General features: G+C 42.7%; 1 protein-coding gene across 1 annotated transcript; it reads left to right on the top strand.

Annotated features, from left to right (window-relative positions):
• Nucleotides 1-225: 225 nt before the first annotated feature.
• On the top strand, nucleotides 226-71,234 carry CACUL1 (CDK2 associated cullin domain 1). Its single transcript, XM_032312021.1, has 9 exons — nucleotides 226-847; nucleotides 24,814-24,940; nucleotides 26,132-26,234; nucleotides 47,748-47,843; nucleotides 50,098-50,200; nucleotides 56,145-56,234; nucleotides 59,199-59,337; nucleotides 65,856-65,899; nucleotides 66,297-71,234. The coding sequence occupies exons 1-9, from the start codon at nucleotides 478-480 to the stop codon at nucleotides 66,335-66,337; spliced, it is 1,113 nt and encodes a 370-aa protein (XP_032167912.1). The 5' UTR covers nucleotides 226-477; the 3' UTR covers nucleotides 66,338-71,234.
• The last annotated feature ends 50,662 nt before the right edge of the window (nucleotides 71,235-121,896 follow it).

Here is a 121,896-nt window from a genome sequence, read left to right as displayed (position 1 = left end):
GGCCCGGGGGCGGGACCGACGCCTGCTCCACCCGACCCGGGGCCCCGCCCCTCTCAGTGCGGGTCCAGCCGGGGCGGGCCAAACCTCTGCCCTTTTGCGTGGGGGTGACTTACAGCTCCTGCCCCTTTTTGCTTTGCTTTCTCCTGGCTCATTCCTCGCACCACGTGCCCTCTTGGCCGCTCCCCCAGCTGCCCTTTCCAACAGCCTGTTGGAAGTTGCTGTAAAATGTCGTGAGGGGCGCGGCCGCTTTACGGCTGCCTCTCCCAGGCTAGAGCCCGGGAGCGCCCACCGCCGTCAGCCCTGTCTGTAAGAGTCGGCCCGGCGGAGACGGAGAGACCCGGCGCCCAGCTCCCCTCTCCGCCGCGCCCGTGCCGGCCCCCGGCGATGTGAACTCGAGGAGGCTGCGGTGCCCCCTGGCCCGGGGTTGAGACGGGCGGCAGGTGCCTGTGAGGCGGGCGGGTGCTGGGGGCCTGCAGGATGGAGGAAAGCATGGAAGAGGAGGAGTGGGGCAGCTACGTGGCGATGATGGACGACCAGAACCACAACAACTGGGAGGCCGCGGTGGACGGCTTCCGGCAGCCCCCGCCGCCGCCGCCGCCGCCCCCCTCGTCGATTCCAGCCCCTGCGCGAGAGCCGCCGGGGGGTCAGCTGCTGGCGGTGCCCGCGGCCTCGGTGGACAGGAAAGGCCCTAAGGAGGGGCTCTCGATGGGGCCGCCGCCACCGCCGGAGGCCAATGGGGTGATCATGATGTTGAAGAGCTGCGACACGGCCGCCGCTGTGGCCAAGGCGGCCCCCGCCCCCACCCCCAGCTCCACCATCAACATCAACACCTCCACCTCCAAGTTCTGTGAGTCCAGCCTCTCCCCAGCGGCCTTGGCTTTTCTCCTCCCCACCCGGACGTCGAATCCACCCTTCTCGGCCAGCCCCGCTTCCTTTGTTTCAGGCCTGGGTCTCTCCTCTCCTCCCCGCCTCCCTACCCCCCCTTCCTTCGCTGTCTGCGGCCAGCGCCGGAGCGGCCTTGGCTTCTTGGGTTACCTGGCCTAGAGGAGCAGCCGGGTGCGCACACAGCCCCAAGTTCTCCTCCAAATGCGATCGTTATCACAGCCGGCTGTCTCGCCACGTTCAGAAGCTCTTTTCTTCTCCGTTCCCCCTTTAAAGTTTCGGCCTCAAACGTGAGGAGAAACTAGGGCCGTCTGAGTTTCGTTCGGGAGAGTCTTTTTTTTTTTTTTTTTTTTTTTTTTTTTGGTGACCAGATTGAAATCTGGCAGTTGTGTTCTTGTGCTTTTACCTTGTCTGCGTTAAACAACTCAGAAATTAGAAAGTTGACCAATATCTGCACCTCGTTCTTTCCCTTCTAAAGTGTACACGTTCTGCGTTCTGATAGAGAAATGTATGAGTGGTTTCTTGGATAACACCAGTGCGGTGGGAGGGACGTCCCGTTTTGAAGCCAATAACGTATAAAATAACTTTTCAAAGCGTACATTCATAATAAGCCATTTACTGTGTCCAAGTCCAAGATTATGTTGAATATTGAACTTTATGTTAGTGATCTGCCTTGCCTTAATGCTCAGTTTCGAGCAGAAAGATTGAAGACTAAAATCTTTTGTAGTTTTGTCCCCTAACCAGGAGGTATGGTTCTATAGCTAGGGAAAATAAATGCTTTTGCTTTGAGTGGGTTTTTTTTTGGAAGTGGTGGCAGTGGTGAAAAGTGACCATGGCAGCCAGATTTTAGTCTCCTATTAATAACTGCAGGTTTTGAATAGCATCTGGTAAAGCAACTGGAGATTTCATTTCTAGTTACTAATTTTATCAAGCGGTACCAGTAATTGTCCAATTAGCTGTGCGGAGGAAATATCTGCCTTGGTTCAGATATACAATTACAGCCTTACACTTTTGTTTTTTTTGGTGGGGACAAGCACATAATCTAATTTATTTGCCTTCAATATAAAGCTTTCCTCAAGGATATTCATGTGTAGGTATGATTGGTAATCGGGTCTAATTTTTTTTTTTTGTATCATGCATATGTGAGAATAATATAGTTTGTGTACTGAAGTCTGTATAGTGAAACCAGGCTTTGAACACAGTGGCTGGCTGACTTTTCTAAATTCTGACCAAATCTTGTTTTAGTGCTTACACGGTTCATTTGAAGAGTTCAGAAAATACCATCAAGTTAAGAGCAGAAACCAGTGAAATTAGGAACAACAGATTTGCTGAACCAAAAGATTGTTCTTTGAGGATTAATAAGATACGCTTCTGATAAGATCAAGAAAAAAGATGCAAATATAATTAAGGGGAAAATGGGAAATAACTACAAGTATGAGAATTTTAAAAAGGATTTTATGAAAAAAAATTTTATGAACTATAGGCTAATATGAGAGCCTAGATGAAAAGTATAAATTCTTAGAAAAATACGAACAAAGTTGGTATCAGAAGAAACGGATAACTTGAGCTTAATATTTAACAAACTGAAATGGTAAAGACCTCCCCTTTCAGAAATTGTAACGAGATCGGTGAGTTGCATTGAATTTTAAATAATAATTTGTTTTTACAAGTCGTTCTGGGACATAGGGAAACAAAAAGATGGCTAGCTCAATTTATAAGGTTAGTGTTCGTGAAATCTTGATTTTAAACCTAGATAAGGACAGTATGAGAAAGTTACAGATCTGTTTCGGTTATTAGCATAGGTATGAAAATCCTACTTCATGTCTGTGTTAAATTGTGATCCGTGGAGTTTAAGAATGTGGATATGATTCAACATCTGTTTACTATTAATGTAATTTATCACATTAAGAGACTCAAGGAGAAAAATCTTGAATCTCTTGATACCATAAAAATATTTGATAAAATCCAACAACGATATATGATAAAAACTCTTAGCAAGTTTGGAATATGAGATAACTGATTAAGGTCATTACCAAAAACCTACAGCAAATAATAATACTTAATGTAGAAATTTTAGATACATTCATTTTAAGATTACTAACAGTGATGCCCTCTATCACTGTTTTTTAACATGGTTAAAAAAAAGTCCTGGCTGACATTACAAAGGGAAAAAATAAGAAATACAAGGATATGAAGGGAAGCGTAAGAACTAATTATTTGCAGATATTGTCACTTACCTAGAAGAACCATTAGAATCCAGAGAAACTATTACAACTAGTAAGAGTTTCGCATGGTTACTGGATTGAAGATCAAACTATAAGAATTAGTAGCATTTACTACATAAGCTATAACCAACTAGGAAAGGTAATCAAAAGTAAATATTGTAAAAAATAAGAACATCAAAACTGTAAAGTCTCTAGGAATTAACACAAGCATACTTAAAAATTTTAAGAAGAAAACTTTAAAACTTTAATAAAGAATAGAAGAGGATCTAAGGAGAAACTTTCCATGTTCTTGGGATATATTTATTATTATGAGTGTCAGTTTTCTCCATTTTAATCTATAAATTCGATTAAACTACCATCAAAATTCCAGTTGGTCTTACAAACTTAGTAACCTAAATCTAAAATTCGTATGGCAAATGGGATAAAGTTTGTGAATAGCTAAAGCAGTATTAAATATTTGTGTTGGTGGAGCTTGGTTTATCAGAAATTAAGATACTGTTTCAAGGCTATAGTAATAAAAACTATAGTGTAAGTACGTGAGCAGAAAAGTAGACTTGCGGAACAAATAAGAGAGGAGAGGCTTACCCATATGTGTTCAGGAACTTAAGGGTGGCATCATAAATCACGAGAAAGGAGTCATGTTGGGAAGAGTGGCTCACTACGTGGAGGAAAAAAACAAACCTTATGCTATAGATAGGATGGGTTATGGATAAGTTAAAAAGACCTAAATGTGAGAAAAAATATTGACATAAGAATTCTTGAAGAAGCTCTTTCTTTAAGAGATAAGGAAGGACTTCCAAAGCTTCAACAATTTATAAAAGTAAAAACTAATGACTTTGATTATATAAAAAGTAAAGCTTTTTATTCAGTGAAAGACAAGAATGAGAGAAGGTATTTGCAGTGCTCAAAATTGATAAGGGATTAATATGTAGATCAGACAAGGAACTACACATCAGAAGAGGGCAGCAACCTCTAGAAAAATAGTCAAAGGTTATTCATAAGTAGGTTGCAGAATAGTAAATCTTAACATGCATAGAAAGAGGTATTTGCAATTATTAAGTAATCAGAGACAGGCAAGTTAAGAGAGTTGTAATGTCTTTTCCCACCTGCTAGGTTGGCAAAAAGTAGAAAGCTGGATGGCACCAAGTGTGGGTGGGGATACAGGATTTGCTGGTTGAACCAACAATATATGGACCTGTGAGGTGTCCAGATGCCCACAGTCTCTGTGGACCAAATAATGAGAGATAGCTGGAGTGTTGACGAAGCCCTGAGCTGTGACAGTCACAAAGTGTGTTTCTGGACTGTAAGATGAGAACAGCTTCTAGTGGTATGTTTTTGGAATAGGTTAAAAAAAAAAAAAAAGCATTTCTTAGCTTGATGGATGCATATGAGGTACCAGGGATTGTGTTGATTTGTCCCAATAGAGAGTATATCTGGAACAACTACGGTTGGATTCACTACTTAATTTGGTTTACTATAATCCACAGTCATTCACCAAGATGCAAGTCTTCTGCACTGGCTGCAGTAGGCTAGTGAAACAGCATGTCTTTCTGACAGTCCCCATCCTGCCATCTTTTAAGTCTTTGGAGTTGGTATTATCCTCTCCAGTTTCCACAGAGATGTACAGTTGCTTTGGATTTATTATTTTGTTAGGAAAGAGCACATCTAGGAGATTTTACTTGCCCCCCCCCTTTCTCCCCCCCACTTAGCCCTTCTTATGCTGTAAACCCTTACTCCATAGTTTAGGGAGACTAACTTGTATTCAGGAACCCAGGGTGGGTCCATGGAGTCACTGGGTCCACTGTAAGATGGAGCAAAGCCAAAACACTTCTTTCTCCATGTGCCTTCACAGCTGTTGATCTGACTGGTTTACCACAGTGATGTTCTGGTCCCTAAGGGTTAGCATGGGCTTAGAGCCAGTGTTGAGTAACCCCTAAAAAGCCCGAGTGATTCTGTTTCCCACATGCACTGTCTCCTTATGAAAAGCTGCATGTTCTCTCGGAAAGGCTAGGAGGAATACTCCCAAGTATTCTCTTGATGAAATTTTGTAGGGTTCTTACTCAGTGGAACCCACTGTTTCCTTTTTTTTCCAGGGGCTCTTAGTCTTTGAACAAGCTCAGTCTGTGTATTATGTGACATGCCATAATTCTTACATTGTGGCCACTTAAGGCACGCCTCAGTTTGATATACCTAGAGGTTTTTTTTTGTTTTTGTTTTTCTTTTTTCTTCTCATCACGTGTATTGCCCACTGTTTTTCCGTAGGACACCATGGTTAGCCACCACCAGGGATCCAAACCATTCTGTTGACAGATCTGGTCCTCTTGCCTTTTATAACCATGCCTACTTTATATCTGAGGATTAACGGCTTCTACTTATCCTTTGTCACTCTGGGAACCCACTGTCCCATTGAAATCAGGGAGCCCCTTTTAATGGCAGTATTGACCATCTTTAACCAGAACTACAAAGGACAGCCACCATAGCAGTTTTCAAGGAAATCAGTACATTCTTCACCAATACATTTAATTCCTTGAGAAAGGGTTTTCTTGGAGAACAATTTAAGTGTGTTGTGTGTAAAGCACTCAAACATTCTGCATAAGGCTGGATTGATTCATTCTGCGTACTAAGGAATATCTGTTGTTTCAACCTCTGCTTCTCTCCCTCGTCCTGTTCATTCTCCTCCTTCCTCTTTTTCCTTTTTGTCCATTTCCTTCTTTCTCGTATACCTTTTCTCCTTTCTCCTCCATTTATATTCAATGAATTGTACCCATTTGAGGCATAAAATTTTATGTAGGATTTGAGCAAGCTAAAAGCTAGCCTGTTACTGTTACTACTGGATGCTGGCAGAAATGGAGACTCCTGGATCAGAGAAAGAAATGTGTTATTCATGGCACAGCAAATAGTTTGAAAATAAGTGTATTTGTATAGGTTTCCCTTTCCCCAGGTCTCCAGAGGCAATAAAGTATGGCCAAGATGGATGCTCCCTTATTGGGTTTGTGTTGCAGCTGAAGAATATTGAACGTGGGGAATCCACTGCTTTTATAGAAAGTAGTAAGCGAGCTTGCTCTTTGTTTAGGGGAAGACATTACCTCATCTTTCAAGGTTACCAGCTATAGGATGGCTCAAGTTCAAGAGCAATTGGTCTGGGCCTTGCAGTCTTAGCACACTCAGCAAGACATGTAGAAGTGCAAGAAGCCCAAGGAAGACTCTCTCCAACAGTAACCACTAAATCAATCAATAGAACATGTTCATCACTGAGATATGTTTTATGTTGCTTTGCTTTTAGTACTCTTGCCCCTAGCCCCTCTGCTTTCTGTTAACTAGGTTTTACTGATAAATGGTATCATCTATATTATTTTATGCTTGGCTTCTTCACCTTGTTTTTGAGATTCCTACATGTTCTTGCATATTACTACATTTTAGGGCAGAGTTCTCTTTTGAAGGGGATACCACAAATTGTTTATCTGTTCATATGTTGGTGATCATTTGGGTTGTCTCCAATCTCGGTTATGAATAAAGCCATTTTGAACCATCATGTAGGTTTTGTGTAGACATAGGTTTTCATACAAATACCTGTAAGTGGAATTGCTTGGTCCTATATTGGTTGTATATTTTACTTTATGAGAAACTGCCAGTCTGTTTTTCAGAATAGTTGTATCATTGTACATTCCCATTCAGAATGTATAAAAGTTCCAGTGCTCCACATACTTACTGATATTTATTTATTTTTTAAGATTTTTTTTATTTGACAGAGAGAGAGAAATCACAAGCAGGCAGAGAGACAGGCTGAGAGAAAGGGGGAAGCAGGCTCTCTGCTGAGCAGAGAACCCGATGTGGGGCTCCATCCCAGGACCCTGAGATCATGACCTGAGCTGAAGGCAGAGGCTTAAGCTGCTGAGCCACCCAGGCGCCCCCTCACTGATATTTATACCGGGTACATTTCCCATTCTTGGTATTGTAAGGTTTGTTTTAATTTTAGCCACTTTAGAGGAAGAATAGTAATTGTGGTTTTATTTTGCATTTCCCTTTTACACATGCTATTGGCTTTTTCATGTGCTTATTGCCCTTTAACGTAATTTTGTTTGTGAGAATCTAAGTTTTTCTTGGGTTGTCTTATTGCAAGCCTTCATCATTAGTTTTAGATTTATATTCTGTGGGATAATATGTATAGTGAGTGTTGTATCTGTGACAATGTCCTGTGAAGAACAGAAGTTTTAAGTTTTGGTGAAATCTGACATCAGTTTTTCTTCTATGGTTTGTACTTTTTTTATCCTAAGAAATACTTTCTTTCTTCACAGTTAGGAAGATTTTTTTGCCTATATTTTATTTTAGAAATCTTACGGTTTTAGCTTTTATGTTTAGGTCTATGATCTTAAGTTATGAGTTGAACCTGTGTGTAGTATTATAATATGTATAATAAGGATTGAAGTTTTTTTTTTAAACTTTTATATGGATATCCAGTTGTTTCAGCACCATTTATTGAAAAGATTATCCTTTCCTCACTGAGTCACTTTTTTTTTTTTTTTAAAAGATCTTATTTATTTATTTGACAGAGATCACAAGTAGGCAGAGAGGCAGGCAGAGAGAGGTTGGAAGCAGGCTCCCTGTTGAGCAGAGTGTCTGATGTGGGGCTGGATCCCAGGACCCTGAGATGATGACCTGAGCCGAAGGCAGAGGCTTAACCCACAGAGCACCCAGGTGCTCCTACTTTGGCAACTTTGTTGAAAAATAACTGACCATATATGTGGGGGGTCTAAAGTCCATTAATCTGTTGGTGTATCGTATTTAGGACTGTTCTGTCTTCTTAATGAATTGGTTGCTTGATCATTGTAGAATATCTTTATTCATCTTTGGTAATAGTCCTTACTCTGAAGGCTGCTTTTTTTTTTTTTTAAAGAAAACATCGTTGTTTTATTATTTGCATAATACATCTTTTCCTATTTTATTTTAATGTATCTGTGTATTTAAATGTATTTCTTGTATACAGTATATGATTTTGTTTTGCTTTTCTAAGTCTAGTCTGACAACCTCTGCCATTTAGTTATTTATTTTTAAGGATTTTATTTATTTATTTGACAGAGAGAGACACAGCGAGAGAGTCGACATAAGCAGGGGGAGTGAGAGAGGGAGAAGCAGGCTTTTTGCTGAGCAGGGAGCCCAATGCAGGGCTCAATCCCAGGACTCCGGGATCATGACCCAAGCTGAAGGCAGATGTTTAATGACTGAGACACCCAGGCACCCCACCTTTGCTTTTTCTTTCTTTCTTTCTTCTTCTTTTTTTTTTAAGATTATATTCATTTTGAGAGAGCATGCAAGCATGCACGCGAGTTGGGGGAGGGGCAGAGGCAGAGGGAGAGAGGAAATATCCAACAGGCTCCATACATAGTATGGAGCCTGACCTGGAGTTTAATGCCATGACCCTGAGATCATGACCTGAGCCGAAATCAAGAGTTGAATGCTTAACCAGCTCAGCCATTCAGGTGTCCCAATCTCTGCCTTTTAACTGGAGCATTTGGACCATTTACATTTAATGTAATTAACAACGTGGTAGGGTTTAAATCTACTGTCTTCTGATTTGTTTTGTCTTTGTCCTTTCTGCTCTTTTCTTTTTCTTAAATTTCCTCTTTTCCCATCTTCTTTTTGATTATTTTTTATGATTCATGTTTGTCTTCAGTTTGGCTTATTAGCATGCCCCCGTTTTTTTTCTTTTTAGTGCTTATTTTAGTATTTACGATATGAAAATTAAGCGCATCACAATGTACTTTCAAGTATTGACCACTTCACATATAATGTAACAATCTTATATCCATATACTTCATTCCTCCCTCCTGTCCTTTATGCTGCATTGCCATTGTCATAATGGTACTTCTAAGTATAACAAGCATCAAATATACAGTTATTAGCTTTGTTTGAAATATCCATTTATCTTTAAAAAAATTGAGGTGAAATTCATGTAACATAAAATTCATCATTTTAAAGTGAACCATTTGGTGGCATTTAGTACATTCAGTGTTGTGCAACAATCCCTTTATCTGGTTCTAAAGCATTTTCATCACCTTAAAATAACATCTGGTAGCTGTTAAGCAGTTACTCTCTATTCCTGCCTCCCCCTGCCTCTGGCGTCCAGCAACTTGCTTTCTGTCCCTATGGATACACCTATTCTGGATATTCATATGGATCGAATCATGTGTGAAATTTGTCTTACGTAATCAAAAACTGGAAAATAATTCTTTTTTTGTTTACTCAGAGTTACTGTTTCTGTAACTTTTTATTCCTTTGTTTAGACCGGAGTTTTCACCTCTTATTTTTCTTCTATCTTGAGAACGTACATTGATATTTCTTACAGTACAGTCCTTTTGGCCTTGAATTTATTCAACTTTCATTTGCCTGCAAGAATATTTTACCTTCATTTTCTAAGGCTATTTTTGCTGGATATAGAATTCTAGATGGGCAGTCTTTGTTTTGTTTTTTCAACACTTTAAAGATGCTTTTCCTTTGACTTCTGGCCTGCCTTTTTTCTTATAATACATGTCCATATAGTCTTATCTTTGTTCCTCTCTCTGACTTGTCCTATTTTTCTGGCCGCTCTGAGGATTTTCATTTATGGATTAAGTTTTCAGCAGTTTGATTGTTATGTTTCTTGGGGTAGGGTTTTCTTTAGGTTTATTTTTATTGTCCATTGAGCTTCTTGGATTTGTAAGTTTTTAGAATTTGTCAAATGTAGAGCATTATTGTTCATCATATATATACTTAATTATAGTTAATGTTGTATAATTACATCAATACATAATCATAATTATGTAATTGTAACAATACCACAATTATATATAATTAAAAAAAAACTTTACCACTCACCTCTTGGTTACTAATGTGTTAGACCACTTATTATTGTACCCTAAATCACTAAGGTTCTGTTCATTATCTTTTTCAGTTTTTTTCCCCTCTCCCTGAGCCTCAGTTGAGTTACTTTCCATTGCTGTGTCTTCCTTGATACATTTTCTTCTCTGTTACTCTTGCTTTTATTCAGCAGGAGTTCTAGCTGTTGTTGTTGTTGTTTTTAAAAGATTTTATTTATTTATTTGACAGACAAAGATCACAAGTAGGCAGAGAGGCATGCAGAGAGAGGAGGAAGCAGTATCCCCTGAGGAGCAGAGAGCCCGATGTGGGGCTCGATCCCAGGACCCTGGGATCATGACCTGAGCCGAAGGCAGAGGCTTTAACCCACTGAGCTACCCAGGCGCCCCAAGTTCCAGCTGTTTTTAATGTTGGCTCTCATTGAGTCCAGGTTTCAGTCAGTTAACTGAGCAAACTGTTACAACCATATCTAGTTCCTTGAGGTAGTACAGTAAATAATCTTTAGTAAGTGTATTCCTTTTGATAAGTCTTATCTAAAGTTGTTTCGTTCTTACTCAGTAACCCTAGAATCTGATCCTACCTGCATTCTCTAGGTTTTTGTCAACAAGGTGTTAAAGTCTTTGAAGTCTTAAAGTCTTCTGAAGTCTCTAGTTTTTTTGGAATGTAAGCTGACTCCTGTTGGTTTAAATTTGGTACTTGTTATCCTAGGAAATCTGATTTGCTTGGAAGTTTAGGGTCAGTGAGGGCTGCTTGCAGGTAAGGCATGAGGAGATATTATCACAGAATCTTTACTTAGGTAAAGACTAGCGTCATGTTGTGGAGGAAGGGTACTTCTTAGGCAGGGAAAGCTCAGTGACTTTTGTGAGGTCAGGGTTCCCAGATGATCAGACTCCACCAAGCTGGTCCCATTTCAGGTCTCAAGGTCCTACTGTTCTACAGTCAGTATCCTTTCAGTTAAAAGATTTATCTAAGCTTTGAATTATTTTAGTATGGTAATTGTTTAACTTGCACAATCATTCTCTTTCTCATTTTTGGGCTATGTCAACCCTGTGCCTATAAGAACTAAGAGATTATTTTTATTTTTATTTTTTAAAAAAGATTCATTTATTTATTTGACACAGAGAGAGAGATCACAAATAGGCAGAGAGAGAGAGGAGGGGAAGCAGGCTTCCCACCGAGCAGAGAGCTTGACGCAGGGCTCGATCCCAGAACCTTGGGATCGTGACCTGAGCCGAAGGCAGAGGCTTTAACCCACTGAGCCACCCCAGTGCTCCTAAGAGATTCTTTTAATGACAGTCATGGATGCTCTTTAGTCTTTGTTCATTGAGCTAATCATTTTCTCAAAGTTTTCACCTGTTAACAGAATCAGACAGCCCTTCATAGTCTTTGTTTCTCATTTCCATCCTAACTGCCATGTTGTTTCAGAACAGTCTGCCATGTTGTTTCCTCAAGAAGAACTTTATTCTGGGTCAGTGCAGGTGATAATTTGGGTACCTCTTCGCTGCTTCCTGCTGTGTACTGTTGCATTGTGTTATCTGATGTTGGCACTGCCATCATTGCCTCTAAATCCAACTAGATTGGTAAACCAAAGCCAGCTTCCTGGCTTTAGAGAATGTGCCCTGTCACTACTTCAGTATTTTATTGATTATAGTTCAGTGCAAGAAATCACTCTAGATACCCAAAGCAAGAAGATATATATATTTTTTTAATATTTTATTTATTTATTTGACAGACAGAGATCACAAGTAGGCAGAGAGGCAGGCAGAGAGAGAGAGAGAGAGAGGGGGAAGCAGGCTTCCTGCGGAGCAGGGAGCCCGATGCGGGGCTCGATCCCAGGACCCTGAGATCATGACCCGAGCCGAAGGCAGCAGCCCAAACCACTGAGCCACCCAGGCGCCCCGCAAGAAGATATTTAATACTGGAAATTAGGTCCTCTAAACATTGTTGAAAGGTTGGAGGTGTAGAAGTCGGTGAGGTGGCTCCATTCAAGCTGAGGGCAGGCTGCGCCACCACCATCCTGTGTCAGGATGCGTCGCTCACCTCTGAAGTGGATCACTAGACACTGGTGCTTGAAGTTTTTTAACTTTACTTGGCAGAATCATAAGCCATAATAATATGCTTTGTCTCACTTTGACCTTCCAAATTCCACTCAAATGTGTCTCATTGGTGGAATCTAATTTGGGAAGTGTAATTAGCTCAGCTTTCCATTCTGCATTGGTTAGCTTTCTATGATGGTAACCCCCAAATAACCCCCAAATCTCAGGAGCTTATGGAACAACATAGGTTTACTCTTGTTCATGTTATATTCGTGGCTGACAGTTGCTTGTGGCTTTTCACGTGTCATCTCATTCTCAAGAGCAGCTCTTTTCAGGGTCCTGTCACTCTTGGCAGAGGCAAACAGAAGAGAGTGGACAGAAGCACTAAATGGCTTTTAAAGCTTTTGCTCAGATGTAGCACATGTTACAGCTGCTCATATTGCAAATATATTAAACAGAATAGAATGGTTTCCTGTCACGGTGTATTGAGGATGGAGGCAGGTGGGACTAGGGTATGAGGATAAAGGGCAATGAGTGGATAGAGACAGGGAGGGTGTGTGTGTTTTGGGGGGGGCGGATCTTGCATGATCTCCAGAAAATTATTGACCCAGTGCACCAAAAGTTTCTCTTCTTCAGATGAAGAAAAGTTTCATGGGATTTTGAATGGGATTTGAATTCCATGAAATTACTCTGTTTTTTAAAATTAATGATTAAAAAAGGTGTTAAAGTTGACTTTTGAATTAAATGAAAGTGTTAACTGATTTTGGTAAATCCTGCCCTTTACATCTGCCAGTTTCCAGATTGGCTGATCCTTTTACAAGTGTATCAGTTAATGTATTCAGGTCTTAAACTATGCACTGTTTGTAGCATCTGTGGTTGTTTGGTATCTTCTTGCCTTCCAGCTTAGTGGAGTTGTGCTGCAGTAAGTGACACTATGATATTGATTAATGGGCTGAATTTCAGGGTCTCATTGGGAGTCTTGTCTTGCTGTTTTTTGACACGTTATTGTACAAAGTGACGTCAGTGAAGCGTTAAGAGAAAGCCATAGTAATGTTTATATAAGGCCCAGTCCCAAATCCCTAAAGGAATGAATGCTGCTTATTTCTTCTTTTTTTTTTTTTTTTAAAGATTTTATTTATTTATTTGACAGAGAACACAAGTAGGCAGAGAGGCAGGCAGAGAGAGAGGAGGAAGCAGGCTCCCTGCTGAGCAGAGAGCCCGATGCGGGACTCGATGCCAGGACCCTGAGATCATGACCTGAGCCGAAGGCAGCGGCTTAACCCACTGAGCCACCCAGGCGCCCTGCTTATTTCTTCTTTAAACTGTAACTCTGAGCTGTAGACCATATGTAATCACATGGTAAACTGTTAAATACTATATAAAAATTATTGTGGATAGCCTTTTGTAACACTTCTTAGCAGGACAAACTGGCCTTCTGTTTTTCTTCCTACTTTTATAGTCATTTGGCTATTAATCTCTATAGATAGAGTTATAGATCCCATAATTTGTAGATGCAGTTGTGCTGACCAGACATCTGAATGGTATTTTATCCCATAGATATTTATTTAGGGTCTTCTGTATGCCAGGGTAGTATTTTAGACTCTGGTGATGAGACAGAGTTTAGTGTAGGAGATGATGAGAGATAATTATGATATGATTAAGTGCTGTAGTAAAGCTGTGTAAGTACGTGGTAGAGGAAAAAGAGAATCTTTTTATGAAAATGAATGAAAGCTTTTCAGAAGAGGGGCCCTTGGGTGGCGCAGTGGGTCGGGCCTCGGGCTCTTAGTTTCAGTTCTGGTCACGACTGTGGGGTTGTGGGATTGGGCCCTACGTCCAGCTCTGTGAAGAGTCTCCTGGGGTTTCTGTCTCCCTCTGACCCACTCTGCACTGTCACACTCTCTCTCTTTCAAATAAATAAATATTAAGAAAAAATAAGTTTATCAGGAGGATTGAGGAGGTGGGACTGGGTTCAAAGAAACTTCCTTTGCAGAGGGGGTATTCTGTGCCTAATACCCAGAGCTGACATTGTTGGAACACAGGGTGTGCAGATCGAGTGGTGCAAATTAAACACAGATAGAAAGGTGTGTAGTGAGGGACATGCCATGTTAGGCGCAGGACTTTCTTCTGTAGGAATAGGAATCACTGAAGGGTATTAGGGGAGCTACCTTGGCAAATATGTCTTATTTTGTTAATTTAGCTTGGAAAGGATCATGAATGGAAGCCTGGAGATGAGTTAGGGGGTTGTAATTGTTGTAGTCCAGACAAGAGATGATGACCTGAATAAATAAAGCATTGGAAGAGGTCATGTCTCAGATTTTGGAAATATTTGGGACTAGGATCTACAAACTTTGGGGGTGAAGGAGGGAGGATACAGATCTGGGAGGAGCATAGGGGTGTGTGTGTGTGTGTGTGTGTGTCTTTTTTAAGGTCTACGGAATAGTAATGTAGAGAGGTCTAGCGGCCAGTTGGTGAACTCTGAGCTTTCTCATTCCCGGTGACTTATTGGAAATACTAAAACAAAAATGTCTTCTCACTAGATTTTTTTCCTCTTTCTGAGGGTTTGAAATTTACCAAACTCTTTGGCTTTAAAACAACACAATTTTTTTTTTAAATACAGGTTTATAATTTATAAACTCAAATTGTATGAAAAAATACATAATGAAAATCAGTGGTTCCCTCCCCTGCCCTTTCCTATTCCTGGACCTGTAACCCAGAGTCAGTCACTTAGCATTCATTTAGCTGAGTTCGTTTAGCTGTTTCTTCTAGTATTTATCCACACTCTTCAGTGTATTAATGTTGTTATTGCTTGATTTATCACTTGTATATGATCAGTTGACTTCCAGTTACTAATATGAGGTTTTAGTTCCTTTATACCTCTACCTACCTTACCTCTTCAGTTCTTTTAATATCACAACTTTTTGTTCATTTAATAAACCATCTTTACATTATGACTCTCTAAATATTCACCAGAAGGCCAGAAGTGCACTCAGATTCCATTTTCTTTCATATAGATCTTTGTTATTAGTTGCTTTGTTTGTACTTACATCATTTTTGTTAAACTTATTTTTAAAACCTCAATGGCTTCATCAGATCCACCATATTTCTGTCACTGGTGTTTAAAAAATGTCCAGTTAGGGGTGCCTGGATGACTCAGTGGGTTAAGCCTCTGCCTTCGCTCAGGTTAGGATCTCTTTCTGCTCAGCCTGTTCTCTGTCCCCACCCCTTGCCTCTCTGCCTGCCTTTCTGCCTGCTTGTGAAACTCTTTCTCTGTCAAATAAATAAATAAAATCTTTAAAAAAAAATGCCCAGTTAATCAGCATTTTCTTTTTGTCTTGAAGTTGTTAATCTTTTTCTCTCTATTCCTTACGGCCACTACACAGTTGCCTTGCAGGGGCTTCCTAAATAGTTGGAATGATTGCTACTTGATGTCTTCCTTTTTATTGTTTTCCTGTGTGTGTGTGTGTCTGTGTGTGCACGTGCACACGTGTGTGTGTATAGAACATACCTTCTAGTAGCTTCCTGAGAAAATTTTAGTATATTATAAAGTTTCAGGTTTCTCTTTCTAAAATTTTTGCCTTCACCAATTGACAGTTTGGGTATAGAATTATTATTTTTTTTTAAAGATTCTATTTATTTATTGGGTATAGAATTATTAAGTAAAAACTTTTCCTTGGAATTTTTTGTGTTGCTTCATTGACTTTAAGCTTGCAGTATTCCACTGGAGCATTCAGGTGTCATTTTAATTTTTGTTCTTTGTATGTGGCCTTTTCTCTCTTTGAAAAAATTTCTGAGATATTTTCTTGTATCAATGTGTCAATACTTTTTTCCCTTTACATTTTTTTTCTATTCCTTTTTCCTGAAATGATTAGTATTCAGATGTTGAGTTTCCTGTTTTTGTCTACTATCAACCACTTTTTGCTATATCCTCTTAATGTTTGGGGAGAATTTCTTAATATTTTCTATGTTTTTTTTTTAACAGCTGCTATATTTTTATTTTAAGAGCATTTGGATTGCTGCTTTTTCATGGCAGTGGCTTTGATTTTTGTCTTAACCTCTTTAAGGATAATAATTATAGGGTTTTTTTTCCCAAGCTTTTAAAGTTCTCTTAATTATCTTTTTTTTAAACAGATTTTTTTTTTTTTTTAAGATTTTATTTGATTCAGAGAGATCACATGTAGGCAGAGAGGCAGGCAGAGACAGAGAGGGAAGCAGGCTTCCTGCTCAGCAGAGAGCCCAATGCAGGGCTCGATCTCAGGACCCTGAGATCATGACCTGAGCCAAAGGCAGAGACTTAACCCACCAAGGCACCCAGGCGCCCCCTCTTCCTTTTTCTAAAGGAGGATCTTCCATCTTGGGGGAATGGTGGGGGTAGTAGTTAAGTGGAACAGGAAGTAAAGTACATTTCTCCTGATCCATGGTATTCTAGAATTTATGAGAAGGAGCAGGATTAGATGTTTGAGAGTATCTTATGTTGATTTTTGGCTTTTACTTAATCCATCGGCCCTGAACTTCATACAGACATGCTTGTGCATGTGCCCCTACCCTCTTTATGTATCTTTGTCTCAGAGTCCCAGCCTTGTATCTTTCAGTTTCTATACAGATTCCTTTTTCTTTTTACTGTTTTGTCTACAGATTTTCAGCCAGTCTTCACCTCTCCCCTCCCTACCCCTATTCTCTGCCTCTAATCCACACTCATTGTATCCTGTCTTCAAGCCCTGAACTTCTCTGGATCCTGCAGGGCTAGATTAGCTCACTTACTGGTGTTTCCAACTCAGCACACACTGCCTTGTACTACTATTTCAGTTAAACTTTCCTGGTTTTAAATGTCATGGAGAGATTAACTTGTAGGAAATCAACAACAGACTTTTAAAACTACAGCAGACCTACACTTAGAATGATTTACACCTATGTATTCAGTTGAGCAGATGCTTTCTATATGAATATTAGATTTTGGATTAGTTGGAGTTAGAACTATAATAGATGATAACCCCTTGACTTTTTCATATGTACTGTCAGAGCATGTTCACTTTGTCTCAAGTGTGATGTTGTAATTGTAGAATAATAGCTCTCCTGAAGGTATATAGACTTCAGTCTTGCTGTAGGCCCCAGCAGCTGGTTTTCTGAGACAGTAGTGATGGATGTTTGTACCATTACATTTTGTGAAATTGAGAAATGTGTGGATTTTTAAGCAGTAAAACAAAAATGAAATGCATTTCCTATATAATTTTTATAGTGTTTTGAGGAAAGAAACATGATATTTGAAGTAAGACAAAGCAGGTTATATAGTTTGACATAGTATGTTACAAGCCTTTTGTGGACTAAAATGTTTTCCTTTGGGGAGAATAGAATAGGATGGGGTAGGAAGCACAGAATCCTTAAACAATGAGTTAATGAGGACTTACATGAAATAAAAATAAGATATCAGTGTTACCTGTTTATGTGGATGTAACTTCATTTTTACTTGGAATGATTTTATTTTAAGGTTTTATTTCTTTGTTAGGGAGCACAAGTGGGGTGAGGGGTGGAGGGAGAAGCAGACTTCTTGTTGCCACTGTGTGTCCGTCCATCAGTAAAAATCTAGGAAACTTGTGTTGTCCAAAATATCACTACCTGGTAGAATGCTCCATTCTCTACACCATGTGGGGCTTGATTCCAGGACCCTGGGATCGTGACCTGAGCTGAAGGCAGACTCCCAACTGACTGAGCCATCCAGGTGCCACCATGGAATGATTTCTTAATAATCAATCACAAATAGACATTTTATACTGTCCATAGCATTTAATTGAATTTAATTGAATTAAACCACAAATTCTAAACTTTCTAAACAAACCAATACCTGAAGCATGCAGCTTTGAAAAGGTTTTTGCCTACTTTAGGACTTAACATTAAGTTAATGTTGGTTAACATTAATGAACTTCGTTAGGACTTAACATTAGCCGCTGTCCTCTATTGGCAAATGGAAATACATCTGAAGAGTAGGGTTTTTTGTTTTGGTTTTTTTTTCCTCCTAGTAAGGAAAAGGATATTTAAGGTATTTGGTAATTTCTTTTTACTTTCTTTTAAGATTTGATTCAGTTTTTAAAATCACTTGTTCTCTTAGGAACAACTAAGTATTACTATCTCTTGTCAGTCTTAAGTTATTTTCCTTTTGAGAGAAATAACTCAATTTTTTTTTTTTTTAGTTAATACCCCATTTATTTACTGGAATATACTAACTCGTTCTAATTCAGATTCTCCTGTTTCTTTTGAAGAAAAGAAACAGAACACCACCTTCACCAGAGGCTTCCCCCATCCCCTAGACTTTGTTCCTGGCCTTCAGCTTCTCTCTGTCCATTATTTGTTTTTTTTTTTTTTTTTAAAGATTTTATTTATTTATTTGACAGAGAGAGATGACAAGCAGGCAGAGAGGCAGGCAGAGAGAGAGGAGGAAACAGGCTCCCTGCTGAGCAGAGAGCCCGATGTAGGGCTTGATCCCAGGACTCTGAGATCATGACCTGAGCCGAAGGCAGCGGCTTAACCCACTGAGCCACCCAGGCGCCCCTCTGTCCATTATTTGAAAGCATTGTCATCCCCTTGTGCTGCAGAGAATAGAGCATTCTACCAGGTGGTGATATTTTGGACAGCACAAGGTTCCTAGGTTTTTACTGATGGATGGACACACAGTGGCAATAAGAAGTCATAATTTTTTTTTTTTTTTTTCCGAGATCACATAGACCAGCCAGAGTTAAATAGAAAACCTAAAGCTTTTTTTCCTAGTACATTCTTTCACCTTATCTGGTTGTAATTAATTATAGTTAATCTAAAAAGTCATTGCTTTTGAAACAACTTGACCTCTTAAATTTGGCTTGATCATTTAATTCATAATTGCCTTTGCTGCATTCTTAAGGAGTCAATTCTGATTGAAGGTGGTGTTCTTGGTGGGAGAAAAGGGATGTGGAAGAGTAGAATGTTAAGGAGTCTTTGATATGAAAACAGTTCCTAGTTGTTCCTTTAAAAATTTTCTTTGATGCATTTGCACCTGTATTTGACTCTCCCAAGTTGTTCGGGACAAAGCATGTGCTAGAAGTCAAGAACAGAACTCACCTGTGATTCGGGCTGTCCTGTGGCTGTCAGACTTCAGCAGGTGTAAGAATCCCCTGGAGGGGCTTGGTAAACAGATTCCTGTATTGTGAATCACTGCCTGCTCCTCCCCAAGTTTCTGATTCAGTAGTTTTGGGTTAGGGCCTGGCATTTGGCATTTACAACAAGTTTCCAGGTGATGCTGATGCTGTTCTGGGTATCCTGATGCTTTGAGAACCACTGATCTAAGGTAATGAGAGGTCTTTGCAGTAGACTAAGTATAGATTAATAATACCTGATATGATTTCTGAATATATCTTCCTCTTATAAACAAAGAAATAACAAAGACATTCAAAGGAAATAGTAGAGCTTCAAAGCCTGGCTTACTTCAGGCTTTGTGAAAAAAAATACACTTTAAGCTTTAATTCCAGAATGACTAATAAGTGGTATGCCGTCAGCTGTTTTTATAGTAAGGATTTATTTTGACTTTCATTAACTTAATTTATTTCACATATGTTATTGAGTACTTTACCATGTGCTAGGCACTGTTCGGAGTTGGGGCTCTAGTAGTAAATTTCTCCTCTGGGGGCTTATGTGTTATTTGAGGGAGATCAATAATAAATGTCAAGTTTTGATAAATTACTTGAATTACTTGAATAAAAAAGTATGAGAGTTGAACATATTAACTCCTATATTATTAACTCCTGGTGTAAGTTATATATTTCTAATATTTTCTTATTTATTAGTAACCTGCTAATATTTCTTGAACCTTAGATTTCAACTATTCCATGTGTTTTAGACTTTTATTTCAGTTTATTTTAGTGAAAGGTCAATTAAACAACTCTCTCAGTAAGGGTTAGACTGCGTGAACTTGTTATCTTATGTGTTCCTAGTTTTAAGTCTTGTGGCCAGCACTAGGGTTTTTACATATTTTGAACTTCACTGTCTCCAGAGGGCACTGCATGCTTCAGTTCTTTGAAGTGTTCATTGCTTTACTCATTTGGGTTCCTGGCCTAGGCTTGTTGGCTTTTGAGTTTTATAGCACCTTCTTTAAACTTTCTGAAAAGAAGTGCATTATTTTCAGCTGGAAAATCTAACCTAGATAGAATTTAGTATTATTTTTTAAGCTTTTATTTATTTGAGAGAGAGAGAGAGAACGAGGGGTGGGGAAGGCAGGCAGAGGGAGAGAGAAGCAGACTCCCTACTGAGCAGGGAAGCCCTATGTGGGGCTTGGTCCCACGACCCTGGGATTAATACCTGAGCGGAAGGCAGATGCATAATGGACTGCGCCACCCAGGTGCTCCCCAGAGTTAGTAATTTAATGGTAATTTCTTTTTTGTTTAGTTCCCATACTTTGTATTTTTTTTGGCAGTCTGTACTTTCTTGTGGACAAAGTTAAAAGTGATTGACTGCATTTCTCCAACAAGAAGATCTAGTTTTAAAATTGAGGACTACACACCACACAATTCACAGACATGCTTTGTATATATGTGTATATATTTTTCAATCAGGGGTGGATTGAGATTAGCAGGGAGATAACAGATACCTTAAAGTTTATGGGATTGTTATTTTAGTGTTGCCTGCAGATTATGACTGCAGGTGTGAAGAACCTTCCTGATCTTTGGCTGAGAGTATATACCAATGTTTGTTCATTCTTCGGACTACCTCCAGTTCCTCTGATACTTGTCTGTATTCTGTTCTTTTACTACAATGGTGAAGATTGGCTGGTTTCCTAGAAGAAAGTTATATTAGCTAATATCTTAGTCCATTCAAGCTGTTACAACATGTCAGAGGCTGAGTGGCTTATAAACAGCAGAAACTTATTTTACATAGCTCTGGAGGCTGGGAAGTCAAGGCGAAGGTGCTGGCAAATTCAGTCTGGCGAGGGCCTACTTCGTGGTTCATAGTAGACTGTCTTCTTACTGTGTCTTTACATGGTATAAGGGACAAGGAAGTTCTCTGGGGGCACTATCTTCATGAGGATCTACTCTCATGACCTAATCACATCCCAAAGGCCAAACCTAGCACCATCACACTGGAGGTTGAGATTTCACCATACGAATTTTGGAAGAAGGGACACAAATACTCAGTTTACTACAACAGCTGTCATTTAAGGTCAACTGAATTGGTTACTTACGCGCTTCTTTCTCATGCCAAATACATGTAGAAATAGATTTTTATTGTATTTGTATTTGGAAATGTAGAGTGGAAATAGATATGACTTTTTTGATATGGAAATAGGCTTTAAGATCTTCCGTGATCATGGCTTTTTCATTTTGGTTTTAAATTTTCTTTTTAAAGATATGTAAAAGCAGAACATTAAAACAAAAACATGCCACATGAAAGACACCTGAGAGGCATCAGCAATGACCACTTCTGTAGCGGACTCCGTTCTGTACTTACAGCTGCACGACTTTACATTTTAGCTTCTTTTCCCTCCTTTGTATCTTTGACTTGGTATAATTTGCTGAGGTGTAGAGCCTGTGCTGGAGAAGTGGGAGCGCTCCCCACCTGTAACAGAGGTGGAGTTCATTGAAAGCAGCAGTCGGGGTGCCCATGGGATTATGTTCGTTCTTGGCTTCTGTACTTGAAGTTTTCTTTCTGAGGATGTCACTTACCTTCTTTAAACTTAAACTTTTGGTGTAGAGCAGGTATGTGATATGGCTTAGGTGATAGAATGATTGGAGATTCAGTAACCTAGAATCCCATAGCGCAAAAGGGATGTTCTTTTTAGTTATTTCCAGTTTTCTTTTTTGGTTTCCTTTGAGTCTTTCAAAAAGCAGAAAGGTGGTATTTTGGAGCTAGTGTGTAACACTTCTCCACATTGGCCAGTCTCCAGTTTTCACAGGGAAAGCAAGTGCCAGCTTCAGAACCTTTTATCAGGCGGGAGGACACGGCTAGAATTTAAATAACAGCACTGTACTTATTTCTGTACCACCTTTTGTTTAGTGGAAAATGACACTGCTTTTCTATTTTTTATTACTTTTTCTTCCTCCTTTTTAAAGCACAAATAGTTGTAAGCACGGGGGGGGGGGGGGGGAATACTAGGAAGCACCTGTAGGGCAGTGGAGAGAAGAGACAAAAAAGGTAAGGAAGCCAGTAAGGAAGTCACCACTGTGGACAGCGGGAGTGCAAACGCGTGGGGAGCTCTGGGAGTCCGTGTAGCACCTGCGCCTCAGCCTTGTCTTACTCCAGAGCAAAGGGAGCTGCTGGGATATTTATACCAAATTCTCATTCGTTGTTACTTGAAGGCCCCTGGGGTTGTTGATTATTCAGAACTTCCAGGCTGTCCCTCCTTCATCAGAGCAACTCTGACGGCCAGAGAGAACCCTGAGGCAAATAATGGTTGGTGTTGACAGTGGCCTTTTTGGACAGAGTAAATGGGTGGGCCACCAACCGTTTCCACCGGATTCTCAAATATTCTAAGCTGCTCTTACATCCTCCTCCTCCTAGTAAACAGCAGCCCCATCCTTTGATGCTCAGGCCACAAACTTTGGAGTTGTCCTTGACATTTCTGGCACTTCTCCCTCCAAACCATCAGCAGATCTGGTTGGCCCAACCCCTAAAATTTATTCGAAATCTGACCTCTCTCACCCCCACCATTGCCGCCTGCTTCAGCCCCCATCATCTCACAGCCTCCTGACTTTGCTCACTTCTAACATAGCAGTTGGATGAGCCACAGAAAAGCTAGGTCAGATCACCACATCACTTCACCCAAAACCCCTCCAGTCCCCATCTTACTCAGAGTAAAGGAATCGCCACTAAGGTCCTCTGTGGTCTGGCCATCTCTGTCCTTATGCGTGTGCGTGTCCGTGTGTATATGTGTATTCAGTTCTTTTTGGTTTTAGACTTATGTGTAGTCAAAATATTTGTTCTCCATTCCTTTCAGTGCAGGAATTCGTTTGTCAAGATTTTCATTCCATCTTTACAACTACATGCTTGCTGATTGTCTTGTTTTTAATTTTCATACAGTAGAGGCGCCTGGGTGGTTCAGTGGGTTAAGCCTCTGCGTTTGGCTCCAGGGTCCTGGGACCAAGCCCAGCATTGGGCTTTCTGGCTTAGCAGGGTACCTGCTTCCCCCCTACCCCCGCCTGCCTCTCTGCCTACTTATGATCTCTGTCAAATAAATAAATAAAATCTTTTAAAAAAATTTCATATAGTAAATATACATTCTTATGGTGTACAGTTATGTTGGTTTTGCCAAATGCCTGGAGTGCTGTATCCACTAGGGTGGTTCTACACAGGAGTTCATTCTCCCATGCTGCCCTTTGTAGACTGCCCTCCTTACCTTCCAGGCCCCAGTCTGTTTCCCTTCTTACAGTTTTGACTTTATTAGCATCATATAAGTGATTCTTTCTTATTTTTTTTTTAAATTTTTAAGAATCTTCTAATATGCAGCCATTTTGGTCTGATTTATTTTTCATTTGGCTAAATACATTTATGATTATTCCATGCTCTGTGAATCAGTAGTCATTCCCTAAGTGTCCTTGAGAATAAATTTAAGCAAGAAAAATGAATTGATTTAAAGAAAATACTGAACAACAGTGACAGAGGTGGTACATACATAAGAGAAACATTTTGAACCTGAATTTAGAAATCAGTAATGTGATACAGAAAGGTGCTAGATAAAGTCTTAATGCGGTACTTCTGGCAGTCATTAGCCATGTACTCTTGTGGAAGTCAACTCTTTGCTTGCCAGTTTCTGGTAAAAGACATAATAAAATACCTGACTGAGTATTGTTAGCTCCTATCTCCTGAGATAGTGGAGTTCAAAGACACATGGTATTTGGGCACCTGGGCGACTCAGTAGATGAAGCCTCTGACTCTTGATGTCACCTTGGGTCATGATACTGGGGTTGTGAGATCAAGCCCCATTTCTGGGGCTTGTCCCTCCTGTGCCTCTCAAATAAATAAAAATAGAATCTTAAAAAAAAATACACAGGGTATTTTTGGCTTTGGGATAGCTCTTTGCTCCAGGGCAGGTGGGTAGTCGCTCTTTTTTTTCACACTAACACTTCATTGTTGCGAAGCAGCTGTTGGTCTGGATTTCAGAGTTGTTAGGACCAGCTGTTATAAAAGCTTTATGACCTTTGGTGAAGGACTAAGAGCCAGACAGTAGGAATGAGGTAAGCCTCATTGTAAGTCTCCCAAGTCATTGACGTTTTTCTGTTGGGCTTATCAAGTGTAAGATAGGTAGAATCTGAGTCAGAGCTGTGGAAGTGCTGGTGGTGCCAAAGATCCCTGCAAGTTTCTAGCAACCTCTTTTGTTTGGACTTTAGTCCTCGTAGTCCTGTTGTTAGTTAGGTTTCCTCAGGGGTGTCTCAAAAGGTTGATTGTTGGGGTTTATAATTTCATAGAATTTTATTGTGGTTCATGGATAGGCCGTCTTGTCATCTCATTGTCAGTGTATAGCCAAGAGTGAGTGTGTATTGGAGAATGCCCCACTGTTAATAGATAATTGGAAAAGGAAACCAATGATGCTTGCTTGTTTTGTTTTTATTTTTTTATTTTTAAGGACAGACTCATGGTCATTCCTTTTTACATCATAATTAATGGCTGCTTTAAAAATCCCTGACAAGATTGGTGTTTTCTTTGTTTTTTGTTTTTTTTTTTTGAAATGAGATAGTAATTGAGTTGTATTTAGGTGGTAGAGTGTCAAAGAAATTAGAGCAAATGAAAGGAATCTGAGAGCACAAAATTGCTGTGATTTGTGTTTACATGTGGTATATAGTAATCTTTATTTTATTTTTTACTTTTAGTAATGAATGTTATAACTATTGAAGATTATAAGAGCACATACTGGCCAAAATTGGATGGTGCCATAGATCAGCTTTTAACCCAGAGTCCTGGTGACTATATCCCCATATCCTATGAACAGATATACAGGTAAGTCAAGATTTCATTTGCCTTGGTTTGAGAGGGTATATTAAGGTCCATGACACCTTGGAATATGACAGTGTATGTACACATGTAATGTCAGGTGAGGAGGCTCTCTAGGTTAATTGTATATTTCACACTTCGAGGTTGGAGTTTGAATTATACTTTCTGCATCAGAATTGGCTTTCAAATCAAGGTAGAGTTAAGCCAAACTCTCTTAAACTTCTTCCCATCTTAGCCTGCTACCCCCACAATACATAATGAAGAAACTCTGGAGGTCTGCGAATAAGATGAGAATGACAAGTATCTGGTGCAGAAATACTTTTTGTCTCACATGGAGACCCTAGTTTAATCTGTTGATGTTTATTGATATACAGTCCTAACAATTTTTGGTTATTTTGTTGGCCAGTTCCTGGTAAGTGGAAGCAGCAATTAGTGAGGGCCTGGGATGGGACCAGGAGATCAGCCTAGTCACAGGAGGAGGTGACAGTTGTGCTGTTCTACACAAGTGATGCACAAAGAGGTTACGTTACAAACCTTTTTGTGAGTTAGAAACTTGGTACTAATTTTCACTCTCTCGTATTTTGACATTCACTGAAATGAGAGAATGAGAGAGAAGCTGGTTTGTGAGTAGTTATCGTAGTCAGATTTTCAGATTATCACCCAATACTAGGTTATCTAGTACTGACAAAATGTGTAATGCAGTACTCAGAAGGATTTACTGCTGGTGGTAGTATCTCTTTCATCTGAACACTGATTGGGGCAAGGTAAATGTCTTCTTCAAAGTGATGAGTGGTCGGGGTGTCTGAGTGGCTCAGTCGGTTAAGTGTCTGACTCTTAATTTCCATTCAGATCATGATCTCAGGGGTTTGAGATGGAGCCCTGGGTTGGGCTCCTTGCTCAGTTCAGAGTCTGCTTGAGATCCTGTCCCTCTGCTCCTCCCCTTTCGAGTGTATGCACTTTCTCTCTCCGTGTGTGTGTCTCTCTATTCTAAGATTAAAAAAAAAAATTGTATTTAAAAAAAAGTTGTGATTGGTCACTTTCTTTAGGTGACCAATTAATTATTGGTCTGAATTAATTATTAGGTGACTGAATTAATTATTTAACTAGTGACTGTATATCCAAAGTATGCATTCCTCTTAGGTTGAATAAAGTACTTCATTGTTAACTTGGTTTTTCTGTTTTGCTTTTCCCCCACAGTTGTGTGTATAAGTGTGTCTGCCAGCAGCACTCAGAACAGATGTACAGTGATCTGATTAAAAAGATAACTAATCACCTAGAGCGAGTCTCAAAGGAGCTGCAGGTAAAGAACCGATTTTTGCTTCCGTGGGATTTTTGGACTGGTTGGAATTAGTATATATAATACATATTCGGAGGCTTATTAATTTGATAATTGTATAAGTTTATAAATATTTCCTAGATGAATATTGACCAAATTATCTAACCTTTAAAATAAATTGTTGGCGGGGGCGCCTGGGTGGCTCAGTGGGTTAAGCCCCTGCCTTCAGCTCAGGTCATGATCCCAGGGTCCTGGGATCGAGTCCCATATCGGGCTCTCTGCTCAGCAGGGGGCCTGCATCCCCTCTCTGTCTGCCTGCCTCTCTGCCTACTTGTGATCTCTCTCTCTGTCAAATAAATAAATAAAATCTTTAAAAAAAAAAATAAATTGTTGGAAAATTAGATATAAATTGTAGAACTTTTTAGATTGAATATACTTCAGACTTTAACTGATTCCAATTATTACATGTCAACGTTTCTTTTTTTTTTTGCATTTTAATTTTTAATTTTTTTTTATAAACATACAATATATTATTAGCCCCAGGGGCACAGGTCTGTGAATCGCCAGGTTTACACAGTTTGCAGCACTCACCATAGCAAATACCCTCCCCAATGTCCATAATCCCACCCCCCTCTCCCAACTCCCTCCCCCCAGCAACCCTCAGTTTGTTTTATGAGATTAAGAGTCTTATGGTTTGTTATGTCAACGTTTCTTTTATTTAAAACTTTATTTCTGCTAACTTCAGTATTTGATGGCTTTTGTAATATAAATGTATGTATATTTTAATGTTTTACTGTAACTTTTTTTGGTATTCTCTTTGAAGAGTGGTGTTTGCCTGCTAGTTTCTGATGTTTGCTAATATAAAAACAACTGATGTCAGCATTTTGTTGATAAACCTCTAGAGAGGAACATAATCCCAGCTGTGAAATCTGGGTGGGAGCAAGTAGTAGAAGTACTCTGTTTAAGGAAGCATTTGGCTTCTGATCCGTACCCCTTCCTGCCTTGGTGAAGTTTCCAGTGCTTGAAGGTCAGGGACTATCTTTATGCCAGGGCCAGATGGTATTTTAGTTCTGACGTAGAAGTACCATGATGTGTAGAAAAGTCACTCAGCAGTGGATGAGCAGGGTACGTACCACACCTAGAAAGGGCTCCTGCAATTCTGTAGCATCCACAGTTTCCAGCAACTGCTGGGGCGGGCTTTGGCCTTGAATGATGTTCCTCCCTTACCTTGTGGTCTGAGGTATCTTGGTCTTGTTTACCCCAAACAGTTGTTGCACTAAAGTAGCCTTTTTTTTTTTTTTTTTTTTTTTAATTATAGTGAGAGCTATGTTTATCATAGCCAAATATATACTTTTCCTGCTGTAAGAGTATAAACTGTTTTCTTAATCTTTTTGGCACTAAATATGAAATCTTTACTCATGTAACAAATATATTTAGTACCTAGGCATTGTATCTAAGCTGTAGATGAAACCCAGGATCCATGCATTCCAGCTTTTGATTTTCTTGCTTACTGATTCTTGACTCTACCCTTGCCCTTATTTCTCTCATCCAGTTTATTACCAAACCTTGTTTACTCCCTGTTTCTCTCTTGGCTCTTGTCCATCTCTGTTCACTTGCCGCTACCAGTCTAGGCTACCATCCATCGTTTCAGTGTTGTGCCGAAATGCTCATCTTAGCTGGCTCTGCCTGTAATCTTCACATCTCTTGCTTGTTCTTAATTTCTGTCAGAGTGGCTGTTTCTTTTTTTCTTTTAAAGATCTTATTTATTTATTTGAGAGAGAGAGACAGTGAGAGAGAGCATGAGCGAGGAGAAGGTCAGAGGGAGAAGCAGACTCCCCATGGAGCTGGGAGCCCGATGCGGGACTCGATCCCGGGACTCCGGGATCATGACATGAGCCGAAGGCAGTTGTCCAACCAACGGAGCCACCCAGGCGTCCCAGAGTGGCTGTTTCTAAAGCACAAATTTGATGATCATTTTTCTGTTAGATTGAAGTTTAAACTTTTTAATATGATTTAGGAAGCCTTTCATTATCTGGTTCCTTCTTATTTCTGTGGCCTGATGCATCACGTCTCTGCTCCTGCGTACTGAACTTTTTCACTTCCTTGACCAGTTTATGTACTCTTTCACTTCTTGGTTTTTGCCATGTTAACTTGACTGCCTGGAACACTTTGTTTTTCTCTGCCGCCTTATTTTTTTGGTCAGTGTGAACATACCATTTTGGCTGCAGGTCGGACATCATTTGTTTTGGAAAACATTTGCTGATACCTTGTTCTCCCAAGCCTAGATTTGGGGACCCCTCATCTGTGCTTCTGTAATACGTAGCATATTATTGTAGTTCATCTGTTGTGTATTTCTTGTTTAGCTGTGTCTGTCCCTCCCTCTGTCCCCTATATTCTGAGAGGGCAGAGGAACATGTGTGCCTTCTTTGTTATTGTGTTGTTAGTACCTGCTGAGTGAAATGTATATCAAATATTTACCAATAAATAATTTACTGCTTGTTTGAATAAAGTTTTTCTAGTAGAACTCTGAATGTGATCCTGCTTTTTAATATCAAGTTTTGGGGTTCAGGGAGTACCACGGCTTTCATTAGATAAGCAAAGAACTCAGTATCCTCAAAAAGGATTGTTTTCATAACACTGGTTTGCTGTTACTGAAATAATACTAAATAATCTTCTAAGACAGAATGCAAGACAAAGTATGTGACTTGCCTTATTTATATCTATGAAATGTGAGTAGGATATTGTATTATACTTGGGCTCTAACTTCACGTATAGATCATAAATTTGACCAATAGAATTGTGATTCGCTGAATTCATTTGTCATCTTGGAGTTTTGCTTGAGTGGATTTTTCTTTTTCTTTCTTTCTTTCTTTTTTTTTTCTTTTTAAAGATTTTATTTATTTGACACACAGAGAGAGATCACAAGTAGGCAGAGAGGCGGGCAGAGAGAGAGGGGGAAGCAGGCTCCCCACTGAGCAGAGAGCTCGACCCAGGACTCGATCCCAGGACCCCGAGATCACGACCTGAGCTGAAGGCAGAGGCTGGACCCACTAAGCCACCCAGGCGCCCTCTCTTTCTTTTTTTTTTTTAATATATTATTTTTAAAAAAGATTTTATTTGAGAGAGAGAGAGAGAGAGCATAAGCAGGGGAAGGAGCAGAGGGAGAGGGAGAAGCAGATTACCTGCTGAGCAGGGAGCCTGACGTGGGGCTCCATCCCAGGACCCTGAGATCATGACCTGAGCCAAAGGCAGAGGCTTAACCGACTGAGCCACACTTGGCTACATTTTTGCCATGTGTTTGTTTGACCAATTGTCAGTAATTCAGTAATGAAGGTAAACTTGTTACTTACCCAGCTGGGCTCTCTGGGGTGCCAGTACTTTGAAATCACTGAGGTTCAGAGAGTGAGTTTCTGAGGTTTTGGAGAATGGTCCCTGTGAGTATTCATTCTTTATCATGAATGTCTGAATGTTCATTATACCTTTATTGATGCACCTTCATTTATTTAGCTGTTGTTGGACTGAGGAGCTTTTGCATTGCTTCCAGTCTTTGGCTGTTACTACCAGTGCTGCAGCGTTCACTATATGTGAACATATTACAGTTCATGAAAGTTGTACCAGAGTTGCACTCCTAACCATTTACATGTATATCAGTGAAATGTCTGTTTTCCCCCACCCTTGCTAATAAAGCATATTACAAGAGTAAATAATTTTTGCATTATATAATAAGAATTTTGATTAAAAACTAAAACATAAGAGTGCTATCTCCTTTGTGTTAGCATTTTGGAAACCATCCTGATAAATGTAATATATGATGTAAAGCCAGGGAATTTAGTTGATTTTTAGAATCAATACATGTTCTACTTGGAGCTCAGCAGTATGGCCTGAAGGAAAAATCTTACTGCAGAATGATATCTTTTGTAAGATTATAAAGTCTGACCATTATTAAATGGCACGGTGAAGTGAATGAAAACATGGGGACCTTGGTTTCAGTCTCAATTCTGCCATGCAGCTGCTGTGTTCCTTTTGATTAAACATGATAATAACAAATTGTAAATTTTCTCAGCGTCAAAATGAAATGGCTTTACTGAAGTACCTGGTTGCTCTAAGTAGTGTTCTAAGATAACCTGTGTCCTATCTCCTGCTTAGCCAGTGCTGCTTTGTTGTTTTTCCAGGTGTAAACTCATTAGTGTCCACCTGTGTGGAATGTTCTGGAGTCTTCATGCTCCCCTCAGAACAGAATAGGCCACTGTCATTTCTTCTACAGTGGACTCCTAGCATCTTGTCAGTAACAACCCTATCAGCAGTGATTGTGCTGTGTTATTTCTGAGTCATGTCTGGCTGCCCCACAGGTTCTCATTTGAGGGCAGGGGCTCTGTCATGTGTCTTTTTATCCTTCATGTCTGGCACAATCACAACTCAGCAAATGATTGGTGAGTGATTGCTCAGCAACCAGAATTGACCTCTACCATGGAAAGAGTAGCATAATTAATTTCATTTGATCACTAATCTTTATGTTCTCTAGATGTTTAGGCATTTTATTAATTTATTTAGAGTTTAGTTAATTTGGTTTATTAATTTATTCAGTATCACAGATATGTAGCATAATGTTCTTTATTGAGACCTTAAGGGTGCTTTTCCCGTGAAATAGAACAGGATCCAGGAGCCAGAAAAGTTGTATTCGGTTGGAATGGTTTTGTTTATCACTCTGATTTTAGAAATGAAATATTGTTATTATGAGCTAAATGGATGAGTTACATTTGGCAGATAATCAGAAATGTAGTGCCAGTGTTGATAAATCAATAAGCTGGACCTTCAGGGTGTGGGCCTTTATCTTTCAAGGGTATCTTAAAATAGTTGATGGTTTGTATAGTTTACGTGTCAGAGTAATTTATTCATCTCCATCAAAAGTCATATTCTCATGGGGAGACTGAACAGTATATGAAGTAACGTTCCATGTTCTCCAGTTATTGACTTAAAAACTAGAGAATACTATTTTCAGAGATTTCAGAAGGTTTTAATTTGTGTAAACCTAAATATCCTTAAGGAAGGGTGTAATCTCATGTCCTACCTCTTAAAAATTTGTTTCCTTCTTAAAAGAAACAATGACTTTTCCAGTACATAGTAACTTTATTTATTTATTTATTTGTTTTTAAAGATTTTATTTATATGAGAGTGAGAGAGAGAGAGAGCATGAGCAGGGGGAGGGGCAGAGGGAGAAGCAAGCTCCCTGCTTGGAGCCTGATCCTGATGTGGGGCCCATCCTGGAACCTGGGATCATGATCTGAGCTAAAGGCAGATGCTCAGCCAACTGAGCTCCCCAGGCACCCCTCACTTCAGTAACTTTAAAAAGCATTTTTTGTTAAGTTTATTAAGTTACTAAAATCACTTAACTGGCTAACCCCACTTATTGTGCTTGCTATTGTATTACATTGCGTGTAAGTTTCTGCTTTTCTGTCTACTACTAGGTTGTTTGAACTGTGACAGTGTATTTTGCCTTAGTTTTTTAAAAACCATTCTCCCCTGCCCCTGACTTTTGCACTTAACTCCTCTCTTCTTTAAATGTGATAAAGTCTCTCTTAATATATTTTCCTTTTTCCATGTCTCCAAAACCTCAGATGTGACTTGCCAGTCATGATTTTTTTTAAATTTTTTAAAATATACCAATGACTGCAAATAGATGACAAGTGTCCTAGTTTAGTGAATAATATTCTGTAAGTTTTAGAAAATTCTGTTAAAATATTTAGCAGTCGGGGCGCCTGGGTGGCTCGGTGGTTTGGGCTGCTGCCTTCGGCTCGGGTCATGAGCTCAGGGTCCTGGGATCGAGCCCCGCATCGGGCTCTCTGCTCCGCGGGAAGCCTGCTTCCCTCTCTCTCTCTCTCTCTGCCTGCCTCTCTGCCTACTTGTGATCTCTGTCTGTCAAATAAATAAATAAAATCTTAAAAAAAAAAAAAATTAGCAATCACCATACTTTTGGTTGAGGGCTCAGACCGGAGTCTCTAAATGTATGCTGAACATTTCAAGTTGGATTTATTCTTGTGGATGCCTCTTCTTGTGAATTCCTCTTCACTCAATTAATTTTCACACTCAGACTTGAGATTCATGTTCATCTTCGACTCCTTTTTTCTCCCTGACCTCTTGTTTCCAGGTGATTGTCAAGGTTGGTAGAACACTGTCCTTTGACTCGCCTCTCCCCTTTCCTTCTCCATGTCATTGGCGTGTGTCTCCAGTATTCTAATTGATTTGTTTTTCCTCTATTATTTGTTTTTGGGTGAATAAACTTCTAAAAACACTAATTTAATGGGCATTTTTTTTGTTCAAAAACCATAAAGACTCGCTGTTGCCTTTTTCAGTCACCATTGATTTTTTTGATTAGTATAAAAAACTGAGCTGGTTGATCTGTTGAAGGGGTTCCTAGAGGGCAACCTGATGTACCCAGAGCCTTGCATCCAGGTGTACAGGGGACTCTGTTAGGTATAGCAGCAGATATGTGATGGATAAGACTAGATAATTTGGACCAACCCTCCTACGGATAACAATTTAAAACATAAACGAGGTTGCTGATAAAACAATAAGAAATTATAGAACCAAGATCTGAGAGAGGAATGAAGCCCAGAGAGAGGAGTGTAGCATTTCAGCCATTTTTCATCTAGTGGCACTTGTTTATTTTGGAAGAGGAGGCTAATAGGCTAAGAAATTTAATAGTGTTTTGATGGACTTTTGGGGGTAGAATGATAAAAATTGGGAATTTAAGGTCCATCACACTTGAAGGATCACATCCTACAAGTAGTAAGAATAATAAGTTACAGACTGTTGTAGCTGGAGCCTGATTTCCTGATCCATTAAGATGGTCTGGATTTACTGGTGCCTCTAGTTGCTTACCAAAAGCAAAAGTAAATTATCTGGAGAAAAAGGACATTATCCTAGGCATCAAATTAGTTGCCTCATATTTCATAAACAGTATCTGGCACTCAGTCAGAATAATTAGTCATATTAGGAGGTGAGCATAAAAGTAATAGAAATGATTAATACATTTTTAACAAGAATTGAGAGAATCCATCACCAGTGGTCTCTAACCTTAAAGAAATAATGAAGAGTATTTTTCAGTTAGAAAGAAAATGTTCTAGATGAAAATTTGGAGAATCAGGTAGGGATGAAGAACAATAGAGAAAATAAATACGCAAGTGTAGAATAATAATGATAATGTCTCACATGGCCTAAGATACAGTTAATCAAAACACATGACAGTTGCATGTAAAGTGGATGGGAGTAAATGGAGGGGCACCTGAGTGGCTTAGTTAGTTAAGTGTCTGCCTTCAATTTAGGCCATGATCCCAGGATTCTGGGATCGAACCCTGCATCAGGCTTCCTGCTCCTGCTTCTCCTTCTCTCTCTGCCCCTCCCCCTGCTTGTTCTATCAAATAAATAAATAAGATCTTTTTAAAAAATGTTCTAAGGCCCTAGCATCATATAGGAAAAGGTAAAAGTACTAATTTAGTTTATTAGGCTGATAAAATAAGGATGCAGTTTGTAATTTCAGGGTAATCACTAAAAGAATGGTAAAATAAAGTGCAATAAACAGGATAATAGAGGGAGAAAATGGAATAATTTTGAAAATAAACAAGGAAGTCAAGAAAGGATAAAAAAGTACAGAGAACAGATGGGACATATAGAAAAAGCCATAAGATAATAAATTTAAACTTCCGTGTATTGATTGTTATGTGAAATGTTAAAGACTATTTTAAAAGAAGTAAGCAGATTATTAAACTAAATGAAATTCTGCAACCTTACTAAATGCTGCTAATAGGAGGCAGAATATTTAGCATTCTTTTACAGGCAGAAGGATTGCAAATAAATGATGGAAGAAGATACACAAACATCAGCCAGAAAGAAAGATGATATAACTACATTGATTTTGTTAATAGTGGTAGATTCAGAGCAAGAGGTATTATTGGATATAAAGAAAATATCTTGTAATAAAAAGTTCAAGTTCCAGAAAGGTAACATTTCTAAATGTGTATAGATCCCATAACATAGCCACAAAAATTAATAGACCCAAAAGGATAAACAGATAGATCCACAGTCATAATGAGAAGTTAACACATCAATGACATTAGTAGCATTTATTTCAAGAAATTAGAAAAAGAATACAAAGGAAACCCAAAAGAATACAAAAGGAAAAAGAATTAGGTCACAATCTTTGCTAGTAGACGTTGGGAACAATAGTATTCAAGGAACTGTCTTTCAAAGCAGAATAAGAAAAGTGCCCTGTCTAAAGGTGACATAATCTAAGCCAGATGGAGGAATAAGGAGGAAGCAGCATTAGAGTGAGTTGCCATTGGGGGTGTCCAGGTGGCTCAGTCAGTTAAGTGTCTGCCTTGGGCTCAGGTCATGATCCTGTGGTCCTGGGATCAGGGTCTGCATCACGCTCCCTGCTCAGCCAGGAGTCTGCTTCTCCCTCTCCCTCTGCCCTTGCTCATGCTGTTTCTCTTGCTCTTTCTTTCTCAAAGAAATAAAATCTTTAAAAAATGAATGCCATGAAAAATGGTGGGTGTTTGGGGAGGGAGCTGTTTAGGCTGAGAGAACTTCATAAGCAAAGGCTGTTTTTGGAGAGGTTTGGGTAGAAAGGAGTGGGCCTGTGAGGATAGAGTGTATTTGAGGGAGATTGGGAGGAGATGAGGCTGGAAAAGGAAGATTGGAGCCCGTTTGTAGAAGCCCTTACATGCCAGGAGTTGCACCGAGCAAAGACTGGTGTGGAATACAAGTGAGTACGTGATGGGTTGAAGTAGGAAAGAAAGGGAGGCAGGGAAGTAGTGGTTATAATAGACCAGGTGGATTACAGGTCCACGATTCTTTATCTGCAATTCCAAGATCACAAAAAAACCTTTGCAAATGGATGTTTCCTCTTCAGTTGGTGTCAGAACTCATGTGGTAGTAAGACTTGGTCTAAACTCGTGAGGAATTTGGGGGGAACATTTATATATTTCTTTTCCTGAAATATCAATGTGTTATGTGTTTTCTCCTAGAAATATCAGTGTGTTGATATTTCTAATCTCTGTTGGGTATTTTACATAATACATTGTGTAGATATCACTATACCGTCTAAATCTGTGAAGTTCTGAATTATGGAACACATTTGGCCCAAGGAATCTTGGAAAAGAAATTGTGGAGTTGCTGGTAATGGGAAGAAGTATCTAGAAGAAACAGTACAGCTAGAACCATGACCAGCCGGAAGAGAGGCAGGGTAAGGATTGGGAGATCTATTTGGTTTCCATAGAAGTGTTGGCAGTTACTAGAGGGGACTTGGGGAATAGGGAAGGAGGGTGATAGTGCTTTGAGAACATTCAGGTCAGCAAACATTGAATGTCAAAACATTGTATGAGCACGTGTGCTAGACTTAGCGTGGACTGCAGAGATCATTAAGATGCGGGTTTATTCTTTAGTACTGCTTAGGCAAAGGATGTAATGATCATTTTGATAGACTGGAATGGGATGAATAATAGGATAGAGATAGGAAATGAATCACAAATCTTGCTAATTTTCCCCCTTGTAAAGTCTCAAATTTATCCCATGCTGTGTGCCTAGCTTAGGTCCTCATGGGTACTCTGTGGAAAAATAGGAAGATTTCTAGCTTGAATCTTTACTGTGCAAGTCTGTTTTGTTGCCTCAGTCCTTTTTTTTTTTCAGACTTAGGTCATCTATTTTCTTTTTTAAGATTTATTTATTTATTTGAGGGGGTAGGGGCAGAGGGAGAGGGAGAGAGAATCTCAAGTAGAGTTGCTGAGTGCGGGAACCAGTGTGGGGCTTGATCCCATGACCCTGATGAGAGCATGACCTGAGCTGAGCCACCCAGGTACCCCTCATACCATCTGTTTTCTTAATCTTTCGACTCTCTTATTTACCTAAAGAGCAAAGACTATACTCCTTATCAAGGATTTCAGGGCTCTTCACACTGTGAACTCAGCAATATAGTGTAACGTTTTTGCTATTAAAATTTAAATGGAGGGTGCCTAGGTGGCTCAGTGGGTTAAGCCTCTGTCTTCAGCTCAGGTCATGATCCCAGGGTCCTAGGATCGAGCCTCGCATTGGGCTTTCTGCTCAGTGGGGAGTCTGCTTCCCCACCTCCACCTGCCTCTCTGCCTTCTTGTGATCTGTCAAATAAGTAAATAAAAAAAATCTTTAAAAAATAAATAAATAAAATTTAAATGGGCTGTGTGTTTTCATCTTTGTGTATTTTCTCACTTACTTTCTTTTGCCACTGTAGTTGACCCTTGAACAATATAAGGCACCAATCCCCCACGCAGTTGAAAATCTGAGGATAACCTTTCACTCCCCCCAAACTTAACCACTAATAGCCTACTGTGGACCAGAAGCCTTACTGACAACATAATCGATTAACACAGATTTTGTTTATTTGTTATATACTGTATTTTTATAATAATAAGCTATAGAAAAGAATATATTAAAAAAAGAAGAGAAAATATATTATAGTACCATACTGTATGAAAAAATCCATGAGTAAGTGGACCCATGTAGTTCAAATCCTTGTTGTTTGAGGGTCAACTCCCCCCGGGCATTCTCCTTGTCAGGGTTCGCTGAGCTTTTAATTTCAGTGTCCCTGACAGTATTCAGAATCACTTTGTCTTCTCTGCTCCTAGAGCACTGTGTGTGTGTTGCTACTCTTGGCCTTAGTTTAGCACTTTGGCACAGGTTTAGTTACTAAGCAGGATGCCATCTTTGCAGCATTGTGAGCTGCTTGAGGTCCAGAATCCTGAGGTACTAGTGTTGGTTTCTTTTGGCTTATTGTAATTGTGAACTAGCTGAATACTCGTTAGACAAAGTTTGCCTTTCTCTTACTTTTCAATGCATGGTAAGAGTATACGTCTCTATCCTGTTGAAATTAGACTCAGGCACGTGACTTGCTTTGGCCTCTGAATTGTGAATTCAAGTGAGGTGTGCATGGTGAAGTGTGTATCCAAAGATCTGAAGCCTTCAAGATCAGCTGTTCCGTTTTCCATGTTTCCATTTGCTTGCTGAGGGAATGGTGGCAGATGATAGAGGCTCTCTTATCCTGGGTCCCTGAGCAAGTTTGACATGGGGTAGACTCTCAAGATGGGCCTGTAAAACCTGAGAAAGAAAGCTTTGCTATGTATTTTTTTTCAATTTTTAACCCATTAAAAAAATTCTGTTTTGAGATATAAGCACATTTAAGATACAAGCATGTACTCTAACATTCATCTTTTATTTAAAAGTGTACAGACTCACTGGTTTTTAGTGTAGTCACAAAGTTGTGCAACCATCACTGCTAATTTCAGGACATGTTAGTTGCCCCAGAAAGAAAGCCAGTCGTCACTGGCAGTAATTCCCGCCTTCCCCTTCTCCCAGCCGCTGGCAGCTGCCATTCCACTTTCTGTCTCTGTGGATTTGGCTCTTCTGGACATTTCATAGAAATGAAATTGGACAATATGTGACCTTTGGTGTCTGGCTTAATTAACTTACAGTGTTTTCAAGTCCATGTTTATATCATGATTAATACTTCATTTCTTTTTATGGCTGAATAACATTCCATTGTACTATATTTTATTTATCCAAACTTTGTCATTTTAAGTCACTGAGATTTTAGGGGTGGTTTTTTGACTGATAACAAAAAGTATTTGAGTTGACAGTATTTAGAATATCCTGTTTGCCCCACCATTTGGACAATTGAGTTTAATGGATAGAACATTCTTTACTCTTAAAACTGTCCTTAAAGTGACACGTCTGTATTTTGATTATTTTTGTGTAGGTCTGAATCCAGAATCCATTAGAGCAGTCATGAGGCTTTTGCCCCCACATAATGCTGATAAATTTATGTATTAATGCACTTTATCCTGTTGAGAGTGTATTTTCACTTTCACTATGTAAAAACTGTTTTGCTGTTTTGATCTGCTAGCTTTCTAGCCAGTAACCCATTAACAAGTGTGTTTCTTCCAGCAGTTTTTCAGTGATTTGTAACTTACACTGAACATTATGTACATGCACAGAGTGTTTAAACGGACTTGGTTCCCAGGCCAGGCCAGGAACATTAAAGTGTTAGGAAAACCACCTATAATACTAATCTGAGTTCAGGTCCCCAAGAGAGACCACAAACACAGAGGTGGAGAAGAAAAATGTTGCAGTGTTTATTCTTCCAGTAGGGCTGAATTTGGGATGGTTTACATGACTGTTGGTCAACTAATTACATTTTAACCACTTATTTTAATAAGATTACAGTAGTGTTGATATCTTTTGAGTTAAATACATCTTTGTTAAGTTATAATTCGACTCTGAAATCATCTACTAGTAATAATAGAAATTTATAGAGACTAAACCATAATTAGTCAACATTACTTAACTTAGTTTTGTTCTTCACGGACACCAGATTACATATAAGGTTTTACTACCAAACTGCCAGCAAACTGAACCAGATTCTCTTGGTTTTTAAAATCAGAGCAAGGTTTGCTTTGCTGTTCATGTTCTGTCCGGTGGGTGGCAGCATAACGCAGCTGGTTGTCTTGCATGTGGTCATTGGATATTTATGTATGTTTTAAAGGCTGTAATTTCTACATCTGTTGAGCTGCACAGTGTGTTTTTAGAAAGACTTTCATTCCCCCAAATATGCTATTCACTCTTTGTGGAATGAGGATGATTTTAGGTAATAAGATAATTGCCTGTTATCCCTAAATGGTTTCATTGCCAACTGGTAGGTATCTTCATATGTGTATTCTACTGAATTTTTTTCTAAATAAGTTATTTGGAGATCGATTTTTTAATTCAAACTAAAACTTAAAGCAGTTATAGCAAAGTGGTACTTATCTCAACAGAATTTGCCAGTGAGACCCTCAGCCAATGTAACCCTCAGCAGACCATAATTTTAATAAGTTTACTATCATATTTTTAAGATGGGGGCTGCGTTTTCTTTTTATATGTCCTCATAGGGCTTAACATAGTGCCAGACCTAAAGAGAGATTCAGTAAAACACTTACTAGTTGATTAAAAAGCTTATGCTTGAGGTTACTAGAACCATCTACTTGTCTGAATTAAAACAGCATCTTGAAAATGGAATTTGTGATGAGCAAGAGAGATCGCTTAAATAATGAGCAATTATTTGCAGTTGTCACCACAGTATACAGAGTGCACTGTGAGTTATATTCTTTTTTTTCTTTTTCTTTCCTTTTCTTTTTTTTTTTTTTAAAGATTTTATTTATTTACCCGCACACAGAGATCACAAGTAGGCAGAGAGGCAGACAGAGAGAGAGGGGGAAGCAGGCTCCCTACCGAGCAGAGAGCCTGGGGCTCGATCCCAGGACCCTGAGACCATGACCTGAGCTGAAGGCAGAGACCCTACTAACTCACTGAGCCACCCAGGCGCCCTGAGTTATATTCTTTTTAAAATAAACTTTAATTTTGAGACAGAGTTTTGTACTTGGAAAAGGTAAGGAAAAAAGTTTTCTTTGAAAAAGAAACACATGGGGTAAGTGGTAATTTTTGCCAAGTTTTAAAAGGGGTGAGGTGTGTAGGAGAGTGAGAAGTCATCCTAGTCCACCTGACTTCCTTAGGCATTTTCCTCTGTTATGTAATCCTTGGACCTTTGTAACTGCCGTGTCACCTAGCTTAGTTATTGTTATATGGATAAGCTAAAGGAATCCAGGATCTCAGAAGCTGGACTTTTAATTCCATTTACTCTCAAAGACTCAGTGCAAACTTCTATAAAGAAACTGGAGAGAAGGTGTGGACTGTCCTTGTGCGGAGACTCCCAGGGATTCTATACTATTAGTTTACACTTGGCCTTGAATGATTAGTCACAGCTTCTGTTGTTTTCTTACTAGCTTTTATGGCTGCCATCACCGATGGAGAAACTTTCCTTAAAAGAACTGGTCATTTAAAAAAATTTTTTTTAAAGGTTTTATTTATTTATTTTTTAAGTAATCTCTACCCTGGAACATGGGGCTTGAACGCATGACCCCCAAGACCAAGAATCACATGCTCTACTAACTGAGCCAGACAGGAGTCCCAGAGCTGCTCACTCTTTAGAATTTGTTTCACCTGGTTGGACTGGGCAGCTGTAAAACACAGAGAACCCTGAGGTCTCTGATGAGCTTGGAAAATAATGTAGTTTAACTAGGTTTTTTTGTTATCAGGGTAGGACTGATGTTCTTTAGCAGCTTTCTGCATTTCAAGTAGATGTGGAACTTCACTGTTACATTCTAATTACTTTCTAAGCACTAAATTTGACAGCAGTCAAGAAGCAGTTAAATTTAAAAGAAAAATTTATGTAGAGTTGTACCACTAATGTTAAAATGCTAAGATATCATATTTTTACTGATTTTATATAGTTTGTATAATATATGTATATATGTATAGTTTGCAGCTAAATTGTTGCAGTTGTCCTGCAGTAAATCACGTCTTGTGTTAACTCAGCCCTTTCTTTAATCCTCTAGATTTCCTTCCCATAAAACTTCTTTTCCTGGTATACACTTGAATTCTCTAAGTGTTTAACGGCTGCTGGACTGGCTGTTTAAAGAGTCTCCTGAAGTTCTCATTAAAAAATACACACTTCTGGAAGGTTTCTTGAGTCAGGACTTAGGAGTGTGGCAGAGGAATCTGTCCATCATTAACAAGCCCTTCAGATGATTTGGAGAAGAGCATTCTTCGAGATTCACTGGCCTATGGAAATGCAGCCTTGTTCCTGAACCTGCTGTTACTTAAGCAAGGAGTGGTGCCATCTTAGGTTTAAATATAAGATTGTTTTGTTGCGGAGGCCACACAACACTTTTGCACCACTGAAGTCCTAGTCTGGAGTAGAAGGATCCATTCGGACCCAGATAATATACATAGTTAAGCCTAGTTTAAGTGTCTCATGAAGAAGGGCAAATGGAATAGACAGTGGTGTGTCCAGATGGTTCATTATGTTGTAGAAATATATTTGACCTGGCAGATGATGATATATAGCTGGGTGATAATAGCAAATTAGAAAATAATATAATTACATATTTTTTAAAATAAGCATACACACATAAACACAAGAACAGAAGAAAATGTTAATGGTAGTTATCTACCAATGTCAGTAGTGGTGGTTTTTCTATAATAGCATTTTTAATCTTTTCAAATTTCAGTAAACATGTATTACTTCTATAAAGATACAGGTTTGTGGCCTTCTTACGTTTTTTTAGTCTTCCTTCCCATCCTTTCTTCCTCCGTATTTCATTTTAACATGCAAAAGTCATTTATTTGAAGACAAAGTGTTTTTGTGAACGTAAAAGCACGTAGTCCTTAACATTTTTTCTATGTTTCATTTTGGTGGGATGAGGCAGAGGTGGAAGAGGAATGATACGAGATCGTGAAACTTGTTTGTATTTCACATCTGTGGTGTCCATTTTGGTAGCCCCTAACCACAGTGAAAATGAAATAAAAACTTGGTTCTTGGGTTTTCATTAAATAGGTTTTAAGTGCTAAGTAAACCTACATGGCTAGGGGCTACCATATTGGATAGTGCAGATATGGGACGTCTCTGTCATCACAGAAAGTTCTCTTGGCCAGTACTGACCTAGATCATAGTATTTTCAAGTCTGTTGCCTGGGAAATTATTTAAATAAATCAGTTGTTATAAAATTAAATATACATCTGAGAAGAATAACTGACCAAACTTCCTTATCTGGCTTTCAAAAGTAAGGATAACAAACTTGTTTTTCTTTCCTTTTATGAAGGCGTGGTATGATATAGCAAATCTTAGCCTTATGTCCTTGCTCTAAGGAATATACTTAGTAACTAAATATACATATAATACTAGTGATATTAAGCAGGTTAGGTCTTCAGAATTAGGGGGGGCCAAATTATTTTGTAACTATCCATAAGGTTATCATCTAGTTCTTTATTTTACTTAAAAATTTTTTTTTAAAAAGGCACAGTCTATTAAACAATAGCTATAGGAAGTTAATAATTGGTAACATTGTGGTAGAGAAGATTAGCAACAGGCTATTAATGTGGAGATTGGTTAAATGGTAAATTCAAACATTTTACTTAGAGGAACAGATTTCTTAAAGTATGGTTTGAGGACCTCAAGGGTTCCTGAAATCCTCTCAGAGGGTCTGCAAAATTGAAGCTTTTTCTAGCACTCCTAAGATGTTATTTGCCCTTTTTTGTGGGTTGATATTTGTTCTGATGTTCTGATGGTATGGTTCTGATACCTTACCACGGTATGGTTGTTGATATTTGTTCTGATGCCCACCAAGCCAGTGGTGGGCAAACTATTGATGCCGTTGCACAAATCTTCCACTCTTAGAAAATGAAAGCATTTCACTTAAGAATATCCTAGATGAAGCAGCATTTTTTTTTTAATTTCACAATTTTATTGTGATTTTTAATATACTTAAAATATTCTCTGTAGAGAAATGGGAAGCTGCATATCAAAGTACAGTGATTGTTTTAAGAAAAAGCACTTGTGTGGTTGGTGAATTTTGAGCTGAACTAGATGGGGTGTTTTTTTCCGATAGAACAGTGTTTTTATTTGAAAGAATGACTGACTGACAGACAAACTGGTTATTTAACTTGACTTTGGTATTCAACATTTTCTCAAAAATGAAGTGTGTCATTCAAGGAAAGCAACTGGCAGTCTTTGTTCCCAATGATAAAATTTGAGCTTTGAAGTGAAAATTAGAATTTGGAAAGCCTGTATCTACTACCATGACCTTGATGGCTTCCCAGTACTTAAAAAGACTCTTCTGATGAAATAGGTGGTGATAATAACAAATGTAAATTTTTTTTCTTTTTGATGTATAGTGAAATGCATCAACATGTGGAAGACATATGCAACTCAGTATTTTACAAATGACCAATTTCTGATGTTATAAAATGTATGTATTAAAAGATTAATTCAAAGTAGAAGATAGACCAATGGGTTTTAATGTAATAGAGTACAGAGAGTTCATTAATAGTTTCAGATTTCCTGTTTCAACTAACCTTTGAGAATCTTGTCAAGTTTTAAAGAAAAACATGCACAAGTATCTAAAAAGGATACTAAAGTATGCCTTCGTTTTCTGCCTACATATTGGTGTGAGGCTAGGTTTTCTTCATTTACTTCAACCAGAACAACATACCACATCTATATGAGAATTAAGCAGACTTCTATTAAGGCAGATGCTAAAGAGACTTGCATAAATGTGAAAACAGTGCCATTTTTCTTCCTTTTTTGGGAAAATAGTTATTTACATATAACTAGTTTATAATATAAAACATGTAACTTTTATCATTAAATGTTAAAATGCAGACTTCATTAATACCATTTTAGAATAAATTAGTACATATTTTTATATTTATATATTATATGACCCATATAATAAACAAAAGCTTTTTGGAATCTTCAATTATTTTGGTCTTCTTCCTAAGACCAAAATGTTTGAGAACCACTAGAATAAAAGTCTCCAAGGTATGTTCTTAGGAAAAGTATAAATTGGTGTGGTTTTATGTTAGCATCTGTGTGGAAAAGGATATCTATATATATATAGATAGATATAGATATATATATATATGATACTTATTTTCATATATGATGTTTAATTCTTCTGGAAGGTTATAAACGAATTAAGTGTTGGTTCAGTGAGGAAGGAATAAAGGTAAACTCTTTATTTCCTTTTGAATGCATTTAAATTTTAAACCAGATGAATGTGTTACTCATTTAAAGAAAAAAAAGCAGAAGAAATTGAAGCATTCCTACGAGATACGTTCTAAATTTTTGGGAATTTGGCTCGGTTATGAAAAGTCAGAGCAGGGTTGGAGCAGTAGTTAGTTTTCTGGCACCTTGCGTTTCCTTCCTTCCTTCCTTCCTTTTTTTTCTTTTGAGAAGAAAATGAGACTTGCTTATTTTAGGGTAAAAAATATCATTTAATGTCCAAGCCAAATACATTCATGTTGAAATAATGTAAATCAAATAGGTAGCAATTTCCCCCATGGGGCCTAAGGTATACTGAACTTAAGTTTTAAGGAGGGACGATTTGTTATTATTTTTTTTTTTTTTTAAAGAGTTTTTTTTTTTTTTTTTTTTTAAAGATTTTATTTATTTATTTGACAGAGAGAAATCACAAGTAGATGGAGAGGCAGGCAGAGAGAGAGAGAGGGAAGCAGGCTCTCTGCTGAGCAGAGAACCCGATGCGGGACTCGATCCCAGGACTCTGAGACCATGACCCGAGCCGAAGGCAGCGGCTTAACCCACTGAGCCACCCAGGCGCCCCGATTTGTTATTTTTTAAATGGCAGTTATTTCTAGTTCCTTGTAAAGAGATTGGATTTATTTTAGAACTTATAATTTATAGTCCTGTCATTTGAAAGGTTTTGAGTAAGTGCTGCGTGAAATGTGGAACTAAAAAGCTAAATAAATGTTCTGACATTTGATTTAGTACAAAAAGTGCTTTTTAATACTCATAACCTTTGAGGCTTTGGGAATTCTTGAAAAGAATAACTAAGGAATTCAATTTTATTTATTCTCTGCTGTTAAGTGTGCCTTTTGATCAGTGTTCATACTTTTAGCTTTTGAATAGATAAAGTGTCCTTTTATGAAAAGAAAAATTATTTTAATGCAAAAACTCTTCAGATTTTCTTTTTCTCATATAATGCTTCTAAAATTTATTTCTTTGAGTGCTGAAATATCATTTCCAGAGTTCTTTGCTGCAGTTTAGAAAAAGATATTACATACGATTCTGCCCAGTAGTTAGAGTTATAAGTTTGCCCATAATGTAGAACCATTTCCCCCAATTTCTCTAGTTAACAAAGAATGCATTTAATAATATTAATAGGTTTTTCTCAAGTATTAGACAAATAGATAGTTAATTCATAAGGGAATTTACTTACCCTCACTAGTTGCATGTGCCCTTATAACATCTGACATTTTTCAGAGCATACACATATCATTTTCTTTGATTTTTGGCACATCTTGGAAGTAGCACAATTAGTATTTTTCCTTTTTTTGTATTTATGGAAATTGAAATTCAGAAGGCTAAATGCATTGCCTGATGTCAATACAATCTTGTTAGGTAGTAAGGAAGTAGTTTCGATGGAAACAAGACAAGGTTAGGATTTAGATTTAAGCAAATTTAGATTTAAGCAAGACCGTCCTTGCAGAAAAACGGATTTATCTCTGCACGCTTTCTTGCAGGTTTGCGGTCAGCTGTGGAGGTTATAGAGACAAGACAGAGGTCTTGCCCTCTAGGGGCTTGAAGTTTAGTAGCAGAGGCAACCTGGTGGGAAAAGTGAAGAAGTGGAATGGTGTTCTATCTGAGGGCCCTGTGTCTCCGGCAGTTTGGAGGAAGTGACACAAATCTAGAAGAGTGAATAGAAGTTAACTAGAGTGACTGATTAGGGGGTGTGGTAAAGGCATTCAGGAAGAAAAGATTCGAGAAAATCTAAAACAGCACATCATACTGTTAGTGCGGTGGGAGTGCTCTGCTGGGCTGCGTGTGAGAAGAACAGTCCGTGAAAGCAGAGTGCGCTCAAGTTTTCTAAAGTTCTCAGCCTGCTAAAAGAGGGATGCAGTGTAAATGGCTGCGAGGACTCAGATGACTAAGTTTGAGTCTTCGTTCTTGGGCTTACTAGCTGTGGGACTGTAGATCTGTGACTCTTTCTGAGCCCTAGTGGCCTCGTATGTACAATGGAAATAACATTCAGTTTGCAGGTAATTAGGAAGACTAAGAAAAATAAATTAAAAAAAAAAAAGGATCTTGTATGTGCCAGATCTCTAAATGTGCAATCGTGGAAGATGAATTAGAAGTAAGGAACATTCACTACAATATTCTAACATCTCAGTAGAACTGAAAAAAATAAATGAAATCTTATATTAAAAATAGTATTGGAACGTTTGGACGTTTTAAAAACAGCTTAGCTGAAGTGGTTTTACAATTTAATTGTTTAGTATTCTGGAACCTTTCAGTGTGACATTTCCTTGTTTTCGTTGTTTGAAAGACAAAAGGAAAAGTAAGCACGGTATGTTTGTCAAGTAATGAGAATGCCATGGGTTAGAGTCAGTTTTGTTTGCATGATGATTTGTGCCATGCCCATCTCCAACTCTCTGTGTCTGGAATGAATTCTTAGCTGGAAGACCTGGGTCTATCCTCTTTTTTTTCAGATAAGTGACTTGCCCATTTGTGTGTTTCTTCAGTATTAAAATGATACCTAGTTAGTTTAGCTTTAGAGAATAAAATGAAACAGTGGATGGATATACTTTCCTAAAACATAGTGCCTTAGTCCGCTGGGGCTGCCGTAACAAAATGCCACAAACTCTGGGTGGTTTAACAACAGAAATGTACTTCTCCTGTTCTTGAGGCTGGGGGGTCTAAGATGAAGGTAGCAGCTGATTTGGTTTCTGTTGAGAACTCTCTTTCTGGCTCGTCCAAGCTGTGGGCCTGCTGTGTACTCACATACAGTGTGTGCTGGGGGCGGGTATGTGGTGTGATAGAATAGAGGAAAAGACAGAGGAAGAGATGGGGAGGGAGAGGGAGCCATTTGGTGTCTTTTTTTTTATGACCCTAATCTTAAAGGATCAGGGCTTGACTCTTAAAACCTCATTTAGCCTAATTGCTTCCTTACTCCAAATACAGTCACACTGCTTTGGGCTTCATCATGGGAATTTGGGAAGGGGAACACATAATTTAGCCCATAACAGGCAGTAAAACAGGAAGTGTTTCTTTTGATGGCCTTATGACTTGGTGTTTTGATAACAATGAGTTAAAAGCCAGGCATGTATTATGTTTATTTGATTGCTCTTTAGAGGTGAGGATATATATGGACCATTTAAGTCTCTTCATAGCTAATTGGTTAGCTATAGAAGTGGTTTACAGTCAAGTTGGTATTGAAGTCAGAATATTACTGTGCCTAAGGTAACTGTAAAAATTCAATAGCTATTTTAATAGTATGTCCTGTACCATTTCCTGAGTATTTTCTCTCTTTCTTCATATTCTAGGCTCAAATATGGTTTGGTTCCTATAGGAAATGTCCACATAGCTCAGTGATAATTTTTAAACTGATTTATCTTAATAAACACAACTTGTGAATGCAGCTTTTTACTCACTAACTGAGTAAGACTTTTAGCTAACATGGTATAAAGTTACACAAGTTTTAAAGACTGCTAAACCACACCTCAGGTTTGCATAGCGGATTTTGGAACAAAGATAGACGTCTTAACCTTTAGCCTTCTCCCGTTCTTTATTGTAAATTTCAGTATGAATTTTGACTTGGGATGTGCTTGGGTGGCTCAGTTGGTTAAGTGTCTGCCTTCAGCTCAGGTCATGATCTCCGGGTCCTGGGATCAGGCATTGAGTTTCCTACTCAGCCGGGAATCTGCTTCTGTCTCTCTCTCTCTCCCCCTCTGCCCCTCCCCAGTGCCTGTTCTCTCTGTCATAAAATCTTGGAAAGAATGAATTTTGACTTAGACTTCTGAGTCTGCATTTTTTTTTTAATTTATCTGAGTCTGCATTTTAGATTAAAGGTCTTCAACTTGGTTTCCCAGAATAATCACGTTTAATGTTCTTTCTCACAGGCCAGCCCTCCAGATCTCTATATTGAAAGATTTAATATAGCTCTTGGACAGTATATGGGAGCATTGCAGAGCATTGTGCCTCTTTTCATATATATGGTAAGTTAGAGCTGTTTTCTCTTTCCAGGTATCTCTGTTGGTCCAAGTGCAGATAGATGAACTGTTTATCTTTTGCTATGTATTATGTTAAAAATGGAAATTCATCTATTTTAGTAATGTTTGATTGTATTGACATAGAATTGTTTACCCTTTTACTGCATAAAAATTCTATAAATAACACTGCTGAATAGACAGGCATACAGGAAGAAGTACTGAGTGATCAGTACTCAGCATTTATTTTATTTCTGCCATATGGAAGACACTGTGCTTGGAAAGTAAAGATATGTGAGAAAGCTTTCTCGTCCTCAGAAAGTAAGAGTTAAGACAGCTGTCTAAAAACATGACATGATAAATGTCAAGTAAGTCATTCCATAAAACAAGTAGAATAATAAAATTTTCTTCCATTATGGTGATGTGCTCTCTTTCATTTGGAGAATTATGCCGCGAGTATAATTTTTAGTCTCTATGGACTTTATTGATTAGTCCCTTCTTCTTCCTAAATATATAAAATCATAGAATCTTAATGTTAGTGTTCCTATTAAAGGCAGGGGCCCTTAGCAATCATTATCTCAATTCCTTTTTGTTTATTAGAGAATGGGACATTTGGGTTGATCCTACATTCTGTAGCATAAAGATTGCTGTATGTGGAATACTAATCTTCAAAAGGATTTCTTCTCCATGAAATACAGTTTACTGAAAGAACAAAACAGAACATTGAGAGAAATCTGTATTATCAGCAGAGGACTATTCATTTGTGGAAAGATACTTATAGTAGAAAAATAAGCGGTGAAAGGTAATGACTCGTATGTATGCTTAGAGAGAAATCTTCTCCAAATACATTAGCTGAAAAAGAAAAATGCAAAGCAGTGTGTAATATTCTTCATAAAACGTGTTTCTTTATTAGGGAAAAAAAAGCATACACACACACACAAACACACACACATCCATGTATTTGCAAGGAGCATTTTAGAAAGAACATACAAGTTTTCCCAGTTGAATGGGGCCTTTGAGAATGCAACAGAGGGTCAGCTGTGGGAGACTGGTTTTTATTGCATGGTTTTATTTTGTTACCATGTGCATGTTATTTTTATAATTTTCATAATCTTCTGTTTAGGAGAATCAGTGAGCAACTTACTAACATTCCTGTTTTTATTTTCCATACCTGTATATTGAGTTAACATTTAACATGAACAAATTTAGTCTTGTTTGGCTGGTCATTCTTTTTTTTTTTTTTTTTTTTTTTTTTAAGATTTTATGTATTTATTTCAGAGGGAGAGAGAGTGCGAGCACAAGCAGGGGGAGAGGCAGGCAGGAGAGGGAGAAACAGGGTCCCAGCTGAGCAGGGAACCCGATGTGGGACTTGATCCCAGGACCCTGAGATCATGACCTGAGCAGAAGGCAAAGGCTTAATCGACTAAGCCACCCAGGTGCCCCTTGGCTAGTCATTCTAATCATGATGCTTTTGGCTGCAAAAAAACAGAACACCTGATTCAAAGTGGTTTAAGTAAATAAGGAAAAGTTTTAATCTCTTGTAATAAAACTAAGCAAATAAGGCAGTCTCTGCCAGACTTCAATAGGCAGTCTCATGGTTCTATAGTGTTACCAGGGACTCAGGTTCTTGTCTCCTTCATGTACACAGCATCTGTTTCAGTTTGTTCTCGTGGTCATAAATGAGTTACAAGATATTTTGCACCGAACTAGGCTTTGCTCAATCTGTTTGCTCTATGTTGGGTCACATGTCTGCCTTTGAACCAAAGACCGTTCCTAAGAATGCCATAAGCTGAGTAACTTAGAGGAATCAGTGAAGCAGATTGTATGTTGGGGAATCAACCAGTGCATGTCCACTGCCTGCTCTCAGCGCAGATCATTGATAAATGGGGTATCTTTTATTAGTGTTTCCTGTTGTTGCCTTTTGGTGGTGATACAGTATTTTTAAAGGGCATATGTGCTTGTCACACAGTGTGGTCCGTTTGTCTATACATCTCTGTATAGTTTATGTTGAATGTCTTCCTGTGTTCTTTTGGAGGTGTATGGTTCATAACATTTTATCTTTATCTTTATGTGCTTTAACTCCATGCCAGAAAGACAGATAATAGTAGCAGGGCTTTTGTTTTTTAATGTTGGGTTTTTTTGTTTAAATTGATACCTTTATTAATTATTTCCTAAAATAATTTATTTTTTGGTGCTTCAGCTCATTAGACAAATCACTTCCCCCTAATTAAGTCACTAAAAAACAATTTATTTTCTTCTTCAGAATAAGTTTTACATCGAAACCAAGCTTAACAGAGACCTAAAAGATGACCTTATAAAGCTGTTTACGGAACATGTTGCAGAAAAGCACATTTACAGCCTAATGCGTAAGTAATTCAGCTTATAAGGGTGAGATAACATGAGCGATGATCTTTTTGATTTTTTATCAGAGAGCATTGGCATGTGCAGCCATTATTAACATCTGAATTGTATAGCAAGAGGTGTTGCAAGTCCAGTTCTATAGAGACCCTGAGGAACTGAAAATGGAGAGCTGGGAGTAGCTGAGCTAGGTCTTGGGACAGTGCCTTTATATCTGGCCTGATACTTACCTTTTTTACCCTCCTGACAACGGGGGAAATATTTATAAGGGGTTCACCCTAACTTTGTTACTCGTAATTCTAGAAGGAGCACAATATTTTATCTTTGAAATGGTAGCACAGAATTCTTTCTGATTTTTACTCTTTGGTATAAAATCCCTTGTCTAGTCTAGTCATTTATTAACTATATTTTAGGCAAGCTCTTCAGCTTCTGATATTGAGTTTTTTCTTCTATGAAGTGAGATTTATAAAAGGTTTAACTTGGTAATGTAGATTGGTAAGGAAGCAGATCAAAGCACCAAGTTCAGTTAGTTTTTCTCTCCCCCCATTCTTGGGCCCCCTGCCCCCTCACGGTAGGTGGCATCTTATCCTACGTTCCGTAAAAATGTATACCTCTCTAAGTGGAGTTTAGGAAGTTCCTTCAACCTAAGGTCTCAGCATCTTTTAAAAGTTCATGTTTTTTGCAGTATATCATTGAAGTCATTTTTTAGATTTTGGCACATACTTGGATTTATAGTATGTATTTTTAGCTTTTCTAATACTCATAATTACTTTCTGCCACAGTGAACTTTTACCAGTATTTACAGAAGAATTGTTCTAACCTTGACCATCAACTTTTTTATTTTTGAGTTTAAGAGAACAAATTATTAAACTTTGGGCCAGTTTATTCCAGAAAGGCCAAGTTTTCAAATAATACGGTTGATTAAGGTAATACTTGTTTCATTATTATATTCCCAATGGATTCTATCAGAATAGAGACCAAAATCTTGGGAGCATGACTTTCTAAAAATTCGGACAGATGTTTATAAGCATCTTTAAATATAATCTTCTATATTCCAGGTCTTATAACCACTTAAGTATTATCTCTGATGTTGACATTTTCTTTACTCTCATTGCAAAATGGAACACAGCATTTTGAAGTCTTTCTGTTAAAATTCTTTAAAAAAATGTTACTGCTTTTTTTCTCTGTGAATCTGTTTTTATATTTATCAGTTAATTTAGAAATCAATGTTATTGGGCATATGCGAAGAAAATACTTGAAGAGAATATATAGTCTTCCAGATCTGATGAGAGAGATCTCTCTTCTTAATCTGTGTGAGCTTTCCATAGATTCATGATATTTTACAAGATCACACCCTGTGAAGAGTCTGCATAAAGGCCTGTTGATGTGAAGACATAAAGTCAGGGAAAAAAATGAATTTTTTTTTTTCCTCTTAAACCTTCAATTAATTTGCACTTTATTTTTCCAAAAAAGTAATAATCTTCCTCTTGTTCATTATATAGTTTGGTTTTCATTCAAAAGTATACTTAAAGGTAGATAGGCCTTTCTTTTCCAAGTAAGGTGTAAAATTCCTTAAGCTTTTTTTTTTTTTTTTAAATTTCATTTATTTATTTGACAGAGAGAGAGAAAGCACAAGCAGGAGGAGCAGCAGGCAGAGGGAGAGGGAAAAGCAGACTCCCCGTTGAGCAGGCAGCCCGATATGGGACTTGATCCCAGGATCCTGGGATCATGATCTGAGCCAAAGGCAGACACTTAACTGACTGAGCCACCCGGGCGCCCCAGCTTTTTTTTTTTTTAAAGTAGGCTCTACTCCCAGTGTGGAGCCCAGTGCGGGGCTTGAACTTACGACCTCAAGATCAAGACCTGAGCTGAGATCAAGAGTTGGACATTTAACTGACTGAGCCACCCAAGCTCCCCAAATCTTTTGTAAATTGTATAAAACTGAGCTTATCACATGTTTATTGAACAATTACCAAGCATTGTGCTTAGTAAGGGATTCAGACAGTGACCATTGGCCTCATTGGTTTGGGCTCTGTAACAATAAGGGACACTCTAAGTATTTATTAATGCTCTAAGTATTTATTAATGCTCTGTATTTATTAATACACTTGGGGCACTTGGGTGGCTCAGTGGTTTAAAGCCTCTGCCTTCGGCTCAGGTCATGATCCCAGGGTCCTGGGATTGAGCCCCGCATTGGGCTCTCTGCTCAGCAGGGAGCCTGCTTCCTCCTCTCTCTCTGTCTCTGCCTGCCTCTCTGCCTACTTGTGGTCTCTGTCTGTCAAATAAATGGATAAAGTCTTGAAAAACAAAACTTAAAAAAAATACACTCACTGCTTACTCTGTAGTGGGACATGTTCTAGATACTTTACTAACATTTATTTCTCAGTTGTAGTAGTCATTACTTCATGTTACAGATGGAGAAATTGAGGCATAGAAAGGTTAATATTAATTAAATTGGAAAAACGGAGTTATGAAGAAATGATTTCTCATCTCTAGTTGTACATTTTCCTATACTTGCCCCTCATTCCAACAAAACAAATAACTACACTCAAAGTCAATATTCTAAATTCTGATTAGTTTCTGTGGCTTTAGATAAATTTGAAGATGCTGGTGTTTCATTTATTATTACGGTTATTATGCTACCCCAAAACATAGTCTTTTTATAAAGTCTTTTATTTTGCTCACAAACCTGCAGTTAGGGCAGGACTTCGTGGGGTTCTTCATCTCTGCTGCACTCACCATGGGCCGATGTGATTTGCCTAGGGGTTGGGGACTTTGAAGATGGCTCACTCATGTGACTGGCAAGTTGTGGTGGCTGTAGTTTCCTCTCTTGTGTTTCCTCTAAGAGTGAGTATCTCAAGATGCAGGAAATGGAAACTGCTAGTTTCTTAAGTCCCGGGCCTAGAAATTGGTACAATGTCACTTTTGCTGTGTTGTGCTGACCAGGCAGTTATCTGTAACTGGATTCCAGGTGTGTGGGTATGAGTATAACTCTCCATGGGAAGAATTTAGGGAAGAATTTAGGGGCCATGTTTTGCAGCAGAGCCAAATGAATACCCCCTCTGCTAAGGAATAATTGGTACTCAAGTGCCCTGTGTCAACAATTGTTTCATGAACGAAGACAGTGACTTCCTGCTGTAAATAAAGGTCATTTTCTACCATCTCTCCATAACATATGTGCTTATAAAATAAAATAGCTTCTACCTTTGGCTGGTAACAAAATTGTTTTCCTTTGAATTTGATTTTTACTTTCATTAAACTTTGAAAACAGAAATACTTTTACCTTAGCCAGGGTATCTGTAGTATTTCTGTATTGCTGATTCGGAGCAAATGTGACAAAACAGGCCAGTTAATGGTAGAAGTTTCTTAAGAAAATGTAGTATGTTGAGTTGCAGTAAAGGTTTGTAGTTCACTTTTGACAGAGGGCTTTAAAGAGTTACATGATTATCAGTTGTTCTTAGGTTCTGCCTTTAGTTCAGACTCATGTAGTTTGAATTTCTTTCTTTTTTTTTTTGGTAAGATTTTATTTATTTATTTGAGAGAGAGAGAGCATGAGAGGAGAGAGGTCAGCAGAAGAAGCAGACTCCCTGCCGAGCAGGGAACCTGATGCGGGGCTTCATCCCGGGACTATAGGATCATGACCCGAGCCGAAGGCAGTCGCTTAACCAACTGAGCCACCCAGGTGCCCTAGTTTGAACTTCTTAAAAGCCAAGGATATTTTTAATTTTAGTTTTGATTTTAAGAATTACTGTTCAAATTAAAAAAGGAGAGAAGCCCTCAGGTGAAGGTATAGCTCTGAGGAAAAATTGAAGGAGGAGAGGATCTTGGTTCTGGCTCCAGTTCCACTGTTAGGAAGCTATGTGACTTTTAGGACGGTATTTCATCTCTCTAGATTTCAGTGTCATAAACTATAATAAAAGAGGTCAGTCCTAGGAGTTCAGGAAGGACCTAGTCTAGTTTCAAAACTCTTAACTTAAAATCAACAATGAGTGGAATTGTTGTGGAATTCTTGTTTTTTTGTTTTTTAGTTCCATAACTTTGGGGAGAAAACGAAGAGTAAAACTTCATTAGTACCCATCACATATAAGATCTGTATTTCAGTGGTGGCATGGTGAACTAGAAAGAATACAGAATTCAGAGTGAAACACAGGTTCTTAGACCTCTCTGCCACTTAGCTCTGTGACTTTGGGTAAATTATGCAGTGTTCTTTATTTTGTTTTGTTCTTAGCCTCAGTTTCCTTATTTTTAAAGTAGTTGATAATTAAGCTTGTAAGAAAGTAAATCCTAAATAAAGTTTAAAAGAATTAAACTTATAAAATACCTAGCAGTTGTTAAATACTCAAGAAATATTTTCTTCCCAGTCTCAAGCTGCTGCCCGTCCCCCCAGATGCCCTTCTTTTTCCTTGAAAGAGGAGACCAACTAACAAATCTCTTAAGCACCGTTCTCCTAAAAAAATTTAGGTGGAGAGGATTTTAGTGAATTTTTAACACCTTCTCAACTCTGTAATTGTTACTGAATGCAGTTCTTTTCAGTAATTCATCCCAGATAAATTTTTATGTATTTTATATATAATTTAATCTGTGAATATATCATTTCTTCATTTACAAATATATATATTTGACTACATAATTAATGTGTGATTGAATGTGAAGAGTTAGTGGGAATAAGACTTACGAAGGCCAAAACGATTGTCAAAAAGTAGGGAAATGAATGAATAGAAAAAGAGCCTCCATGTGGGGCACATGTTGAAATTAGAGATAACCTTGAGTTGAAGAGACTCCCAGAACCTAAAATTTAGAATTGCAATTGTTGAACATTATATCCTGAAATGTGATTTTCTGTGGTGCTTAACATTTGTCATCCTTAAAACTTACCTGCGGCATTCAGAGTTATCACTGTCTATTGCTGAGAGATAGAATCCGAAGGATCCACTGGATCCTTCAGAGTTATCACTGTCTATTGCTGAGAGATAGAATCCGAAGGATCCACTGGAATGGTGCACCTCTGTCCTTCATCATATAAATTCAAACGTAGCTTGCATTGTACGTTTAAAAACTATAAAATCATTGCTGGTCAAGTGAGGAGGCGTTTTCATTTTTGAAAAGGCATAGCCTATACAGCTTTATAAGCCTGGCTTAGAATAAAATTATGCCAAGTCTTGTGAGTTTTGGGGCTACTAAATTACAGGCGGTCTTTGAGAGAGAAATTAAAAAATTAGCTGTTTGGAATCATTGGTATCTGTTGTATCCACTCAAATAATGTAATACATTTGTATCTGTTAATGGTATTATCTAGAGGAATCTTCTTACTTATTTAAAAATGTTCTAATAAAATCTTTGTTGGAGAATGTAACCTAAAAGAAAGCTGACTTGGTATGGTCGGTCGGGGTCATGTGGTTGTGAGAGTTAGGAAAGTGAGGATGAGCCCCGCGATCTCTTGCCTGTATGTTCAGTAAGGAAGAAGTACGTGCCGCTCTAGTGTTCGGGAATGTGAGTCTCTGACTCCCATCACAGTTACTAAAATTACCAGTAATGTGTCTTTCAGAAAAATCCCAAGAACCTCTAATATGTTGATTTGGGGAAAGAGGAATGGTTGGGGGAGTTAGAGAACATTTTATTTTCCAAATGTAAATTTTCTGACTCATGAACTTAATGGGAAGCACTTTCAGTGCACTCGCTAAGTACCATGAATACTACTGCTTTTGGAAAGCTTATTTTCAGAACCTCCATGAATTGAATAATCTCCATTAGTGTTTTAACAGACCTGCACATATTTACTTGTTAGATTGAGCTCTACTGCAGTGGATTAAAAAAAAATCTTTAGCTTATAGACTTGGTTTGTCCTCTGGGGCTGTTTTTCTTGCACTTGTTTTACTTTAGTTTTGGGAGAAATAATAATAGAGAAACTTGCCATGTTCTATCATTTTTATAACCCATTTTCTCTTCTTTCAGCTTTACTTTTAGAAGCCCAGTCAACACCATTTCAGGTCACACCTTCAACTATGGCGAATATTGTGAAAGGCCTGTACACTCTCAGGCCAGGTAAAGAGCCATATATCTTTTGGGGTTAGACTTGTTTGTTTGTTTGTTTATGACAGCTCCAGCCTTATCCAAAGGTCAGAGTTTGTCTATGTGTTTTTTGAGACCTAATGGTATTTGGATTTGTTACAGCCAAAAAAAACAAAAAACAAAAAAAAAACCCCACACGAAAGCAAAAACTGAGTAGATACTGCACTCATCATTGTGAAATGTAAACTCAGGACTCCCTTGGAATTCCTTCTGTCCTGATGAAAACCAGCTAGTTTAAGAAATACAAGAACTAATTGGTAGCAGACATTTTGGACAAAATTGATTCTCATATCCAGTATTAATCTCTGTCTTTTGTGTTGTGGAGTTTCTCCTTTACTTGTACCCCCCCCCCACTATAGATATGCATCGACATACATCTTCCTAGGCATCTCATCTTCCTAGGCCCATTGTAACTTGCAGGGAATCTAGAAGTGTTGGTAAAATTACAGTCATTTCATAAGTTTACTGTGAAGAAAGAAATACTGAGAAAAGCAGAACCAAATGTCAAAGAGCACTATATTCAAAGGCATGGTTGATAAATTATCTCAATGTATCTATCTTAAAAAAGCTACTGAATTTAAAGGAATTCCAAGATGTTTTGTATATATCTTCCTGTTTGTAAGCCAGAATGTCAAAATTTTCATACAGTTGTATAGCAGATTTTTAAAAAATATTTTATTTATTGATTTGACACAGAGAGAGAGAGAGAGAGAGATCACAAGTAGGTAGAGAGGCAGGTTGGAGGCGGGGGGAAGCAGCCTCCCCGCTGAGCAGAGAGCCCAATGTGGGGCTCGATCCCAGGACCCTGGGATCATGACCTGAGCCAAAGACAGAGGTTTTAACCCACTGAGCCACCCAGGTGCCCCGTATAGCAAATTTTTAAAAAATCTGTAGTAGAGAGATTGCAAAAGTTCTCAGGATAGAACATTGTGCTACCACCTAGAAACATAAGGGATGCTTTCTTGACAGTACTATTTTTGTGGAATTCTCTTGTCGTTTAAGGATTAAATGAAATAAAACATTATCTAAAGAGCTTAACATAGTACTTAAACATAGCTAATAACATTAGCTGTTTTTATTACTATCCAGTTAAGTCCAGTAGTTATTTTAATTAATTGATGGCTTGATTGTTTGCTTAAAAATATGTCAGAATTTAGCTTGCTGAAATGGAAACCACTTAAAAACAGTGGTATTGTAGGTAGACTGTGATGTCAGAAATACCTTCTTTCCCAGGCTACTTTAAGCAGTTAGTCTTCTAGAATACCCAGATGTCATGTTACCTTAAATTTTCATCAGGTCTTAAACTTTGTTCCTCATAACTTCATAAACAGGTTATTCTCAGTAATTCTGTAAAGTAGCAAAAACATTTTATTACATATGTCCTCTGAACTAATGTTTGTAGTTTGACAGTTTTATGTTTATTTTACTGGATGTGCTAAAAATGGCTCATGAATTTTTCTTTTAGTGCTAGGTTATGAATGATTTTCTTTTATTTTGGAAGACATCCAAGTGCAGTATAACAAATTTCTAAATTCTGTCTCCCAAGTAGGCAGCTTTATCAGCTCTGGCTTTTATCGTAAATAACAATATTGCAGAATAAAGCCAGTCACTACATATTGAAAAATTCATAGGTATATTTTTATCTGGGTTTGAGCTCTTGTAATAGGATTCATACTACTTGTGAGGAGAATTCTGTATTTGAGAGTTGTCCTTTTGAAAAGGAGAATTTTATCAGAGAATAACCTTTTGCTGCCCTAGGCATTTTTGGAGATACTGTTAAACATATTTTGATATTTACATGCCTTGCCAGTACCCATTGTGTTCCTAGTTTGTTAAAGTAGTTTTATTCACCTGACAGATTAAAGTTGAATTTCAAGTGTAAAAGTTGCATTCATTGCACTGGTTCTCAAGTGCTGATCTTTGTATGATGAATACATTTGAACTTAAACTAAATTCCTGAGCCCTAATCTTTGTAGGTTCTTACGACTATTAAAATTTTTGGTGTGTTTCCATCTGATCTTTAGAAGCTTAGTTTAGGAACAGTGCCAGCTGTCCCATCCTGCACTTCTTCATTTAATACACACTCTTTTCTTTGATTTCTTCATCTTTATTTTAATGATTGCCTGGAGTTCCATAAAATGGCAGATCAGTCTGTCTCCCGCCACCTCTCACTGATGGATCAGTGGTTCTCCTGGGGGGCCGTACTGAGACTCTGAAGGTATATTTGAGTTGAGCTAGAAGGAGGGACACTGTTGAGAACATTTTGCCATAAGTTTATACAAGGGAAGAGTGGATTGTTTTTTGTGGTACTTGTTTTTTTGTTGTTGTTGTTTTGTTTTGGTCATGTCTAACTTAACTGTTCTCCTGTTGGACATGTTTTACTCACCATTGACCCAGCACTGCACAGCATCAAACATGTCCGCACCCTCCCCCCACCCCCGGCAACTCCCAGATTTAGAATTATTTACTCAGATTACAGTTTTTAAAGTGAGCTTACTGGATTAAACCCAGATTGACATTTTATGGTTTTTTGATCTGTACAGCGAAGATGTTTTCCAAAGGGAAAATTTGAAAGGGCAGCCTTTAAAAGGATCTGAAAGGGTAACAGTGCTAAATTAGGACCAGCAACAAGGAAGGCAGAGTGCCCTTGTTACAGGTGGATGTTATTTATATTTAGTGTTCACAGATAAAGGGAAGAGAGTGTTCATTTATTAGCAAAATGTAAAAATATCTGCTTTCTTTGTACTGTTAGTTCTTTTTAGAAAGGAGATTTAACCTGTTTGTAGATTTCTTGTCAGAATGGGATTGCATTGCTTTTTTCCCCACTTTAAGTTTGGTTTAATAACATGCATTCTTTCTGTGAACAAAGAAAGCTTTCCTTTTTTCATGTAATTTGTCTTTATGATTTCCTTAATGGATCTTTTCCTTCCCTCACAGAGTGGGTTCAGATGGCTCCAACTCTGTTTTCTAAATTTATTCCAAACATTCTCCCTCCGGCGGTGGAATCTGAACTTTCTGAATATGCTGCTGAAGATCAGAAACTTCAAAGAGAACTTATACAGAATGGTTTTACGAGGCAAGTTTTTTTTTTTTTTCTCTTTAAACAAAATCTGTCCATTTCCTTTGGTCACCTTGGTTTGACGAGGGAGGCCAGAGTTCTTAGAATGGGAAACAGCCACCAAGTAGTCAGGGTGATGCTGCTGGGGGAGAGGTTAGCTGCCGGTCTCTGGAAGTGGTGAAGCTGGGATTTGAGTATATGGAAACTGCCCTTCACTAAACATGGATTTGGAAGAAAGGAGCTCTTTCTGGGGAGCAGTGAGGCTGGGAAGCCTAGAAGGGCTCTTCCAGTTGTGACCTTCTCCACTGTTCTTAGCATTGGTGAGATGTTATGATTACTTATAATGTACTTCTATGACTGAACTAGTAAATGACTAGTTTGTGACTAGTCAAAGCAGCTTTTCGATTCTAGTTATCTTATTTTTGCTTTTGCCCTAAAATCTACTTGTTTCTCCTTAAAAAAATAGGATATCTCTTTATATGTGTCCAGAAAATTTGCCTTGCTTGGTTTTGATATACACGTGTCTAATTTTAGGGGTGAGTTTTAGTTTTAGGGTGAGTTTATTGATGCCTGATTTTTCTGAAATTTGCAATTCAGGATCCTAGCTATAACCCAGAAAGTCTTGAAAAGTGCATATTTTCAACCGAAATAGAGTATTCTATGGGAAAACACCCAAGTTGCATCACCAGATCATTGAAGGGTACAGTAAGGCCTTACATTTTCATGATCCTTACTTTTTACTCAGCTCTTTTCTATATCTTCTCTTATTTAATTCCTGACATTAAAGGAAGAAAGTTATGGAAAGTTAAGACACCTTGGTTCCTCCCTGAGGTATAGTTGTGATCACAAATAGTAGGTTGAATTTTGACTTGCTTATCTGACTAGGGCTGGGGATGGACATTCCTCTTTTATAGTTTCTGAGGCCAAGCTAAATCTCAGATTACCAGTCTTGACCAAGATTGTTTTTACTGTCTCTGGTCTCAGCATAGGTTAGGAAAGAAAGCAGAAAATCTGTTCTTTGCAGCCTTACGCATTGCTGTTTATTCCTGTTTCGTCCTGTTGCCATCTGTATTCCTGTGGATGCGGGGGCACTGAGTAATCCACGGGTCATTGGCTCACTCACTGGCAGCTCACAAAGGAAAGGCTCCTGGAAGCTGTGTAGGTAGGTCTCGTAGACCTGATTTTCTTGGGTCAAGTTAAGGGAAGGCAAGGTCATAGAAAATGCTGGAATGTTGGCAGGTAATTTTTCTCCTTCAAGTCCAGTGGTCAGGTGTTTTCTGACATTAATTATTATATCTCTAATAGTGGTATTATTTTCATATAGAGAATGAGCCTGTTTAATGCCATAGTAATTTTGCTTACTTATTTTTAAAGAGCTATTATATTCATGTGGTTCAAAAGTCAGAATGATACAGGGAGTACACATTGAGAAGTTTTGCTCCTACTTGTCTCCCCATCTATTCCTACCCCTTTAGGTGACTGTTTTATTAGTTCCTTATGATTCCTTTCAGTGCTTCTTTTAATATACAGATACAGGCAAACACAGCATGTATTCTTACTTTTACTGCTTTCTTATCCCTTCTGTCGTGTAGATAGAACTTGTGTAACTAGTCCCTTGTGGATGGCAACTGGACTTATTTCCAGTTCTTGCCGTGACAGAAAATGCTGTGATGAGTACCCTTGTACATGCATAATTATGTACCTGTTGCCGGTTTATCTGGAGAGTAAATTCCCATAAGTGGGATTGCTGGGTCAAGAGTAAATGCGGTTGTAACTTTGATTAATATCACCAAATTGCCCTTCATAGGCGGTTCGTGCCATTTTGCATATCCACCAGCATAGTTTGAAAAGTTCCTCTTCTTCATGGCCTTGCCAGGGCTTTGGATTTTCACTGGTTTGGCAGGTGAAAAATAATTACTCAGATTGTTTTCATTTGCATTTCTCTTACTAAGAATGAAGCTGAGAATATTATCAGGTTTGTATTTCTTTTCCTGTATATGGCCTGTTTATGCCCTTTGCTCACTTTTCTATTCGTTAGCCTTTTTTCCTTGAATTCTAGGAGCTATTTTTATATTGAAGAGATTGACTCTCTGCCTGAGATAAAAGTCTGTTAGTTTTCGCAATTTGTCTGTGACTTTGCTTATAGTGTTTTTTTGTTTTATTTTAAGTCATGCAGAAGTTTTTTATTTTTGTGTAGTTTTATCAGGTTATATCTTTATGGGTTATGGGTTTTGAATTGCAGTTAAAAGTTTTTTCTTAAGTAATACAAAATAATCTGAGTCTACCTTTTATTGTTTTCTCTAGGTTTACCATAATATTGACACTATGCTTTTATTAATGTTTTTATTTAAATGGTTGCTTTTAATTTTAGGCGTGAGTTTATTGATGCCTTTAAAAAATAAACAGGCTTCTGAAAAATTTCATTTCTATGAAGCAATGGATGAAGGTAGCTCTTGTGGATTTCTCTGAACACCTTGAACTCACCTTCCACAACAGTGTGTAGAACTATGTAAACATATCCAGAGACATTTTCCTAACCCTTATTTTGGAACTGAAAGAAGACACTGGGGTGCAGGGCTGCATTTCAAGTTCGTATTTCAAGAGGTGATGTGATTAACCTGTTCTGTTGCACAAACCAGATTGGGCCATTTCTAGAATTAACAACATACTATACATTAATATGAGAACAGATTATCCTGTTGGGTACTTTGCACATTGTAGGTCTTGCCTAACCTGACATTCTCGGACTTCCTGCAGTCCACTGCTGAGCTGGCCCACAGCTGTCGGAAAGGATGGGCACACGTTCTATACTTAGCAGTTGAGAGCAAGTCTGTCTATGCTTCCAGCTCTTGTGTATGGGCCTTCCACATTCTGCCCTGCCAGACTCAATGCTGCCTTTGACCATTATTTGACTAGGATTGTTTTGGAAAAAATGGTGTCCATGGGTGCAGAAAACCTTGAAAATATAATACGGGCTATTTAACAAGAATTCTGTTACTGGCTGTTCTGATTGAGCAGTCATTTTATGGTTTATTCCTAATCAGTCACATGATTCCTGTTCAGCTTTGTGAACTATTTTTTCATTTAGGACTATGTTCTGTTTGCGTGGATTGGTCCTGAAAGGCAGCACCCAGCTTTGATGTAGATGGCACAGAATGTCTTCGAAGTGTTTTGAAATGATGTGAATATTGTCAAATATATCCTCAACTACAGTTAATGGGTGTTTCTCATTTGAGCTGGAGTTTATGTGCAGCATCTTTAGATACATGGAAATAGACTTATTTGTAAGCTAGAATTAACATATAAGCTAAAAACAGCATTTTGTTTTTATCAGTTATCTGTGTAATAGAATTGATTATTGGAGGGTGGGAGAGGGCAGGTTGGTGTCTATTACATTATGGAGGAAAGCTTGTTTGGGAACTTCTAACATGCATGCCCTCAGATGGAACCTTCTCTTTCGAACCGGCCTGTTGAGCCTCTTCAAAGCTTGTAGTAAATAGCTTTTAAAGGCAAGTATTTTGCAGAGTAATTGTTACTTGGATTTCTGGAACAAAATGGTACCTTGTAGGAGTATTGTTGATCTTTTCAGCTGAGAGGGTCACTCTGGAATTGGTACTTTTTCATCTAGTAACAAGGGTCTGGTTTTGAGGACAACCATAGCTTTCTAGACTTAGGGCGTTAGGTGATGTCTTTGGCAGCCTCTTGAGTAGATCACATCTACATTATCTCTCTGTGACTTCAGTTTTCACAGCTATATTTTTCTATTATTTTTGCATGTTCAGTTTTTATTTAACCTTTCAGGGGTGGGAATGAAAGTTATCTATAGAAGTTGAGGTTCTGGATAGAAAATCCTATGTCTTCCTTTTTGATCAGCATTAACTTATTTAGAATATTTGGTGAATGTTACTGTGATGGTACTCAAAGAAGATGATATGTAAGTGTAGTTAATAATACAGGTTACCAACTGGCTTTGTAGGCACAGTGTTAACAGGAGGTGTTTAAAAAGTGGCATTAGGACACAGGTGTTGTGAGCTCTGTAGGCTGTCTAAGGCTAATACATGCTAAATGTGGTGCATGGTTTTCTCTAAATGCCCAGCCTAGAGACGAACCCTCAGAGGCCATTTGGTGTCTTCTCTTCCTGCCTGGTCATTGAGACTCCTCACCTCGCCCAGCAAGAGGTTTTTGTCCTGGGAAACTGCTAATCTAAAAGATCACTCTGAAGCACGAAATAATCACTTGGGCTGTCATCTTCATAGTCTGTCTCTAGAGGCCATTTATCAATTATTCACTGATTTGTTAATTCAGCAAATACTTATTTTTTTGCTAGATACTGTTCTTAGGTACTAGGTAAACAAATTCCTGTTTTTATGGAGCTTATGTTCTAATGTTGGGAGATAAATAACAAACACGTAAGCAAATTATTTCAAATAATAAAAAGCGCTGTGAAGAAATTGAGACAGAGCATGGGCTAAAGAGTGAGGGAGTGACCAGGGCATGTGTGAAGGGCTGGTCCAGCTAACTGGGACATGAAATGCCTTCGCAGGGCCAGACATTGCAGTGAGGCCGTAGGTGATAAAGAGACAGGCACATGGCTAACTGGTGGCACGAGTGCTACCAGCAGGGAAGACGTCAAGTACCAAAGTGCTGGCAGGTCCCAGGGAAGAAGGAGAACCAGCATGGCTGACATACAGTGGGCGGTGGGGAGGTAGGCAAGAGCCATGTCTCATAGGACTGGGAAAATGAATTTGAATTGATTCTTAACTGTAATGGAAAGCCACTGAAATAATCTAATTTATGCTTTTACATAAGATTGCTCTGGCTCTGGCCTGGGCTAATAATAAGACTCTTGCAGATTGAGTAGGGGAGAGATAATAGTGGCGTGGGTTGGGAGTGTAGCCATGGAGTTGATGGGAAGTGTTTGATTTTGGATTATGTTTTGCCAAAGAGTGCTCCAGAGGGAGAGGAAGAAAGAAATCAGGAATGAGCTAGGATTTTGGTCTGAGTAGTTGAGTGGCTAGTAGTGCCATTTATTGAGGAGGACTAAAGAAGGAATAGGGATGGAGTGGAGTCACTGGCCATGGTATACTGGCAGTATTTAACCATCATCTAAGTGTCAGTGGTGAGGAAACAGTTGGACTTACAAGTCTGAAGTGTAGGGAAGAAATGAGAGCTGGAGACAGAAATCTGGGAGTCATTGGCGTATGGATAGTATTTTAAGTCACAGGACTGGTATGATTGCCGTCCTCAACGGTGTAGAATATATACATGGAGAAGAAACAGTGACCAAGGACAGCGCGGGGTAGAGCCAAAAGTGTTTTGGGAAAGAGGAGATGAACTGTGTAGATGATACTGAGGGACCGGGCAAGAGAAAGCTAGCAAATCCATTGTTCTTACTCATTACTTGAGCAGTTTAGTTATTTGTCTGGATTATTGTCTGAGAAACTGGAAAGATAAAACTAGGATATATAGGCAGCACAGGACCTAGTCAGGACTTCTGTTTCCTTATTTGTAAAGTGGAACTAGAACTTCTATAGGTGGAGGAGAAGAACTGCTTAATATATGTCAAGGTTTGTGTTCTTCTACCTGTGGGAAGGGTATTCGTATACATTAAGATTCTGAGATGGTGCGGGTACCTGGGTGGCTCAGTCATTGAAGTGGCTGCCTTCAGTTCAGGTCATGATCTCAGGGTCCTGGGATTGAGCCCTGCACTGAGCTCCCTGCTTAGTGGTGAGTCTGCTGCTCCTTCTCCCTCTGATCTTTCAACTCTCTTCTCAAATAAATAAATAAAAATCTTAAAAATAAAAATTCTTAGATTTTTCACGAAAGCCTTAAGCAGAGTTTGGTCTTACAGTAAGGCTTTCTGCGGGGAGGGTTGCCTGGGTGGCTTAGAAGATGGAGCATCCAACACCTGATCTCAGGGTCGTGAGTTCAAGCCCCATGTTGGGCTCCCCGCTGGATGTGGAGCCTACTTAAAAAGGGGGGTGCGTTTTGAGGGAACATTTTGGATTCATATTTGAAGTTTGTCCTAGTATAAGCCAGGTCACTAACTATGTTGGTAGCAGAATCCAAGTTTATCTTCAAAGACATTTTTAGTCTGAACCTATTCCTAGAACCCAGTATAAGCCATTTTTATGGCTAATCCTTCCTGCATTTAATAGCTTTCTGTATTTAAAAGGCAGCCCCTGGGGTGCCTGGCTGGCCCAGTCATTAAGCCTCTGGTTTTGGGTCAGGTCATGATCCCAGGGTCCCTGCTCAGCAGGAAACCTGCTTCTCCCTATCCCCCTGCTTATGTTCCTCTCTTGCTGTCTCTCTTTGTCAGGTAAACAAATAAAATCTTTTAAAAAATAAAAAATAAAATAAAAGGCAGCACCTCTTAGCTAAGAATATTCAGGTTTAATGTCTGTTTTAAGCTATGCTGTTAGAACTGAAATACCTGCTTTCCTTCTGTTATGGGTTCCGTCCCTTCATTTCTCCTCTTTTGGTGTATGAAGATGTCTGCGTGTTCTGTTGATTCCTTCTTCTTTTCTTATCCCCAGAGGTGACCAGTCCCGGAAGAGAGCTGGGGATGAGTTGGCTTATAGTAAGTAACAATGTTCCTTACCATTTCTGATGGCTTCGTTATGCCAGGCAGCTCCTGGTGGGGGCGGTGTGGGGAATCTAAGGAAATGGTGTTCTCCAGGAGGCACTCTGTGTGGTCAAGGCCAGACTGTAGAGCAAGCTGCGGCGGCTCTGGAGTCTAGTTGGTGGCCGTGGTTTCCAGCAGTTGTCAGGGGCCTCCCAGATCCCTGATCATACAGCCCCTTTCACTTCAGTCAGCTTGTTTATATATATATATATATATATATATTTTTTTTTTTTTTTTAACCTCCTTTTGGGGATTGCAAGAGGGGCGAGAAATACATATTAAATAGATTCTTACCATTATCAGATGCTATTTGCTATTCATACTTTTTTCCGTTGCAATGTTTTTTTTCTAGACAGCTCGTCAGCATGTGCAAGTTCCAGAGGGTACAGATAGTGAATGTATTGAATGTACTTTCCTTCCCGAAAAGAGGACACACTGGAGCTGCAGAGACTGTATTCGGAGCACAGCGGGGGGCCTGCAGACACTCAGGAGCTCTGTCACAACGTTGTTCTTGGAGAGGATGTTGGACTTCTTTCTTTGGTTTGTAATTTTAAAAAAAACAAAAAAACTAACAAAAACAAAAAACAGTTGCTGCTAGACTTGGGGATGATTTTGAAATGGGACAATCTTTTAATGAGTTTATCTACAGATTCTGTGAGGAACAAGCATCTTGAAAAGCGACTATTGCTAAGGGAAATCCAGCAGCCAACATCAGCAGCTTCCTCCAAAAATACAAGAACAGAGAATCTTTTTTTTTTTTAAGCACTTGTTTTGTTCATTCATGGACTTGGCACTTCAGCACATTGGCTTTGCACATCAGAATCTCTTGCTTTAAAATCAAGCAGATCATTACAGTACAGTGTTTTTTGCCCATTACCAAAAAAACAACCCCTTTAAAAAGAGTTGGTCTTTGTTTAGCATTAGAAAGTCTCGTTAAAGGAAACCGCTAACTTGGCTTCTGCCATAACTTCCCCCTCACCAGTTCACAACTTTTTTCTACTCTGTGCCTTGAGCTTTGTGCACTTTGCAACTCTGTGACCATGGTGTTCAACTCACAAATGCTTCGTGAAAAGGTTTATGGTATCACAGACTCCCCCACTAAGGTGTCAGGTGTGACTTTGTAGCAGGATGCTTAATAAGTGGGAAAGTAGAAGCGTGTTGCTCACTGGTCGGATCTCCCCCTGCCTCACTGTGGCATATTCATGTTCATGTTGGGGACCAACTCTGTAGAACATATTCATTCCCTCTGTCACATCACATGATTTCACCAGCTGCTGGAGGACTGGCAGGATGCTAGTGTAGGAGTGCACTGCTCGTCAGCACTAAAGCTCCCTTTTTAGTATCGTGGAGAAATTTCCAGTGGTAACAGCTAGTTACTGTGATGCGCTAGGAAGCAGATACAGTTATTCAATCCAAATATAATAAATGGTGTGGGCTTCTGGATCCATTTCATTTTAAATGGGTGAGATAGGTACTTTGAAAAACAAAGTTTGCCGTCTGCATCTTTTTTAGCATTATATTCAAGTATACTAGGAGAAGTAGCATTGCTGTTTCAAGCTTCCTTCCAGCTGTGGCACAGCTATATATATATATTTTTTTCCCTACACCCACAGTGCTGTTTAGGTTCTTACAAAAGACTCGAAAGCTTATTCTAGTTGTTTCTGGAAGGCAAAGAAAAATAGATGTGGCAGGTGAAAATATTTTTCTTCTCAATTTTGCTTGACTCTAAATTGAGCCTATTCTCGACTCTGTTTGGCTATGTTGTGCTACTGTTTACCTCTTCAGAGAACTTGGGGCAAAACAAGATGTATCAGGGATAGTGTCACAATTCTGATTGTCAGGTTTCTCGCAGAGTTGCCTTTGTCCATTCAGTCTGTCTTTTCTCGGGAGCAGGCTGGATGGGAGAGTTTGGAGTGTGATGATAGAAGCAAGGAAGTCATCTGATAGAAGTCCTCTGGTGGCAAAATTACTGATCGGAGAAGTAAATGTAGAGATTGTCAGATTTTTTAAGTACTTATCAACGAGAGTTGGTGGATTTTGCAGAGGACTTTGACCCGGACTCGTTTAACTCTGTGAGCATGTTAGATTGTATTGGTAAACACTGAATTACTGTAAGGATAGACACAGGCTCTCACTGTGCCCTGTGCAGGTTGATTTGGTACCCCAGCAACATTGTGGTGTCAAGGAAGAACTCCACTCTATCATGAAGTCCAAATTTTACTTTATGCCATGGCATGCTTGCTGCGGGCTTATAAATAGAACACCTGCGACTGACGTCTCTCCTGAGTGGTTCTGATAATACTTCTGAAAGGAATAAAATTGGGCTGTTTCTTTAAATGTGGATGAATTCTTCATTATCCTAATAATGTGCCCAAATGCTTTTTCTGGGAGAGTATTCTACGGTCAACAATGGAACTTTCTCTATAAAAGCATTGTATTATGATGTGAATTGGCATTAAAATCTTTGGATGCTTTTGCATTATTAAGTTAATGGAGAAATATTTTATATTGTCTTTTTATTATTATTATTATGTTTATGTTAACAAAAAGTGGGCAAAGTTTGCAAAATTTAGTTTCTTTGAATATTTGCACAGCGGCTGCAGCTCACAGTGGGCCAGGGCTTGGTACTACAGATCCATGAATGGGAAGACACTGTAGAAAGAAAATACTCATCTTCCTAGCACATGTGACCTGGTTGCTACTCGTTATCTTGGCCCCTTGAGGCACATTGCGGGATGAAAACCCTATTGCTTTATGTAGAAATTGACCTTGCTTATTTAATTGGGTTTCTTAGCAAAATTCCGAGTTTGCAACATGAGAGGAAATAAGATTTGCTCTCCATTTTGTATTGACTAAGCATGGTCAGCCAGAAAGTATTTTCCTCTCACGTTTACTTGTATTCTTCTTGCCCATACTATATCTAGTTTTTCCATCCCAGTTAAGTCCTGGCTTTTGTGGGGCCCAAATCACTGAGGACAGAAAATTGTACATTGATTGTCTCATTAGGCTACACGTAGTTGATTCGGCGAGCCTGACTGGTGTGTGTGTGCAGCCTGAAACCAGACTCTCCAGAAGAAAGCCAGCTCGGTCACCTTGGAATAATGACCTGTCAAAGTAAATGACGATGGTTTTGAGAGACGGTACTTACTTTCAGAGTTGGCCTTGTGCTTCAGTAACAGTGTCCTCTCCTGGTCTCTGTGGTCACAGCTGTACCCTTACCTGACAGGAGCTACTGCTTTGTTTTCTGTGGGGCGGAAAGCCAAACCTCATAGAGTGTGACTCTTAATCTAGTAGTTCTTAGGTAGATTTAGAAGAAACTCAAACCTGGATGCATGAGTTGTGCGTTATTAAATTTTGTGGGAAAGTTACTTTTTTTTTTCCTGTCCCTTTTACAAGATTGAGGCAGTTCCTCTCCCTTTCTTTGGGGTATCGGAGGGAAACAGTGGTAAGTGAGCCGGCAGGAGGGTGGGCGCCCATGGCGTTCCTGCTGTGTGCGTCTCTGGTGCCCCAGCCTCATAGAGCTGCCACTCCCCTGGCTACAGACGCCGTGCTTTCTGTCGGGTTGCAAATTTGCACACAAGAAGAATTCCTCAGGAAGAGTTTGCACATGCATCGCCTTGCAATATTCTGTAATGACCGAACAAGGGACTTGAATGTTTTTCAGCACAAAAGGAGAACTTCAGAGTGGTGGTCTGTGCACACGTACTGGCAAAGGTCATGGTGATCTAGCAAACACGATTGGTTTCTGCAGCATAAAGTGAGCAGGAGCACTTGTATCATAGTATTTAAATAAGCCTGTTTAATCTCCAGAGTAACCCTTCCAGATTTTGTCTTCTTTTCTTACTGAGACTGGCTATATTTTCCTCTGTGTTTTTTCTGTTTTATGGCAGTTAATTATTTCCATGATTATTATAGAAGCATTGCCCTTGAGCTGAAATTCAGTTGTTTAATAAGCAGCTATTATTGAAAATAACTGAACATTGTTTTATGAATATACACTAATCTGAGATAATAAAGTATTTTAAAACTAAGAAGCAAAACAAAAAACCTACATTAGGTATCCAGTCAGTTTGGATGTTTTGAGCTGATTTTCTTTACGGCGTCTCATTGTGCTTCACAGTATTATGTTTACTTTACTCCAGGTCTAGGCCTCTTAAGGGGACTTTAAAATGTAAGATCAGAATGTGAATTCCTTGACTGACACCTAGAATAGGTTAATAGGACCTTTTCAACTGTGGTTGCAGTTTTCAGTAAGATTGCGTAAGATAAAGTTCATGTTTATCAGAAGTTAAAATAGGAGTTCTTGGAGAAATGGCTTTCTTGTTACTTTCATTACGTTATGGAAATTTGCCCCAGTTTCTGGCCACCAGAATTGATGAAAGGACCCCTGATTTTTTCAAGGGTAACGATCTGTTTTGTCCCCTTAGTTTTGATGAACTAAGTCACTGACACTTTCCCTCCTCCCCTGGCCAAGACCCTATTTTGAACTTCTTTCCAGAGCTGAGTGGCACAAGTACATATACTATTTCTGCTGATGTTGATGGTGTGGGTGTGGGAGAATTAGAGAAAATCCTCCTCAGAGGTATGTTCTAACAGGACCTCAGTACATGTTGTACTCTCTCTGGTCGAAAATTATCTTCATTTCTGGTTGGACTGTGTTGCTTAGAAAAATGTTAATGGTTTAAAATTCTAGGAAACTTATAGTGTGGCTCTGGGGTAAATTTTGTGGTTTAGAAAAAAATAAATATTTTGTATTGATTCTAACATGTCATTTCAGTGTGGCGACGATGTACTAAATGCAGTAAGACTGTGGATGTTCCCTCAGAAGGGTATGTTTTGTTAAACAGATGGCAATTTAATTGCTCTCATTAGCTCTATTTGTCAATATTATGACCATGCAATGCAGGAGAAATTGCTCAGATGTGAAGTTGTGGGAGCTATGGCTGGAAACAGGAATGCTTATGAGTAAATGGGAGGTCGAATGCAGACAAGAGGCTCTTGCCACCCACCAGCACAGCCAGAGCAAGGATGAAGCAATGAAGTCTAGTCCCTGGTGGTGCTTATTTGTTGGAAGGCATGGTGGAGCTTAGAACAGGGTGTTATGTACACCAGCTCTTCCCAATCCAAGAAAAAATGGTGGATGAAACTCTTCTTGATGGGGGATTAAAGCCACTGACTTTGGCTCTGACCTTTAACTCTTGATGGATTTGGATTCACTCCTTCTGTATTAGGGTGTATACCGTCACTCAAAAACATTGTGGTTAATGAAAATAAATCTTGTACAGATGTCCTTGGCTTGTTATGTTGATACTTGGTTCACTGTAACTTTGTTAAAATACGGAACATACGATTTCCCTTACGGTATATTCATAATGCCTCCTAAATAATAACCACACTTAGCACATTGTCTGTTCTGTCAGCTGGTTAATCAGCTGGCAGGGTGAGTGTCCATCTTGACCTTTGTACCAGTGATTGGAAAAAAAGGGCGTGTGTAGTTAATTATATACATTGAGTTACCTAGGCTGCATATGTATGCAGTATCTATACATATGTACATATATATGTCTTTTTTCTTCTTTAAACACTGGCACATTATGGACCTTTATCAAAAGTTTCTGACTTGTGGTTTTTTGCATTGATGATACCATGCTTTTAAAAAATAACCCTTTTTTCTTGCTATGAAATTAATATTATTTCCTAGGTTTTATGAAATCTCACTTTGCAATTTTAGTTCCTTTTCGCTTCGCTTCGCTTTCTGTTTTCAAGTGTCCTTCCTACAGTGTTCTCGGAATGCCAGTTGTCATCCTCCTCTTTTTTTAAAACCCAAGCTGTGTTGTACTGGTACCTTCTTTTTGATTACTGCACACAGCAGGATTCCGTGACTGTCTTTTCTCTTTCTCTGCATTGAAATCACCTGACAGTTTCCTCCTTCAGCTTTTTCTTTGTTTCAGCCATGTAGGGAGTTATTTAAATCCTCTCCCTTCCCTTAGCAGATTTTCTTTTTTAACTGAACATTGAACTTTGAGTATGTTAATGTGTGTTTAATTTATTTTCTCTGTTGGCTTATGTCTTCATAATCTGAAATTCTAAAACATTTTGAATTTCAAAGAACATGGTTTCGTAGAGGAATATCATACAGATAATCTGAGAGCAAAAGTCTGTCTTAGCTTTACTGAGTTGTGTGTTCTTGGGTAAGGTTATTTTTCTCAACCTTAGTCTCCCCATATTAAGCCCTTTTTCCGCCCTAGATTTCTCATGATAGAGCATCTTCCTCGGGCAATGGGTTTCATTGGCAAGAGGAATAGAACAATTCTAAACTTCTTAATTATGCACCTTAAGTGACTAATAATATACTTCAAAACATATTTAAAAAAATGGCCACAACTATAAAGAGAAATAAGGTAATCTACCAATATAATGGGCATCTTAAACATACCTCCCTGATTAATTAATAGATCGTGAAGAAGACAAAATCATGACCATGAAGGGCATGAAGATTTAAATAGCATAACTAATAAATGAGACCTGATGGAGATACAGAAAATCTCCCTGCACTTTCCAATGAGAAAATAAGCGTTTTTTGCAAACCAAATCTAACATTGCATTTAAAGTACAAGGAATGATGACCAAATTGGATTTATCCCAGGAAGTAAATTGGTTAATATTAGAAAATCAGTCAGTGTGACTCATCTGTTAATGGACTAAAGTATGATCAGATTGTGAAAATCCAAAGAGTCTACAAGGCAAATTAAAAGACTTAAGAGCTTATCAAGGTTGCTGGAACAAAATCAATATGCAGATGTCAGTTACATCTCTATGCATCCAGCTACAAGCTCTCATGTCTCCACAATTTATTTTTTTTGAAAGATTTTATTTATTTATTTGACAGAGAGAGATCAAAAGTAGGCAGAGAGGCAGGCAGAGAGAGAGGAAGGGAAGCAGGCCCCCTGCTGAGCAGAGAGCCCAATGTGGGGCTCGATCCCAGGACCCTGAGATCATGATCTGAGTCGAAGGCAGCGGCTTAACCCACTGAACCACCCAGGCGCCCATCCACAATTTAAATATAATTAAAAATTTATAGTAGGAACAAAACAATATAGAGTATGTAAGAATAAATCTTAAGAGCTGTGTAAGCCTATTAATGACAAATGGTGATTTAAAAAAAAATACTTCTATTGATCTAAAGGACTATGATGGAGAAGATCATCTTGGTCTCAACTCTTTGTCCAAATTGGCTATTAGATTACTGCAATTCCAACAAAAAGTCCCAATGGTTTTCACTGTGGTACTTGACAAGCTGATCCCAAAATGTAAATGGAAGAGCAAAGGGTTAAGGATATTCAAAACATTATTAAAAAAGAATGAAGAGTGAGGGGAACTAGCACAACCAGATTTTAAAGCTTACTCCAAAATGAAAAAAACAGAAACCATTACTCAGACATCTAAAGAAGCAACAACAAAAACTTTAAAATGTAGTAATTAAAACAATGTGGAATTGGGATAGAGATTATGAGTAGATGAATAGACAGGGACAGATTGCTCAGAAACTGATCCAAATTAGTACGAGAACTTAATTTTTAAAAGGGCAGTCATGGCAGACCCCAGGGAGAAGGATGGATTATTTAATAAATGGGGCCTTGGTAATTTTTCACAAAGGGAAAATGTGAACTGGACCTTGCCTTGCATCAGGCACAAAAAGCAATCCCGGGTGTATTAAAGGTTCACACAGTAAAATTAAAACTATAGAACTTTTAGAAGACAGTATAGAAGAATATTTTTATGACTTTGGGGAAGGGAAGGATTTTATAAACAAAGGAGGATGTGCAAACCACTGAAAAATGAATAATTTGGCTACATTGACAGTACTTTTACTGTCATTTACTGAACATTTCAGAGTGAAAAAATGAGCCCAAAGTGGAATATGATACAGATGTTCACAGTATACCTAACTTGTTAAAGAGCTATCTGCATATAAACCAGTAACAAAAAGAGAAATGGGCAAAGATGCAGACATTCATAGAAGAAGAAACAGAAGTGACCAAGCCTGAAAACATGTCTAACTTGATTAGTCATCAGGAAATTATTCCATAAGTATCATTTTCTGGCCATCAAATTGTCAGCCACCCCCCCAAAAAAAACCAGAAAATACCAACAATTAGAGAGATGACAGCAGGGTCTTTTTCATCTGCTGCTGTTGGCGTGTAAGATAGTGCTACCACTTTGGAAAACAGTATTAACTAGTTAAGTTGACCACAGATCTATCGTACAGGCAAGGATTTACGTTCAGATAAACTCCTGTGTAGGTGTATACACCCAGGAAACCCACAGGAATAGTGCGGTGGTGGTGTTTGTAATAAGAAGAGAGCCCAATGCCCATCCACAGTATAATTAGTAAGTGAGTCTCTGTGTGGAATTCTGGAGAGCAGTGAGTGTAGTGTAGAGCTTTGCACATCGTGGGTGAATCTCAGAAGTGACGTTGGCTTAAGTCAGAATGATTCATGAGTAGTAAAGCTAAAGAAAAGGAAGATTAAAAAATCTTTGTTAATTTTGACAAAATTAACAAGGTCGTGGTTTCCTTAGGGATGGGCTGGAAGGAAAGCAGAGCAGCATGGGCTTGTAAGCACTTGATAGTAAGAACTTTTTGACTGTTGTAAATATGTCAGTTCTTGAGTTAATATGTATATTCGATGCAAAATCAAATGCCAAAGAGTATTTATTTTTAATACAAGTTAAAAATTCATATGGAAGTATAACATGAAAATAGGAGGATCTTCATTGAAAGGGGAGGAAAAAAAGGGAACTTGCTGTACCAAAAAAAAATTTTTTTTTCTTTAAAGTGCAATTAAATTTTTACACTCATACAAAAATAGACCACTCAATTGAAAATAGTATTAAAACTAAGATGCTTCTAAGAATTTAGAATGCATTAAAGGTGGCTTTTTGAAATAATTCCGACTATGACGGATTACTCAATAAAGGTGCTGGTTTCAGTAGAGAAATTTATTCCCATCAGACCATTCACCAAGAGAAATTCCAGTTGGACTAAAAGTTTAAGAATAAGTTACAAAAATGAGAAGACAATATAGTTCATATCCGGGGAGATTGGAGAAGTTGATTCTAAGGATGTAAGCAGTGGCAGGAAACAGCGCTGTCCAAACCTGAGTGTGTGTAGAGCACCACCCCGGCATGTGCATACAGACGTGTATTTTTAAGTTAATGTTTATGTACTATACAGATACACATAAGGCAAAAAAAAAAAAAAAAAAAAAGTGAAAACGTTTAAAGTATCTTTTGTGTGTATTGTAAAAAAAAAAAAATACCTTTGCTCTTTCTAAAACTTTTTTTCTTTTAGTGAGAGCTGTACAATTAAAAGTGCTTATTATTTTTGAAACCTCTAGTTTTAACATTTTGTGATAAAAATTACTTAATTTCTGATTCTAAGGTAAGTTTATTCTAATGCTGGGTTTTAACGGCTATTGTAGCTTAAAAAGCCACTTCATTACCATCTGTGGATCCAAATGACTGTGCTTAACCAAGAAACAATGCTCATTTCCCACTTCATCTACTAGTCTTCAAAAGTGTTTGTTGAAATCTTTATAATAAATTTCCATCTTTCTCACCATCAGTACCTTGTTCTTGCTCAATTGCAAGTGTGGCATTTTTACTGGTTAAAAAAAAAAAATGGGTTCAAAACTTACTGAAAGTCGTTTTTGGATTTCATTTCCCAAGTTTTAACTATGTACTTACGAGAGTTTTTAATAGGTACCAGTTCATTTTCATAAAGCTGGAAACACAGGTCTCACCATTTTCAAAATGCTTTTAACATGAATTTGTTTTGGAAAAGGTAGCTACTTTCTTACTCACTGTTAAAATATCTTTATCTTGAGGGGCAGGTGAAGTCTGTTTTTTTTTTTTTTTTAAATACTTTTTACATTGTATATTACCGACACGCACTTGTCACCACAAGAAAGGTTGGCAAATTGCAAACATTTTCTTTTTCTCAATAAATATATATCACTTTAAGTTTGACAGTACTTTTTAGAAAACCAGCAGCCTCTTGGGATTTAAATTTCCCCTTCTCAACAGGTTCCACGGGAGAAGCCCTACAGAAAGTGGTTTGATCATTTTTTCCTACTTTTCCCAGGGATGGTACATAGCCAGCTCCCAGATGCGCACAGAGAAGTTCCATGTAATGGTGACTTCACAGCATAAGGGCTGAATTCTCTCCCGACCCCCCCCCCCTCCCTTAAGAAGAGTTGGGAGGAGAGAGAAGCAGAGCAGGAGAAAACTGTGAGCTGTGCTCTGGGGAGAAAAACGCCTTGGATATCCCCTAGAAGAGATTTTCCTCAGGAAGCAGCCTCCAGAGCTACCCGTGGAAGGCAGGGACGCCCTGTGTGCACAGAGTCCTCTAGGGCCAGCTCCAGGCTGGCCCATGGCTCTCCCCAGCTGATACCGGGCGAGGTCTTAGCTGGATTGGGTGCTTCAATCCCACTGCTAAGGTTTCCTGCATTTTCCATGGACATCTGGAAGCAGGTGAACCGCATGAAAGACTGGGGAAGGAGTAGAGCCCTGTCCGATTCAGGGAGCCAGAGCAGTGCCCCCATCTCTGCGCGGTTGGTGCCGGCCGGCCGGGGCGGTCCTTTGCTGGCAACCCCATTTCTGGCCTCTGACTACCTCCTGCTCAGGGTTAGTTCTCCAGGGATGGACCCAGGGTGCTTCCGGGCCCCCAGGAGGAGGGGCTGCAGAGGTGCAGGTAGTTTCCTGCCACCTCAGAGGATGCCTCTCAACCCTTTCCCTCACGGGGAGCGCAGTCGGGGCAGAAGTGCTTGCCTTGGCTCTGCAGAGGGCCATCTGTGGTCGTGCTGATGAAGTTCTAGAACCTAAGTGAGGTTCAGTGGGCTGAGGTCCGGAGCCGATGACCAAGAAAGAATTCTTGAGACATCTTCGGTGCAAAATGGTGGTTCATTAAAGCACGGGGACAGGGCCCGTGGGCAGGAGGAGCTGCTGCCCCGGGTTTTGAGGGATGGCAGGTTATATACCTTGCGGTTGGGTGGGGGGCGGTGAAGGGATGGGAGGTTTCAGCGGAGTTTTCATATGTTAAGGAGGGCCTACAAGGTGCTGGGGGGAGGCCTTGCCCTTGTGGCTTGATCAATGTCTTTAGGCCAGTCATTAACATCAAGATAGTTGGGAGATTCTTGGTGGGGTGTTCCGATCCTGCTGTCATTTACATTCCCTTCTACCTCAGCCTCCTCAGTCTCATTTATGGTGGGGAGGGAGACAATTAGGGCTTGAGGAACTGAGAGTTACTTGCCTCTGGAGATTTGTGCTATTGATAAGGTAACCTCCCTGTTTGTAGATCTCTAGGACTTCTGTAGAGCAAGGGAGATTGCTGTTCTGCAGGATTGTGATCTCTGCAAGGTAACTATCGTTTTATGGCAGTCAGGGGTGCCTGAGGAATGCTACACATATTACGGAGGGGAGCAGGTGGAGAGCAGGCGCCAGCTTTTGCTCTGTCCTCGCCAGCCTCCTACTCCCTCATCAGTGCCCTCGAGGACAAGGCTTGGTGGCTCGGCCAGCAGGCGAGGTTAGCAGACCACTGCCACACCCCCTCCCCGCGTGTGTCTGCCCCTCTGGCTCTGTGCGTGTGCCGAGGACACTTTATAGATGGAAGTCGAGTGTGGGTTTGTCCTGCAGGGGCCTCGAGGGGGGTCAAAGCCCACAGCAGTGGGAGGAGGATTCTACACCCTGGAGAATCAAGCTGGAGGCTGCGGCTTCTGAGCAGCGTCTGGTGTCCTGCCTCCGCCTCCCCCGGCTGCTGGCCCGCGGCACCGCGCAGAGGCCAGCGCCCCCAGGGGCCCCTGTCATGGCTTCACTGTTCTCCACGGCAGAAGTCGCGGTTTTCCCTTCCGTCTCTCTGGGCAAGGTTTGGCGTTTTCGCCAAAATCCGTAAGCTCAGTCTACACAAGACGACGTCTGACAGATCCCAAGGAGAGACTCTGTGCAGGACGCCTGGCCACTCCCTCAGCAAAGGTGTCGTGGTCATGAGAAATGAGGAAAGACCAAAAACCCGTGGTGACCTTGGAGACAAGGTGATTACAACACAATGTGGGATCCTGGGACCGAAAAAGGACGTTTGTGGAAAAGCTGGAGGAATTGGAATAAAATCTGCGGCTTAGCTAGTGGCGTGGTACCAGTGATGATTTCCTAATTTCCAGAAATGACCCCCACATCCGCTTTAACCCTCAGAGAAGCTGGGGGAAGGATTTACAGAAATGCTCTGTGCTATCTTCGCAATGCTTCCATAAATCAAAAACTGTTTCCCAAAAGGTTTTATTTAAATCCCATGGGTCTCTCAGGGCTGGAGAGGGGTGTGACAAAACAATCACCAGTTTGTGCTGCAGAAGCTCACAGCGGCACACGGTGTGGGCCCGATGACGGGTTGCCGAGCCCCTCCAATAAAAATACCTGTGTTTTGAGATAAATATTTATCTTCAAATCAAAGGGTCTGAGCTTAACAACACCTGTGTTTTGGTCCTACTGTTCTCTTGCTGGTGTTGACAGTACATTCCAGCTTCTAGTCAGGGATTGGAGAATTGGGTTGGTATTGGTATTACCAGCCCAGCTTAGCCAAAACAACCCGGCAACTCATCAACCGACGGAGGAAGCTTTGGAAGACGGGCAGTTGAAGTCCTTGGCCCTTGGGTCTCCTGTGGCTGGGAGGTCTTCCCCCAGGGCACTCGGGGAGTCCCTCTCTTCTGGGTTCCTTACACCCTCTACTCTCGGGCTTTAGTCACATACTCCCTGGTTCCCACAAGCTGGAGTTTGCACTTTGACCGAAAATCATGCTAAGTCAAGCTGATCCAAGGTGTGAGGCCAGGAAGTACTGTGCAAACACGGCAGGAAGGTTACAGGCCCCAGCCCCACGTGCGGATAGGAGAGCAAGCCGAGGAAAGCAGGCTTTCTGCTGGGAGGGCTATCTTAGCAGGGGTACGGGGGAGCCTTGGAAAGAAACAATGGGCAGATGTGAGAGGCAGGTGCTCCAGTGAAGATTGGATGTAAAGGCATTTTTTAAAAATTTATTTATTCTAGAGAGAGAGTGCGTGTGCCAGAGGGAGAGGGCAAATGAGAACCTCAAGCAGACACCCCCACTGAGCATGGAGCCCAGCGCAGGCTCGATCTCATGACCCTGAGATTATGACCTGAGTCAAAATCAAGAGTCAGCTGCTTAACCAACTGAGCCACCCAGGTGTCCCAGCCATGAGGGCATTTTTGAGAGCTGAGACTGCCAGTCATATCAGGCCATCCCGGGCCAGGGCCCATGGGGAGCCACTGTGGCCTGGACACATGGGGTGGTGCAGGCCTTGGGACTCAGGCTAGGGGAGCAGGTGGCAGAGAGCTGGGACAATGGTCGGGACCTCTCTGGCAGCGTGGAGCAGGAGACAATGGACACGGAGCTGCGTTGGGGTCAGCTAGCTCCCAGTCTATGAGCGGTGCGTCCCTGTGTAGGTCACTCCAGCTCTCCAAGCCTCGGTTTCTCCTGCCGTAAAGCCAGAGGGCTCAGGCTTTCGCTTGTTCTGTGGCTCAGGTGCTTCTCATCCTTCAAAGGATAAGAACCACCACCGTGGGGACGCTTCCACTGTCCCGTCACCCAGCGTCAGCTGTGGGCTGGGCACTGTGTGAAGCATGCTGTCCATCGTCTCACAGATGCTCACAGCAGCTCTGGTTTCCAGTGACAAGGGTGGGGCTCACAGATATGATGTGACCTGTCCAAGGTCACCCACTGGGGACACAGCAGCCAGTCCTCAACGAGTGCACACTGTTGGGTTGATGTAAGGGCTGCAAGATGTAACCAGAATGCAGGCTGGCAAGCCCAGCAAGTGCTCGCGGGCTTCCCTGCGGTGGCCCTGCTGCTCCTGGGCACAGCTGTCTGGAAGGCAGAGGTGTCCTAGGGGCATGAACGGCCTCCCGCCTGGTGCTGAGTCCTCAGCCTGTGGGCTGTCTCTTGCCAGCAGTGTTCTCTGCTGGGCAGTACCTTCTAAGCTCTGGGTGGCCACTTGGCCTCCAGGCAGAGCCCCACCTGAGTGGCCAGGCTCAGGGAAGACCAGACTTTCGGGGCACACGAAGAGGAGCCCCACAGGTGGGCAAGAGCTTGCTCAGCAGAGCCAGAGACTCCCAAGGCCAAAATGACGTCCCTGCCAACAGCCAGAAATCGCAATTGAGTGGCTGATTGTTGTTTGCTGTTTGGAGGGACAGAGATCAAAGCCAAGGGCACACAGACTCAGGGGACACTGTACCCTGTTGCAGGGAGAGCTCAGCTTAGAATCTGGAGCAGACCGGGGGAATTTTGGCTTCACCTTTAATTCATCAGGCAAGTCACTGAACCACTCTGACCTGCAGTCTCCTCATCGACAAAACCAAAAATTGGCCCATGGCGGTGAACACCAGTTAGAGTCCTCTGACCTTCCATTTCCCTTAGTATAGTTCTCTTCAGGGGATTGTTCCTCCTGTTTACCACAGTCTTGGGGGCACTGCTGGGGAAGCGCTGGGCGGGGAGACTGCCTGAGCCACCCAGGCTTTCTCTCCCGGAGCTGGGATGGTGTGCGGAGTGATCCGCCGTCTGAAACCGGCCGGAGCCAGCCCCCCGCAAGAGCAGAGAGAGAGGGACTGGGTGTGGGTCCTGCCACGGAGATCCCTGGCGCCGCCAGGTGCGGGGGCTCCAAAGCGTGGCTCTCAACACTCCTTCCACCTGGTGACCACCCTCCCTTTGCCCACCGTGGCCTTATCTCCGTCTTCAGGGGCGGCAGCCGGTGACTAGTACTCACAGCCCAAGCTCTCTGGCTGGACCCCCAGAAGATCCCTTGTGCTGCATCCCTTCCCCAGAGTGAGGACTCTGCTACCCACTTTGGAGCCTTTCTTTTTTCTTTTCTTTTTTAAATTTTTATTTGAGAGACAGAGAGTGAGAGAAAACTTGAGAGGGGACAGGGGCAGAGGAAGAAGCAGGTTCCCTGCTGAGCAGGGAGTCTGATGTGGGACTTGATGCTGGGACTCCAGGATCGTGACCTGAGCTGAAGGCAGCTGCTTAACCAGCTGAGCCACCCAGGCACCCTGGAGCTTTTCTGAAACAAGGTGGTGGACAGATCAGTGAGCACACTGAACATTTCTTCCTGCTCTGCATTTTCTCTCTGGGCAGTAAAGGGAGACATTGCAGGGGATCCAGGATAGAGTAACCTGGCGTGGGGTCCCTAGGAGCCCCCGTTCTTGATCTGGCCCTGTCCTTGACCCGCCTGGTTGGCACAGCCAGGCCTCTGGTCCACGTGAGCAGGTGCCCCTGTGCAGCTTTGAGAGTCTCTCTGGTTACCAAGCCTTAATGAACTGCAAAACACTTCCCCCCGCCGCTCTCCTCCGGCTGACTGTAAATTGCTTTTGCCCTGGTGCCCGACACAGTGAAAATCGTATTTCCAGTCCCCAGGCAGCAGTAGGTGTTCTGCGGTTGCAGCGGGAGCTGGCAGGGAGGCCCGGGGCCCCGGGAGAGCGGGAGCCTGAAGGGAGGGGCGGGCCATGGACACCTTGTGGGGACATCGTGGGCTCTTGCTGGTGGGGATGGGTGTCTGGATGTCCTGGTGTCTGGAAGGAGCCCCTCGAGCAGGACAGTGAAATTCAGGCCTCAGTTTCTGTCTCTAAATGAGGTCATGTAGGAGAACAGCCCCACTGAGCGAGTCCTTGTTCCAAGCTCTGTGTCCACCTACCCTCACCCAGCGCTGGGAGACACCCCATTTTCCACATGAGGTCCAGTGCTGGTCCCAGGCAGAGCTGTCTGAGTTGAGAGGGGCTTCTGCTACACCGTGGTCCTGGGGAGCCAGTGGGCCATCACCCCAGGTCTCCTGCCTCCAGGCCCAGGGCCATCGCCTCTCCAACACTGCTCCATCCACGCACCCGTGCCTGGCACAGCAGCCCCAGGGGGGTACCTACTTGCAGGGGGAAAGTTGGAGGGCTGTCTGGGGCCTTGTCATGGGTCTCCTGCCACCTGGCGAGACAGAAGTGGAGAGCTGGTGCTGTGTTAGCTGCTGTGAGGTTTTCTTCTTGACGTTGCGTACCAGGTGCTGGGTAGCTGCTCGGTTCTTAGGAAGAAGGCAGATCTCAGTACTGCCCCTTAGGGCAGTGTAGTAGTGGCCTGCCTTTTCCCCACCCATACAGCGGCCTTGCACTGGAAGCGGGGTTAGTGGTCATCCCGGGAAAACCAGGGCGGCTCTGATCCATTTCTTTCCTTTAAAAGTTGTTACCACATGCCGAAGAACAACAGAGGTTACGATGATACTGTCTGGCCAAAGTCCACTATCCAAGTTGCTTTTTTAACTTTCTCTTCTTCGGGCTAAAATTAGGTGCCTGTTTTCCTTTAACTCAATAAACAGCCACTGAGCAGCCCCCACGGATTAGATTAGGCGGTCTCCATGGTAGTCGGTGTGTCTACACATCTTATTAGACCCATACCTAGGCTGCGGGCTCAGAATGGAAGTCCTTGGGAAAAAACAGTAGCTTTCTATTGTTGCGTATGTATCCAAGGTGTGAGCTCGGCACCTTGGATACACGATGGCATTTAAGTCCCAGAGGAGTCCTAGGAGGGGGCTACTGGCATTCTCAATCCCATTTTACAGAGGGGTAAGTGGGCTCCAGAGAAATTTCGGTAGCCCATCTGAAATCCCCCAGCTGCCAGGGCATAGAGGTATGTGTGGTCCACCTTGGGTGTGTCCCCAGAGGCTGTGCACCTAGTCCTGGGCCACCCTGAGGACCCCGGAGTGGGAAAGAGGCTCCGAGCCACCTCGGTTTTACAGGACACTGCACAGCAACCAATCATTGACCTCCAAAAGGCTGCTCGGGCTGGCTCACTCTGCAGCTGAAATGCTTTTAACTCTTTATGGCCACCCTCGGAGTCTAATTGGAGCCTAATTGGCCCTGATGGGCAGTTAAAGATGTGATTAACGGAACAGAGGGCGAGTTAGCACTTAATTGCACTGTGGGCTGGCAGCGTGGAGGCTGGTGGGGCTGGGAGCTGGGAAGGAGGCGGTGGAAGGGCTCCGGAACCTTCGGTCTTCGGTCTTCAAGCTCCTGTTCTGCCCTCCTCCCCTTTGTCTGCACAGAAACAGAGAGGGGTGAGTGTGGGCAGCAGGGAACCAGAGAGGACCTGAGAGGCGGACACAGCCGAGCAGCCTGAGCCATCTTGGGCTCCCCCCACAGCTACCCCAGGAAGGAGGAACTCACCCTATTCCCCGTTTCCAGATGAGGAGCGGAGGCTCAGAGAAGCAGGTACCCAGGGTCTCACAGCCAGTAGGTGGCAGAGCCGAGACGGCCGGACCGAATCAGCCGCACTTGAACTGTTCCTGCGCTGTCATCCCCGCTGGTGGTGGTGGCCACCACGCGGCAGTGGACCCCACACCAGTAGCAGAGCTTGCTTATTCCCGAAGGTCCCACTGAGCTGAGCCTCCCTGCCTGGCTGGCATCTACTCCGCAGGCTAAAAGGGCTGCCGGATCCCCGTCCACTTACGGGTAGCTGAGACCCATCCTGCTGCCAAAGCTCCGAGCCTTATGTCGACCTGCCCCCAACGAGCTGCAGTCTGGCCCCACGTGTCTGCCCCCCACCTCCTCCAACGTGGCCTGCATCAGAGCTGGGTCGAACGCCTTCTCCCGACATGACTTTGCAAGGGGTCCTTGGCCACTAGGCAGCCCCTCTGTCTTCTCGCTGGCAAGAAAAGGGGGGTTCCTGAGCTATGGTGTGCATAGTTGGTACCTAGGAGGCTTGTAACTCCCCTCACCTCCACGACCCCGATATGATTCTGATTCTGTAGGTCTGGAGCAGGGCCCGGACACCTGCATTTCAGCTGCGTGCTCCAAGGTGTCTCGAAGGCACGTGGGGCCCACCACATGTGGGAAGGGGATGCCGGCTTGATCCGGTCTAAAGTTTGAATTTCCATGTGGTCTAATTGAAGGCTGATTCTTAATCACCCTTCAACTCCTCTCATCCAGGCTAAAATTAGAATCCCCAGCGTGGCTGACCTTTCCATTCACCTGTCACCATGCGCTGAACACCCACTCGGGTGCCAGGACCTGGGATGGGGAGCTGACAGGGACACAGGGCGGTCCCCGAACGCCTGCTATAGGGTTCTCATAACAGAGCCCTTGGCAACAGCTAAGTGGAGCGGAACGTTCCATCAGGGGCCCAGGAGGTAGGTACATGTGTCCTGTTTTCTGCACTTGACGGTGCTTTTCTCCGGAGTGTTCTCAGTCTCCCCAGACAGGGGCTTGGCCCCGGCTCCCTCCTCCCCTGCCCCGTGAACCCCACTGCAGCTCAGCGTGCACAGACCGTGGTCAGGGGTGCTGCTCCGAACCCCCCGCCTGCAGGGGAGCCTGCTGTCTGCTGGCTCCTTCACGGTGGTGTGACAGCCCAGTTAGCAGGGGATAGGATGGGCCGGGGGTGGGAGGTGCTTTGGAACGGAGTCCCCCAGAGCCCTCCACAGTCAAGGGCTTTATTAATATAGATTAATGAGCATAAACAGGATTCTTGATTTCCTCAAATAAATGGATTTTGAGTGGTTACTCTGGCAACGAGGCCTACTTCCATTCATTATCCAGGGGAGGGAGAGGGAGCGTGGAGGGGTCTCTCCTCTTATCCTTGCGTTTCACAGTCTCTGAGTTTGGGGTGGGGAGAGCAGCAGTGGCGTGAGGAGGGATGTCATTCAAGGGGCTCCGCTGGCCTCTTGGTATCAGGCCAGGCCCTGTGGGGAAATAAGGCAGATCTCATGTGAACTCCTAGGCCCCCAGTTCTGGGCCAGTGGGCCCGTCCCCAGGGGCCATGAGGGCAGGCAGCCGTGGTTCGGACATCAGAGGACACACGGAGCTTGTCCGTGGAGCACCAACAGGACATCTCGTGCCCAGAGGTTTCTCAGCTGTCGTGGTACTGGGGGGGGAGGGCGCTAGCTGGGAGTCAGGGTACTTTGTGGAGGGTGTCCCCGAGCTACCCTCCACCCTCCCTGCATGAGCGGAGCTGGGTAGCACCGGGCCACCCTACCAGCCGCTCAGAACTCTCACGGCAGACACAGTGCTGACCCGGCATGAGCGGTGACTCCAGACCGAGGCCAACGGCCCATCAGACGGAGAGCAGTCTTCGGGCTCAGCTGGGCTTCTCCCCCTCACCGTAGCAGCCCCCCTTCCTGCACTTCCAGGGCACTGCCTGATCTGTTTCTGCCTCCCAGGAGCAGAGGGAAGCTCAGCGAGGGCGGGCGCTGGTGCGAGGTGGCACAGCCCCCCACCCCGCCCCGCGCAGTGCAGACCCATGCCATTGGCTCCAGCGCCCACGCCCGTCACGTGAGTGGTCCCTTCAACTCTTTGTTGAGTGTCTGTTTTGTGCAGGTGCTGTCCTTGAAATCAGGGAGAGCCTAAAGCTGCTGAGCACGTGTCTGGGACCCCAGCGTCAGTCGCGTCCCATCCCTGTGACCCCCTGTCCCCAGGGAGGCGGTCGGTGTCCCTTGGTCAGTATCACGCACCCACCACACAGAGGCAAATACCCCCACTTCAGCTTCTGGAACGTGGCAGAGAGATGGTCTTCAGAAGCCTCCTGTCGGGCTCAGATGGGGAAACGGCAAGAGAAGAGCTCACGGTCGGTCCTCGCCCTCCGAGCCAGGCCTCCGGGGAGGAAAACCAGCACAGGCAGGTCCGGGTCCTGCCAAGGAGCATGGCTGGGCTTCTCGCCTGTCCCGGTGGGGAGTCTGTCTTTCCAGGCAGCACTTGGGCGCTTTCTCCTTGTCTTCGACTGGCTCTTGCGCAGCCCTCCCCAGGACAGCCTTACCACTGGTGCCAGCTTGTGCGGGCGCGAGGACCCACAGCAGCAACTCATCTGCGAGGCCCTGCGGGGACGCAAGCTTCCCGGAGCCGACGGTGCTGCGGACTCGCGCCCCTTCTTCCCCCCACCCTCCCGGCCTTGTTCCTCCTCCTTCCCGGCTTCCCCCCTCCTCCTCTCCTTCCTCTCTCCCTCTCCCCTTCCTCTTTCTTTAACTTGATCATCCTTTCGGGAGTTCAGCCCGAACGCCTTGCACGTGTCTACCCCTCATTACCATGTAGAGCACAGTTAAAATTTCGCTTCACGATTCTTAGCTGCCATTGCAGAGAGACGATGGCAGACCCAAGAACCGGCTGCGCGAGAGCAGTCACGTCCACTACGGTACCCACGTGGCGCGTGTGGCTCTTTCATGACAATGGAATGAAGCATTCCGTTGCTCCCATGCGCCAGCCCCCTTCCAAGCAGTCAGTCGTGCTGCACGGCCTGGTGGCTTCCATCTTGCAGGAAGGTCCCTGGGACGGGGCTGGTCTGGAGGCTGCGGCGTGGGGAAATGCTGGAGGGCTTGGGGCGCGAGGAAGCCGGGTGTGCCATCTCTTGGTGGCTGTGAGGCCAGTGGCTCGGGCTTGGCTGCTGAGGCTTGGCGTGTGCCTGGAGCCACGAGGTTGGTGGTGGGGCGGGGGGGATGGAGGCCAGGCAGGCCCACAGGAGACGCCCACCTCCCAGTATTGCCAGGAGGATCACAAGTCCCTGCACCTGCCACAGGTCTCAGTGCCTCTCCTCGTGCCCATCGGCGCTGGGCACCTGCAAGGGCTGTCTTCACCCTGTCTTCTCGCTCCCTCTCTTTCTAAAAAAGTTGTGCCCCAGATCCCCTCACCTTTCCTTTGTCCACCGATAACCAGCCACATTAATCAGCTTCGTGTATTCTTTCATATTGAAAATAGGTGAATAAACAAATACATTTGTATATTCTAATTCATTCCCCTCCCTACACGCTCCTTCCTCTTGCTCAGACACCTCTCCCCTGCAGTCGGAGGCCACGCCCTCTCTCCTCTTCTCTCGGTGGCGGTGGCATGGCATCCCTCCACACTGATGTGCTTGGCTGGTCCCTTACCCACGAACATTTGGGGGCCTCCTCGCTTTGCTTGCTGCAACCAGGCGGCAGTGGAAGTCCTGCACGTCTGCCGTCTGGACCATGACCAAGTTCATCTTTAGGATTAATGTCCAGAGGTGGAATCACTGAATAAAACAGGACGTTGGCTTGCTTGCGGCAGCTCACCCTGCTCAGAAGTGGTAACAGTCAGCTTAGCCCCCTGCTGGCCCATCGCAGCCTGCCTGTTGGACAGGCAGACGGTGTATCTCAGTCTAGTGTGATTTGTGGTTCTCTAATATTGACTAGTCTGAGCATCTCCTTACGTGGTCAGGGGCCCTTTCTGTTTGTTTCCTTCATCGAATCAGCGTCGCTTTCTTCCTGATGATGGACCAAATCCCTCTTTTTCTCCTTCTTATTTGGAAAAAAAATTTAAAATGCAGGATAGTGCGGAGAACAGCCCGAGCGAAGCTCTAGAACCGTGCTGTCCCACAGAACTTTATGGGAAGATGGGAATGTTCCAGAGCTGTGCCCTCCCGTAAGGCAGCCCCGGCCAGGGGTGCCTCTTGAGCTCTCGAAATGTGATTAGTGCGACTGAAGAATTGAATTTTAGGTTTTGTTTACTTTTAGTGCGTTTCAATTTCAAGGTCAGTAGCCACAGGTGGCTAGTGGCTCCGGTACTGGACGTCGCAGGTGTGAAAGCATTGATTTGGGTAGCCTGCGGGCCCCTGCTCCAGGACGCCGAACCATTCTCAGTGCTTCAGGACCCTCCTGGACACAGGTTGTTGGCAGCCACAAAGGCTGTGCAGGCTGCAGTCACATAGCAGTGACTTTGAATATAATGTTAGGAGGGCGATGAAGTTGGTAGTCAGGGTTTGAATCTAGGTCCTGCCCCTTCCTAGCTGCGTAGCCTTGAACAAGTTACTTGACCTCTCTGAGCAGGCTTTCTAACCTGTGAAATGGGGTGCAGGGGTGGGGGTGTATCACTAGCATCTGCTTTTAAGTGTTTGAAGATTAAAAGAGATAATTTAGTAAAGTGCACTTGAACCCTGGCAGGGGACAGGCCCACAGGAGGTACAGACACAATTTTCCAGGTTTGTCCTGACCCCAGCTCAGTTAATGAGCCAAGAGGAGTCTCAGGGCTCCCAGCACCTGGTGGATATTTTCTTATTTATTCTTCCCTAAAACCCCTAAGGCATAACTGCTGTCTTTGGCCCCAGTTAGCAGGTAGGTACAAAGGGAAATCGAAACAGAGAGGTGAAATAACCTGCCTCAGGTCACACAGCTAGGATGCGGCAGTCTGGGCTTCAGGTCCCCTTCCCTCCGGAGTCGGCTCCACGCAAAACTGTCTGTGATTGACAGGCGGCTTCAGCGTATATTCTCAGAGGCAGTTTCAAGGTGGTCCGGGGACCTGCAGAATCGGCATCATCTCACAAGGTGTTAGAATGGTCAATTCTTGGGCCTCAGCCTAGAACAACAGAAACTCTGGGGAGGGGCCAGCCACCTGTGTTCTGAGATGCCTCCCAGGTTGATTCTTGAGCCCTAGAGCTTGAGAAGTGTAGCTCGTGGTGGGGCCTTCAGAATGCTGGCTTTGAGTTCCACTGGGGTTCATGGCTTCAGCTGTCTCTGCTGGCCCCAGACAATCTGCTCCCCAGCCCAGCGTCTCCCTCTTGCCCTGGCAGCTCCGATCCATGTTCCTACAGTGCCCTCCTCTCCAGGGCTGCTTGTGGACGTAGAGGTGGGTGGTCAGTGAGGGCTGGCCTGGCCCCCGTCCCCTCCACTGCTGGTCCAGCTCCAGGATGGGTACCACGAACCTGCTGTCTGCAATGGGGCTTGATTCTCGGGCTGTTCTCTGCCCAGTACGTAGCCCCATGGAAAGCAGGGTGGATGACGATGTTACCGCTCTGTCGGTCGCAAAGGGCTGCGTCTCTGGCTGATGATGACTCAGGGTGACTGACTGTCAGCCTCAAATGACAGAGATCAGGGGCCCTGATGAGAACGCCTTCCACCCCCGGAGCTCCCAGACCCTCAGGGGAACAGAAGGGAGGAGGACACGGAAGGACGCGGGCCCCAGACAGCCTGGGGAGGCTCTGGTGCTGTCTCTGCAGAGCTCAGAAACTGGGAGCCCGGGCCTCCCCCCAGGCTGGGAACTCAGACCTCCAGCACCAGCAACTGGCCGCTGAGTGTTTTGGAAGTGGCCTCAGAAGATTCTTGTCCCATCCCTGTTTTACTGAGATATAACAACTGACATATACCCCCATGTTAAGTTTAAGGTGTGCGGTGTGACTGATGCACGCCTAGATCACAAAGCAGTGACCACCATAAGATGAGTTCATGCAGGCGCCGCCCTAGTTGCTGTTTTTGTTGCAGCAGTGAGAACATTAAAGATCTACTCTCACAGCCACTCACAAGTGCACAGTCCAGAATGGTTAGCCGCCGTCACCAGGCTGCATGCTAGATCCCCAGACCCTTCCCGTCTTCCGGCTGGAAGCTTGGAGCCCTCGACACCATCTCCTTCGTGCCCCCACCTCCAGCTCCCGGCAGCCCCCAGTCTACACTCTCAGTTCCTACGAGCTCGGCTTTTCTGGATTCCACATCTAAGTATCGTACAGTATTTGGATTCTCCGACTATTTTACTTAGCATAATGCCCTCAAGGTCCACCTGTCCTGGCAAAGGACAGGATTCCCTCCTTTTTTATGGATATCTGTATCTACCCCATTTTCTTATCTGTGCATCCACGATGGATCCTTAGGTCGTTCTCGTGTTCGTGGACAGCGCTGTGATGGACGTGGAGGTGCAGGATGCTTGCGGGAGAGTGACTTCACGATCCTGCCGTGCAGCCACGGCTGGAAACCACTGAAGAAAAGCAGCACGTCTCACCCTTGAAGAGAGGCTGGGACAGCCTGGAGATGCCATTTCAGAGGTGGGTCCCGGACTGTGAAGTTGCACCCCCGTATCTGATTTAAGAAAAGTCACCCATCACTCAGCTATAACCCCATTTGTCTGCATCAGCAGCTTTCCTGTTTGATTTGGTGACGGTGCTATTTGGTAGCTTATTAAAGGGCAGTTCATTTTTGCTTAGGAGATTTCATCAGCAGAAAGCCAATTACCACCACTTCCTTAGAGAATTTTAACATTTATGCTAATTTTCCATGGAAGGTATTTTCGATTCATTTGCATGACTTGCTATTTGGCAAGATGATTCTTGGGGAATGGACTGCTTATGGTGTTCAGGTTAAGCCACTGCTTATGGCGCAGGGTTCAAAGTCTTTTGGCCAGCCCTGGGGAGAGAAACCATACAGGTAGGTATTTGGGTGAGCCCCTGACTGTCCCAGAGCAACCCCCACCCCCAAAGTTATCAGGCTCTGCCCTCACTTCTTTTACTTTTGGAGAATCTACTGCTGAATGTGTTTGAAAACTCAATCTTCTTATTCAAATGCTGTAGTTGACAGCCAGAGAAATATGAGGCTCAGAGAAGTTAAGCAACTTGCCTAAGGTAGCACAACCAGGCCATTAGACCAGAGAGATGCTGCAGGCCCTACATTGCCGACTCGCCAGCAGTGTCTAGCCCATGGCTAAGCAGCTCCCCCATACACCAGGTGGCTGGTGTACCCCCAAGCAATCCCTGATACACTCTCCTGGTGGCGGGATCCCTGGGTCACAGCCAGACTGCCCAGAAGAAACGCAGACTGGGGGCACGAGCTGGGAGGTTGGGACCCAGCACCCTCGCTCTCCCACTCTCCTAACAGCATGACCATCTCCCCCTGTCCTGTCTCCTCCATGGCAGTGCCAAGGCAGGGTCAAAGGTCGTTTCTTAAGACCCATTGAGGCATTCGGAGGCCAGAGAACAGAGATGCCTGTGCCTGCCCTTCCTTTGCTGCCTTGTTCCTTAAATGTCCTCCAGCTGCTCTGAACACCCAAACGCTTATTGGGGAGCAGAACACACTGTTAGGAGTTCGTGGGCTCCGGGCCTCTGCCTCAGACTAGTCAGTAACTTTCAGGTCCATTGCGCAGATGAAGCAACTAAGCCCCAAGATCAGTCTGGATTGGAGGGAGGCAGGTCTGAACCTTGTTTGGGGTGGAGGGTTGGGGCGAGACTAGTGTTTCTGGCTGTCCCTCACATCCGGCCATCCCTTCCCCTCCCCTGGTCTCCGGTGGATGGCAGAGTGAGGAACAGGCTAAAAATGGAATGGAAATGACCAGGAACCTTCTGTTGGGGTTTTGGGGATGGAGCCGCAGCTGGGGCCTGGGGCAGGACTAGTACCCCCATGGCTGAGCTCTGACCCACAGGGTTGGAAGTTTCCTGGAGATTGGGATCCCCGTCCTCCTGCGGGGGAGGGGTCAGGTCCAGGCATGACGTCATTGCGGCTGCAGGAAGCCAGAACTTCTCTGGCATCTGCTCCCTTTGGGCGCCAGGCCTCCAGCCGGTGTGTAAAGAGCCACACCAGGCAAGTCTGCCATGTGCCCTGTGTCCTCTGAGAGCTGGTAAGGACTGTGGCTCCTCCCTCCCGTGACCACTGACCGGATGAAAGCATCCGATGTGGGTGCCGTCAGAGCGGCACCTAACGGAGGGGCTGCTCGTTCCCACCCCAGTGAGATGCCCATGCCCCTAACTTGGGACCTTCTGCACCTTGCCCACCTGTCCAGCTCTTACTGCATCATGCTTGAGAGCAAGTGCAGGGTTCAAAGCCAGCCGCAGCCTCTGCCATAGCCTCCACTCCCTAACTGGGCAGTTCCCTCAAGCTGTCAGCATCTCCACTCCTGGTCTGTGCAGGGGGACGGTATTAGGACCTGTCACACACAGACAGATGGAGCGTTACCTGAGATCATCTGTGTGAAAGGTTCACGATGCTGCCTGGCACATAGTAGCTGCTCAGTGAGTGGTTCTTGGTCATGGGGCCATCGGGGAAGTGGGGAGGGAGGGGGCACCTAGAGGCAGCCCCGGGGAGGGGCAGGGTTGGGGCTGCTGTCTAAGTTAGGAGGAAGCCAGGAATAAGGACAGAGGGAATCAGCTGAGGGGCAGCAGCCCCCCCACCAAGGTTTTCTAGGCTGGCCACGCCCTCCTGTCTTGGGTTCCCCACTCTGGAGGCTTTAGGGCCCAAGCCAAGGGCAAGCACCCAGGCTTTAAAAGCACGTGGGCTGGGGGCTCAGTCGTCCTACCTCAGCATCCTGCCCAGCCCTGGTGAGGGGAGCTGGGCCTCTCATGCCTTCTCATCGAAGTGGGATTTTTCTATTTCTGAGAGGCCTGTTCTGGGCAAAGGCAGCTGTGGTGGGTGTGGGGAGGGGGAGGGTTGGTGCTTCAAGCAGCCGGCCTGGGTGATGGTGGGGGCACACTTTCCCAGCCATAATTTAAAAAATAGAGCTGAAAAACAGTCAGACCTCCCGTGTGACTCAGCCCCATTATCCCTAATCACGAGAAGAATTCACCAACCTCTGCCCTGCAAGTTCCTGCTGCAGGGCTTCCAGAACGCTCCAGCTTTGGGGTGGGGGAGACCAGTAGGGGGGCGGCTTACAGCAGCACAACTTGCTCCTGAGTCCTCAGAGGAGGATGCTCCTACCCCAGGAAGGAGGCCCTGGAGAGGGGTTCTGCTGGGGGGGGTGCGGGTTGGGGGTGTGGGCTGGGGCCGTGTGGCAGGTGTCTTCCCTTCTTGCCCCAGAGCCCAGAGCTGATGGGGATGTGGGCTCTGCAGCGGGGGGCTCTGCATGGGGCCTGGCTCCTCCCGGCTGGAGCCATTCCTGGTCTCACGTCCTGGCAGGCTCAGCCAACAGCTCTCAGGAGTCCCTGCCCCGAGACAGGAGGCATGGCTTTGACACACGAGAAGCCTCCATTTCAGAAACCTTTAGTATATGCTGAATAGAGGCATTAGAAATGAGGAGGCAGCCCTTCCAGGGAAGGACTCTAAAAGATGTCTACTATACCCTATCATGTAAAAAAAAGCAGTTTATAAGACTGTGCGTAGAGTATCGTCTTAGGCTGCTCCGGCTGCCATGACAGACTGCCGTGGGCCGGGCGGCTTCTGCATTTGCTTTCCCACAGTTCCGGAGGCCGGGAGTCCAAGATCAAGATCGAGATCCAAGATCAAGGTGCCGGCCAGGGTGGTCCCTTTGCAGCCTCTCTTCCTGGCAAGCGAAGGGCTGTCTTCTGCTTTGTCCTCTCTTACACAGGACGTCAATCCTATCAGAGCAGCCGCCCATAGCCTCATTCAACCTTAATTACTTCTTTAGAGACCTGGTCTCCAAACCCAGCCACACTGACCGGGCCATGACTTCTGGGGGCGGGTCCAGATGTCCAGCCTATAACAAAGAGGACACTCCGGAGCCGGACCTAACGGGCTCCAAACCGCTGCTCTGCTTGCACGTTGGGTCGCTTGGGTGGGGAGTGACGTGAACTCTTTGAGGTCCTCAGTTTCCCCTCCTGAACTCCTGGGGAGGTTGTACCTCTGCCTCCCACCTTCCAGAAGGGTCGTGAAGACGCCGACGACCATGAGGCTGGGAGAGAGCCTTGTAAATAGTCGGGGACCCTGAAATGAGAGGTCGTCTTGTGAGAAAGGAGAGCTGGGCACCGTGGGGGACCCCCACCGTCAGGCTCAGCTGGGGTCGGGAGGGGTGTCCACGGAGGTCGTCCCTCCGCTCCACCCCACTACTCTTCAGGTGCAGCACAAACACAGGCGTCTGAAGGCTGGGCTGGTCCCCTTGGTGGGGGTGGGCTGGGCTGGGCTGGGCTGGGCTGGGAGGTTGCCATGGGCGACAGGGCACCGGGAGTCTGTAGGCCCCCACCCCCTGCTCCAGCCAGGGAAATCAGCTGTTTTCTGGACTTACTGAATTATCAGGACGAGATGGACATTTGGCTTGTCTGCTGGTAGGTAGCTGATTAGAGCCTTTAAAACTCTAGCAAACCAAACCCAAACAGCCCAGAATGGCCGCCCCCCAGCAGCTCCTGACCTCAGCTGTCAGAGTTCCTACTGAGATGGTTGGGGGAAGGGGGTGATCAGGCTCAGAAAGGACAAAGTTGCCGAAGACAGAGGGTGCTGCGGGTGCTCCCCGTATCTGGAGGGCAGAGGTCTGAGTCCTCGCGTGCGTGGGACAGGCCCCACAACCAAGAACTAACTGGCCCCAAATGTCAGTAGTGCTGAGAGCGAGAAACCCTGACGTATATGGGGTTGGGTGAATCTTTCTTGTTCGGGGCTGTTCTATGTGCAGTAGGAGGCACACACGTGAGCACCCTTAACTCAGAGCCAGGCACCAGGGGGTTATCCTTCAATGACATCCGAGGCCACCTCTGCGTCTGGGAGACAATCAGGCGAGCAGCAAGCTGTCTGCTCCTTGCTCAGAAAGCAGCTCTACGAGCTAAGATGTTTCTACACGTTTAGTGCCCTCCCTGTTTGTTCTCAGCCTCTCTAGGAGAAAAATACGCCCCCAATATTGGTCATTATCATGGTGACAAGGTTTCTGGGAGATTGTATCTAAAATGTTTTATCCCAGGTGTTATCAACTGGGTTCCTCAAGAAAGAAATGAGCTCCTTCCCATTTGGAACCCAATTCCCTCCCTGTCCCCGCCCCCCCACTGGGATGACACCGCCTTCTCAGGCAGAGAGGGGAGGCGGTGGCCGCAGGTGCTCAGGCTGGGCTGTCTCGGGCTTCGAGTCCTTAACAGCTTCCGAGGCTACTTCTCCATGAACCAGCAATCTCAGGAGTGTGTCTGCCATTTATTATTTGATTAGCCTCTCCAAGGGCATCTTAATTTGTCCTTCCCAGGCACGTACTCTAGCCAGACGGTTTGAGAAATGATGTCTCCGAGTCTGCTATAATAAGACAATTATTCTGGCAGCGTCCCACACCATGGCAGTAAGTTCTGAGCCTGGTCAAGGCCTTAATTTCCATCTGGGGTGAGAATGCACGGAAATTTTGAGAAGCCGTAGCTTTCAGACGACCAGTGTCCGGAGGGAAAACTCAGGCAGGGCCTCGCTTCTGGGGCGAGGTCTGTTCCGTTGGCCGGTGTGTGTACTGTGGAGACCCGGGAGTCGTGCATGGGAAGCACCTGGACCTTGGAACACAAAGAATAGAGCTGGAGTCGCAGTTCTGCCCTAAGTGTGTGCCTTTGGGAAAATGATTTAACTCCTGGGGGACTCAGTCTTCTCATCTGTAAAGTTGGGTGTGTGCCCAAGGCACACTGGTTGTTTATCTGCTGTTCAATATCTCCTTTCCGTCCTTTGGTTACAGCTCCTTGACTTTCTTGCAGGCAGCTCCCATCTCCACCACGTGCGCGGTGCCAGAGGGACGTAGATCCAGGTGTCCTGCCCTCCCCCCGCCGGAGTGATCATGTGACCAAGGCGGCCCAATCAAAGCGCCTTCAGGTAAGGACAGCCTCAGAGTGACCAGCGCTCTTCCTCTGGCAGCGGAGCCCGGACAAGACTCCAGAGTGAGTCCTGCTTTTCCTCAGACCCCTGGATGTGCCCAGGCTCCAGGTCCCCTTCTGATCCTGTTTCTCTAGCATTCTTGTCGCTCTCGTGCGCTCGCCAATCTCCTTCCAGCAGATTCCTTTTTGCTGAACTTCTCTGGTTAGTTTCTCTTGCTTGTAACTAAAGAGACCTAAGTTACCACAGGTTTGTTGGGAGATGGGAGAGCGGGTCTCCCAGTGTAATAACGTGCCTTCCTCAGAGCTTGAACAGGTGGGCACTCAGCCAGCACGGCTGTCTCTCAGAGCAGCAGGATTTATTGACATGGAGTTTATAAGCTTAGACAAGGACCCAGTGTGAGGACTCTCCTCTTCCCGGCCTTGGTGGGCCTGTTCTCAAATCCTTTTCTCACTCCCTTCTGACTCCTCAAGGTGAAGGGAAAGAAAGCTCAGGGAGTGGCCCACAGATACTGAGGTGTCTGTCCCTCCCTCTAGCTCTGGAGGGGGCAGAGGGCTGGGGGAGGGGGTGCCTGGAGGGAAGTACCCCAGATGCCTAGCCTGCGCCCCCACCTCCCCCGCCCCGCGTACCCTTGCACCACCCTGGGGAGAGTCTCAAGGCCAGGAGCAGAAGCTGTGATGATTTAAATTTGCATCTCCATGTGCAGAGATGAGCTGCCTGAAGCCCCATCCGTTTGCTTAAACCTCGGAGGAGGCAGGCTATGTGGGGCCCCCCTGGACAGCAGTCACCGGAGCCAAGTGAGACAGCGGGCACCACATGTTCATTGAGTTGCATGAAACGTGCAAAATCACTTCCCAGTCACTACCTCCATTTCTCAAAAACACAAATCCATTTTGTGAGAAATTAAATTCCACAGAAAAGTAAGCACAAAAAGAATAGAACCAATACCCATACTGTCACCACTTAATAGTTGTTAACATATTATCCTATTTTCTTACCTGCTTTAAAAAAAAAAAAAGTTTATTTAATTTTAGAGGGCGAGAGAGGGAGGGAGGGAGAGAGAGAACAGGGGTGAAGAGGAGCATGGAGATGGGGAGAAAAGCAGACTCTGCCGTCAGTGCAGAGCCTGATGTGGGGTTCGACCTCGTGACACTGAGATCATGACCTGAGCCGAAACCAAGAGTCAGACGCATAGCCAACTGAGCCACCCAGGTGCCCCTTTATTTATTTATTTATTTATTTATTTATTTATTTAAAGTGAATATTAGCAATGGATAAAGTTTTTTTTATCTTCCTCATTCCCCTTCTGTCCTCTATGCCCTTGAAGTGACCTCCAGCGAGGCTGCTGTAGACCCTTCGGCACATAGATGATACACAGACTTCATTTTAACTTCTGTTTTCACTGTCTGAATAGACCCCTTCCTGCTGCCCTCTTCCTGGACATTCAGGTGGAGTTTCCCCCAATTCTGTGAGCGCACGTGTGCGTGCACCTGTCTTGTGTGTCCGCCAATGTCAGAAACGTTCGGATGCTCATTTCTAGCTTTACCAGATCCTGCTAGACGCCACCACGGTGCTCTGCCCTCCGTGCTCTCCCTGGCTGCTCCCACCCGTGGGGCCTCCTCTGGTCAAGCCCACGGGCTGCTGACCAGCCTCATCTTCTCTAACGACGATGACCTTTCTGGTTTTTTCCCGCTAGTTCTTCCTGCTTCACTTCTGGGCTTCTTCTCTCCCCCAGCCCCAGCCCCACAGGCTCTGCTGTTCTTTTCTGCCTGGACTCTCAGTTCACAGACAGAAGCCGATCTGGCTGAGTCTTGTCTCATCTGGCCAGCACGACGTTCTTGAAGCATTCAGAATGTGAACCCTCGGCCCCCAGGGACTCCCAATATCTTACTCCAGCCATACTGATGTAACCCTTCTGGTATCCGCCGTGGAGACGTAGGTTGGCTCATTCAGCGTCTTGCTCAGTTTTCTTCTGGGATAACTTCTTCCACGGCAGAGGCTGGAAAGCTAAGATCAGTGTTTTCCTAACTCCCTGCAGGTGTGGCTGCAGAACTGAATCAGAGTCACTCAACCAGGTGCATTTCTTGGGATCTCAATTCAGAACTGAGTCAAATGGGAGATTCGCACCTGTTTTGCTGCAGTGTTTCCATCAGGCACAGTGGAGCTCGGGAGTAGGCAATTCTAGGGGCAGCTTCCTGACCCCCAACCACCAGTGGTGTAGACCCAGAGCCAGCAGTCGCTTCCTGTGTCTGCAGCTTCTTCCTAGGCAGACGGAGTAATTCCTTTTCCCTGGTGAACCAGTTCTGTGAAGTTTTCTTGGAATCTCTTCTTAGCCTAGAGGTTATTTATTCTTCCGTCCCTTCCAATGACTCGGTAAGCACTTGATTCCTGGAATTGGAGCCACTTCTGCTTAAACTAGCTAGAGTGGTTATTATTGTATGCGACTGAACCCCGACTGATTGGGGTCCCGAAGGAGCAAGTTTTTGATCCCTGATTTATTCCTTTAATTTTTCTGAGAGCACATTCTGACTTTACTTTTATTCATTTATTTATTGAGCCATCCAAAAATATGAATTAAATATCTCCTAGGTGTCTATGACTATGCTGAACATGGTGGATATAAGACCGAGACAAGCTCACTGTGAAGCTGGAACTTACAAAGGGACCATGGGGAGGGTGGCAGCGAGTATTGCTCGCTCTTCCAGTCTTGGGGAATGCTGTTCTCCTGTCTTCTAAACGAGGAACTACATGTATGTCTTTGATGCCTTTTTTTTTTTTAAAGATTTTATTTGTTTATGTGACAGAGAGAGAGCACAAGTAGGCAGAGCAGCAGGCAGAGGGAGAAGGAGAAGCAGGCTCTCCACTGAGCAGGGAGCCCGATGTGGGGCTCGATCCCAGGACCCTGGGATCATGACCTGAGCCGGCAGCCACTTAACAACTGAGCCACCCAGGCACCCCTGATGCATTTTTTTTTTTTTTTTTTTTTTTTTTTTTTTAGCAACACTCGCTGCCACCCTCCCCATGGTCCCTTTGTAAGTTCCAGCTTCACAGTGAGCTTCAATAAATCATTGGTTAGATAGGACCCTGTGACCCTATCCCAGTGTATCCCCGTGCAGATGAAATGACAGACAAGCCACGAGGAAAGGGGCTGCTACACGAGAAGGTCACCTGTGTTTCTGAGGTTTCCAAAGGGCAACGGTAGCATCTGTCCCCCTACTCCAGTCAACTGGGTCTGAGGCAGCTGATAAATTGCTACTTTTTCCCCAAGACAAAAGGCATTATCAGCCCAGCTGACAGAAATAGCTGCTTCTCTTGCAGCCAATTTGGAATCACATCTGGGATGGTTTAAACTAACCAAACATTTCTTTTTGTATACATGGATGTTCTAAGTGTTGAGATATGTCATGTGCCAAGAAAGGAAATGAAAATAACCCCACAGAATATCTCTAACTTAAAATGAGTCAGGGCTGCTGAAGGGACATGCACACTTTCTTAACTTTTTCTTTTTTAGGTTGAGAGGGAGCTTGTGAATTATTTAACCTAGACTTCAAGATAAATATTGTAAAGGATAAAGAGGGACCTTTCATAATAATGAAAAAGGCCAATTCATCAGAAAATGTAACAAGCCTAAAAGTATATGCTACTAATAACAGAGATTCAAAACACAAGAGGCAGAAGTGACAGAACTAAAGGGAGAAATAAATCAAAGCAGGAGATTTTATTACCCCCCACTCCATAACTGATGGAAAAGCATATGGTAGACTAAAGCATATGGAAGATATGAACAAAACTATCACGCTACTTAAACTGGCTGACATTCATAGAACCTCTGCCCATCAATAGGAAAACACACATTCTATTTCCCTGCAAATGGAAGATTCTCCAAGATAGATCACATGCTGGACCACAAAACAAGTCTCAATAAATTTCAGAAAGTTAAAACCCTAAAAATCATGTTCTCTAACCAAAATGGAATTACACTTGAAATAAAAAATGAAATATCTAGAAAACTTCTAAATATTTTGGAAATTAGGCAACACACTTTTAAACAATCCGTTCGTCAAAGAAGAAATCAAAGGAGAATAAGTAGCATAAATTGAATGAATAATCAGGTTCCTTTTCACTCTCAAAAGCAGAGTGACCAAGTGATCTGGTCTGCCCAGGGCTATCCCAGTTTTATTACTGAAAGTTTCATGTCCCAAGAAATTCCCCAGTTCTGGATAAACCAAATCATTGGTCACGCAGTGAAAGGTTTGCACTCACTATTAAGTTAGGTGTATTTAATGTATATGAATTGATGCTTTGATAAATGTATCCATTGTGAAATAATCACCTCAATCAAGCTAATTAATATACCCATCACCTCACATAGTTACCTTTTCTTCATTTATAGTGAGAACAGTTGAGATTAATTTCATTTTCTCTATCTATTCTATCTCTATTCTCTACTCTATCTATTTCACTTTATCTATTTCTCTATCATATTCTCTCTCTCTACCTATGAATAGATAGAGAGTTAGGTTGTTTCCATATCTTGGCTATTGTAAATAATGCTACAGTGAACATGAGAGAGCAGATATCTCTTGGAGAGCCATTTCCTTTGTATCTATACTGAGAAGTGGGATACTGGATCACAAAGTAGTTCTATTTTTAATTTTTGGAGGAAATTTATATTGTTTTTCACAATGGCTACACAAATTAAATTCTGACTAACAGTGCACAAAGTTCCCTTTTCTCCACATGCTTGACAACATTTGTTATCTTGTCTTTTGGCTGATAGCCATTCTAACACCTCTGTGGTGATATCTCATTGTGGTTTTGATTTGCCTTCCCCTGATGATGAGTGATACAGAGCATCTTTTCATATACCTATTGGCCGTTTACATGTCCTCTTTTGAAAAATGCCTATTTAGGTCATTTGCCCATTTTTAAATTGGGTTGTGGGGTTTTTTTGCCATGGAATTATATGAGTATTTTGGCTATTAACCCATTATCAGATATATGCTTTGCAAATACCTTCTCCCAATCCACAGATTGCCTTTTTGCTTTTTTAATTGTTTGCTATATAGCTTTATAGGTTGCTACAATCTTGTTTATCTTTGCTTTCATTGCCAGTTCTTTTGGTGTCGTATCCAAAAAAAGTGTGCCCACACCAATATCAAGAAGCTATCCCCTTTGTTTTCTTCTAGTAGTTTTATAATTTCAAATCTTATGTTTAGGTCTTTAGGGGTACCTGGGTGGCTCAGTTTTAAACATCTGCCTTTGGCTCAGGTCAGAGGGGAGTCTGCATGTCCCTCTACCCATCTCCCTGCTCGTGTTCTCTCTTTCAAATATATAAATAAAATCTTTTTTAAAAAGTCTTATATCGATTTTTTAAAAATTATTTTTATTAACATATAATGTATTATTTGCCACAGGGGTACAGGTCTGTGAATCACCAGGCTTACACATTTCACAGGACTCACCATAGCACATACCCTCTCCAATGTCCATAACCCAACTACCCTCTCCCTAACCCCCAACCCCGCAGCAATCCTCAGTTTGTACTGTGAGATCAAGAGTCTCTTATGGTATGTCTTCCTCCCAATCCCATCTTGTTTCATTTTTTTCCTTCTCTACCCCATAAACCCCCTACCCTGCATCTCAAAGTCCTCATATCAGATTGTATGATAATTGTCTTTCTCTGATTGACTTATTTTGCTCAGCCTAATACCCTCTAGTTCTGTCCATGTCATTGCAAATGGCAAGATTTCACTTTTTCGATGGCTGCATAGTATTCCATTGTATATATATATATCTCACATCATCTTTACCCATTCATCTGTTGATGGACGTCTAGGTTCTTTCCATAGTGTGGCTATTGTGGACATTGCTGCTGTAAACATTCATGTGCACATACCCCTTTGGATCACTACATTTGTATCTTTATTAGTGTGATTGCTGGGTCGTAGGGTAGAATTTTCAACTTTTTGAGGAAACTCCATGCTGTTTTCCAGAGTGGCTGTACCAGCTTGCATTCCCACCAACAGTGTAGGAGGGTTCCCCTTTGTCCACATCCTCTCCAGCATCTGTCATTTCCTGACCTGTTTTTTTTTTTTTTTAGCCATTCTGACTGGTGTGAGGTGGTATCTCATTGTGGTTTTGATTTGTATTTGCCCGATGCCAAGTGATGTTGAGCACATGTTCATGTGTCTGTTGGCCATTTGGATGTCTTCTTTGCAGAAATGACTATTCATGTCTTCTGCCCATTTCTTGATTGGATTATTTGTTCTTTGGGTGTTGAGTTTGCTAAGCTCTTTATAGATTTTGGACACTAGCCCTTTATCTGATATGTCATTTGCAAATATCTTCTCCCATTCTGTCAGTTGTCTTTTGGTTTTGTTTAGTGTTTCCTGTGCTGTGAAAAAGCTTTTGATTTTGATGAAGTCCCAATAGTTCATTTTTGTCCTAGCTTCCCTTGCCTTTGGTGATGTTTCTAGGAAGAAGTTGCTGCAGCTGAGGTCAAAGAGGTTGCTGCCTGTGTTCTCCTCAAGGATTTTTTTTTTTTTTAGATTTTATTTATTTATCTGACAGAGATCACAAGTAGGCAGAGATGCAGGCAGAGAGAGAGAGGGTGAAGCAGGCTCCCTGCTGAGCATTGATCTGGATGCAGGACCTGATTCCAGGACCCTGGGATCATGACCTGAGCCAAAGGCAGAAGCTTTAACCTACTGAGCCACCCATGCTCCCCCTCCTCAAGGATTTTGATGGATTCCTGTCTCACATTGAGGTCTTCCATCCACTCTGAGTCTATTTTTGTGTGTGGTGTAGGGAAATGGTCCACTTTCATTCTTCTGCATGTGGCTGTCCAATTTTCCCAGCACCATTTGTTGAAGAGACTGTCTTTTTTCCACTGACATGTTTCCTGCTTTGTCAAAGATTAGTTGACTGTAGAGTTGAGGGGCTATTTCTGGGATCTCTATTCTGTCTTCTGGGCTCTCTATTTGTCTTCTCTATTCTATTCTCTATGATCTATTTGTCTGTTTTTGTGCCAGCACCATACTGTCTTGATGATGACAGCTTTGTAATAGAGCCTGAAGTCTGAAATTGGGATGCCACTAACTGGTTTTCTTTTTCAACATTCCTCAGGTTATTCGGGTCTTTTCTCGTTCTGTATAAATTTTAGGATTATTTGTTCCATTTCTTTGGAAAAAAATGATGGTATTTTGATAGGGATTGCATTAAATGTATAGATTGCTTTAGGTAGCATAGACATTTTCACAATATTTATTCTTCCAACCCATGAGCATGGAACGTTTTCTCATTTTTTGTGGTGTGTCTTCCTCAATTTCTTTCATAGGTACTTTATAGCTTTCTGAGTATAGATTCTTTGCCTCTTTGGTTAGGTTTATTCCTAGGTATGCTATGGTTTTGGGTGCAATTGTAAATGGGATCAACTCTTTAATTTCTTTCTTCTGTCTAGCTGTTGGTGTATAGAAATGCAACTGATTTTTGTCCATTGATTTTATATCCTGATACTTTACTGAATTCCTGCCTGAGTTCTAGCAGTTTTGGAGTGGAGTCTTTTGGGGTTTCCACATAAATTATTATATCATCTGCAAGGAGTGAGAGTTTGACTTCTTCATTGCCGATTCAGATGCCTTCAATTTGTTTTTGTTGTCTGATTGCTGAGGCTAGGACTTCTAGTACTATGTTGAATAGCAGTGGTGATAGTGGACATCCCTCCTAACCCAACTTTAGCAGAAAAGTTCTCAGTTTTTTCCCATTGAGAATGATATGCACTGTTGGTTTTTCGTAGATGACTTTGATGGTATTGAGGTATGTACTCTCTATCCCTACACTTTGAAGAATTTTGATCAAGAAAGGATGCTGTACTTTGTCAAATATTTTTTTCAGCGTCTATTGAGAGTATCATATGGTTCTTGTTCTTTCTTGTATTAATGTATTATATCATATTGATTGATTTGTGGATGTTGAACCAACCTTGCATCCCAGGAATAAGTCCTACTTGGTCGTAGTAAATAATCCTTTAAGGTACTGTTGGATCCCATTGGCTAGAATTTGCTGAGAATTTTTGCATCCGTATTCATCAAGGATATTGGTCTGAAATTCTCCTTTTTTTGATGGGGTCGGTCTTTGTCTGGTTTTGGGATCGAGGTAATGCTGGCCTCATAAAATGAGTTTGAAAGTTTTCCTTCCATTTCTATTTTTTTGGAAGAGTTTCAGGAGAATAGATATTAATTCTTTAAATGTTTGGTAGAATTCCCCTGAGAAGCTGTCTAGCCCTAGGCTCTTGTTTGTTGGGAGATTTTTGATGACTGCTTCAATCTCCTTACTGCTGCTTATGGGTCTGTTCTGGTTTTTTATTTTTTCCTGGTTCAGTTTTGGTAGTTTATGTGTCTCTAGGAATGCATCTCTTTCTTCCAGATTGTCAAATTTGCTGATGTATATTTGCTCATCATATGTTCTTATAATTGTTTGTATTTCTTTGGTGTGGTTTGATTTCTCCTTTCATTCATGATTTCATTTATTTGGGTCCTTTCTCTTTTCTTTTTGATAAGTCTGGCCAGGGGTTTATCAATCTTGTTAATTCATTCAAAGAACAAGCTCCCAGTTTCATTGATCTGTTCTATTGTTCTTTTGGTTTCTATTTCATTGATTTCTGCTCTGATCTTTATTATTTCTCTTCTCCTGTTGGGTTTAGGCTTTCTTTGCTGTTCTTTCTCCAGCTCCTTTAGGGGTAGGTTTAGGTTGTGTACTTGAGACCTTTGTTGTTTCTTGAGAAAGGCTTGTATCATTATATACTTTCCTCTCAGGACTGCCTTTGCTGTGTCCCAAAGATTTTGAACAGTTTTGTTTTCATTATCATTTGTTTCCATGAATTTTTTCAAATCTTCTTTAATTTCCTGGTTGACCCATTCATTCTTTAGTAGGATGCTCTTTAGCCTGCACGTATTTGACTTCTTTCCAACTTTCCTCCTGTGATTGATTTCTAGCTTCATAGCACTGTGGTCTGAAAATACGCAGGGAATAATCCCAATCTTTTGGTACTGGTTGAGACCTGATTTGTGACCCAGGATGTGATCTCTTCTGCAGAATGTTCCATGTGCACTAGAAAAGAATGTGTGTTATATTGCTTTGGATGGAATGTTCTGAATATATCTGTGATGTCCATCTTGTCCAATGTGTCATTTAAGACCTTTATTTCCTTGTTGATATTTTGCTTAGATGATCTGTCCATTTCAGTGAAAGGGTTGCTAAATTCCCTTACTATTATTGTATTATTGTTGATGTGTTTCTTTTCTTTCTTTTTCTTTTTCTTTTTTTTTTTGGTTATTTATTGGTTTATATAGTTTGCTGCTCCCACATTAAGGACATAGATATTTAAAACTGTTAGATTTCTTGTTGGGATGAGGCACCTAGGTGGCTCAGTGGGTTAAAGCCTCTGCCTTCGGCTCAGGTCATGATCTCAGGGTCCTGGGATTGAGCCCCACATTGGGCTCTCTGCTCAGTGGGGAGCCTGCTTCCCTCCTCTCTCTGCCTGCCTCTCTGCCTACTTGTGATTTCTCTCTGTCAAATAAATAAATAAATAAATCTTTAAAAAAAAAAAAAAGATTTCTTGTTGGGCAAACCCTTTAAGTAAGATATACCCTTTAAGTATGATATCCTTCCTCATCTCTTATTATAGTCTTTGGCTTAAAATCTAATTTATCTGATATAAGGATGGCCACCCCAGCTTTTTTTTGATGCCCATTAACATGGTAAATTGTTTTCTACCCCTCACTTGATATCTGGAGGAGACTTTGTGTCTAAAATAAGTTTCTTGTAGACAGCATATCGATGGGTCTTGTTTTTTTTTATCCATTCTGATACCCTGTGTCTTTTGATTGGGGCAAATGGGCTAAAGGTCCATTTACATTCACAGTAACTTTTGAAAGATATAAAGTTAGTGCCATTGTATTGCCTGTAAGGTGACTGTTACTGTATATTGTCTCTGTTCCTTTCTGGTCTACTACTTTTAGGCTCTCTCTTTGCTTAGAGGACCCCTTTCAATATTTCCTTTACAGCTGGTTCGGTGTTTGCAAATTATTTTAATTTTGTTTGTCTTGGAAGCTTTTTATCTCTCCTTCTATTTTCAATGACAGCCTAGCTGGATATAGTTTTCTTAGCTGCATATTTTTCTCATTTAGTGCTCTGAATATATCATGCCAGTTCTTTCTGGCCTGCCAGGTCTCTGTGGCTAAGTCTGCTGACAATCTGATATTTCATTTTATGTTACAGACTTCTTGTCCTGAGCTGTTTTCAGGATTTTCTCTTTGTCGCTGAGACTTGTAAGTTTTGCTATTAGATGATGGGATGTGGATCTATTTTTATTGACTTTAAAGGGGGTTTTCTGTGCCTCCTGGAATTTGATGCTTGTTCCCTTTGCTATATTAGGGAAATTCTCTACTATAATTTGCTCCAATATACCTGCTTTCCCCCTCTCTCTTTCTTCTTCTTCTGGGATCCCAATTATTATTCTAATATTGATTCATCTTATGATATCACTTATCTCCCAAATTCCCCCCTCATGGTCCAGTAGTTGTTTGTCTCTCCTTTACTCAGCTTCTTTATTCTCCATTGTTTGGTCTTGTATATCACTAATTCTCTCTTCTGCCTCATTTATCTTAGCAGTCAGAGCCTCCATTTTTTATTGCAGCTCATTAATAGCTTTTTAAAATTTCAACTTGGTTAGATTTTAGTTCTTTTCTTTCTCCAGAAAGGATTATATTTTTCCATAAAGGGATTCTCTAATATTTTCCATGTCTTTTTTAAGCCCAGCCAGCACCTTGATAGTCATTCTGAACTCTAGTTCTGACATATTACCAATGTTCGTATTGATTAGGTCCCTAGCCATTGGTACTGCCTCTTCTTTTTTTGTGGTGAGTTTTTCTGCCTTGTCATTTTATCCAGATAAGAATATATGAAGGAGAGAATACAATACTAAAAGGGTGGCAAAGACCCCAGAAAAATATATGCTGACCAAATCAGAAGAGACCCAAAACCGGGGGGAGAAGAAAGGGGAAAAAAATAAAAATAAAAGAAATATATATATATATATATATATATATATATATATATATATATACATACACACACACACACACACACACACATATATATATATATGGCTGTTATATAGAACAGAGCCACTCACTTGATTTTGGGTGTATTCTGGTCTCTTAGAAGAAACTACCTCCTGGGTGGCTCAGTGGGTTAAACCGCTGCCTTCGGCTCAGGTCATGATCTCAGGGTCCTGGGATCGAGTCCCGCATCGGGCTCTCTGCTCGGCAGGGAGCCTGCTTCCCTCTCTCTCTCTCTGCCTGCCTCTTCGACTACTTGTGATTTCTCTCTGTCAAATAAATAAATAAAATCTTAAAAAAAAAAAAAGAAAAGAAACTACCTCCCAAAATTATAAAGAAAGAAAAACTTATATACAGACAAAAATAAGGGTAAACATGATGAAGGGATGGAATATGACTGTAAAGGTGAAAATTTAAAAAGATTCTAAAAAAGGAATTGATAAAATAAGAAGTTGGTTGAAAAAGGAAAAAAAAAAAAAAAGGAAAGAATATGATCAGGTTGGAGACTGGAACACAGCCCTGTGTTAGATTTAGGGTATATTTTGATCTATTAGAAGAAATTGCATCCCAAAATTTTAAAGCAAAAAACCCCTATATATGTATTAAAAATAACATTAAATAGAACAAAGGGATAAAATATGACAATGACAATGAAAATTTAAAAAGACTTTTAAAAAGGTATTGATAGGATAAAATAGTTAAAAAATATTAAAATAGGAAAGAAGAAAAATTTAAAAAATAGAATAAGAAAAAATAAAATTAAAAAAATTTAACTTTGAAAGACTAACGGACCATGGGCAAAAAGCCATGAATTCTCTGTGTTGCTTTCCCCTAGCTCTGTAGTTCCACTGTTCTCCTTGATTGGTGAACTTGTTCTTGGCTAGATGTTCTTGCTAATCTTCTGGGGGAGGGACCTATTGCCATGATTCTCAAATGCCTTTGCCAGAGACAGAATTGTACCACCTTTGTCAGAGGCCAGGTTAATTAATTGGCTCGGGTTGAGTTCGCTCTTGGAGCTTTTGTTCTCTGAACGCTTTCCATAGAGCTTTGGAGGATGAGAATGAAGATGGTGACCTCCCAATCTCCAGCCATATAGGAGGTGAGAGCTTGGGGTCCCACTCCTCTGTGTGCCCTCAGAGGAAAGCAGTCAATCTCTCCTGTCTCTGTAGTCTCTGGCTGCACTTAGAGCTCATCTGGCCCATGACCGAGCATTTCTATCTCTGGCGCATGGCCCCTTTAGGAGTCTCCAAACCAAGCAGATTCCTGCCGCACCTCTCCTCCCGGAGGAGGAAGGATGGGGGTCTCTCTGGATCTGCCACTTGTGGATTCCCTGCTTGAAGAGCAGGGGCCTGACTGTGCTTTGGATCATAGTTTAAGGTAACCCCAAGCTGAGAGCTAACTCCTTGGCTCTGTCTCTGTAGTTGGCTTCCCCACTCCAATACCTGGCAGCTCTGCCACACTCAGACCCTCCGGTCTTTCTATGACCCCATGGGTCCTGAGACCACACTGTCCCTATAAAGGCTCCACTCCCTGCCTAGCCTCTGGAGCAACATCCCTCAGTGGAGCAGACTTCTAAATGTTCTGATTTTGTACTCTGCTGCTCTCTGTTTGCCAAGAGCCAGCCCCTCTCCCCATGGTCTACCTCCCCAACACTTTGGATTTACTTCTCCACATGTCCTACCTTCCAGAAAGTGATTGACTTTCTGTTCCTAGAATTGCTGCTCTTCTCTTCTGTCTCCTGTTGAGTTTGTAGGTGTTCAGAATGGTTTGATAACTATCTAGCTGAACTTCTGGGACCTGATGATATTTTAGTCTGCTACTCTTCCTCCCTCCTGCTTCTTCCCCTTAGATTGATTTTGAATTGATTTTTGTATACGATGTGAGATAAGGATCCGTTTTCATGCTTTTGCATATGGATCGCCAGTTCTCCTAATTACGTTTATTGAAGAGACTGCCCTCTCCCCATTGTGTGCTTTTGGCAACTTTGTTGAAGATCAGTTGATTGTTGAAGCTTGGATTTATTTCTGGGCTCTCTATTCTAGTCTTTGGGTCTCTATGTTTATTTCTTGTGAGCAGTGTACTGTTTTGAAAGGGCTTCTCCATTTTTTATAGATGTGGCTTCAGTGGGATAATGAAAAGGCCTGGTTTCCAGTTCAAACTATGCCATTTGTTAGCTGGTGACTTTGGGGGAAGTTATCTCACCTTTCTGGGCTTCAGTTTGGTCATCTCCCAAACAGGGGCTGAGATCCCGTGCCTTGAAAGGTGTGTCTGAGAAGTAAATGAAACTGTGGCTCTAGTGGCTGGCATGTGGGTGCTTAGTCAACAGTGTCTGTGATTATTACTGTATCAGCTTGTTACAAACAGATGTTTTGCTTATTCCAACTTAGGGAGGGTCATTAATCCAAATGCCCCATTCAACATTATCATTCTTGTCATAAAAATAGCTAATATTCCTGGAGCATTTGCCATGAGCCTCTCACTGTGTTAACTGCCTCTTAGGCATCTAGGCATCTTATGGGGAAAACAGTCAGAGAGAAGGGTTGTAATTTTCCATAATCAGACAAGTCACAAGTAGATATGGCATCAAATTTTAGACCTTATTAGCTCAGGGCTTCTTTCCATAATGTCCTGGAGGGTCTCTAGTTTGTGGGGGCATCAGAAAGCTGAGGGCTGAGGGATTGGGGAAGGTCCCAGCAGCCTTTCTATGAGCCCCATCCTTTTCTGAATATCCAGTGCATGCTCAGAAATGAGTATGGGAATGGACTGGCTGAAGAATCATCCCTACTGCTCCCTGTGAAAGCCTGGGGAGAGTCAGAGTGGAGAGGGGCTGCACTGGTCACAGAGGTGCTGTCCCCAACTCTTTTCTGCTCCCTGACTCAGCGCAGCTGATCTGTAAGCCAGCGAGGAGATCCCTGCTCCTCTCTGAGCCAGAGCCCTATTCTCCAGTGCTGTCCTTCTCGCTGTGGGGAGGGCAGAAGTTGCAGACCCCACCGACCTCCAACTGCTCTCTTGGGACCTTTCTCTTCCTTCCCACCTGTGACTTTTCACAGAGTTTTCATGCTGGCTGTGTCAAGGCAGTTATGTCTCCAGAGAGTCCTTACTGAGGTGAGAGACAAGAGCCTGCGTGAGGCTGCTCTGACCTGGCAGAGGATGTGGCTCTCTGGGTGCAGGGTCTCAGCCTTTCTGTTCGCATTTCTCATGAAAGAGCAGCCGTGCTAGATTCAGAGCATGTTTCTCTGGCAAACATGTGCTGATCACCCTGATGCTTTGCTGGATGGCAAAAAACTTCTTTGGTTCCTGTTTTCTTCCCCTGGAATTGGCTGATCCCATGGCTCAGATACTCCAATGGCTCGCAGGCATCAGAATCCCCCATGACATCAGGCTGGGCAGATGGTCCCTGCACATGGCTTTACCTCCCATCTGTACATGAAAGCACCCATCAAAGTTGCTCATACAACCATATGGCATCGTCACCTGTTTGGACGACAACACCTCAAACACAGCATGCCCCAAAATGAAACAATCTTCTTCCCCTAGGGTGCTTCTCTTCTCATCCCTCAAGCCAGAGGCCCTGGAAGCTGCCACCTGTCCTTCCCTCCCCTTGGTGAGAATCTGTTTTCTCAACGTGATTGATATGACTGTTGATCAGAAAACTAGCTATGTGAGCGGATAATAGAAAGGCATTAACATGAGCCAGTAGAAACAGGAGCTCAACTCCTGGTTATTTATTTATTTATTTATCTCCTGGATAAATCTAGGAGAAACTCAGTGGTCCAGCCAGGTCTTGATGAGAGAAGGACTTGGAGGAGGAGAAGAAAAAGAACTGAAGACAGGGGGACTAGAAGAAGACAGGACTGGGCATCAGCACCCAGGTGCATTTGAATCTGATGCATTTGAGTTCCAGGAAACGTTTGCGTTGGAACTATGTAGACAGAATCCAGGAGTTAAGAGCAAACTGTTGAGCTGACAGGCGTTGAGGTGACTGCTGAGTGTAAGGGCCTATTTAGCCAGAGCGATTCCATCTCGGTTAAACAGTGATTTTGTTGTTTATGCAGTAAAACTTAAACTGACCCTGCCCCGCCCACCCCTCTATCCCCCACCAGAGGAACTTACTTAGAAGCAAGTCCAGGAAACCAGTAAAATATGGTCGACCAGTGTCTGATAACAGAGCCCAAATCCAAGGGCGGGTCAGGTCAGGTGGAGATAACAGAGCCTGAAGGCAAGGATGAGTCAGGCTAGGTGGAGACATCCAATCACTATCTCCCTAAAGAATGTGGGCCCCAGCTTCTGGGTGCCTTTTGGGTGCCAATTCTGACCAAGGTGATAGGCTAGTTCAAATAGCTACTATAGGGTGAACTGTAATTCAATTAGCCACCTGTGTGTGACCTAGCATGACTGTGCAACTTTCTCTGTGTGTTACAATCTCATTGGCCACCTGTGTGGGGCCCGGCTCAAGCACATGGCCTTTGCTCTATAAAAGCTAGTCTGTGAGGCTGGGAGGGGTCGCTCTCTCTGTAAGAGTCGACCCCGACCGGTTGGTTTGATTCTCAGTGCTGGCGTGAAATAAAGCTTTGCTTGACTTTCACTTTGTATCAGTCTCGCTCCTTTGATCACAGACCCTAACACTGAGGACAAGGAGCCAAGCCGAAAGTAACACTCAAGCCTTCGTTTCTGTCCTGCTAGGGTCACACCAGTGGCAACGGAGAGAGAGGCATTGACTCCCCAGCAGCGCTCTGGGCAGGGCAGATGGTGGCAACAAGCAGTGCCGTGGCCTGAAGGTTGGAGAGGGATCTTCTTACCACTTAGGGACCCTGAACAAAAGCCTCCTCGACTTTTCATGGATCATGGGAGCTGGGGTAAGGGAGCGGGAGGAGGGTCGAGCAGAGAAGTACTGAGTCCAAGCGGAGGAAAGATGTCAGTTGTGGTGTAACCTTCCATGAGGTGGCCTCGGAACGAAGGTACTTTATGAGCATAGGCCCAAGTGTTAATTCATGCAGATGTTTAGATATTTGCACCAAAACTTTCTATAGTGGTAACTTGCTGAGTTTTGTTTTATTTTGTTGTGTGACTCCCCAAACTCCCAGGGATTGGAAAAAATAGGGTAATTATTTGTAAGGATTTTGAGAAGTATCAAAATGAAATGTCAGCATGGAATTGAAACTGTCTTAATCTGTACCTTAGCCTTTTGTGGGTTAATTCTTGGGGAGCACAGTAGTGCATTTGGTGGAAGGTATATAAGGCATGGCAGTTGTTCCATAAACTTCCTGGCTGGAAATTTTAGAATTATTTTACTAGGCACGAGTATAATATGGGGTAGGCTGACCTGATTAAGCTCCCCAATCTCAATGGCTTAATACAGTAAAATTGTATTACTTGCTCATGTCACCATCCACTATGGTTCCGTTGTGGTCATTGGGAAGGGGGAGGAGGGCTTTGTCTGCTCTATAGGATCCTTAGGGACCCATGTTTCTTCCAAGATATGGTCTTTCCTCTTCTAAGGCCCTCTTTGTATTCAGCTGGCAGAAAGGAAAAGAAAGGTCACAAAGGAAAGAGGATTTTTTTAGGAGCCAGATTTGCAAGTGGTGTTCAGCAAGCCTACCTGCATTCCACTGGCCAGCACCTGGTCACATGGCCAACCTGATTGCACAGGAGGCTGGGAAATGTAGTCCAGCTTGTGTCCAGGAGAAAAAGGAAATTGAATTTGATGAGAACAGAACAATCTCTGCCATAGCACATCTCTTAGATGACTTTGGGTATTAATTTGATTCTTCTTTTGATAGTCTTGGTTCATTTAAGCCACTGTGGGACAGCACTAAGGTTGGTATCCACATTCCTCTGAGAGACTGGGTAGGGCTCTGCACTAAAGGTGCTTATGACAGAGAAATAGAAAATAACAAAAGTGAAAACAAAAATTAAAGAGAAAAGAAAATTGTGGTATTGTGATATAATAAGATAAATACATATTTTGGTCTTCCTCCAAGTTTCCTGGAATAGAATGTTTAAAATGCTTGCAACTTCCAAAGTGATAAGAGCTATAAAGCTATCTTTTGTTACAATATTTTGGTTTAATGATACTTAGTTTGTGTTCCCATTTCCTGACATAGCTCCAGAGTGATGAAGGTAAAATGGGTATCTTCTGTTATTCACAGGGTCCCTCTTTCAACCCCCCATTTTATGTTAATGAGCGACTAGGGAGGGGGCAGGTTGCCATGGGAACCACCCCAGAGGTGGGGGGTGGGGATGGGGTGGGGGAAAGTCACCTTAGAGAGCTGACTACCTCCTGGGAGGGGAGAGGGGCTGGAGATCTACTCAGTCATCAGTGGCCAGAGATTTAATCAATCCTCCCTGTGTAACGAAGCCTCTGCAAATAGGCTGGTTTGGTGAACAGAGGGAGGGGCTGGAAGGGTGGGAGGTGTGGGAAGGCCGTGGTAGCTGGGCACTCCTGTCTCCAGATCTTGCCCTATTCGCCTTTCCTCTCTGGCTGCTCCTGAGTTATAATATACTGGTATAATGTTTCTTTAATTATAGACCCATAATCTAGTTAAGTAAATTGTTTCCCTGAATTCTGTGAGCCGCTCTGGTAAATGACCAAACCCCAGGCAGGTGTTGTGGTTTGTCACGGCTGGAAGTAAACCTCCAATTTATAACCGGTCAGAGGCACAGGCAATAATAGCCTGGCGTCAAAGTGTTCAGGGGCAGCTCGTGGGGCTGAGCCCTTACCCTGGGGATCTGAAGCTGTCTCCAGGTAGATGGTGTCAGAACCCAGTTAAATTGTAGGACACCTGCTGGGGTTGCACAATTGCTTGGTGAGGGGGTGAAAAAAGCCTGCACTTCCAGTCACAGGAATGTGAACATGATAGACGCCCAGTATGAGAGTAAGGGAGAAAGAGACTTTTTTTTTTTTGTCAAAAACATTCAAATATAGAGCTCCCGTGGAGCAAAATTAGAGGAGGATTTTGAACAAAACCGTAGGAGCTGATATTTTGTATTCATTCCCTTTCAGTTGTATCTTTTTTTGGAGTGCATGGAAATGTTCTTTTTTAAAATTACATGGGTGGCTCTGTACCTTTGCGCTCCTGGGTGGATCTCTGGGGAGAGGTTAAGGTTTCTCTCTTCAGATCGTTGGTCTGCAAGTGATGCCCTAGGACAGGGGATGTCTTCAGCTACGCACTTTGAAGTCAGGTCCAGGGAGCCAAGCCAAGAGTCAAAATGAGCCGAGGAAATGGAAATTTGTAGACCTCAAGGGAAAGAAACACGGTTATTTAAACACAGGTTCTGTTGAGGTAGGAGATGCATGGGCGGCCCTTATGGGAAAAGTGGATTATGTGGAACAGGGTGGTGAAATGTGGAAAGACACGCGTAAAAGGAGGTGGGTTGTCGAGTACTGTGCCTGGTCCTCGTTGTGAGCTCACTTGGTGACGGTGCTGCTGGATGGCATCAGGGCGCAAGTGTCCCCACCAAGACTTCTGGGACTGCTGTGGGAGAGCTGAGCCAGAAGTGGATGGGGGCTGGGTCCTGCCCAGCTCCAAGCACGGCCTGAAGGAAAGTAAGGCTGTGTCCCACCTCCTTGCCTGGGAAACGGAAGCCCATCTTGCTTCTTGATAGGACGCTGAAGCAGTGGCCCCTGGAGAGAGATCGCTGAGCCCTTTTGGAGGAGAGGGTGCCATGGGCCTGTTTGTACCAGGCTCTGTTGTCCCCTGCCCCCTGCACTCTCACCTGGGGGTTACCGGAGGTGCCCGTGGAAGGACAGGGAGGAGCTCTGTTTGGAGGAGCCCACAGGCCGGAGTGCTCCTGCCCTGGGTTTGTATCTGTTCCCGCCCTGAGGAACAGGTGCTTTTAAAAGGACATCACTCTTGACATCTCAGACGGCCCTGAAATGCCGTGGCAAAAATGAAGTTGCCTTTTCTCATCATGAAAGATATTTACCTTGACCATGGGCAGCACAGCACTTAAAAAAAAAAAAAAAACCAAACAACAAAATACCACTCCAACAAATGGCAGGGGGGATGAGGTACACAGGACAAAAGGGGAAAGAAGCAAGTCAAAGTCCTCCATCTGCGGTGGTAAAGAAAACAGCTCCTTGATGTAGCAGACAGGCTGGGTACGAGGGTGCCCCTCTGCCTGAGAACGGGGTTAGGAATTGATTATATAGCATCATAAGGAAATCGTGTCAATGGGGACAGTGTTATTATTTTATAATACATTTTAGTGTAGAAGTACACTAAAGTACATTTTAGTACAGAACATTTTAGTGTAGAACAAGAGGGGAAAAAATGAAGCAGAAAGAGCAGGTGGAAGAAATAATGATATCTGGGGCACCTGGGTGGCTCAGTGGGTTAAAGCCTCTGCCTTCGGCTCAGTCATGATCTCAGGGTCCTGGGATCAAGCCTTGTGTCGGGCTCTCTGCTAGGCAGGGAGCTTGGTTCCTCCTCTCTCTCTCTCTCTCTCTGCCTGCCTCTCTGCCTATTTGTGATCTCTGTCGGATCAATAAATAAAATCTTAAAAAAAAAAAAAAAGGAAGAATGATATCTGAGCTCCTTTTTTTAAAGAGATAAAAAGTTGGGGAGAATTTGGGTCAGAGGGAATCTCTGGTTTAGAACAAGGAACCAAGTTCTGCCTGTTGATATAGAGCTAAATTGGCAAGCTCAGGACCAGAGCACGGGCCCCGCAGACCTTGAGGGGAAATACTCCCGGCTGGTATTTGAGGAACCCGGGATGGGCAGGTGTGTGTGCTAGGTGCTCTGGGTAGCATGTGAAGCAGTCAGAAGGGTGCTGCTTGTGCCCATCTGCCTTCCCTTTGATGTTCCTTTCCCCACCCCCAGCCCTACACAGAAGTCTGGCACACCCTGTGTATCAAGGCCTGAAGGGCGGTTCAGGGAGTTAGCAAAACTCTTTCCATCGCTCCCTGCCTCAGTGGGCTCCCTTCGCTGCTCCCCTGGAACCCTGCGGCAGCCTCCCAGCGGGTGCTCCACCTCCTGCTTTTCCCCATTCAGTCCCCTTCATCCTCCCCACCCCCCAATGAGTCCCAGTTTCCAGAGGGGAAAGCTCCAGATTCTTAGCCTGGCTTTGAGGTCTCTTCCAGATGTGGCCCTGTCTCCCCTGCTGGCCTTTCCCATGCATCTAACTCTCTTCATCCAGAGCACACAGCTACCTGCACCACTGGCATCCTGGGGCTGGGCCACTCTGACCCAGCAGGTCTTTGGATTTTTTTTTTTTTCCTCTTTCCATCTCTCTCATATGCTAAGAATCATTCTGGGCATGTCCTGACTCATCTATTGAGACTGAATCTAGCTACCTCCTCCTCCGGAGCTTCAAGAAGGGTGGGATCCAGGTGCGTGGTCACTGTCAAGATGCTCTTTTGCTCCATGTCATTTACCACTCTCTGCTAGTCGGCTCTATTCTTTCCCTGCAGGTGGGGGCTTATCTCACCTGGTAGATGAAATGAGAATCTGTCTTAGGGAGGGCTTGTTCCCACTTTGAACTTGAGAAGTCTTAGGGAAGAATTCTGATGGCCTCACTTATGTCAGGGTCAGGGGCCCGAACACCTCTGATTCAATCACCCATGGTCAAGGGGAAGGGTCATTATCATTCATAATGGTATCTAAATATGGATCACTTTCTTTCTTTTTTTTTTTTTTAAGATTTTATTTATTTATTTGACAGACAGAGATCACAGGCAGGCAAAGAGGCAGGCAGAAAGAGAGAGATGAGGAAGCAGGCTCCCCACTGAGCAGAGGGCCGGACGTGGGGCTCGATCCTAGGACCCTGGGACCATGGCCTGAGCCAAAGGCAGAGGCTTTAACCCACCGAGCCACCCAGGCACCCCTGGATCACTTTCTTATTAGCCAATGTACCAACTTATTTCTAATGACCTTGATACCGACGAACACAGTGAGTTTGTACTGGACTTGCGGCCAGCTAAAATGCACACCTTTCTACCTCTTCCATATAACCTGCCACCAGGCCAATTCACGGAAGATCAATTTGCTGAATACCAATGTCCATTCACCACACTGACTAAAAATAGAATAAAATAAAATAAAAAATCAGATAAAACTAGGTAGTTTAAACTTACTGATTTTCCCTTGGTCTTCATAGAAGTGTTTTAAAGAAGTTCAGTTTATTTTTGCCCTCGCTTCCTGTTGCTGACGTCAGAGGCTATAGACAGAGGCTGATGGTGAGGACCACAGAGGTGGGAGTCCCAGAGGAAACAACGGGCAGAGGAGGCGACATGAATATATTTATAAGAACATGTTTGTAAGACGATAGCCTTAAGATGATACAGTCATTGAATATAGTTAACTCATTTAAAAAAATATTCAAGAAAATATATGCACAAAGAATATTTTTGCATGTAAACGATTCTGCTTGCCGTATTCTTATGAGTAAAAATACATTAATGAAGAATATATTTGTAGGACACTTCCTACCGAAGACACTCTCATGCATACATTTGTTGGAACCTCAGTGTCTCCCGCTGGGCCCCTAGGTCTTGTTTACTCTTCTTTTGTTTTTTTTTTTAACCTAAATAGTTCCCGTGCCTTCCTCTTTCCTCCTGCATGTGGCTTGTAGGTTTCCTATCGGTTTTCCCATATACGCAATAGTCATATACACACAAGTTTGCCCCTGTCTTTCTTCTAGACTGGTTCCAGGGGAGGCTGAGCCTTAAGCCAAGGAGTAAAATATGGGGACAGGCATTTCCTTACACTCATTATCATCATCATTGTCATAATTACTATTATTAATATTACCTACATGTGTGTTCATTTTCTTGATGACTGCCGACCACAGTGAGCTCGGGCTGGGCATACAGCCTGGAAACCTCCTCACACCTCGTCCCCACGGCTTGCCTCTCTCCGGGGGGAAAAGATTCTCTACTTACTAGACCTGTGACCCTGGAAAAATAACAGGGACTTCATCTTTGTTTTCCAGACCCTTATCTTTGAGTGGGAAGAAAAGGTTTGAAATCTGACATCATTCGAAAGTGAGAATTTATACTACTGATGTTTTAAAATAGTTTCAGAAGCATCGGGGACTCATACACAGTTTGGAAATAGTTCTCAAATTTGTAGACAGCGCTGGCTCTCAGTTTTATATAAATCCTGGCAACACTGCGTCTTGGTGGCTTGAATCTGTGACTGCGTGGTCTTATCGCCCTTGAGCCTTTTCCTGTTTATTAAATCACATCGTGCTTTCGTTGGAGTTCTCTGTGGCAAACTCCGAGACTTAATTAGATTTTTATCTAGTTAGAGAGAGGAAAAAAAAAAAAAGCACATCATGTTTCCAGACAGTGTTTTCACCTGAGCTTGAAGGCACTTCCCTTCCTGATCTAGAATCTGAGCGTGCCTTCAACCTGCTTGTTTCATCCTGACTTTTCTTGCTCAAGGCGCACATCAAAATTAGCCTTTCAATGCTGATTTAATCTCTGTCATAATTACATGGCTCTTTACCTTTGAGACTTAAATTCTTGATTTGGGCTAAAAAACGACAAAGCTGCTGGAAATAAAAATACATCTAGTTAATATTTTTTGTAAGAATCCCATGATAGTAGGAGGCATCATGCCCGGATTCGGTTAGAGGGAGGTGGTTGCTCATTTGGGCGGGCGGCTGACGCAGGCCCTGCCGTGCTCCAGCTGGCGGGTCTGGTCTGCAACAGATGGGCCAGGCCCTTAAGGGAGAATGGGAAACATCCTACAAACTGAGCTTCAAGCCTCTGCTCCCCTAGCATTCAGGTTCCCGGCTGTATTATGTGGGTCGTGCCGGCTCCTGTTCACTGAGGGCTAAGTCATTTGATCTTATGAGATAGGGATGCAAATTACTGAGTCCATTCTAGAGACAGGTAAACTGAGGCCACCTAGAGATTAAGTAATGGCTCATAGCCATATTCCTGATGTGCGGCAGAGCCTGGAGATGAAACCAGAGATCGGGCTCCTCATTCCCACTCTTAACCCCAAGCTGTAGAGCGAGAGAGCGGCCCTCTCTATCTTATGAAGGAATTAAGTGGGTGACTCTGTGTGTGCCGCATGAACTGCTTTGCAAGGTCAGAAGCTCCTTGGCATTCTTAGCAGCACCCGCCGCCCTGATGCCCTGCCCTCGCGTGGAGCAGTGGGGTGAGGAGGCTGGAGGACCCAGTGTCCAGGTCCTCAGGAAATCATTCAATCTCTCTGAGTCTCAGCTTCCAAGTCTTGAAAATGAGCACAACAATCTTACCTACTCTTCAAGGCTACTGTGTCACAGAAATAAAACGACGCCTGTTGGGAACCCCCAGAACCACCCCAAGGGGCTGACAGGACTGCTAACTTTGAGCGCTAACCACGCGCGAGGGCCTGCCCGGAGCCCATTATGCTCGTCTCCTCTAGGCTCACGGGAGCCCTAGGAGGTGAGTGTGGTTACAAGATTGACTTCACAGAAGAGGAAACAGGCTCAGGGAGACTGGGTGACTCACCCAGCACTGTGGCCAGAAAGGGTTAGGACTGAGCCCCCACCACATGCTCCCACCACAGTCCCTCCCCCCTCCACAGGAAGTGGTTAGGAAAGTGCTCTACTCCCTCCTCCATGAAGCCTTCCCAGTGACTCCCTCTGGGCACCCACTCACTCACCCCAATGCCTCCTCCCTCGTGTGTGTGTGTGTGTGTGTGTGTGTGTGTGTGTGTGTTCCCACCACGACAAGCTTATTCCCAAGCGTAGCGTGTCTCTTTAGCAATCCTTTTCCCAGGCCTGCGTCCTGTCTCCCATGAAACTCTAACTTCAGAGCAGTTGGTTTTTTTTGGGGGGGGGGTGCGGGTGGGCCGCAGCGAGAGTGTTTTCCCATTTCCCCGTTCCTGTTTCTGGGTTCTGGCTCAAAACTCTGCCCAGACGGGGATGTTTGGAGCTTCCAACCTTGAACCACTGAGCTTAGGGATGGCTGCTCTGGACACAGACGCGGCTGGAATAACGAAGCAGGGCAGCAAAGGCTAATGCCGCAGGGGACGTGAGCTACGCTCTCCGAATTAAATCAGAATTAAATCAGAGGCTGTGCTGCCTGAACGCCCCCGTCTCCGGACTCCTGGGATGGCGGGGAGGGAGCTGGGCTGGGGAGGGCACGGACACCTGTCAGCACCAGTCCTCTTCCTGCTCATCATGGGGACTGTCCCGTTGGTTCTCCTTACATCTTCGAGGAACCAAAGCCCACCTCCTCTCCTCCAAGCTGATCTCTTCTTCGTGTGTCTGCTTCGGCTCCGAGGTCCATTTCGGTGAAACGAAGGAAGGTGAACAGACATTGTACAAATCAATCCTTTCTCTTGTAAAATCAGTGCTTTGCCTTCAAGGGATGTTAGGGAAAAGGCAAAGGGTGAATTTGCAGATACAGTGCTGTCTCCTTCTCTCTTCAGGGAAAACTTTTTTCCTCGATGCGTCCCGACGGACTGGAGCCAATAGCGTGTCTGAGGGGTGGCTTCATCTGGGTTTAATTCAACCAGAACTTACAGAATACTGTGGAGAACGGAGAAAGATAAATCACCGTCCCTGGCTGGTCTCACAGAGACCATCAGGCAAACAAGCCAAAGCCGTACAGGAAGCCGTATGGGCCCAGAGAGTGGGTGCCCGGGACACAGGGGGTGGGCTGCAGGCGTTAGAGGGGCTGGGCACTGGAACAGAGGTCAGTGTGGACTCAAATGGAGAGAAATTGTCCAATTTTCTCTTGGTTTTATCAAATAAGCTGGATTTTCCAAGGTAATCATGATTGAAGATGTTCTTACCCACGTGGGTTGGACACAGCCTTGTCGCCAAAAGCATTGAGCCGAGAAGGAACCAAGCCGACCTCTGCATCCAGCCCTTTTCTCTACTTTTCCTACTGCATGGGCACAGCCAGCCTGGATTTCTATTTTGAATGAATAGAAGAGACATGTCCTAAAGATGCGGGAAACCATATGGAAACTGTGACTCTTCCAGTGGTCACTGGCATCAAGAAAGCACCGGCACCCCAAGGAGAAAGCACAGGGTAGGGCTTCCTGAGACCTGGAGGCGGAACTTGGTCGCACCACTGATTAGCTGGGTAACCTTGACCTATCACTCATCCTGGTCTCAGTCTCCTCACCTGGAAAAAACTCCTTTTGCCCTTGAGCTGTCTCTCCCTGGGCTCCTTGGGGACAGACCTGGGGCAGTGGCCGAGCACCGTTAGGTCGAGCCAGTGACCCAGCAGCAACACATTCTCAGCAGTTGGAACCCCCTCTTTCCTAAACCGGAAGGATCAAGGCTGGTTTGGACATGTGGAATTTCAACCTGAAATGACCAGGACCCCAGGGACAGCCTCTGCTCTTACCTTGTGCCCAGCTGCAGGCCAGACTGTTTGGATCCAGTCCTTACTTGCCCTGCTGTCAAATGCTAAATGCACTGGTAAAAGGTTTAGGGTTTCCCAAGGTTTCTGAGACGTTACTTCTTAAAATAGGAAAGCTGCGTCCAACTTCCCTCAAGATATTTGTGGGGTTTTTCCCCCCCATGACTCTGTTGCCCATCTCCCATATCTCCATCCTATTCCCTAGGCAGGGCAACTTTAATCTCTTTCTTCCCCTGCTTAGCAAACGAAGGATTCTTTCTGGGACCCCCTCTCCTTAGAATGCAGGCAGATTATAAATAAAAAATCCTTTCCCCATCATGCAGAAATTAGGGAAGTGGGGAAATGAGAGAGGAGGTAGAGCCAGACGTGAGAAACAACACAGACAAGTGTGCCTCTTGCATGCAAATATGGACCTCGAAGCCATGTGCGCAAGACAGCCCCAGAGGGGAGCCGTGGGCATCTCAGAACAAGGAAGGACAATCAGGACCACGGACCACAAAGCACAGCCTGCCCACCCACTTGGGAGCAGTGCCGTGTGACAGATGGTTAGCTGTCCCAGGAACCGCTCCTTTGACAAGGAACAGAACTTCAGCTGGGCATGTGTGACATCCCAGCCTCCCTTGCAGCAAGGAATGGCCATGTGGGCTGTGGGCAGAAGAGGTATGTTACTCGTGGGTCTTGCCAGGAAAAGGGCTGGGAATGTGTTTCCTGGGATTTCTGACGCCTTCCTTCTGCCCGGGGAGCCAGAAGAGCTGGGCCCAGAGATGGGGACCACATGTTAGATGGCAGAGCCTCTGGAAGGGAAAAAATCTTGTGTTGTTGAGAGAGCAATTGCTGTGTTTTCGAGGTCTCTTAGAAAATCAGTGCAGCCTGCATTCCCATGAGGCAGTTACTGCTGTACCAAGGCAGAGATGCTGTCCGTCCAATTCATCTCTTCTACACAGATTTGAAGAGTCCCCTTAGACGCAGGCTACATCGTCTCCTCGGGAAGACAAAACAGCAGGTGCAAGCCATGAAGTAGAAAACACTCTGGGAAAGGGATAGACCTTAAAAGCTAGTGTGGCATGAAAAAAATGAGGCCCCAGATCAAGATTTATGGCACAATAACATTTATGTAAATTAAGCCTCCCTTCGAGCCCTTTGCACTTATTTCAAGGATTTACATGTATATTCAAGGATATATATATGAAATCATTAGAATAAATGCCTATTAAGGGAGACAGGGGGAAAAAATAAAACATTAAC

The sequence above is a fragment of the Mustela erminea genome, chromosome 14 (genome assembly GCF_009829155.1).
Source record: "Mustela erminea isolate mMusErm1 chromosome 14, mMusErm1.Pri, whole genome shotgun sequence".
In the NCBI taxonomy this organism is placed as follows: Eukaryota; Metazoa; Chordata; class Mammalia; order Carnivora; family Mustelidae; genus Mustela; species Mustela erminea.
Note: the sequence above shows the minus strand (reverse complement) of the source record. Positions and strands in the feature narration are given on the sequence as shown.

Excerpts from the sequence above, each read along its gene's own strand:
- CACUL1 (XM_032312021.1), top strand. The coding sequence starts at position 478 with ATGGAGGAAAGCATGGAAGAGGAGGAGTGGGGCAGCTACGTGGCGATG. Across the intron at positions 848-24,813 it reads CACCTCCACCTCCAAGTTCT|TAATGAATGTTATAACTATT; the intron begins GTGAGTCCAGCC and ends TTTTACTTTTAG. Across the intron at positions 50,201-56,144 it reads GCACATTTACAGCCTAATGC|CTTTACTTTTAGAAGCCCAG; the intron begins GTAAGTAATTCA and ends CTCTTCTTTCAG.